The following is a 144,179-nucleotide window of genomic DNA, read 5'->3' as shown; positions in this document are numbered from 1 at the left end:
TATTGAATGTTTTTGGTTGTCGGTGGTTTCTGTGAATGAGGTTTGTGTTTCATGAGTGTTTGTTTAAGGACTGCCAGAGAAGAGTCTAGAGCAGTTAGGATGTTTCTTTGAGTAGACGGACTCTAAGTAGATACATAAGATAGACATATATATTCAGAGGAGTGTGGTAAGGTAATAAGCTCCAGCACTCAAAAGCTAGAGAACAGCAAAGAAATGTATCTTGTGCAACCCTTGGATTACACTGTACTTTCTATTTCACTGTCCACATATTCTTTTCTTTTACCACCAGTAAATATCTTCTTTGGTATGCAGACTGAACTATGTTAGTTCTTGTGCTCCTGCTCCTTCCTCTCCTTTACCTTTCACGCAGATGAGCCAGGATGCACTTAACCTGCTAAAGTCAACTGCAGTCAACATGTGATAGCTGATGCCACTGGTGATCTGTTCTCTTTCCACATCTTGTTTATTATTCATTGTCCAAAATGTGTTCCACACCCTGTATAATGCATGTGACTCAAGGTTTTCTCTAGATACAAAATTATTATTTTCCTCCTGGGCTTTCCTGTAGCCTGCTGTAGTCACTAAGCGATGCACAAACACCAATTAAGTTATTTTCACAACATACCAGTGAGACAGCATGTTATTATTATACCTCATTTACATGTGGAGAACTAAAGTATGAGGAACTGTGGTTCCACATGTAAGCTATGAGCATCTTTAACTACACAAGCTAGGACCATTCTTGGAACAGAGATGACCTATTAACTAAATGAGGTAGTGTTACTCTTGAAAAATAGCATGTGAATATGTAATTAAAAACTAAGTCATACCACAAGTGCCTGATAGAGTCAAAAAAACCTTATTCAAGCAGAGGTAATTCTGATATTTCCTAATCTTTCAAGATAAATTTACAGTCCTTAATTATGTATTTTAATCCAGTTAATATTTGAAAATTGTAGTATTAATACCCCACAAAATCAGGAAAAAAGGAAATTTCATTAAATCACATTATCCTGACTTTCATGCAAGTCATCAGATGGGTCTGAGTTCTTTGACCTCACTGTAGAGTCCTACAATATCTGGCTGCCTCAGGCTGTGCTTCTGCAGAGGTCTAGACCCATCTGCTGCTATCTCAAAGAAATCCGAGAGGAAAACAACTGCAGTTTCTTTTCTGGCCCAGTGAGCACTCACAGCAGATCGGTGAGATGGAACCACAGCCTGAAGCAGCAGCATTATCTGGGGGGGCCCAGATGGGTGCTTTGGTTGTTTGGTCGGTTTTTGTTGAGGTTTCTTTGGTGGGTGAGTTTCTAGAGACATTGTTTCATCAGCAGGTTTCATGGGGATTTTATAGCATTAGAGGCTCTGATAAGTTCAGTTTGAAAAGACTTTATTTATTTACTCAGTCTCCCAAATATGACCCCCAGTGTTGAACTTGCACCTCTGGTGATCAGACACATTTGAGTAGGTTCCAACGTTTCTCCTATGACTTCACTTATGTTTATAGTAAAGTTTCATGAAAACAGTTCTACTAATCACTTTAGGGAAAAAAAAAAGAGAGAAAAAGAAAAATCCTTATCTTTCCTATTTTCAGATCCACTAGGCAATCACTCTGTGCTCCGTAGTATACTCCAGAACTTGGCCTAAAAATAAGAAAATTGCAAGATCCTGCTACATTTTATGCTAATTTATTCATCAAGGAAGGCATTTTACTCTTTGTCACTTCCCTTGTTATCTTTAACAACTTCCATAATTTAATTGGTCATTTGGTTTGTCATTTGGATAACATGGCTTGAGTGCAGTCTTCCCATATGCAAGACTTTCTTTGTATTTTTATTTTGTCAAGAGACAATAAAAACAATGGCTTCTATCTAAATTAGAAGCTTCATTTTATCTTTTAGTTTGAAACCTACAATTCACTAATATCTCTTGACTGTCAGGCACAAAGATTGGAAGGGCTTAATGATATCTAGATAAATCATAAGTATACAAATATACATATACATATACATATACATATATATATATCAGCACTGTGACTCAGTATATCCACCTAGCCTGTGATTTGTGCCATGTTAGTAATGTATCCTGTGTATCCATTTGTTACATAATGCAAGGCTGGCCTTGAAAAGGGAATTAGAAGGTCTCTAAACATGTGTGGGTTTAGGAAAAAATATTAATATATATTATTATTATTATTTATGTGTTACTTTTTCTGTGTGGAAAAAAAAAGATTTTTTTTTAGGGTTCTTTTACCTCTTATGGCTGAGAAAAACCAGAAAAAGCTGCCAGCAGCTGGTGCTGTAGGTTTATGCAGTAGCTCACACATTAACAACCCTGGAAATACCAGTGAATTTTATTATAAAATAGCTTTCTTGGAAATATGCCCTTACATGTTTAAAAAAAGAAATTGAGTAATACAGAAGTAACACTAAAGTTATAAGGATTCTTGAAAAATGTTATTTCAGATGGGTTTCCTCCTTGAATTTGCTTTGTTTGCAGTCAGTGACTGCACTCCTCCATAGCAATATTTGTCCTGTGAGCATAGAGCCCTCAAGGGTTTATCAAACCTGCTCTCCCTCCAGTGCTGATGCTAACGTATTCCCACTCAGGAGATAAAAGGGAAACACATCTGATGGCACACCAGAGGCAACATTTCACTGTGTCAAACTCCTCCTCCCAAAGAATAATGACTTCTTTGCAATTCTTGGGAATCACCTCTTACACAAGTACTGCATGGGTTGATACCTTTAAGACGCTCAGTGCTCTCCAGCCGTGCTGAAGTCAGTGGGAACTGAATCTCACTTGCTTCTGAGTGATCAAAGCCTGGCCAAGGGACACCTATCCTGAAGGTCAGAGTCAATACTAACCCGGAGACAGGAGCTCCTCTGTGAAATGTGGAGGTGCAGGCAAAGCACACTTTGAGACACAGAGCAGGAGCGTTTTCCTTCATGCACAGTCTGCCAGTCCTCAGGTCCTCAAGGCTGTCCTCAGCCTCTAGCTCAGCAAAACATTTGAGACAAATACATAAACTTAGGTGTGTGAATACTCAAACAACACTGAAATGGGTAGTATTACTGTATTATTAAAATTTATTCTCTCCTCTGCCCTTTCATAGCCAAATTCTCCACCACTTGCCTGAAACCCACAGAATAATCTTGGAAAGCCCTTGGGAGCTTCCCCAGGCTGAGAATTCTTATCTATCCTGTAAACATTTTTACAAATAAAAAATGGTTCACTTTATTCTCAAGAAGAAAAAGAGGGTCAGTAACGTGGAAAGATAAGGTTTCCACCTTTTCCTTTAGGTTTTCCTTATTTTCTTATATCAATTAATTTTCTAGAACTGCTATATTCTATTTTTACCAAAATATCCTGCTGGTTTTTTTTAATATAAACTGCTTAATTTCATCTACAGTCTTCTCAATGTCATCAGCCTATTTAATACTATTTTGATTTAAATCTGTCAGTGTAAATCAATAGCAAACTGGATATTTGAGCCATTATGGCATCTTCATTGTTACCCTAAGCAATTATTTACCATATCCTCGGATTTATTTCTTTTTTAAAGCAAATATTTTCATTGTCTCTAGGATGTTCCTGCAGCTTGTTGATTAAACTAGAAGTTATAAAGTTTGACTTCAAGCCCTTGGGGTGCTCTGATCCCACACTAAGCAGAGCAGAGCTTTCCAAAATAAGCTTGCTAACGTCAGAACCTCTTGTTGCTAAGAGAAGAAGCAAGTGTAGCCTGGTAAAAGCACGTTGTTTCAACAAATCCATTTGAACTGGCAGTCAACCTGTCCAAAGACAATGGAAGTAGTTTTAAGCATACATACCAAATTGTTACATCAGCCTGTTCTACTGGAGCACGATAATATTGGAAGGCTATTGAGGAGAATAGCAAAGAGGGAAAATATTCTCTACTTAGAGAGATTTGAGAATGTGTATGTCTTCTATCAGTCAGAAAACTAATGGAGGTGAGAATGACCTATCCCAGGCTAATAATGTAAATACATGCAAGTTCTCAAAAGAATTTCCAGTTAAACTTCTTTTTATTACCATACTAACCAAAGACTCCACTATCTCATGGTACATTACTTTTGAGAATTAAATATTAATTTAGATCAGAAGTATGTATTCCCATTCCAGCTAGGAGGAATGCTACACAATACTGACCCTCCTCTAGGATCAGCATGTAAATTCATCCATACTTCACAATAGATACAATTTACATTCACCTGATGGACCACCTGGAAGAATCTCTGCACTGTGTTCCTTCATTTCTCTTTAATTGCTAATCTGTTAAAATGAAACACCTTACAGTCTTGCATTCTGACCTTAGAGACACATACATGCCTGAAAAGATGAAATTTGAATAAAATACAAGAGAATTCATAGCCTTCACAGTTTACAAAATGATGTGCTATACTGGCTACATGGATAATTAAAAACTTGCGACATTTTTGAAGGTTCACAAATTTCACAAATAAATGGTAGCTAACAAATGTTTAACTAATGGCAGTGGAATACAACTTATTGATCCCTACTGTGTCATCAGACAAAGCAGAACTGAGGCTCCACAGAGGGAAAATATCTATGAGAAATTTACCTTAGCAAGAAAATCACATTTGTATATTTGATTCATTTATCATGTATTTTATAGAAACAACTTACATATCAGTGGGGCTGGCTTTATTTTTCTGTGCAAAATTATTATATCTCAAAAATACTGAAATTTCAAAAAGCACAAGAAGAGCAGTTATGATGGTTTGTGTGTCCTACCTTTGCTGGTGGTGGTTTTTTTGTTTGTTTTTGTTTGTTTTTGTTTGTTTTTGTTTGTTTTTTGTTTTGTTTTTATTTCTTGCATTTTAATTCCCTTTAAATCACTGCAGGATGAAATGTCATCTTTTTATGACCAATTTCCATAGCCTTTATGGATACACATACATTTATACATTTATACCAAAATAATTTTGTTTTAAATCCCTAAAGTAAGAAGAAAATATCTGTACTCAAAAGAGATAAAGAATATTCCAGTTTTAGAAAATAGGCCTTGATTCAATATATCTTATTTTGATGCTCTTTTTACTGGCTTAGGAGAGTTGTGAATCCTCTCTGAGACTGACTTCGGGAATGTTCTCTCAGTTCAGGGCATCTCTGCCTTGCCTATATATGTGATCATGCTAGCTGTTATGAAGAAAAATGACATCAAAAACACCCCACAAACTATTGCTCCTATCATTCAGCCAGCGCTGGAAGGCAAAATCAGTTTTTCATGACCCAAAATAGTTTCCCTGGGAGTTCATAGAAGGATCTGAGATTTCTCAGTGGTCTTTCCATCAGATGCAACAGCTGCTTATGTAGAGCTTCCTGCTCTCTGGGCCTCACTCATGTTCCCCCTTATATGCAGTTCTCCTGATTTTAACACTGAGCACCAAACTCTGCCTTGATTTTCTCAGTTATTAAACTAATTAGCATTAAATCTGCAAGGTTCTGTAGTGGAAAAGTCTATGTTAGCATAGAGTACTGTTATATAGTATGATGAATTGCAAAATAATTGTCCCTGAAATACGAGTTTAATTCAGCCATGTTCTTTTGAGATCACTCGCAACACAAACTGAATGAGACTCTAACTATAGATAATAGATTTAATAGAAAAAAAATTCAGGGTTTTGTTTCAAGTTTTTATATACAAGACCTAGAAGGTGAAATGTACAGTTATGCAATCACACGACGAAGATTGAATGTCCCTCTGAACATGACCAGTTCTGTTCATTTACCTGAAGGAGGAAAGGCTGTTCAATGGAGTGAGCATTAATCTGGGCCTTGGGAGACTGCAGCTCAGCTCTCTGCTTTTCCAGGTATCTCCCCTGTGACTAGGTATGAATCATTTCTTACAAATGTCTCCTTGGTATTGCCACCTGCTTGATTTGCTTTAATACAAAGCTCATTTCTTTCAAAACCTTATTCTACTTCTTACATATTCTTAAATCCTCATTTCTGCGTATCAGAACTAAAATCTTCCATGCTTTATTTATTCACTTAAAAAATGGCATGACTTTAACTAAATTGTTGCAAGAATGAAAGCACTTCCATCTGAGAAATTTATATTAATCAAGTTTAGGTGCTGAAATCAATGCACTTCATATTTGAAGAATTAAGTTAATAACTAAGCACTAAAATTCAGAAAATTTACATACAGTCCACACAAAGTAACTATCTGAAACATTCAAGCAAAGCCAAGTACTAGAGGTTTTTGAATAAATCAAATTCTGTCAATGGCAACAAATACAAATTTTCAAAATACAATAGAATTTATTACTCCATAGAATTTTTATGAGGGAAAAAATGACTAAATAATTTATTTGATTCAGCTTTATTTTATTGTCTTCACAAACTCCTGTTACAGTGTTTGAATGTGAAAATGCTATGTGCAAAGGATACACCCCAAAACAAATGTACTCTGTCTACTCATCAATGCACACCAACAATATTCTTTTCAAAAGTAGTCTCCAGAAAAAGTATTAGAGATGCTGAAAAACATGAAGCTTAAAAGCAGACATAACCTCATGTTTCCACATTTTTGAACTTTAGAATTCACAGTTCATATCTTCAGTAAAAACTTTATTTTTCAGATTCAGAATATGATTTTTAAATTTCAATTTTATTTTCATGAGAAAATGTAAATACCTAGCAGAATTGGAATTCAGGACTTTCAAACAATCAAAATGAAATATTGTATTGGTCAATTAAAAATTTCTGACTGATTACTGGATCATGCAAATGCTGGGAAATTTGATTTGTTGTCTTGGTGGAAATATTTATTTTAGACTTGAAGAATGGGAGAGATTTTCTTCCTTCTTTGCCTTCCTAATAACAGTCAAAATTGATTTTTTGGTTTTTTCACCAGGAAATACGAGGTTTGATATATTAGACATTTGACATTGGCATTCAAATGGCATTTTAAATTCAGCAGCCTATTGCACGAATTTTGGAAAAGCATCTCTACCTTTGTCAATGTTCCCTTTCCCACAACAGACTTAACATGTGAGTTAACAAGAGAAGTTGTTCTCTATTTCTTGTCATCATTTTATAACAGAAAAGGATTTTTGTTTCCAAGATACAGAATTGAACTTTTACTGTGGACTAAATTTGCTCAGCTGTAGCTACATCAGGCAATACAGAAGAATCAGGACCCTTTCATCACTGTGCATTAAAAGACATGGAGTTTGCACTGTAACTTCATTCCCCACTACCTCTATAAATGCCAACTCTATTCCTTGCCTGTGTTCACCTGCTTTTTAATTAGCACCTTACAAAGCTGCACACCTGCAGCAGCTCTGTTTTCTCCTCACTGCACATTGCCCATTATGTTTCCACAGCACACCCCACGCAGAAATAATTTTGTCACTACATCATTACACCTCCTTCCCTTTCAGGGAACCCCAGCAAAAGTCACCTGTTTATAATTATGTTGTTTTTGGGGAATGAGAGCTATTAATTTTCTTTTTAAAAACATTAAACCTTTTCACTTAAAAATATTGCATATCCAATATCAGTTTTGCAACTGTTAAGATCAGCGTAAGAGGTTGAAGAAAATAAAAGAAACAGAAACACAGTTTTCTCTTTGGATCTCATTAGCACATATGCCAAACCACAGCCAAAGATTTTGAAATGATCCTACTGTTGAAACATATAATTTTGCATGAGGTGTATTTCTTGTAAAGTCACACCATCCTTGTTCTGTTGGGCTGGCTGCTGCTGCTGCTGAGGGGCTCTTTCACTTTTCTATGTTGCATCGCATTTTGTGTAAATCACATGTGCTTACAAACACATGTCACACTCACACATGAGCCCAGCTGCTCATGAATAACTTAAATAAGAAGTGGTTCAGCAAACCCCAAAAACCTTGTGAACTTCAGGGGAGACTGATGCTTGGTCACGTTTTGAACTGTAGTAAGGAACACTGTTTTCTTATGCATTTCCTTACAGTGGAAGAATTGTGCTCCTCTGAGCCTCTACCATATGACAAGCATCCTGTCATGAGTGTATTTTCCTCAGACTCCCAGACAGGTGTGCAATGTACATTTGTGAGCATACATCTGCAGAGAGTGATAATCTGCCCTAATACTATTTAAATCTCTGTGATTATAAATGATAAATTACATGCAAAATGGAACTTTTAGAAAATCACAGTGGCTTTATTTTTCCTCTCCACATATTTCGTATGTCTTATTTAAATAAAAATACTGAATAGTCTGTGATTTTCTTAATCCCCTAGGGTCTGCAATTCTGTTTCTAAATGATCGCTTATGTCTCTTTGAAGCAAGTAGGATAGGGTGCTAAGTGCTATCCAAGAAAAAACTATCATGTATCACTATCATTTTGTGGTCATATTGCAGAGTTGTAAATAATTTTGCCAAAGCTAGCAAGGACTTCTTAGGCAGTCATCTACTCTTAAAATTAGAGTATTGCAGTCTTCACAAAACATAAAATTACAAAACACAGTAATGGAAAATTATGGTGGGGAAGAAACTGATCAGAATTACTAAAATGAACATACCTGCAAAAAAACAAGGAGCAAAGTTTATGTGGAATCACATTTTTTACCTGAACCATATAATTTGCTTAGCAGGGTGTGTTTGTGGTACAGTGGTACATCACTGATATAGCAGTTAACTTCTGTGCTGTTTACTGACATTTTTAAGAAAAGACTGTGCAACTGATCTATGTTGAATAGAACAGTCATAATTCATTTACTTTAATGGCAAAACAGAGGTAGGACTAAGAAAACATACAAACAATTTAACACCAAAGATGTCAAGGAAATTGCAGAGTATTTGAGATCAGAGCTTTCAGAACTGAAAAATCCTTTAAAATTAAAAAGCCTGTTGAGGGGTGTAAATATACAATGAAAGTTAACTGCCATATATTTATATGCAAAATCCACAGACATTTGCAAAGAAGAGATGATGTTGCATGTTTGCAAATCAACAATGATCAAATATTAGTTTCACAGTGTTCTTCTTTAAATAACATTTCTGTGGATTAACATTAAAGGATTTCTGTCAATGAAGTACTGTTAGTTAAAGCTCAAGTTGGTCATACAATATTAATATGTCGAATGATCCAATTTAAAATAGTATTTTTAATGTTAATTATAAATAAATGTGGAGTGAAAAATTTCATGGATTTTGAATTTACCAGTTGAAAACAATACATTTAGAATGGGAAAACTCCATTCCATTTCCTCTCCTAATTCTTGTTCTAACTTGCACAGAATATTTTGTTCCAATGATTGCACTACTTAGCAGATACATTCCTGCCCAAGAAACCCAGCCAAGTGTTGAGATGAAATCTTTATTTCAATTATAGGATAAAAATAGTGCCATGTGCTTTTTTTTCTCCCTACACTATGGTATTAAGACCTAGATATCAATCTCTGTAACAATGAGTCAGTGAAAGAAGCCTTAACTCTAAAATCCTGTTGAGAAAACACATATCGTGTGGTCACAGAATCACAGAATGACTGGGTTTGAAAGGGACATCTTGTGGTCATCTGGTCTAATCCTGTCCATGCAGTGCTATCTAGAGTTGGCCCATATACAGGACCATATCCAAGCAAATTTTAAATATCTGCAAGAATGGAGACTCCACAGCCTGTCAGTCTGTGCCAATGCTCAGTGACCACCATCACAGTGAAAAGCATTTCCTGATATTCAGAAAGAACCTCCTTGTTTTATGTTGTGTCCATTGTCTCTTTCTTTGTCACTGGGGACCTCTGAAAAACAGCCCATTTCTGTCTTCTTTATAACCTCCCTTCATATACATATGAACAAGAGCCCCCAAAGTGCCAATTCTACTTCATGTATCACAAAGTTTAGCTGAAACCTGCTTCATCACTCAATTGCCATTTAAAGGCTGGAGTAAGGTGCAGACAACTATTGCAATACCTAAACCATGGACATTTGTCCTTAGGAAGGTGAGTCTTTATGCATTTAAACAGGTGTGACTTTTTAACTTTTTTTTAACACCACAAATCCTCCTGACACCGCCTCTGCGTGCCTTCCTGTTAGTCAGTAGAAAAGCTCAATCCCAGTTTAAACGTGGGCCTCTCCCTGTGTCTTTCCATACGTCCCAGAGAATGAACAAAGTAAATAAAATTAAATATGTGGACTCAACCATACTGTCAGACTTCTAACACAGGCCACAATACACACAAAAAGTTAAATGTCTCTGATGAGGCACTTCAGCAGTTATGCACACTGACAAGGAAACACTAACAAGGAAACTGCCTGAAGCTACCTGGTAGGATATGTTAAGCCCATTCCGTTTGGTAAATTCAAACCAGAGTCATCCATTTGGGGTCTTTGCCCCAAAAAGTAGCATGAGGTCATGCTTTGTAAGAAATTGGAGGATGTAATTTTGGCATGCATGTAACCATTCAGCTTTTCTATACCTTAATGGTTAGAATACCCAGATGAGATTCTTGCCTTTTATTAGTGATGTTTTCTTCTAGGGAAGTGTCTAGCAACCTAAATATAGAATTGACCAAAAGAGAGCACATTTTGCCTCTGTCTTATAGCTGGACAGCTATATAGCCAAGAGATATGAGTAGTTCTTTTTCTTCACAAATATTTCTTCTATATCACTCTATTATTATTTATAATAAAAATATTGTTTAATTATACTAATCACATATAGTTAAATAAATCTACTTGTCAATTTATCTCTACTCTTTGTTCTTTCTTCAACAAATGCATTCTGAAATGTTTATATGCAGTCTGAGAAAAATTTCTTGTCATATGTCAAATAAATTAATCGTATAGAAGACAAAGATTGTGAAAAGTATCACACGCACATAAATATTGAGATGAATGTGCTTATTTTTCAGTGCCAATGCAAGTAAGTCCTATCATTTGTGCATACAGGCTTGGGAATGACAGCATCAGTTATCATCAATCAGAGGAAAGAATACAATAAATATCAATCTGTATAAAGAAAAATAGTCTGTACTTTTCTGATGACTACCAAAATAAAACACAATGAGATCATAGATCATTAATATTTATAAGACTTATGGGCTTATATACACATAAAATCTAGCATTTTAACTGTACTTGATTGATTAAAAATAATGTCCCAGTAATTATTCAAGACCCGTACTCTGAAAATTCACACATGGTATCTATATAAAATATGATAGCAACACAACTGGGAGACTAGCTCTTAATAAACTATTTCTTGAAAAAGCTGTGCTGCTAATGAAATACATGTAACATTCTCAAAATACAGGGTTTTTTTAATTCTTTATTACCCTCTATCACCCCAGATGAGGGAGGGGTAAGGGTGGGGATTAGATATTGCTGACTCTTAGCACTGACAATGAAAACTTCTGAGGAACAATTGAGTGTTCAATTTGTTACATCTTTTGGTCATACAATCTGGTTTCTGCATTTTAAGTGGAAGATTTCATAGTCCCTGCTTGATTGAATTCTTACACCTTCAGGCATAAAAAAAGATGTCTTGAACAGCAGTGCAAATAATTTCACAATTTATGGCAACCACAATTTTCTATAAGATTCTCACACACACGAAGATGAGATTTTTTTTGTCAAAACCACAGCAAACTGTTCTCCAGCACAGTAACACTTTATTGAATGAACCCATAATTTAAAAGAGCCATTCAAGTTTCTCTAGTATCTCTGAGAAACTTGTGGAAGAAAATATGTCTAGCACTTGCTGGTTTTTTGATATAACAGACTATGTCCTACAGAAGCTATGAACAACAAAATTTTTTACAGGCACTTTTCCTTGTTCCTTCAGTCTCAATATAGTTTTATTTGGTCTGAAAATGTACTGGTATATCCAGGCTTCCCTTAAAAATAAATGCAGTTTGAGCTGTTCTAGTTTTTAAGCCAGCACATTACAGCTTCTCTGTGAAGTGTTTTGTGGATGTGCTTCGTCTTTTAGTTCTACAGAGTCATAAATACAGAAGGGAAAATGATAATGTAAAAATCCATGGATTATTCCTCCAAATATTATGCTGGTCAGTAACAGAGCTGACTGCTGTGACTAGCAAAAAATGTGTATGGTACTCTCAGGTTTCAGCCATACAAAATATTGTACTTGCATGCTGTCTGTATGAAAGTAGTTTTAAACCAGTTACCTTGGCCAAAGGAAAAAGAAATTTTATTTTCATGAACATAGGGAGAAAAATCTATGGAAGTCTATATGTAGCAATCTAAATGTGTAAAAAATTCATCTCTTAAGCTCGTCAACAACTGATGATGGCCAAATATGTAATTAAAATATAAGAGTTCCTACCATTTTATTGTTTGGGAGGACCATTATTTTCTTTCATTATTTTCTTACTGTTCTTATAGTGACAAATCATTTGGATAAGAGCAAAGGCAAACAAAACAAAAAATTGATCTTAGAGTATTTCCTCTATGAAGCTGTTATAACTAGTTGCTTATTCAGGCAGAACACAATTTATCTCTCCCTGTTTAAATTAGTGGTATTAATATTCATTGAGTCTGCTAAATATATAATTGCATAGTGTACAGATCTACCCAATGTTTGGGGCTTTTTTACTTAAGGAAAATGAATTATACCTTCACTGGTCCTTTAGCAGTATAGATTCATATTCCCTACACACCAGTGTCTTGAGGAAGTGTAATATGCATTGTGTCTCCAGAAGAGCAAAGTGTTTCCATATTTCAAATCTGTGAAGTTTCATGGATGAGCAAACAAGAATAATCACTGCTGCACACATTTGTGTCAGCCTTATGGATTCATATTTCTGCTGCTGAAATCTTTATTTTCTTAATGTGCCAGATTGTTAGATCATGCACAAGATAACGTATTTGAATTAATATCTAGTAAGCCAAAATAATTGTGACTGTTGTTCCCTCTTAGAGGTCTGTTTGTGGGATTTTTTTGTTCCTGAAATACAGCTCTCACCAGAAAAAGGTCATATCAGTTATTTCAAGGTATCTCCTTAAAAAATGAATTTACATATTACCACAAGAACAGCAGAACAGATTTAGAAAGGGTAGCTTTTGGTAGTAGGCTAGTTGAAAAGGAATTTGAAATGCGAAGGCCATCATTTTTTTTCTATGAAAACCAAACAAACACAAAGGGTTCTACTGGAGCAGCATAGAGGCTGAAATGAGCTTTTTGACTACAAATCAAACAAATAAACACACAGAAAACCCAAACAATAATTTGCATGTCCCTGTTCAGAAATGCCTCCTAGTTTCAGGTATTCCTATGGCAGCTTCTTAGAATATGTGGAATGGAAGAATTAATCAGTGTTTTGTTTAGGTGCTTTCTTTGGACTTTATTGTTTATAAATAAACCAATCTGTTTGTTTATTTCTTAGTGTATTGTGCCTTAGAGCAAAACCTGATAAAAATGTTTTGGAGATTAAGTATACATGTTTCTTTGCTAGTTTATAGCAGTTATTAAATCAGTTCAGATTTAGAAAATAACTGTTTCAGACAGAAAATATTGTGGGATGGTTCCTATACTAAATTATGCAATTCCATTAAATTATGTGGGAAAGGAACATAAGGAAAAGAGTCGGGATAGCTGAATTTCTCATACTTTAAAATCCAAGTGTAGAATTTTTTGATGTTTTAAAGAAACAATAGGATTACTATGCAGAGGTCATTTTTCATTAAAATGCTATGCATGTTAATACCTACTGCACATGGATTAGAAATGTTCTTTTGTTTAAAGAAAAAAAATCCTACTGATTGAGGATTTAAAAAAAAAAATCTGTCATGCATATAAAGCACAGACCATAATAATATGCATTGCCATGAAAATGTTACAGCTGTAAGGAGTTGTGCTGCCAGATGAAAAACAAAACCTATTTCAAAGCACAGAAGACTAAAAAATAGAGCAGGCTCTGGCATGCACTATGCATCACATTTTATATTTGGATTGGTCAAATGGATACTTGCTTTTACTTCATACAAATGTCAGTGAATTGAGATTTCTGAAGCAGTGAAATAAAGGAATAGTAGTCAAGTGCATGCAGACTCACAAGTAAGAATATTCAATATTCATTTCCTACAAAATTACTGAAATATGCATATGCCCATTTACAGCAATAGGAAATATGCTGAACGTTTATTATGCCTTTTCCTCAGAAAAATTTCTTTGGACATAGATGGAAATTTAGAATTCTGCTTTGCTTCTGTAAATGTCATTTAATATGGTAATCACAGATTATTGCCTCTTTTTTTCTGGTAGTGTTTTTACCATTAGAGGTCAGAATTTCTCAATTCAGTCAGCAGGATTGGAGAAAATTTATCAGATTTTGCTGTATTTCAAAATAAAGAGTAACAGTATTAAATACTTTCAGAGAAAGATAAAGCAAGAATGCAAGAATGCAGGAGATCGAAATAAATGCACCAAATAAACAATATCACACTATCACTGTAACTGAAATATTCCACTGGGATGCGCTTGTCCTCTAATGAACTGCAACAGTCAGCAAAATTTTAGTTTAAATTTCAATGAAGTCCTATATTCATCCCTAAATATTAGACTGAGGCCATGCATTTTTTTATGCAATGTCCAAAATAATGCAATGTCACTTATGTAGCATCAGCCAATACCTATCCATGGAGGTTCAAACTGTTGATGATTGACAGCAAGTCCAACAACTGCTTTTTCTCACCTGTCAGATATAACCCAGTGTTCTAATCTTAAATTTAATCTTTTACTTTTATTAAATAAGTTTACTTTTAAGCTGCAGTAATATTTTTTTAATTTTTTCAATATAAAAATTTAAGCAGAGCTTTTATTCAATAGCTAAAAACTTTGATATATAATTTGTCCCACCTAATTTGTGCATGTGAAGGTCATTTTTAACTTTTGGAGATGTAACATGTCTTTGGCACTATTTATTTAAGAGAGCAGGGGGAAGAATGGAGAAAAGAGAGAGGGGAAAACTTCTGCATTAAACTTTGCAAAAAACCAGAATTTGGATTTGCCTTATTTAGAAATACATCTCTGTGCTTATTTAATTAGAGACAATATTAAATTTCACAAGCAAGTAGAAAACTGAAGTTACAGCAGCCTACCTTAATCACTGACTTTTCTACTTTGGGGATTTATTTTCACTTCTTATTCTCCGAAAATGATTTTTCGTTCTAATTTTTTTTTTTCCCACCAACATGGAGTTCTGTTACAACCAGTTTATTCTGTGCTGAAAGCAATTTGGAGAAGCAATATATATGAAATGTCATCTTTTAAGAGGTGACACAATAATGAAGCAGTCCTCTTCTGCACAAGGACTGCTTGCCACACAGACATCATTTCTTTCCTTTAAATATCTCTTTTTGTGATTCCCCAATCAGCAGGCAAATCTTATAATCCAAAAAGACAGTTTTTCCTTTACCATAAATCAGTCACCTTTCACCAAAACAGAATTAGAACAAAGAGACAAATTATCACCTTGGCATGTACGAAAACTATTGAACAGCTTGGGATGATTCCTGTTACATATACAGTTTTAAAGAATGGTCTTATGGCACTCTTGTTACAGAGCTCAGGAGTGATAGTATAGTATTGTCCAATTACTAAATTTTGTAAGAGGAATTCCTGTGCAACACAGTTACATCACCAAGTACAACTTCTTTGAAATAGTCTCTTGAACTACATAGGCAAAGTGTCCCTGTCTGTGGTCTTGCATGACTGAATATAGGCATTCTTAAAGCTGTAGAAATAGTTGGAAAGAATGATCAGTAAAAGTAGCAGAAAAATATTCATTAGAAAACTAGAATGCTAGTTGGGTAGCAATAAAGAGCAAATACAGAAGTAGCCAAAAAACAAACAAAGAAAAAAACACCCTGAGAAAAAACAGAAAAAAACAAACCAAAACAAAAACAAAAAAAAAAAAAAAACACCGAAAAACCTGTATTAAACCATTAAACCTGTGTTTAAATATCCAGATGTATACATCGTTGAAAATGTGGAAATGTGAAAAATCTGATCATTAGACTTCTTTTGTCAAGATGAACTCTTAAGATAAAATACACACACATACACACATATACATGTATATATATATATAAAAGCATATAAATGTAAGCATAAATGTAGCTAGAACAGAAGGCAACTCTGGAGGTCCCAAACCTGTGAAGTTCTGAAGTGGGTGTGTCTGCTCTGGCTTTATCCAGCTCAGCTTAGAACAGATTCATGGGTGCAGAACTCAGAATCTCTCAGGGCAGCAAGTCTGGCCTTATGTTCTTAACCACTCTGAATCTACAGACATGCATTTATTATTCATCTGTTATTGAAGCATAAGATCCTTATGGCAAAGAAAACCGTCATGTTGTCATGGGTATTTGCTTTATAATGTATTGTTTGTTTATATAGAGAGTAGTTAACTCCCTGTGATACAAACTGAAGAAACTAATAGACACTATATAGGAAAATTTTCCATTCTGTAGTTAAGAGTGGAAGAATTTGATCACAGGAGATTGTAATGATATTTTCCCAGGTACTGGCAAGAATGAAAGCGTTGTAATCAGTTCTTTTTATCTAGCACTGTATAATACCACACTCATTGCAAAACTGGTCTCCAGTATGGCAAGAGCACCTTGAAATCCATGTTTCACTGAGCTAAAGGAGTCCCTGCAATATATTAGCTGCATTCTGTAGCAATAGTCCAGATACACACAAAAAACTCTGGGACAGTCTAACCTGGATTCACATTCATGGCTTAAATGGTGGCTATTTTTGTTCAAATTGCCCGTCAGTCTATTTGTGTGCACAGCAAAACAAAACAGAAATAAAAGAAAATAATTAAAACCAAACCCAGAAAAGTTATATAAAATACAATTTGAGGGGTTAAATATGGTCTTGGTCCAGAAAACTTGGGGTTTGCATGGTGTCTTTGAAGGGGCAGAGAGGAAATTTATCTACATATTATCAGTGTGTAGGTGTCTAAAAACCATGATGAAAGGGAATTTATTTTTAAAACAACATGCTGTCAAAACTGGCATATGTAATTTGATCAGGGGCTATTTAATTACAAAGCCTTATGACATACACTAATACAAAAATATCCATTAGAGTGATACTATCCCCTTCTTAATTCCTCAGGATGGCAACAGCTTTTGCCTAAAGCTTTCTGAATAGCTTCCAATACAAAGTTAATCATGTTTATCATCTAGTTCAGAATTAGCTGGATTTGTATTATATTGTAACACAAATGTTTTGAAAATATTTTGGAAAGCATTTCTAAAGACAAACTTAATCCAATTCTGTCTGGCAGACCATCTACATGCTGAACCTTGAAAAACCACATTACTGCATGAGTCAAGTTTCTCTCATTCTTTCACCTAATTTTGTTCTCTGATTTTTATGCCTGTTATAAACATAGAAATATTTAGAGTCAGTGCAATGTTTAATGGAAAATCAGTTTTCTATTCTAGTATATTCAGTGATTTAAGTCTTTTCTTTTATACACACATAGAGTAAAGCAAATTCTTCACATAAACACACTTTAGTTTTTATGTTAGTGAAAGATATAGTTGACGACTTGGACAGCTTAAACAGAGTCTGAGTACCCTATCACTGATTTTTTTTTCTTTTTTTGACTAGAAAAGGATATTTAGAAGCGTCAAGACCAAGTGGTTTTTTTTGGTTTTTCTCTCAGGCAGCTGCAGAATTACATGAGATGAAAAAAAAACAATAATTGCAAGTGTTATATTGAGAAATGTGCATGTTTGTGCATGAAGTTCAAACAAAATATGCTGGCAACACAGAACAAAGTTCACCAGCTAATTCCAAATACATTCTTTGGGTAATTTTTCAGAGGGCAGTGATCACAGAGCTAGCATAATAAAAGCTCTTTCAATAAGTAAACTTCTAAAGGAACTAAAAATTCCCTTATTCTCTTGAAACACAGATGCAATGCCAAGCCACTCCCAGCACACTGCCTTTCTGCATGTCTGCTATGTTCTGTATGCCTGCTACTCTGCTCCAGTTCTCCTGACTTGCTTTTTTTCTGTGTGCTTGGGTGTCCTGTGCAATTTCTTTCCTCCCCATGCCATGCCTTGGGGAAAAGAGGGTCATCTGCTGTCAGGCTGCATCCTGATTCCTGTTAGAGTTCCTTTGAATAACAATGATTCTCCTCATACCCCACTTCTGAAGAGCAAGTCATATATGCAGAAAATTTTGAGCTGGTGGAGTGCTGTTATTACATTTCCAGGTTTATAGGTGTGGTCTGGGAAGTGAATGTTTCTGACACTACCAGGATCAAGATATGCAATTTAGGTTAACCCCCTTGAAGACCACAGAAAAAAACTACACTAATGCAGAACCCCAAAAAGACAAGGAAGCTTGGAGATGTCTTCAAATGGCAACCCACCACCATAAAAATTAAAGAATGTCTCTGCTACCATCAGATATAACAAAGAAAAGTTAAGAGTTACATTGGAAGAGTTTTATCAGATATGCAAACTTATGCTAATAGAATTTATTCTGGTACTAAACTGGAAGGAATAATGCATGGAAATAGGTATGTACTTAAACAGTCACCCTCATATCTTAACAGGATGATCATGAACTGATCTATCTTGTGCCTTTGATGTGGTCTACCTGCCTATACCACACAGCTATTTTCTAGATGACAATCTACACATTACCATTAATTCAAATTTTCCTATATTTTTGAGTACATTTTCCTCTATTTTTTAGTATATTTTGCATAATTTTTCATATATTCTTAATATGCAGTTTCTTAGGTCTTCCTGCTTTAATCCATGCAATAATAGTTAGACTTAAAAAAGAGTATCTAGTAGTATAGGTCCACTCTACATCTACAAAGAAACCTGAAAGCTAAAACACATACACAAGAGATGGAGAACAGCTCTACAAAATGCTTTGCAGTAATTCTTCTTAGAATAGCCATAAAAAGCATTAAGTGTAGAGATGGGTGAACACAGCTGTGGATTCTTCTGTGATCCTGTATCAAGGGTTGTTCTGTGGATAATCCTTTTAGAAATGCTCTTTGGCCTGAGCCAGCATGTGCCAAGTTTCTGCATCAGTCATGGCATTCTGCCCTGCCCAGATAGAACCAGTCAACAGCTAATGCGATTACATGGCCAGGAGAGTTTTTAACAGGAAAATGGTTTAGAAATTTGCAATTGGATTTGAACTGATAATTCCTTGATTGAAAGGTAGGTTTCCATGTACTGATGCTGAATGACTATTTCTAGCAATAAAAACAGGGGACAAAAGTAAAAAGTATTTGGTTTTCTGATGTTTTTTTTCTTAAAGCTTCTGTTAAAGTACTTGTCACTTGCTTTAGAAGTAATTTAGAAGTCAAACATTTCTCTGAATAAGAATGAGGATCCATTTGGACACAGTAGACATATACTGATTGTCAAGATACTTACTGTAAATGGTCTGTGAACTTTGCAATCCACATTGCAGTTTACATTGCAGTTTAGTTAGAACAGCCAAAGATATCCATGAAACTGCAATTGTGGTATAGTGAAGATTATCCTATTTGCAGCTGAAAATTGCTTAACTACATGTGAAAATTTAAAATGTGATATTCTAGTAGTTCTGTTCTATTTCATTTTATCATAATTAATTTTATCTCAATAACCAAAATTCATTACTTTAGACCACAGGCTGAATGAAAATCACACTAATTGACTAATTGTTCCATTTCATTCAAATAATCATCAGCTTATTAAACACCAACTTGTTTATTAATTTCCCTGTCACGGGTCATTTCCCTGTCATTTTTTCTGAGTTTACTATGGAAAGACAGGAAACAGATCATGAAACCTGAAAGTTTTGCCTTCTGAACACAAGGGCCTACCCCAACATTGAGTTTTAACTGTCTCACTGATCAAGCACAAATTGTAAACTCGGTTGTAGCATTTAGAAGGTACTGTAAATCCAGAAGAAGATGCACTATGAGGATGACACAAGTAAAAACATACAGAGCCTACATTTGCCTATTTCCTTTTGCCTATCACAAACAGCACTTTAAATGGAAAATCTCAGAATTCTCCTGGGTCATCTTACTACAGTTTATCAGTTAGCAATTACTTGACCATTTCAGTTAATCAATATTTAACTATTTTTAGTCTCTGCAATTGTAAGCACTTGCATTTTACCCACATTTCTAGCTGTGAGGATCTCTTAGAGAGTTAGCTGGCTGTCTGTGGTCTGAGGAGCTTTAGTCCTTACATTGCCTGACTCTCAGTATATCTAGGCTATGGTAGAACACTGTGGCTTCTCTGCAACAAGATATATAGGGGAACCCTTTTTCATATCTAAGGTTGCATTTATCTGTTGGTCCTTCATCACTGGAGAAAACTAGAGCTGTTTTTCTATGGTGGCTTTCTATCAATTGGACATCTCAGCATTCCTTGCTCTGCTACTGACAATACTTATTTCTTCAATGCATTTGAGACAAGTATATTTTTCCCTACATTTTTTATGCAGGGTTTCTAGTACTACAGACTAGGTTCTCCTTTTTTAACTATTGCCATTGAGTTTATTGTTGGCAAAGAAGATGGAATTTTTGCATTAAAAACTGATACACTCATAATCCTTTCTTTTGAATCATTTATTAAGACAAACCCCAAGAAAAAACCTGAATAAAAAACCTGAAACCATACCTTGTCTGAAAATACCACATCTACATCCACAAATGCTGATCACTCTTCTTACAATCTCGTTAGTGCATCTGAGCCATCTGCAGCTCCAAAGAAATGTATGACCAAAGATTCAGCCAAACACATGTCAACTCTAAGTGTTTTTGTTGGTTTGCATCAGACCTCAGACTACATTCAAACATGACTAATAAAAACAGATTACCTCTTCGTAAAGAGGTGTAGGTAGCAGCAATGTGGAGGACTTTTCCTCCCAGAGCGTCACTGGAAGTTGCCTCAAGATATAATGGGAGAAATGTGGGCTCAAACTGAAGGGTAGGTGAGTAGTGCTTAAGAGAAATTAATCAGATTTAAACCTCATCAAAAGTTTCAAAGGGCTGGTTCAAATCCAAGAACTCTATTTTGAACTGTGCCAAAACAAAACAGAGATCTAAAAATAAGACTCTGCATTGTGTCTACCATCATCTCCCTTGTTCTATTTTTTTTTCTCAAATAAAATTTCAGTTATACAATCCATTAGGAAACAAGGAAATTGAAGGAGTTTTTAAGACCCTTTCCCAATGAACAAAGAGGTGATTCTAATGAGAAAGGGTAAGGAGACAACTGATTTACAGTCCACGTAAGCCAAAGGAAGAAAGAAAATAAGTCCATCTATCCTCCTGGCTTTCATAATTTCTTAATTTAAAAAACAGAGAAACAACTAAACAAAAACCTCCTCTAACTAAATTAGGTTGGTTACTGAGGATGCCTGCTTCCTAGTTCATCTTAATATTTTTTATATTCTTAATTAATTTTGAGAACATTAACATCAGCTTTAATGTTGAGGTTGCTACTACTTTGTAATCAGATTAAGTAATTCCAATGTCTTTCATGTGTTTTTTAGTTCTCCTTTCAACTGCTTTCATAACTGCTTGCTTCTATTTATATTTCTCCTACCACAAAACCAATGTCACTAAGATACTTCTGTTCTTGCTCATAATAAATCTGCTATTTTTGGAAAGAGGCTCAGCACCATTTGTGCTGATTAATTGCTTCCATTTCTTTCATCTTGTTTTCCAAATTCCATCTCTTTTATTTTGCATTAACCCCTTCAATTCTCTGGACAGAGATCTAGTAGAACCAAGATATTGTGATGCTGTCAGCTCCTTAACAATAGCCAGAGATGCTGGAATATTTCTGTGTCACAGGCTGCAAAAAACACCCCCACCTTCTTGATATGGCCACATTCACAGATAAGCTGTGATGAGTCCCATGTTTTTCTTTCACACTACTTGTTCCAGCCTAATTGAGTAATGGCAGCAGGGAGACATTTTTCTCTTAGCACTCATCAAGATGTAATAACAGGGTTCCTATTGTTAAGCAGGCAAGCCTTGCTTTTTTTGGCACTAAAAAGAGTTTTAATGTAAACATCGGCCTCAAAAGACAATATACTTATAGTTAACATACAGAAATGTCTAATAATAACAACATATCTTAATTTTGAATTTGGTCACATGATTCTGAGATAATCAGTAATTTAAGTCATAAACGTAACATAATAAGTTAGAGCAATCCTATAAAAGACATCAACATCAGAATATAAAGTGGATTTCCCACTCATAAATCTTGTTTAAAGTTAATAGTGAAAACAGCCAGAGCCTTGTCACAAAGAAACAGATGTAAAAATGAAGGTCAGGAACCTGGCTTTCTCTGCCTCTTCTTTGGTCAGAAGAATCAGTCCAGCAAAGACATGGAAGAAGCTCATTTTTTGCTCCTTCAAAGAACAAAGGGACAGAAAGGGTGACATTGACATGTCACATGTAACTAAATATGGTGCCTCTTGTTCTTTGTTATTAGCTATCAGACTTCATTTTATTTTACTCCAGGCCTGTGGGTGTGCAAAACACTCCAGGAGCTCCTAATCAAAAAATTCCTTTCAGCATGGTATATGCTGTCTCTACTTGTAAACAAGAGACCACAATAAAAGATTTATCACAATTTATATCTATTAGCTGTTTAATAGTGTAAGTTTACCTACTACATCTTTCTACAAGACAGATAATTGTAGGGGTAGTCGGAGGTGACAATAAGCTTTGGTATTACTGGCATTCTCTCTCCAGGCTGCAGAAAATTAATGGAATGAAAATGTCACTTGATATTTGATCATTACTATTGTTTTGATCCACCAGAGCAAAATTATACCACAGTGAAATGAAAAGACAGAAATAAGTTTAAAAAGCAGTTCTAAAATGTACACCTAACACCAGTTAATTAGACCTATGCTAAGACACATAACAAACCTGATCAGCAGTTACTGAGGACACAGGACCTCTACTGAGCCAAATGTCTGATCTTACAGATTTTGGTTCTGGCTTGCAGAGCACTGTCCAAATGTAAAGTTTTTCAAAAGATTACTTAGTTTATTGAAAAAGTTATCAGTGACCTGACAGTAATTAGCCACAAGATCCACAATATCATTAGTACCAGAGAGCCTTGTCATAATATTAACTTTTCTATTGGTCTATAAAGCCAAGAGCAATGACTGCCAGATATAGCCTATCTACTTTGCCTAAGTCTTTGTTCCAGGGAAAGTTTATAATATGATTACAGACCTGAGCACATTCCTGCATTATGTCAGATGCTTTCTTTTAAATGCCATCTTCCAGATTCATGATTTATATTTAAAATCCCTCTAGTCCCAGTGTTGTAAAACATAAAAAGACTGTGGAATCAGTGAAGCAATGTCTCCCTGAGTTTACAGTCTGGAACAATAGCTTGAAATAGCATAAATTGTCTTGTATTTCCTGGATGGATGTTATTGCTGAAGTCTGTTGACAATTCTCTTAACATCAATTATTCCACTGCTGATTCTACCATGTCACTCCTAGGCAGTGACCCACACTGGATGTACTTACAGCTTTTGGCAAATGTTTGCTGTGTGAGTTTAAAGAAATTCACTGCATTTCATGGTGCCTACCATACAATTCAAATGCAACTGATGTGAGAGGGCACTGTGTACCTGTTGTATTTAAATTGTCAGTGATATCCATGTTTTTATACTGCGCCAGAAGATGTTATTGTTGGGTCTGGAGAGACACCATTTAAATCTTCCTCACCTCCCCAGAAAGCTTTCCAGTAGCATAAAGACAGTGTGCCACAGTCATCTTTCTGTTTTCTGACAAATTTATGACCATGGTTTCCTCAAGAGAAGTTGAATAGGTTATTCTGTGTTGTTGGGAGAAAACAACACACAATATTATTTACTAAAAACAGATGTTGCAACCTTCTTGAAAAAAAATTTGTTTCATTTATTTAAGATAAGGAAAAGAGGGGGGAACAGAGGGAGTAAGCAATGTAGAATAAACTGTACCCGCCCCTCTGAAAGTTGCACTTGGTACACAAGACAACTTAAGTTGTGATAATTAGCAAGTCAACTTCTGTCTGTTTATTGGTTTTCCTGTTCAGTTATTTTTGCTATCATAGTACATTCAATCACTTTCTTTCCTCCCACACAGTAAATTTACCAGTACATTAATTATTCTGGCACTATTTAATATATATTTTTTTACTGTCAACAGGGTTTTGATGTTGCTATTTTTGTAACATGAATGAAATTGCATTACACAGAGTATTTTGATCATTTGTTGTGTCACATCCTTTGCAACCCTAATATTTGTGTTTGGTACATTTAATGAAGTAGTATACAAGCCAAATACAATCACCAAAATAAAGTACTGGTTCATGATGGGAGCAGATTTCTGGGATTACAGTTCCAGTCCCATGGTAGCAGCATTCCTAGAGGGCAGAGAGATGTTCAGATGAAAGGGGAAGGAAATAAGCCTTGGATTGGTTGGCTTTATACAGCTTCCAGAGAACAGTTCTTTGTTTTCGCTAGGCTGTGTTTCTGATTTACCTGTATTGTCACAACAGCTCCAAGGACACATCATGACAGATTTTCCCCCAGTTGTGTACACAAGAAATGTTCAGTAAAAATTAATGTTGCATTCCACAAATGTTGAGGCCTGCAGATACCAGACAAGCTCTTCTATTTCCTCTCTCCATGAGACATCATCTATTCACTAGGTTTCTTTAATTTTATTTTCCTTGTCTGCACTCTTATTTTCTACTTGTTTGTACATTTTAAAGGAAATTTTCCTTAATTTCTGCTATGTCTTCAATCAATTATAACTTTTTTCCACTTTTTTTTTTTTTCTTTTTTGCCTGAGGGGGTATGATGAGGGACTTTTCCCCCAAATATGCAGATAGATTGCTTCTCTCTTCCATGATGCTAGGAAAGCAGATCAAGGAAAAGTAAAGGATAAATAACACAATTTAATAAAAAATATGTGCTTTGCATTCATGAAGTGCTTATAAGAATAAAATCTTTCCACTGATTGTCTAGTTACAATCAAGATGTACATCTCAAGTGCAACTAGCAAAAACTCTGTGACTACAGCAATAAAGCTGTAAGAACAATACAAATCAGGCAGTAAGGTGAAATTACTCCGCCACAGTGCTCTGATGAAACTTGAATGAGAAAGCAGATCTAAAACAAAGTTTCCTCTTCAGCATTAAAAAAGCAAACAGTTGGATTGCAGAGAGATATTTATCAATGATAATTCATAGTTTTCACAGGCAATTTTGGACTTCTGAATCTAAGGTCAAGGCAAAGAATAGTCCAGGCTAGAACTCAATGGACAAAATCAAGTTATCAGAAAAGACCAAAGAATTAAATTAAGGTCACCTCTGCCATCTTGATTCAGTCTCCCACCACATCATCTGCAACAGCATGGATGTTGTTACATGTTCAATTTTTCTTTGGCTACATACAATGAATGATTGCAGTATGTAGTGTAGATGGTGTTTATTTAATAGAGAGAAAGACAGTAATTTTTCAAAGCCTCCAGCTGCAGTTAAAATAAACCTTAAGGCACTGTGATGACAATCGCCTCCATTACAAGAGCAGACCCATGGGACCAGGTCCGGGGTCATGCAAATAAAGGTAATACTTTAACATAAGACACAAGCCTCTGCTTGGTACCTTTTAATTTTTAGTACTTGGATACTTTGTATTTCCTTAATGTGTCATTGTCTGTGTGTATTTTCTAAAATGTAAACTGAAGCAACGCAAAATAAACCAGAAACGGTTGTATCATGGTGATGGTTTGTATAGGTCATCAGTAGAAAGCTGATGACATTTGATGTGTCTCTACTTCAACCCTGATTTCTTAAGAGGAGTACAAGACTGTGGTCATAAAACCTTTTGTAGTCTTTACCCACTACTTTCCTCCTTCAATTTTTCAACACCAGGCTTTTCCCCATGAGTTACCTTTTTTTTCCTTTTCAATTCTTCTTGACTCCATAATGATGTTTTCCCAATTTCAGCATCTCACTCCGAATTCTCCATTTTGTCTCAATTCTTCCCTAATAACCTGATTTGTCCCTGATGATCCTGGCTGACAAGTTTGGGTTCCTCCCTGCCCTTGCCCAGGTCTGCTGAGCTAAATATCACAGTCTCCTCCTTTGTTTCCAGCTGACAGTCCACGACATTCCACCTCTGTATCTGAGGCCAGAAGTCGAAGACAGATTTTCATAAGACTATCCTCTGTTTCAGAGAAGAAGCCTAATACAGAAGCTTTGTCTCTATTAACTCCACTGAATTTTCCAACTAAATGGCTTTTTCTATCTTACAAGCCTAATTCTAGCTGGTAAATGCCTGAGTGCCTGGGCAATGACAGCAATCGTGGGAGTTCCTTTATTTATCCTGCATTAAAATCTTAAGTTTTTTACTGATGAAATCTGGATAATCTACCCAGTGGTTGTATATGACAGTCCTTGAAAACCTAAAATGGCTGGATTTTGAAAGGGACAGCAAAAGATGAGGGAAACGTAGCACAGTGCATTACCTCTATTTTCATAAGCAAATGTTCAAAAAGGAACATTTTGAATATTGCTATTGATAACAATCAGCCATATATTGCCCATAAGAAATAAATTTTACAGCATTTTAAGCATAATCTCTTCTTATTACTTTCATATCTAGTACTAACAAATGTATTGCTTTTAAAAGATCAGTAATTTATCATAAAAATAAATGTTTCTAATGTTTTCTTCTCCATGACAGAAGTTAGTGGTAAAATTATCCTAAATATGCATCTTAATGTGATCTTTCTCCATATCATATACAATAAGAGTACACTACTATATCACTTATTCCATAAAGACCTCCACTCTATGGAACTATCATTTTTTCCATTTATTCAGAGCAAAGCAACAATTAGATCCTTGTATTAATTATAACCCTGGCTATATGCTGGTGGCTTCTATTGTAAAATGCTAACTCTTGAATGATGGTGTTGCAATAATTCATGACTGATATTTAATTGATAGGGAGATGTAAGAAAAATTTTTTTACACTGAAAATATTTAAGATAAAGAAGGCTCTAGAGTTCAGATTTTAAAATAATTTTCATGAAATTCAGTGTCTCTTTGGTATTTAAGGTGCATAAGGTATTTTATTTAGAACATTATCTGATTACCAAAGGTATAATGTTCTATGGATTTATATATACTTTTATAAGTTAACATTTATTTCTCATGATTTTCACATTTGTTCACCATGGTTCAAATAAGATTGATAATGTATCACTCACAAGAATAAATTTTATTTGAATGATTCATTTATAATTTGAATCTGAACTAGGCACTCAAGTGGAAATAGCCTAATTTTAAATTGTGAGCATCAATTGGAGCTCCCATAATTACAAAAATTTTCAAATAACATGATATAACTGAGTTATATATAACATGATATATGTGAGCTATAGTACACACTCAGCATATTTTCCATCTGATTATGTGGTTTCTGGGGGGTCATATACTATATCCCATGATTTAATATAAAAGCTGGTAAGAGCAAAGGAGGCATAAAGCTTACTCATGTATTCTGCCTCTACATTTTCCATGTATTTGAACTAGTTTGTAGGTCTACTTTTAGTCATATCAAACTCCTTAGGAGGTAAAATACTCTCCAAAGTCCAAGGTGTTACTGCCATTAATTAAAAAAAAATATCAAAAAACCCCCCCAAAAAATCCAAACCCCAAAAAACAATCAACCTGGAAATATTAGAATGGTGTAAGAACAAAAAAGTTACTGAGTTTTTCTTCATCTACTGAATTAGGCTTGTACCACTCTTAATGAATGATTTACTATATTCTCTTTCAAATCCTCTAATAATAGAAACGCTATTTGTACACTAGGTGGTTTGTTCCGGTTATTAGTTATAAATGTGTTTTAAATATTATCTCTTCCCATTTAACTTAAACCTCTCTTGTTTCAAATTCAGTCAATGTTGTCCTTGTACTATAGTGGACATAGAAGGTAAATGAAAACTACAATGTAACAACCTGTATATACTGGAGGATTTACCCTTTAACAGTCTTATTTCCCCAAATTTACTCAGTATTTTCAAATTGTCCTTGCCTACATCATTCACAGAGAATAATTCCTAAAAGTAGACATGCTATTTTAGTTGAGGCCTCACTAGATCTGGAAAAAGCAGAAAAACTACTATCTGTATTATGTACAACACAGCTGCTAATACCTCCTAGAACGAAATTTGCTTTTTCTTTAACCACATCAAACTATTAATTTACATTTATTGTGCTGCATATGCAATCTCTTCAAAATGCTTCTCTGCAATTCTTCTGCCTAAAGAACTATTCCCCATTTTGTCTTTGTGATTTTTTTTTTGGCTTTGGGTTGGAATTTTTTTTGATCCTTTAGTGTCTTACTATGCATTTTTCTTTACTGGATTTCATCTAACTGACTTCAGATAATCTATGATTTATTATATTCATTAACTACTCACTTTTTTTTTTTTTTGTATTGAGATATTTTGCTGTAGCAAAATTTAATGAATTCTTTATTAAAAGTTATAGCTTTCTACCTTGGTAATTATCCTTCTTTCATTCTATCTTCCCATGATACCCTACCAAACACTGAATTTTCTGTCTTCTTTGCTGAAGAATACATCCATCTTTATCCTCATCTTCCATACATGCAGCCTCTTCCTAGACTCACAAATACATCATAATCATTTACATCACCATGTCTTCTGTCTTTGGATTTTCAAATGGTATTGTCTGGATAGTTCGAATCACACCTAAAACTGCTGGTAGCAATCGTTTATTCAAATAAAAACATTGTGTCCATCTGACTTGTTATTGTTCCTTGTGCGAAAAGCAAAATTACTCTTTCAAAGATACAAGCTTAATTAAAACCATCTCCCACAACCCTGCTATTTTGATGCATTACATAGCTACACAAAAATAGCCTCGTCCACACCTACTCCTTCTCTTTGGCAGTTTATAGTATATCCTTACCATTAAATTAACCTTATTTTTTCCCCTTTCATCTTCACCCAAGTATCCAACCACACTGCCTCCTCCTGAACTTCAGAGCAGGTATGTGTACATTCTTGCTCCACAGAGCAGCAGTTCCCTGTATTTTTCCTTCAGCATGGGCAGGGTTCACCCTATATTTAAACTAGACAAGAGCATTGTAACTATTTCACATAAACTTGACTGGGTGCTTTTCAGGGAAGAAAAAGAATGACCTATTGTAGTGACCTGTCTGTGTACCAGCCCAAGAACAATGCAGGCTAGAAGTGCATGCAAGGAGAAACTGGCTGGGTATGGATTAAAATGGATGAACATAAAAAGGCATTATTTTATTAACACAACAAAAGGCTGTACAGCATAGCCAAGCGAGTAAACAAGAAAAATTGCTACAGCCCTATAATTCTAATGTAAATTGAAATTAATAATAGTATAAATACTCATCTCATGCTCTTCTAATCAACAAATAGTAGATTACAGGGTAATTAGTAGGGAATTTATATATGATTATTAGGCTCTGGATTACATAGTGACTAATTACGGTAGCAATGTGAAGGCCTTCCATGCCAAGGACCATAGAATCTTCTGGCAAAAACTACATAAATTAAAGGTGGAACATGTCCTCCAATTGTATACATGATCAGACATGGGCATAAAAAAAAATTATCAGTTTCTCTAAAATAAGGCATAAAATAAGGCAGCTAAATAATTTAAATATTAATTAAATATTAACTAATTTTAAAATAGTAACTTATGAACACAAGTTTTAGCATAAAATGCTAGTCATGATTTATTGAATAACTGTGGTGATAAAAATATCTGCTAATATATTCTGTCAATAATAATTCTGTTAATTTGAAAAAAGACAATTCAGTGAAATTTTTAAAGCCTAAGCAGTATGATGAATATAGCATTTTTGCAACTGTCACTTCCACTTAATGCCAATGACTATGTCAAAGGACAATCTCTGTCCTTTCAAATGAGGTCACATCCTTAAAAATGTAAGCCCAATGTGAATTCTTCCTGAAAATGCAAAAATAAAATGTATGAATTTTTCTAATTCAATAAAATCTAAAATCGGCTTCCTATGTCCACATAGGAACAACAAAAATATGATTTTCTGGTGTTGTACGATATGCAGCAACTGTCTTGGGTGGAACTGACAGACACTGAGCATTAATAAAACTCAGACCTTCATTCAGGAGCCCAAAGTGAATTTTCAGTCTTAACTATAGCAGCCTTAAAATCAATTCTCATAAGAAATTTCCTTAAAGCACTATTTTAGTATAATTATGTTAAAACAAGGATAACTTATTTCCTGGAAAAACCAGAAGAGTACATAACTTCTAGGCATTAGAGGAGAACATTTGTCCAGCCACTGTCATAGTCACTCCATTTATCAATGTCTGCTTCCTACTGCAATCCAAAGAAGTAACAATGATCTTAACAATTGATCAAGACTCAGTAACAAGTGTGAAAAGAGAGCAAAAGAGGAAATGGAAGACAACATTCATTCAGCATAATGTAATCAGAAGAATAGAAAAGTTAAATTCTAGTAAAAAAAAAATCATGTCTAGGGGAAAGAACCCCTAATTAGAAATAACACAAAAAAAGTCTAGAACACTCTTGCAGTTGCCTAAACCAGCTTCACTTTTAAGTTCTAGTTAAAAATGCTAAACAAGATCAAAAGAATTGCTCTCAAGCAAAGAATTTGACATATCCTTCATTCATATATTAATAAGGACCTGGGAATCTAGTAAACAACACTAAACTGTCCAGTGTTGCTAAGCCCTATGGATGATGTGTAAGAAATTGTGCCTGAATTGTGCCTGAATTCTGCTTTTCAATTAGCATTTCTCAAAAACTGTGAAGAGCATGTACAGAACCAGGAAATATATAATTTGATCTGTGAATCTTCCATTACTCCAGGCGAGAATTGTTTTTGAAACTCTACCACTTCTTGATTTCTTTTGAGAGTTAACTCGGGAGGAGACCTGGCATGTACATTTCTACCCCTGTGCAGTGCACAAGACTGGCTTTGTTGCCCCTCTGACATCATCCAGCCTCCTTAATTTGGTACAAAAGTGTCATAGACAGAGGAATCCCACAGCAAAGAAGAAATAATTATTGAGTAGTGCGTTTTCTAGCACTAGTGATGTAGGGATCAAAAACCAGGGCCGTTCTTAACATGAAAAGATTAGGAAGCCTGAAGCTCTTTCTCTTAATTTTTCATATTTTCTGTGCAAGGCTTTTCTCCAGGGTCTTTTGCCAGACAAAGCTTAGTAATGAGGTGACTCCAGTTTTGTGAAGAACACAGTGAGGCCAGAGGGGGAAAAGGATACCATGGGCTGCAAGATGCACTTAAAGCAGCTGACTTTATAATAACTTACATAGTTTATAGCATACTCTGTCAGCATATTCTTACTCTTCAGCTGAATTTTTAATGAGTACAATTTTAATTAAATAATGATTAAATTCGCCTGGTAAAACACAGAAGCAGCATTTCTGCACTATCCATCATTGCACTACAGTTAAAAAAGACCTGCCAATCGGGTACTTGCATGTCTTCACTGCTTCCAAAATCTTGATTAAGGATAACTATGGATTCTCTTTCATACTTTGCAGTGAAAAAAAAATTAAAACATTTTCTGTATTTTCTATATTTTTTAGGAAGACCCAGCTGTACTGTATGCTCAATCATAACAATAATTAATCATACATTAATCACGCAAAGAGAATTTGGCCAAACACATTTGGAAAAAAAATAAGGTTTCAGTTGATAATTTACATACATGTGAAATGGATGAGGACAAAAAAGGACTGAGGCATAGAACTTCTGTTAAATATTTATATTCTTGCAAAATAACTAAAATATTGAATCATCATTAAATCAACACCTTTTAAATACACATATGCATTACAAAACCAGATACAAATGCTACTACAGAAGGTGAAATAAATCTAAATCAGCAGAAGGAAAACAGTTGTGAGTGGGAATGAATGAAATATATCAGAAAGTGTTAGGGTTTACAGAACTGAAAAATAGATGAAATGCAGGATAAGTAAGGGTTTAGGCTACTAAAAAAATAGTGATAGGTCTGCAACAAAATGTTTATATTCCAGAATGATGAAATAGACAAAAGATAAGGAGAAATATCGAGAAATATAAATGCTAAATATGTCCTGAGGAAGAATATAACCTAACACAGTTAAGTTCAGATGGTACATCAGGGTTTAGTCTTCAAACAAACAGCCATAATAGATTTCTTATATTTATATTAATTATGTTATGTTATGTTATGTTATGTTATGTTATGTCATGTCATGTCATGTAATATAATATAAATTATATTATATTATATTATATTATATTATATTATATTATATTATATTAATTATATTATATTGTATTATATCGTATTATATCATGTTATATCGTATTATATCATATCATATCATATCATATCATAGTATATTATATAATATTATATAATATTATATAATATTACATTATATCATATCATATTATATCATGTTATTATTATTACATTAAATTGAAGAAGAAAATAAGTTAAATATAGAAAATAACAGAAGAAGATTGAAAAATGTAAAAGCCCCATAGGAAGTATAATATCACTTTGATAAAGACTGTTGAGAAATTCATATGGATATCTGTTCAATATTTTTGATAATGCATTTCAAAGGAAGTTTTTTCCTTTGTTATTAAGCTTGGGCCTGCTCTGCTCTGTTTTCTTGATCGTATTTCACAGCATTCAGTTGAGAAGTTGCATTTTGTATACTATTTTATGTTCATATTTGCATTTTACAAAACCAAAAATCTAAGAATAAAATCATGAGTTAATAATTAGAGTTATATTTTGGAGATGCATATAAGAGTCTCATAAAAGCTATGATATGAACACTTCTTTACTGTAATGATATAAAGCTTTGCTAAATAAAGACAAACAGAAATTAGCAGAAATCTTTCTGTGGTATATGAAGGTCTTGAAGGTCTTGAAGGGCTCCAGAGATCATAGTTTTCCACATCTTAAAATAATTTGCAACTTAGGATTTATGAGGCTTTACCACAGGGTAGGTATTCTATAGCCTTGTTGGATTGTCACAGCTTCAGAAGAAACACTTCTCGGAATTGAGGCAGACCTTCATCTCATGCTAAGAAATTTTCAGGATTTTTTTTTTCACTGATGTTTTATTTTGAGATATCTGATGCATAATCACTTTTAGTGACAAATTATATCTCTAATAAGAGGGAACCCAGTTCTTGTAGATTGTATTAATGTGTGAACCAATAGAAAATATTGTAATTATTTGGGAGGCCTTAGCACAGAAATCTACATTTACCAGTGATGTATAATTTGCCAATATTTTACTTCTGCACAGCACTTTAAGGTTCATTTGGCAAGAAATTAATTCCTATTTTCAGCAAATATATAAAACCACAAAAATATAATATTTGCTTTGCATCAATAGTTTGATTTTTTTTTTCCTGTTTTATAAAATCAAAATTTAGTACTCCTTTGGAAAGTAATAACTTGGTGTGGTACAAAGGGAATTTTTTCGTTTGCAGCAACACTGTGTCATGAGAACACCTTTTCCGTCTCCTTAATCATTACTTACTGTCAGAAACCATCAATGTGGCACTTTATTTCTATGAGATATTTCTTGCTCAGTGCTTATTTCATGCTTTTTGGATTAGCAAAAAACAATTTCACACCCAGTGAAATTAGTGTTACATGTAATGAGAACCCGCGGTTTGAAGCTTCATTCTGCTGAATTGGCCCAATTTGGTACAAAAGGTTCCTAGAGAGCCATACCTCTTTTTTTAATTGTTCAGTAAGATCAAAGGTAATTTTTTTCTTCTTTCACTCTACTCTCATCACACCTGGAGAAAACATTAGAAGAGTTTTGTTGCGGTCTGGTTGACCCGATTTGAGGAGCAGGTTTACCATGGTTGAGGATCGGCACAGCTTTATCACAGTCTGGCAATAACACTGGGTCTCCAGCTTGACCAAGCAAAGTCTCACCGGGGATCTGCCACAGCTACCGGAGAAGTAAAAGCAGAGGGTATGACTGTGGTTGCCCGAAAAGTAATTTATTAAGGCAGTTAACAAAAATAGAAGCCGTACACAGCAGCCTTAGGTAACACATCATGGTGGGCAGCCAACAGAAGACCAATAGTACAGGGAACATTATATAACCTTCGTAACAGAACAAAGAACCTATGAACAACAATATGACTATGTACAGAAAAGCAGCTAACCTATCATTAACACATAACCTTATATAAAAACCATGACTTAACCTATATTAACATAACCTGTTGGGGAGGATAAAATAAGAAAGCCTTATAAATATGATTGCCTGACAAAGGATTTAGAAAATACAGAGACTGTGAGCCAGATTGAGATGAAAACAAGCTTTGAGATGGCAGACGTTTATTGCTAAGCACTGGTGGACAGTGGTGTAGCTAGTAGAAGGTCACTCTCTTTTTTGACCCACAGAAAAAATAAAAATGTCATATAAAGTGTTCTGTCTCATTCCTCAAAAATGTATAGTTTATCTCACATTTGTAACCCCCCCCTGAAGTATCATGTATATGTAATCCCATTGGTCCAAAGTCCTATACTGTACCCACTCTCAAGACCCCTTGATAAGGTGCTCCTGGGAGACCAGTCACTCTCTCTCCTGCCCCTTGCTCCAGCCCCTTCTCCTGCCCCTCTTCCTGCCCCTTCTCCTGCACTCTTGCCCTCCCCTTCTCTCTACTCTCTTGGACCCTCTCTTGGAACTCTCTCGCTTTCTTGCCCTACCTCCACTCCTTGGGGCCTGCTCCAAGCTGCAGCTGGCAGCTCTGAGCAGGGCCCCACAATAAACCATGTACCTGAGACCTGACTCCAGAGATCTCTCGTCTCCATCCATCCCGATGGTCCAGGACCAGCCCTCGCCACAATAAGCCATAATCCCATGCTTCTTGCAATAACATATCTAGATGTTCTCTTTCTTAGCATTCTGCTTCTCAAGACCATAAGTTGATGCCTTCTGCATGGTCAGCCAGGGCTAACTCACTGTTAGTTTCTGCCTGACCCTCTCCCACAGAGTTTCAATTTAGTAAAGCACTTACTGTTAAATGTGTGCTTAACTTTGCGTTAGGCAACAAAGTACTTTAACATTTCTTTTGCTCCTACTGACTCCAAATCATACACAAGCTCAAATGGAAAATGCATATAATTGATTTCATAAAGCAAGACCAAACTGCAAAATAATACATTTTAAATGGATTTATCCAAAAAAAGCTGTGATCTGATTCCATTAAAATTCATTACAGATTTTTCCTTCACAAAGTCCCTGGGTATAGCTGGGGAGATTAAATTGTCACCTTTGAACCTGATCTAAAGTTAAAACCTTTCTCTCAAAAAACTTTGAACAAATATCAAAGTTTTCATGTTATGTTCAGCAAATAACTATTGATTTTAAGACATAGAAACCATCTGTAATGTAATGAGATTAAGATATGCATTATTTGTAATATTGCTAAATAAATACTATCCGTGCTTTTCAAATCATCTAGTGAAAACCACATCTTACTGAATCTCAGAAATAATATCACCAAGTATTTTCACATTTCTTCTCAAATGTGCAAGTCACCTTTGGGCTTTTTTTCCACCATGAAATACTAAAACTGAAATACTTTTAATAGAACAGCCCACTACACTAGTAAAGATCCTGAATATTTATAATGAATGAAAAAGGTATCAGCAGTAATGTAACTTTCACTCCATCCCAAATAACAAAGTGGAAGAGTACTGAGTAAAATCTGCAGAAACATTTGACATCTCCATCATCCATTTTAGCCTTGTTATTCCACTATCTCTAACACTGTCACGATATGATTCTCACATTTTCAGCTTTTAAATTCCTAACTTCTGAAAACCTCATGCACGCCCCTTCATTAAATTCCTCACTCTCCTTATGTAACAATCCCTTGGGGCACACGTTGGGGCAGTCAAATATTACTAGTGATAGAAAAATGAGGTGCTGCCCAGACTAAAGAGCATATGCTCATTCAGAAACACGTCACCAGTGTTACAGTCACCTGTATCCTAAAACTTGTACCTTGGCATTTTTAGGGAAGCATTTTTATCTCTTCACTATTTCTTTGTGAAATCCCTATATCGTCTTACCAACATTTCTTTCTGAATTACAGTAATTTTCTTCCTTTCAATATTCCCCAAGTTCCAGGTGTTCAAATGCAGATACTAAAAACAACTGATGAAGCTACCTAAAACATTGCTAAAGAACTTTATATTTTTCCCATTAGATTTAGAAACATATCTATATAGTCATGCACTACCACATTATTACACATTTCTCCTAAGGGATTGGAAAAGGACAGAGCTGTCCAGGAAAGTCATGGCATGAGCCATGGTATGATCAAATCCAATTTCTGTCTTCAGTGGTTTCTATAGACTGGGTTTCTCAGTCCCCAGTGAAATGTAACTCTGTTGTTCCCCCCACTTGAAGTACAGAAGGAAGATGAAAAAGGAAACTCTGCAAAAATTCTCCTTCAAAGTGCTTTCCCAAGGCTCACAAACTTTCAGCAGACTTGCTCCTTAGCCATGACACCTGGAAGAGCTGCCCTGATCCCCACTTTCCTGCTCACCCAACATGGCACTTGCTTTTCCAACATAAAACATTCTTTCTCCATGTCCTATATGTCTGCTGTTACTTATTATTTATGTATTTCATTTTTCACATATTATATTTTCTTATAATAAATTTGGGTACCATTTTTAATGGAGAATATGAGAAAAGTGAAGACATCTGGCAGAGTTTTCTATTATTTTTTGAGTGGCAACCTTTGCAACCGAACAGGTGTGATTGAGAGATATGAACCTTGTTGAAAGCAATGAGACTGCTTGGCTGCCTCATGAAAATATTTCTGAAAACAGAAACAGACAAGAAACCCACAATATATAAACATGATTCTAATACTTATGAATGCAGCATCACTGATAAAATAGTTAATGGAGTCAAGTATCTGAATAATAACAGTCACAAAAAAGGAGTAACAAAATAAAGATCAAAATCCTTTCCCCCTATTATAGGACCTATCAAGTAGTTACATGCAGCCCATGAGTTATTTTTATTTTTAATAAAATATATAGTCAGAGTTATTTTAGTAAAATAAATTATATATATACAACTGTCTTTCATATACCAAGTAAGAAAAACTAGAACTGGAGGGAAATACCAGCAAAGATTCTTTTCCTGTAATCTGAGATTTCCCAAAATTATATATAATCCACTAATCCCAGATATCAGTAAATGCATGATTCCTGTTAATTTCCCCTAGGTTGGAATCAGTATCTAAACAACCATTTTCCCAATACTGCAAGTATGTCACTGTTAACTAATCACAGTAAACAAACAAACAAATAAATTCCAAGTGTGTGTAGATGATACCTGGTGCAAAGCCTCTGTCATCACAGAAACATTCCTGTGACTATGAGTAGATGAATGGATGATGAAAAGTAATCATTGCGAAAACAGATAAACACATTGAGAAATTTTGCAAAACACTGGGTATAAACTTCAATAAAGTGAATTTATTAATAATGAGACATGATTTCTAGCTATACTATAATCAAAGCTGGGAAAGAATGCTTGCAATTATTTTTAGACTACTTAAAGAAAGCACCTGCTCTTCCTAAATCAATATTTCCTCTGATTCTAGACACTATCTTCCTCATTCCTGTCACACCTACAGGGAACTGCACTGTATCAATTGATGCAGTAACCTATCCTCTGAAATGCTATTAGCTTGAATTTGAATACTTGGATCTTGCATGTAATTAAATAATAACTTCATCTGTATAGAATTTATAAAATTATCTAAGTGTGAAACCTGAAGAGAAGAATGACTGTGTGCCAAATTGTGGCTTTATAAAAGTTTTCATCTTTAATAAAACCATGAATGAATGATCTATTCCAGCTATCTAAAGAAATGATCCATTTCTTTCCAACACACACAAAGTTGACTCAAAGGCCAGAGATCAGCTGCTAAGTATAGTAGGAAAGTTATATAATTAGTTGTTTTGAAAGATCAATGAACAATTGGATTGCTCATATGCTGCTGAACTCAGCTACATTCATATTCCGTATTGCCCAATATTCATAATATTTAACATTTATGTTGACTACTTTGCAGATTTTATACTACATCAAAGTAATACATAATGGAAAAAAATAAAATATACTATAAAGGAGAAAAAAAAAAGTGAGACCATAAATGAATTCAATGTAAATTGATGATAAATTGCCCTTCTTCTTCAGCAGTTATTGTGACCAGCTATGTAGTATATATGCCTGGGCATAACCTAGTGTTTGCACAGATCTATAATGATCCTATATTAAATTGACCCTTGACTCTTCCTAAATGCCACAATGTTTGTTTTTTTTTTTTTATTTTTTGGCTGAAGTTCATACTTAAATGAGCATGATGCCTAAGAAACTTCATTTTATTCTATTTTCATTTTATATTTGAAATATGATTCCTTCTCAGCTTCATTGCTTGAGTGGTTTCATGCTTTTGGTTTATGCTCCCGTTCACAAAGCACTTAAGTGTATGTATGACTTTAACCATGCATGTAAACTCAACAGAAGTTATTGAATCACTGCACCTTATGACTAATTCCATTGGCTTTAACAGAATCTAGGCACTTGCTTAAAACTAACAGAAATTAAGTAGGCGCTTAAATACTTTGCTTAATGAGTCTGCAATGACTCTCATGTACTGAACAGTTCATGAACTGAACTGTAAACAGATGAATGAATCACAGTTAATATCTCTTTGTAATTGTTAAGTAAAACATATTTGTTTAGTAGAAAAAGAATTTGAATATCACACATAAATTTTATTTCATATAAAGTAAGTGTACAAAAATTAATTCTAAGAAATCTAAAATCTGTGTGTTCAGCTTCAGTGGTAATCAGATTTTAAGAGTAGCATTAGAAATACTTTGAAGGCTTTTCTATCTGCGTTAGCCCATGCTTCTGTGAGAATATTAATTGAATAAAAGTATAAACTAAGCCAGCTTGAAGTGTTAAAGTGGTAAGCATGACATTACAGAATGAATTTAGTTTTATGGTATTTTACTTACATTAAGAGCAGATTAAGAATATATTACTTTGCAGGGAAAGATACCAGTTACAAATAATAAGCACACAATTCATATTGTTGTACTTAACAGATAACGTTCTTCCTTTTTGCAATTCAATTCCAATTTTAAAGATGTTGCTATCATGCATTCAAGCATTTTTCCTTCAATGAAAAAAAATAACAAGAATTGCTTACATTTACCCATTAATATAAATATATATAGAACATCTTTGTATACTATTTGTAAAAGTTTGAAGGCTCTGATTTCATCTTTGTTTTAGAGAGAAACTGCAAAGATTTGAAAATATTTGTCTAAGCTGGAAGTAAATAAAGGTCAGATTTTGCTTAGCTGATTTTAAGTGCTACAGAGGTAAGAGAGAATGACAGTCTTATGTGGAACCCATGTGAGTTAAATCTAACTGCTTTTTTTCTGGTAGAGCTAGTCAAAGAAATGAATCCAGAACACCACCTACCATCTGACAATCAAAATGAGGTGCCCATCAGTCCTGTGATTTTATGGCCAGTTTCAACACCACTGTGAAGTGATTCAGTCATGCAGAGCGTAAAATCGTTCCTGTTGCAAAAGATTTACAGACAAAGGTATCTATAAAAACTATTAATGGGAACCTCAGCTGCAGCCATGTGTATCCATGAAGTGTTCAAAGTGCTGATTTTATTTTCAAGGGTCAGTGTGCAAAACAATAAAGGCATAAGCAAAAGAAAGTGTTGTATAAAGCTGCACCAACTTGATAGAAATGCAGTCTGGCTCAGAATTCCCCACACCTGTAAATGCCCTAAAACCTTGTGCACGGCAAGGGTTTGGGGAAGTGATTTGGCTAGAAACCCCGATAACTTTATTTAATAAATTATTCCCTGAACTAATTCCTGAACTGGCTCACCAGGAAGCTACCCGAGTGTCAAAAGCAAAAGCAAGGGCGTGGGTGCTGATGTGAGAGAGGGAGGAGAACAACAGAGTTGTGGCAGCCTGGTTTGGATCAGGTTTTAAAATGAACCACACCTGAAGCCCACATAAATTGTGACATGGGGAAAATTTGATGCTAAATCAATGCAGATATTATGGACTTTGAGGCCTGACAACATTCTCACCTTGATGCACATGACTAGAGGAAGATTTTAGTTGTTTCTTTTTTCTCACCAAATCTCACCAGTCTTGTACATGAGGATACCAATATGAAACCAAATAAAATTTTAAAAGAGGTTGAATTAAAATATTTATTCTGTTCATGCATTAGATGTACATGTATTTAAAAAGACATGCAATTTCACTTTAAAAGGCTTTTAATTATTCTAAATACAGGGGAAAAAAAAGTTTTGTCACAGAAATTTTACATTTATCTAAATGAGAATTCCTTGTTGAGACAGCTTAATTCCGTGAAGCTGGTAGCGACAGATAGAGGTCATTATTCTGTCTGACTACCCTGAAGGCTATAAAGTTCACATTACATGTCTTGCTAAAAAAAACAAAACAAAAAAAAAAACAAAACAAAACAAAAAAACACCTCAAACCAATTTATTTGTTTGTGGAATTTATTATTTTATACTAATTTTTGCAGAAATGTGGTAAAATTTGTAAAAATACACTGCAGTTACATACCATGAATTGTATAAATAAATGTGAATGGAATTATATTTGATTTATACAACTTTTGCAGAATTCCACACATCAATGTAGCAGACACGTCCTTTCATTGACACAGTAAATATGGAGTATTTGTGAAGTAGGAATGCCAAGTATGGGAGAATAGGTCCTACAATTGCATTCAGTATCTTAAAGAAGGGAGGCTAGAATGAGAGCACTTCTCATACAATTAAGATCAAAACCTCTGGATATCTCATTTGGTGGGTGATTGCTATAATAAGCATACTATCCTGAGTATTCAAAATGAGCTATGCCAGTGTCAATGGACATAACTAGCTGTCTGGGGAAAAAAATGAACAAAATTATGTCCTAGCGCATTGCTACTTTATTCTATCTTTGAACTGAAGCAAATATCACCACCTGACTTCAAAGAGCTTGTTCAGCATGCTGGCACTTCAGGGTCTTCTATCAGCTAACACAGTATTCCTATAACTTTTTTTTTTTTGTATAAAAATTGGCCACAACTTACTTTTGTGAGGGTAGCACTTTTGCATGTATGTGAGATATACCTCCAGAATGTTTAACAGAACAAGTTCCTCGGCAAATGTAGGCAAAGCAACATCTTGTTTCCAGATCTCAATCTAGTTTTGGCAGAAGCTAGACACAAACTTGCTCAGACTGGGCAGAAAGTCTAGACACCCTAGTAACAGCATTTCCATGTTTGAACTGGCTACACCAATGCATTTCTGAAGCAAGGAATCAACTCAGCAAGATTCATCAGAAACACGGTTTTGGATGTAGGCAACGATGTTATATTCTTTGCGTTTAAATTCTTATTTGGATTCAGCCACTATACTCATCATAATTTAAATGCTTTTTAAAAAATGATAAACATAATCATATTCAAATAAAAGTGTGACAGTTGCTTTATGAAGGTGCAGATACATTCGCATGCTGTGTGATTGCTCATTATATAGACAGGCTTATTTCCATACTATGAAGGAACTGCTTCAGGTGGGTGGAATAATTTCTCCCTTCCTTTGTCACGGGCCGGGATTTTTTGCACAAAAGGGTGCTGGTTTACATCATAGGACTTGCCTGATCATGAACTTCTTTAGCAAAACAAAACAAATGAAAAACACATACCAGTACTAATTATCTTTGCTAGTTATTCTTCCTCCTCAGAGCAGTCCCACGTTTTTAGGCACCGTATGTAATGTGACTAAAGGAGATGATATGGAGCTATTTATTAGTAATAACCACCACTGAAGGACTTCTCCATTTCCTCCCTACAGGTTTGAACAGGTTCTCCAGCAAACTTGTTGTAGTAGTTTTACTGTGATGGTGATGGTAAATATATGCTTTAACAAGATTTGTAAGGAAAATTATATATTTGCAGGGAAGAAAGAAGCAGGCTTTCAGGAAGACAAACGCAAACCTACTCAGACTACAGGAAAGACACTTTTGTCTGCACCCATGGAGACATTTAAATGACTGATTCCTTTCCCAGAGAGTTAGGTGCTTAAATCATATTCCATTTGCACGGAATGTGTACCACAATGTTCCCCCAAATGACAGAAAAATTATCTGTTATATCAACTCATTGATAGGTAGAAATTTTTGTTATCCTTTCCATTGGTTTAATATTGTTAACTAAAAGTTTCCTGGGGGAAAATAAAAATATTTACAATCCAAAAGGAAGGAATGGGAAGAAAGTTAGTAATTTAAGACCCAAATAAACATTTAACTGCAGTGTGGTTTTATGTGCTGAAGTTTGACAAATGCACATATATGAAAGACCACAGGGAACAACCAAATTGACACTTGGAACCCTTCTGGTCCCTGAAAATTCTGAGTTTATAGGAATATAAGTACACAAAACATTTTTTGCAACTAAAATAGAAGAATAAGCCCTAACTAAAATAATGAATTGAGAAAATAATTTAAACTACTGTTCTCTGTTTTTTGGGTTTTTTTCCTCAAATAAAATCTCTTTTAAAAAGATCTTCACTGTCTTTGGAAATATTAATCTCTAACATCTGACACTTTTAATAGAAAATGAAAATAGAACTCACCCTTCATGTAAGCACTATAAGGTAAAGGATTAGAAACATAAAGAGGATAAATTATTTTAAGATAAAGGAACCTGGCTGTAGGCACCTAATGCATATGTGGGGAAAGTGAAAAACTGAGAACTATGAATTACTGAGAGCAAGGGAAAAGCCAAGATTGTTCAAAAAGTATCTGTGACCAAAATGTGACATTTTAAGTTAAAATAAAGGCAAAGAAGAAAGAAAAGAGGAATATAGGGCTGGAGGCTTGCCTATGAATTGTGCCCAAATTGGGCAAGAAACTATGTTTCATATCCATTATTGCAATCTAGTGGCCAGCTCTACTTCCACTTGCAATTGATGAAGTTAGGAGCTTTGATTCTCAACCTCACTGCATGTAGAAAGAACATTTTCTTTCCCTGAAGTATTGTGGATAATAATCAGTATCTGCAAGATAAATTCTGAGATGGTTATAGAGAGGTGGCAAAGCACGCTAATAATATGTTGACATTCTAAATATAAACATTGCAATTATGTTGTTACAATTACAACTAGGAAATGCCTTGCATGCAAAGGAAGGAAGCAAACTTAAATCTTAAGAACAGACACTGCATCAAATTGAGCTGATCTTGTGCTTGAGAGCCTTGCCGAATCACAGCTCTTCAGAATGGGTGCTGTCATACAGGCCACCAGCTGTTGAAGCATGGCAGTAGGAGGCTCTTTAAAATAAAGTTTATGGTCCTGAATGCAAGTAATTTAAACATTAGGTAAAATTCATAACATAAATGGAAATATCAGTTGAAGTTAATCAATACCTTAAGTAAAATACTTTATGTCCTTTTTAACATCTGAGAAGTGAATGATTTCTTAGTTTTTATTAAAAAAGGTCAAATACTAATTTTCTTGGCTAGACTGAAGATCTTCTCTTGAAGATAATTAGCACAATCAGCTTATACCTTTTTACTCAAATCGCAATTATTTGGCTAGAAAAACAAAGTTATATTTTTAGAAACACTAAGATTTTTTAAATGTTTTGATGTGTATTTTTCAAATTGATATCTTAAACAAAATTTTCAGTTATTGTTAAAAGAGCTTTGTTGGCTTGCTTACCTTTTGACCAAACAGAAATTAAATTTAAGGCTTGCCAGAACATTTATAATTTGCAGTTTAAGGAATCTTCAAAATATATCACTCAAGGCCTAAACCATAATAAATCTATGCTGTTCTGTACAGAACATAGTCCCAGAATGGGTAAGGTGGGAAAAGACCACAGTGGGCCACCTGGTTCAACCTCCCTGCTCAAAGCAGGGTCATCCCAGAGCACATGGCACAGCATTGCATCCAGATATTTCCTGAATATCTCCAGTGAGGGAGATTCCACAACCTCTCTGGGTGACCTGTTCTAGTGCTCAGTCAACCTTGCAGTAAAGAAGCAGAAAGGGAAGTAAAGCAGTAAAGTAGTAAAGCATAACAGAAGGGCAAAACTTGCATTCCAAAGAGTTAACAGATGAAATCAGAAATTTTGGAGCAAAAGTGATGTCATCCTCCATGACTGGTGACTTTTCAAAGGCTGACAGGAAGCAGAGATGACCTAATGATTTTCTGAATTAGTCATAACACTTCATGTCAACAAGCTAAAAGATAAAAATGCATTTTATATCCTCTTATATTACGACTATAATTTGAACTCTAAGGATACCTTAAAATTCAGGATAAATGGACATATATTTGCAATTCTTATAAATAATTTATGCATTTGTATTTTTTTTTTTTTTGTATACACACAATTACTTCTCATTATTATTGAACCTACACCACATAGAAACTAATAAGCCTTACATTCTCATTAGGCCACATTTAAGGAAAAGGAGATGCCAAATGCCACCCGCGTGACTTGATTTTCACATCAGCTTCGCAGATACCCTGCTCATGGGAGCACAGGTTAGTAGATGTGAATAGGGTAAAACTGGACCAGAACAAGGCATGTAAAAAATTAGGATTTCCTTCCCAGTGTACGCTTTACAGTGACCTGGTTCACACACCAATTTGCTTTGTCTTCCAGCATTATCATCAACAGCTTCTTGGCTGCTCTGGAAGGAGCTACATTCGGTACTCCATGCTGCTGCTGCATGAGGCGGGTGTCTTCTCGCCTCGGCCGAGCGCAGCCCTGCACTATCCCCAGCCCTGCACTATCCCCAGCCATCCCCAGCCATCCGAACACCCTGCAGGCTGGAGCAGGGGACGCGTACGGCTTGTGACCGGTGCGGAATCCACACCTGCTTGCAAACGGGGAGCAAAATAAGGCGTGACAAACCCTCTGGGACGTGCGGGGGAGCTACTCGAACGCGCACCCATGCGTGGGGAAGGACCAGCTCCTCCCAGGGCTGCTGCTGCACAGCCGAGGGGGCCCGGCCCATTTTGAACTTTCTGCGGGGAGCGGACGGGACCGTCCCAGGCGTCCCTGAACACTGAAGGAGCGCGGGGCAGGCGCGGCAGCCGCCGGCACATCCCTCCAGCCCGTTCCCGCCGCCGAGCTGCGCTGCCCCTCGGGCAGGACGCAGGGTGGGGAAGGACGAGCAGAGAGGAGCCGGGGCTGTGGCACGGTTCGGGGCCGCGCCTCCCCCGGCCCCGCCCCGCCCCGCCGGCCCTCAGCGGGACGGTGCCGCAGCGGCAGCGGCAAACCCCGCCCTCCGCCCCGCGTGTGGCGCGGCTGGGCGCACCCTCGCCATTGTCTGCGCGGCGCTCCTTGCCTGCTGTGGGCACCGGCGGGCGGCGCGGCGCTTGCGGCCGCGATGCTGAAGGGCTGCGCGCCCCCTCAGACGCGGCAGCGGGCTCCAGCCCTGGGGAGCAGCCACCCCGCCTGCTGAAGACTGAAACTTTGCGTCCCCGCCGCTCCCTCTCCTCCCTCTTCCTCTCGCCTTCCTCCATGCGCTGAGCGGCCGCGGGGCGCCCGCTCGGCCCCATGGACGCCTTCAGCGCTGCCAAGGCCAAGATGGGGGCGAAGAGCGGCGGCGAGGCGGCGGCGGCGGGAGTGGCCGCGCCTCAGCCCGCCGTGCCGGCCCCCAGCCCCGCCGGTCCCGGCTCGCCCGCCGCGCTCGAACCCGCTGCCTACAAGCTGGAGGATCTGGAGACCCTGGCCACCGTGGGTGAGTGTGGAAAGGAGGGGAACAAAGGAGCTGCCGAGGTGCCTGTCTGCGACCGTGCCCGGGGAGAGGAGGTGCCGAACAGCTGGCTGCCCTCTTCCCCTGCGCCCTGTTGTGTTCTTTTCTCCCCGCCGCTCCGCTCCCGTTCTCCCGCCGCGCCACCGCTGGCGGTGTGAGGGCAGCTGGGGTGCCCGCGGTGGCCGGAGGTGCCTGCGGGCGGCTGGGAGGGCGCGCCGCAGGCTCCGCGCGTTCGGAGCCGCGCTGCGGGGCTGCGGGAGGCTGTGGCTGTTGTACGGCCCCGGTGCTGCCGTGTTCACCGGCTCCGGCTGCGGGATCTGCAGCTGAGCGAGCCCGCACCCAGACCTGGGTTTGGATTCTCTAAGGGATGAGTACTGCCACTGCTGACGCTGTAAGACCTTTTGGTATAAAACCTGGTTTATCTGGTTTAACTTCCGTTTACCTACATCATGATAAAAAATTCATCATTTAAATTAGCTGTCGGGCCAGGGAGGAAATCAAACAGGTTAACCGAATGCAGCTGAGCGTATGTCAAACCCCCTATATGCTGTTGCCCTGAATATTGATGCAAAGATGCTTTGCGCGTGTGGTCTTGTGGTAGAAGGTAAGGTCTCATTTCACAAGTAACACCCTTACTAAAACTGCCTGTTACCAGTGGCATTGCAGAGTAAATGCATGTGCCTAATAAATAGACATTTCAAATATCCGTGATGATGTTCATGGTGTTTATGTGTGCTGTATCTGTGTATTGTATTTGAACAGACATACTGGCAGTTGTATATGTTTTTGCACCTGGTTTGAAGGCCTGTATGTTCAACTACATATAAGTTTTATTCACTTTTTCATTATAGGACACTGAAGTTATTTTCCCTAATCTCTCTTCAGCCAAAAGGTGCAATATAAACCCTTTCTTAGTGAAGTTGATGCTTTAAACATGGAATTGGAAAGACCCAAGAGTGCCGTTGTCAGTGAAGAACGCTTTATCTTCTCTTGAAGTGCGTTGTGTTTTGAGATAGTATTCCAATTTTAAATGTGGGTAGACGTTTTACTGATAAATTATTTGAGATTATTAAGAGACTTCTTGAAAGGTTTGTAATGGTTTTTTTTTTTTGCTCCAGAAGTGGTTGCTTTTCTTCATTACATCATGACCATGTAGTCATCACTGAAGACTAGGACTTTGGGTGAAACACAGATTGCAGAAAAACAGTAATTTTTAAGGAAGGCAGCGTAGTCATGGAAATGTTCCTACAGCCAATGAAGAAATGTGGAAATAATCCTGGTGTCAACCTTAAACAGTGTACCTTTATTAGTGTGTTCTTTAAGATGCTCTTTAGAGGCTAAGGAAAGGGAAATTCTGATTCCACAGGATTCAAACACTTAAAAAAGTGAGACACTACCTGTTAAAAAGGAACAGATAAAGATCTAAAAGGGAAAAGGAGTAGATAACTGCCTGTCAAGGCACTGACAGAATATATAGTTTCCATTCATTCTCTGTCTTTTCCAGGTTGATTTTTTAAAAAAAAAAAAATTCTCCAATAGCTCTGTCTCAAAAAATGACCATTCTTTACCTCTCTTTTGAACTGTATTGGTCATTTTATAGGGAAAATAAAGCTAAAAAACAAAACTGGAAAGGCATAAAATTGTGCAGAGATAAATACATAAAGCCTTACCTTGTCAAAGAAACTGAGCTGGCTTATTTTAAGTTGGTTGAAAAATGAATTTATGACATGCCTGTGTGTCTTGCTCCTGACTAGGAAGCAATATTGCAGCCTCAAAGTGATACTGAAACTGAACACGTGAATACCTGCTCTGAGTGGCCAGGTTTATAAAAGATGCAGCGTCCCACTAATGCTTCTGTAGTGCATTAGTCGAGGATCTGAGTCAGCTCTAAGTCTGCGTGAGGTTGGGCAGCTCTGTGTGCACCTGCTAACATGAGGCATTGGAGACCTGATTTAAATGGGCTACAAGTTAAATCAGTGCAAAATACTGTAGATTGGTTGAGTAGGGTTTGTGTTTTAGCTTGAGAGACTTTTTTGCTTGGCTTAAAGCTTTTTTAATTCAGTTAGTTGAGTACACTGTAGGTTTCTATCACGTGTACTGAAAGACTATATCTACAGTTCTTTTTAGCAGTGGTTTAAGTAATTATTACCTTATCCTCCATTTTGCTTTCCCCGCTGAAATAGATGGCATTAATGTTGTGAGTTTCACTATAGCAAATTAGAGTAGTCTGCAGTTTGACTGCTCTGATACAGATAACCATTTTTTCTGCTCATGTTCTTGAAAGTTATATACTCTGAGATAATTGGAGATGTTTGGGGAGGGGAAATACCCAAAAATTACATAACAGGAAGTTCTGGTATCTCCTTTACTAGAAGAATTGCTTATAGATATACCCAGGCTTAGAAATAGTTATAGTGTTATAAACGATCAACTTGAGAAAGTTGAAAGTCAAGACAGAGTTCCAAGGTGTTGCGGCTGTTTATGATTAATATTTGAGGTAACAAAATTGTGTTGCTGTCTGTGAGATTGTAGTCATCCATGATTTTATGCAACTTCTCTCTAAGGATGGAATAAAATCTGTGTTAAAAAACGTTGAACGCAATACCTGCTTTGAATATAGCAACTACTGTTTTAAGTATCCTTCATAGTCTCAGAGGATTAACATCTCTCTGTTAACCTGACCACCATAATTCAGGCTGGATGTTCTGTGACAAGTGTTTTCTGTGATTCCTGTTTGGGATGCTGTGCCTGGTTTAGCAAAGGTGTAAAGGTGGGAAGAGCAAAAGGGAAGTACAGTTTAGCCTAATGATTCAGAGGACCTTTATCTCCCCCAAACATCGCAGGATTCAACCTTCTTTTGGGTGTTAGTGGGCCTTTTGTTAAAAGGCAATTGGAGCAGAGTCTGGAGTGCGGGTTTGCTTTGGAGGGAAGTGCTTTAATATTTAGTTGATAAAGTGAAGTTACTGCTTTGGGGAGGGGAAAGGATTGGGGCACATACTGATTTCGGCACTAAGAGAAGTTAAACAGGAAAAATATTTCTTTGAAGGTACTTCCTGAGGGGTTGAACATGTGGCTTTGAACCTTTGAAGTGTATGGGTTTTTTAACTAGTTTCCTTGTATGAAAGTTGAACACTTGCTCTGGAGCCCTTGAAGTTGCCTGGTTGTCCTCATCTTGTTTTGAATTAATTTTCCTTTCAAAGGAGGTTGAAATACAAATGTTGGCTCAGCACATTCAGAAACTGCTGTTCAGGTCAGGATGAAATACTCTGTGAATCTCAGTGAATGTATGTACTCAACTGTGCCAAGATTGAGTTAGTTCTGTGCTGTACAGAAACAAAAAATTTATATACCATGATCACCATGTTAATTCAAAGTTCGTGGCCTGTGCTTATCAGAACCGGTTTCAAACTTCTTGTAAGTCTGGTCAGTGAAAGAGGGAGACTGGACACTAATGGCATAGTTTCTGAATTATCCTTCGTTGTGATGAGCATTTAATATGGGCAAACCTCCTGTTCCAGAAGCCACAGTGCCTGCAGTTGGACACCTGACACGTATCTTGAAATAGAGATGCTAAATTTTTAATTATGCCATAATGAAAAAGTAATTCAGGTAAACTAGAATAAGTAATACAGGAAAACCAGAAGGTACTTCTTCACTTTTGGGTACATAAAGGTGGGAAAAGTGTTACATTCTCAGTTGAAATGCATGGTGATGGGAAAATGAGAAGGAAGAAAACACAAGGAGGAGAAAGGTGACAAATTTTTTCTTGCCCTCCCTCCTTTGAGATCTGTTTCTTGTCCATTTTTCAAAGTGCAATAAATTCCATAGCAGACTGTGTAAACATAAATTTGGAGTTGTGAATCTGTTCAATTGATTGATTGATTTTAATTAGGGTATTTTTAATGTAAAAATATTCTTTTAAACTACTGTTCCCATGAAATGCTTTACACTAAACAAATGCAGAATAAAAAATTGGGCATACCAGTATTTTCATTTTTATGCACATGGGAAAATTTAAAAATGTTCATGGGAAAACTGAGGTGCTACATATTTTCAAATACTTAATTTCTCTGTGTTCACACACAAAATATGCTAGCCAAATACATTTCAAGTGGCGTTGTATCAACATGACAGTAGGTACACAGCTGTAGTCTAATGCCAGGGAATTGTCTAAGTAAGAAACTGTGCCCCAGAGTAGCTAAGTTCTTTACATGAAAAGAACGCTGGTAGCTTTTTTCCTTTTCTTAGAAGCTTAAATTAGTTCACTTTCTTACCAAGTGTTATTTTTGGTTTCACTACCAAGTTTGTCACCTATTTTAAATTTTTTAAGGCATGTATGAGCATTTTTTCCCTGTTTTGTTACATTTTCTTGATACTGAGATGATAAATAATAATCCATGATTTTACTTGGCAATGTTCTTGACTACCACTAGTTTTGAAAGAAAACATGGTCTGAATGTTGTGACTGTAATGGTGACCTGAATTCACCATTACGTTTGTACATCTTTGAGGCTTTAGTCATAAAGCTAAATTACTTGAACTTTGTTTTCACTCTCTGTATTTCTTACTTCATTTTTCCCTCCCACAAAATGACACTTGTCTCAAAATAAATCATTATTATTATAGCTGCTCTTGTAGAGAGAAATGATCAGGTGTGTGACTCAGCTTTCTTCCCTTGCTTTTCCTGTTACCCACTGCTGAGGTGAATCTCAATACCATAAGGTTTATTGTAGATTAGGCAGCAACAGGTTCTTTCAAATAAGTTTCTTGTTCTCTTTAGGATGGAAAAAAAAAATGGATTGAAACAAGTATTCTCTTTTATCTTTCAGAGAGGTCAGAAAAGTGAGAGTATATGGAAGAAGTCTGAAAGTTCACATTTCTGCTTTTCTATCTTCAGTGTTTAAAATCAGTCTTGAGGTAAATTGTTAGTGTTTCCTGTCACCTGTTTCTTTTGTCTGAATCTAGTTTAGATATTTAATTGATTGCAGAAAGAAATTCAGTATTCCTTTTCTGATGTTGTGAATTTGACAGTGTTATAGAATAGGCTTCAACACTCAAATATGCTTCTTAAAGATAAGTAATTTGTAAAGTCCTATAAATAGCCCAGAGATGCCCAGAAGTGCTTTTTGCAATGCAAATAATCAAGTAATCTGGAACCCAGCTAGTATTAATACTTCAGAAATAAGAAGCATGCAAAATTCACCCACAAAATCAAAAGTACCTAACAGCATACATTTCCCCTGCCAAGTTTTAGACTTAAACAGAAAAACCTGATGTACCAGGTGAAAATACTTTGGAAAAATTCTTCTGTAAAGTGTTGTGTCTTAGCCCAATCTGAAGAAGGTAAGAAACCTGCAGAGAAATGGAGATTTTAACTATTTTTTTCTTTTTTCCTTTTTCAGTGGGAAGAAACAGGAATTTTAAAGTACTAGGGGTTGAAAGCATGTAGGGTCTTAGGGCTTGACTCAATTTTTTCTATCTTTAGCTTCTTGAGCATGCTTGTCTGGACTGCTTTTAGAGGACAGGGAGAGCAGCCTTTTGAAGATGACTGCCTTGGCTTTCATGTAATAAAAACTTAGCAAAACAAATCCCTTCTCAAAATTTGTTTAGTCGTGGTTTAGTCCACTTTTAAAGGTGATAGTGTAACTAGGAAAAAAAAGACAAGTGTGGTGAAATTTATATGCCATTTTGTTTATTATGAGAGACACAGATGTATATACAGTAATGAAAAGTGATTTTTTTGTAAAGATAAGAACCTGTGTTTACCTTCCAAGGTCTTGTCTGGGCATAAACTGTTTTTAACCAAATTATTTACTTCAGTGTAATTCTCCTACTGTTGACACTTACCAGTGTAAAACATTTTCAGTATTAGTTTGTACTACTAAGGAGCAATTTAACATGTTTTGTTTACTTGGGAAAGCATCCTTTCATCTCTGCAATATTTTAGAGGGTTTTTTAGCAGCTTCAAACTGGAACATAAAATTTTGCTGAGTACTGTGTGTTAGTGTGCACCTGGGATATTTAGGGTAGAACAATTCTCAAAATTAGACTATTTCTGTTCTCTCATAGAAAGACAGTCTTTCAAATGACTGAACAAGTGTTGATTTCTTTTTTTTTTTTTAAATAAAGAAGGGAGAGATATATCATACAACGTTTTTTGCTAATGATGTTCAGTTTGTGAACTGCACTGTTTGCACTTCAAATTAGAGCACTGGTTCGGTTTTTTGTATAAAATACATCTTTTTTTATTCCTTATGTTTAATACTGGAGTGGATCGAAGATGGCGATCTGTAGAATTTGGTTATGAAAACTTTCCATTTGGGTGCCCTTTTTCTTCTGGTCAGTTTCTTCACTCACATCCCAGCTTGGAGCAGTTGCTAGCCGGTCTGTTAATTAATTGACCATAACTTTTGTGTAAATGTGTTGTCTTTTTTATTCAGGGAATCAATTGGTCTGCTTCGATACATTTCAAATCAGACAAATTGTGTGTGTGTGTTATGTATTTATTGATAACTGAGGCACATTAAATATAAATGGAGGAAGCATCCTTTTCACGTCACTGAATTGTATGGTACAACCTATTTCTATATGCTACTGATGGTGATGGCGTGTGAAACTTGTCTGCTGGGTTGATCTGGTTAGTGGAACCATTCCCAAAGTATCTGATTGTCTAGTCTTGTAAGTCTTTTATTTGTTAGAGAGTACTTCATAGCCCTTATGCCAACCAGCTATCTTGTTTGCATATCAAGAAACTAATTTTTAATGTGAAGTCTTTGCTCTTGTTTCTTTCCTAGATATTTGGTTTAAGTATCACCTACAGCTTTCTCAATTGGATTATACATTATATGTGTAAATACGTATACATATTTAAGTTTACACAAACTCAAATTTTAAGTTTTACTATTCTGCAGCTTGATAGAGGAAGAGTGAGAATATGTAATTCTTCTGCTCATTTTCTGTCAGCATATTTGGACTTTTTAATGGCTATCACACCAGATCTTTGTTTCTAGAAACTATTCATAACAGTACCTACAATATGCAGGAATGGGTTTTTTATTTAATTTTTAAGCTGGGATGTTTTTTACTTCCTTAAAGGATTGGTTCTGAGCTACTTTTGCATGAAAGATCATGTACCTGTTATTTCTTAATTTGATTCTAATATGCAGTTTGTATATTTGGGTGTAGTTATTTATATTTTGTATTTATTGAAGTGCTGGAGAAAAGGAACTCAAAAGCAGAAGAGCTATATATTATAAATAATTATCAGCAGTTGTAACTTGTGACTTAAATATGTTGTTTTTTGTATGTAGTCTTGCTATTGTCTAAGGCATATTTTTAAAAGTACTAAAGCTAACAATGCAGTAAACTATTTTGCCTGGGGAATGTGATTATAGAGCCAGTGACATTGTCTAATACAAGAGAAAATCAGGTGAGAGTGCCAAGGTGTGGGATTTTTCTGTTATGTTTATTTTCTGTTTGGTTGGTTTCTTGTTTGTTTCTTCATTACATGATTCTTTCCAAGGAGGTAAGGGCTAATTACCAAAATCCTATAAAATGACAGTTAAAGTTGTCCATTATGCTGTGTTTTTTATGAGTTTTGGAATTGTTCTTTGCTAAAATGTAGCTTTTTACAGGGCGTTCTTGGTATTTGTTAAAGTGTTGTTGTGTTTGTTTAGGGGAATATGGTGACTCAGAGCAATTTGAAATATTAATAGTAATGACTCTGCCATTATTGTGGAAGGACCAGGGTGCTCTCTGGATGGAAACAAAATGTCTAGTTAGTACTGCTTTTTATGCCTCTCAGGTATTGCTCCAGTCAGTAAATTAAATGCTCTGAAATGATTTAGGTAGATGTTAAGGGAACTATCCCTCTACAGCCAAAAACAGGCTGAACTGGGTATAAGATTTTTACTTTGCTGGTTTGCTAATGGGCATGCACTGTAATAGCTGTATGCATGGCAAATATAAAAATGGAGGGGCTGGTGGCTGACTGTGCTCTTACAGAACTTCTGGGTGCTATAATAGCAGACTCCTCATGGCACCTGCCCCAAAAGTGATGACAGACTTCTGACCTCAGACCTCTTCCCTCCCAGCTTGGAGTGGCTTCCTACAGCTCTTGGCTGCAGGAGATGATGGCCTGTACAGTTTCAATTTGAGTGGCCTGCCAAAAGTAACTTCAGAGTATACATTGTAATATTTTTGTTTGTTTTCAGGAAAATTAGTGGGTAACTTGTCTGTCCCCAGAGAACAAACAGTGAGGACAATGCTGGTCAGTCTGTTTCTAAACTGGGATTTTTGTCCCCTCTTTTATGAAAATTTTTTCCAGTTACATGTCACTATGTTGAGTTTGTGTTCTGAGACCATTAAATTCTTCCTGGCTTCTGTGACTTTCAAAACCCTATAAAAACATTGACAGTATATCTTTATTTAAGCCACCCAGTTGTCACATTAAGAAGTGGTGAACCTAGAATTTATGGTGAAGCAGCAACATTTTTCTTCCTCCTTTTTTAGTTACTGACACAGTTCAATTCCCATATTTGTAGAAATTGTTCATTCTTTCATATATTTGGAATAGTAGAAATTGGGTTATAAACTTTAGAAACATTTCTAAAATTTTCCCAGTGTTGCATCTTAGTTGAAATTATTTTGTTTAAAAGCTTTCTACATCTCTTCTAGTATTTTTACAGTGAGTAGCTGTGGATCCTTGGATTTGTTTATGGAGGGTTTTTCTTGCTTAAAGTTGGGTTTGTTTTATTTTGTTTTTTGTATGTCTGCTACAAGTGACGGCTGGGAAGAAGCTGTGAGAAAGAGTGTGTCCTACAAGACAGAGCCATTAGAAGGAAAAACAAAAGTAACTGAGAAGAGAACTGTAAAGAATCTGGGAAAAAGCCCTAACAGTTAATGCAAAATATTTTCAAAATAATGAAGATATATTTTTTCTGGGGGAAGAAAAGAGTTTTTAATTTTTTTTTTTATTTCAGTTTTACATTCATTCAGGCTTTATACATTCATCAGCTGAAAGGTAGATATAATTGGGGCGCATCCAGTCCTGATGCTGTAAAGCTTATAACATCTATCCATTTTAAGTATTTTAATCAAATAAATTATATTCTTTGTTCTAATAAGTGGTGCATTTCTAGATTTATCTTAACTCTTTATCTGCAACACTTGACTTACTATAAGGTAAAAGATTTATTTTGGTGGCAGTGGTGATAAATTTTGCACGCTTCTTAGGCAGACCTAAATGTTTTAGTGCTCCTAGACTACTCTTGGCTGTGGATTCAACAGAGTACAGCCTCGTTTGTTTGATTTGGCATAATTCTTTGAAAATAGTTTTTTTTAAATACATGAAATATGTATGATTTGTGCTGTCTGCAGGAGATGTTTCTTATCAGTGAATTCTTAATCTGTTGAGAAGAGCTTGCTAGACACGCTAATCGTAAGTAGAGAGGCAACATTGTGAAATGATAAATGAGGAAGACAACTGGTTTTGTGACTAATTAACCAGTGTCTCAGCAAGCAGTCTTTTTTTTTTTTTTTGGTCTTTTTTTTTTTTATATACTGATAGGTTTGCAGGTAAACCCAGCTAACTTAAGGATAAGGCAGGAGTTGGTTTCATATATATCAATTCCATAGCTTAGTGTCTGCCTGTTTCACATTGCTGTAAGAGTTTCCCATGAGAGTACCTTGGTGATAAAAGCCTGCAATACAGATAATTTTGTCTTTGAATTGCAACTGAAATGCTTTGGCATAGTATTTGGAGACAAGGGTTTACACTTCTGTGTTAAATATTCGTTTAGAATTTTGCTGACTTTGTGTGGTTGCTGTTTGCATTAAAAAAAAAAAAAAGGTTCTTGGTGAAATGGGGATTTAGCAAAATAAATTAATAATAGGAAAAGGCTGGCAGGCAGTGGAGATGAATGCATATGTGAGGCTATACCTTATACCTTTGATACAGAATGTTGGAGCTCCTACTAAAAATGGCATTGGAAAAAGAAAGGGTAAGAGGGCTTAATGCTATTTTGAGATACTTCCGTTTTGTTTAGGTGGGTTTGTATTTCCTGGATAATTGCTTCTTTTCAGAGCAAAACCAGTAGAACTGACTGAAAGTGTAACCAGGAGCACAGTTGGGTATTCTATATGATTGTAAGTGAAGAAACTGATGTCACTAGATAAATGTATCTGAATGTGTAGTTTTTGCTAGCTAATACTGGGTGTACAATGTCATCTATTCATGTGGAAATAAGTCAGCTATGGTGCTTTTTTTATGGATTCTCTGATATGCTCAAGTTGGGCACTCCTGCATGAAACATGGCCAGTTTATGTCCTGTGATAAAATATATTGATAAACCTCTCTCTAATCTTTGTATGTTTTGGCATTTAAAACATTTTTACTAGGGGGAAAAATTTCCTATTGGCAATTGGAGATATTCAGAACTTCAGGTATGAATTTTGATATAGAATTAAACAGTGATTGTAATAATAAGACAGAAAAAAAAAAGGTGTCATCTAGAAATGCAATACAACTTGAGGGAAGGGGGAGCAAAGAGAAAGAGAAAAGCCAAACAGCCATACTATGTTTGATCACTTCACTTTAAAGAGCCTTTCACAGGATAGTTTTATAAATTTTATAAGCAGACAGATTTTTTTGGGGGGGGGGGGAGGGAGGATGGAAACTTCAATAATTTGCCATAAAGTACAGTCATCTCTAAGGAGTTTTGCATGTTGTACACAGACCTCATTTTAGAGACTGAAAGTAAACTTGACTTAAAAGGGCACTATAGTGAAAACAGGTGCTTAGGGACTCTTGAAACATTAATTATACTTAGCTCGTGTGCTGTCATGTCCTACAAAGGACAACATTTCGTTTTTATGTCAAGAAGTACGAAATTTTATTAGACATTGGCAGAGCTTTCTTCTGGTATCTTGTGAAGAAGTGTATTTTATATAGTGCAGTGCTAGTTTCTTCTTCCATTAGTGATGTATGAGGACCTCATATATATGACACAATAATTTCGTTAGTCTCTCTTGTCTTCTGAGACTATTACTTGTTCCTAGGTAATCTGTAAGCATCTGAATCTAAAACAAGCTTCAATAATAGTAAATACTAATGGTGCCTGATAATTTTTCTTGTTTGGCTATTTTATCTGTCTGCAGTGAAGAAATATGCCTCTTGGCTTTGCTACTAAAAATTTAATATGCTTTACCTTTCTTAAAAAGTGTTAATGGATAATCTAATAACCATCAGATTACCAATAGCTTTCAGTTAAAACTGATTTAAATATGAGCTGATGAGCAGGCCCAGATAGATTTGTGTTTATTTCTGACCTTTAATCTGTCCCTGCCTTCTGATTTTAGCAGCTTTGAGCTTGTTTCCTTAAATGTAGATTCTGAATTATAAATTATATTGAACTGTTTGTTTTTTAAATTGAAAACAAGTTAAAATATATTTCTTTTGAGCTGTGTGCTGTGTCAGCTATAATAGTGAGTGACACTCAGCAATGATGTTTCAATTTTGGAGAAATAGAGGAGTCTACAAAGGGCACATCAGGTACTCTTGGCATGTGAACTATAACTCATTAATTCAATTAGCTGTAATTTAATCTATCAAAATAGTGTTTGATTTGCTATTCATTACTTCCTTTACTACTGACTGTGGTCTTGTTTTTAAGTGTATCAGACCAGGTACGGGTAATTCTGAGGTTGTATGGGGTGAGAGAATTGTAGAGAGTAGAAGTAAGAAGCAGTTATGGCAGTAAACAACGAAATAAATTAACCTGAGTTTTCGTAAATGGGTGTATGTGTATGCCTCTGTTACTTACATGAGAAATTTGATGTGTGATGAAGGCATACATAGCATAAAGAGTGAAATAGCAGAGTGAAATAACAGAAAATCTAAGAGGAATGTTGATTCTTACGAAAAAAGTGAACTTGGTTTTATTTTCGAGATTTGAGTAGCTATAAAATCAGAGAATGCTTTGAAATGGTTGAAAGGGACCTTAAAGAACATCTGGTTCCAACCTCTCTGCTCTGGGCAGGGACACCTTCCACTAGGCTGCTGAAAGCCCCATCCAAGCTGGCATCAAACACTTTCAGGGATGAAGCGTCCAGAATTTCTCTGGGCAGCCTGAGTAATCTAACCTAACATCTGGCATAAACCTGCCCTCTTTCAGTTTGAAGCCATTCCCCCCTATCTGCCCATGTAAAAAGTTTATTTTGGTTTTTTTAAGCCCTCTTTAACTGCCGGAAAGCCTCAATAAGGTCTCCCCTGATACTTGCATTCTCCAGGCTGAGCAACCCAGCTCTCTCAGCCTGTCTTCACAGGAGAGGTGCTCCAGCACTCTCATGACCTTTGTGTCCCTCCTTTGGACCCGTTCTAACAGGTCTGTGTCTTTCTTGTGCTGAGACCCCCAGACCTGGGTATACTACTCAAGTGGGGTATTGCCAGAGCAGACTAGAGGGGCAGAATCCCCTCCCTTGACCTGCTCACCCACGCTGCTTGTGATGCAGCCCAAGATGTGGCAGGAGGGCAGCCTTCTGGGCTGAAAGCATGCATTTCTTGTTAATAATTTCAAATCCAATAAATTCTGTATTGTGCACATATATTTACTCTTTAAGTGTGTTTATTCAGTCATTGCAAATGAGATTTATTCTATAATATTGTATGTCAATCTTCCTTTTGACACAATGTATTTTTTTCCATGCAAGAGTTCACTTCTATCCTTGCCTGTTTGTGACATATTAGATCTTTCCACCTGTTTCTTCAGACATATGAAATTTGCAAACTGTGTTTAAAACCATTTTTTAAAAAACAAATATTGGATGATGTTATACTTAAGAAAAAACAAAAGAAAAATTGTACAGAAGCAGTCCAACACAGAAATGCCATCAGGTTATCAGGCAAAAAAAAATCTTTCCTTACTGTTGCAAAATTAATGATACTGTTAAAATATATGCCATAGCCTCTGAAACTTATTCTAATACTGTCTTGATTTCTCTTTTCTTGTAGAGTTAATTTCTTAAGAGCCGTTTGGAAAATCAAGGTTTCGTGAAAGGAGATTACTTGTAGCTTTTTTTGGTGTACTTTTGCATAAATTCTCAAATGTCCTCATCCTGGTCCATTTAAAAAATGTCAGTTATGTACAGTGTTCTATTTAAAGTCTTATTTGTTGATTTGGATGGGTTCCTTGAGCATGATACTGAGATGTATAACAGAGAGATTGGATCCCAGTTTTGATACGGGAAGGAATGGGAAGTGTGTGCATAAAACTCAGGGGAAGGTGAAACTGTGGGAGATTGGTAGAGTGCGTTTTCTTTCCTATTAAGGAACCGCATAGTGAAAATAGAAAACAAATACTATATCCATTCTGTGTTTCAGTCACATAGTTGGCTGGTATGAAGTTAGAACAGAATTTAAGTTTACCCTTATTTTTCTGCATTCTAGAGAAAAACAGTGGCTGGTCCATACAGCCCTAGATAGAATGAAAAATTCAGACCATGGTCCTTTTCTGATAGAGTATTTAAATGTTAAATTGGCATTGGCATGTCTTCAGTAACATTAGGTATTAATATAAGTGATATTTTCAATATTTAATTCCATTAATAATGTAATTCTTGGGCACTATCAAGATTTTTTTCTAGTATGTTTAATTGATATTTGAGAATGCAATTTAGAGACTGGGATTTTGAAACTTAATATTTGTGTTAGGGCTTTTGTTCCAGTTCCATATCAAATACAGCTTTATTTGGGTATGGTAGACTTCCTTTTTCTTGGAAAATAGCTATTTATGTGGAGAATATGGTGATATTCATTCAAGTGCCAAACAATGTTGATTTCATCACCTTATCTTGTACAGAGTTACACTAATTTTTGTATGGTATACTATATGAGAATTTGGAAAGGTAATGGAACACATGAGGTAAATTCTAGATACCTAAGACATTATTCTGTAGTCTCTTAGGAGTATCTGTTGATACTGCTTCTGAATATAAACAAAGTCTTCCCTTTGAGGAATATTTTGTTCCACTCATGAATTCTCAGCGTATAAACCTTTAACCAAGCATTAATATATTTGCAGTGCTCGTTCCAGATTTAGATAGTGTTTTAGGAGAAAATACTTGTGGGCTTGTAGTTTGATTTTGTTTTGTAAAATTTCATTTGCAGAAGATAGAATGCAGGGTTGTAGTGGCACTGCAGCTGCTCATAACTTGTAGATACAAAGGAATTATTTGAGCCTTTTGGAAAGGCTTTCCTTCTGCTGTGGTTACAATGCCGAGTCATTTGTGCAGATTATAATAAAACTTCTAGTACTCACTACAATCCATTCAAAACAAAGATCAACTGAATAGAAAGTGTCATAATTATATCAGAAATATTTTTCCGTATCAGCATAATAGCTTTAGTTTGAGAGTAATGTTTTAAATACCTTCAAAGACTATTGTGCTGTATAAACGTGAATAACCTATGTAAAATTACAGACTACAGAGATAAATTCAAGCTTGCAAACTGGATGTGGTTTGAACTGTGACTATTTGCACACTGGATATCCTTTCCTGTGTGCAATGTTAAACTGCATCAATATTATGAAAAAAAAGGCTAGATGAATGAACTGTCATTGTTAATACCACATTTGTGACACTGGGTTAGTAAGTTAGGTAACAGTGCTGAAGGTTACAAAGCAATGTAAGTATCGTTTGTAGGCACATAATGCGTGGTATTTGGAAGTGGTGCTGCGGCGGAGCCTTGTCCCCAATGGGCTACAGCTGTGAGCAGCAGGTGAGCAGCACTGACAGCAATGAGCCATGGAGTGCCCAAGTGCATTGGCCAATCACCAGAGGGAGCAGAGGGCACACAGGTGCAATGCATCAACATGAGGGTATAAAAGGTTGGGCTAAACAACAAGGAGGGCAGGTGCTTGAAGCCTTCTGAAGTGGTATTGTGTTACTCTGTATGGGCAGGCAGCTGAAGCCTTCTGATGTGGTACGGTGTTACTCTGTATGGGTTGAAGCCTTCCGAAGTGGTATGATGATGCTGTGTGGATCGTGGCTGTCTCAGCTGTGACACATACTGTGGTGTATGCTGCAACATCGTTTACATAGGTTTCTTGACATGGAGCCTGAAGAATTCAGTGAGTTGCCAACAATTCTTTTTCAAGCCTTGCAAATTTATATACTTCCTCACACAGATTAGCATAGTCTGTTTCAGTAGTTTCTATGTCACCATAAGCATAGCATAGTCTGTTTCAGTAGTTTCTATGTCACGATAAGTGTCATGCACTTAGGAAGCCATATAACTTTGAGGTGGTCTCTTCTGTCTGAATGTAGACCTATGCACTGCCAACAGCTATCAAGCCTATGTGTTTAGAGTCAACAGAGGGAAATAAGTACTTCTGCGTTCATAACTTAGATGTGTAAAACCACTGTATTGAATACCGAAATGCGTTTTCTCTCCTCTGTTAAATTGCAGGGAATTCCTCTTGGCTGGTCCAAAGTTAAGCTGTGCAGTGACATTCTGGTTCAGGGTGTCTGCGGAGACTGTTGATTCTTTGCCTAAAAGATGGGAGAAATTGTATCTCTCACCTTGTGTTTGAGGTACAATAACAGCTTGCATGCTCTTAGCCTGCAACTTTGTTGTGTTATTTTTTTTTTGTATTGTACAATGAGTTTTTATAAGTTTCTATCATAAATTGGAATAGGCCAAGAATAAAGGTATTTCTTTCAAAGCATATGCTTACTGTGTCTTTTAATGTCCAACTGTGAAGAAGATGGTATGAGCTATGTGGTGCATTGTGGTAATCTATCTTTGAAAGTGGAAGTTTTCCTCCAGTTTTCAAAAATATCAGTCCTAAGGTTTTAAGATATAATGTGAAGAATGATGCATTGAGGTCTTTAACTACTACTCAGTGGTCAGGCTTTGTCTTCTCTGGGAATGTCCAGAGGTTTTGTTTGTTTTTGTTTGTTTGTTTTTCCATATCCTGAGTTAGCACTAGGTCAGTTTAAAATTTAAAAATGAAAGTGAAAAGTTTGATCGGAAAAAAAATATTGAAAAGTAGGTGATGACCACTGCTGAACTTTGATTTGGCTTTGCTTTCTGAATGTTAGTATATGAGGTTTTCAACCTGGCCTTTCCAGCTTTCTCAATTGTGCTGGTATGTGTGTGCTCAATGTCTTTCTGGATTAGGGCCTTCTGTGTTTACTTGTGTGGTAACACAGAAAATAGCTGGGAATAGGTAATCCTGGAACACTTTTCTATTAGTTGTCTATTTGCACATTTCCTGAAACACATGAGAGAACTAAAATGTCCTGAGTGCAGGACTTCAAGTCCAAAGTATAAGTCTCACCTGTCTTCAACTAGAAGCTCATCAACATAATTTCAGTCTTACACTTTATAATAATTTAGTACATATTAAGTAATAAATAGACAGTCTGTTTGAAAAGTGCTTAAAAATTCAATTTTTGTGCACTGTGTGAAATACCTTGTCTTGGTTTGTGTCTGATTTAGCACTGCTTTCAGTGAAGATGGACGTGAAATGTAATTGAAAGGAATGTATTATAAGAGGTACTAGTCCCTCAAAGGCTTCTATCCAGCACTGGCGAAGGAGGAAATCGGTCAAGTACAAACAATGTGGCTTTTATTACCTTGGGTCAGCAATAATAAACCTTTGTACTTCACAAGACTTTATTGTTTGCTTTTTAAAAGGACACTATCAAGGGTATTAAGCTCATGCTTTCTTTGCATTAATGTGGACTGACTCGCAGCAAGTAACGCTTTAGGAAAAGCTGAGTTTCAGGACAAACTAAAAGATGATGATTGTGTAAAATCATAAAAGTATGTAGAGACAAATATTTCTGGATTGAAAATAAAAGTTGCTAATCAGATTCCAAGTACCCCTATTTAAACTTACCTGGTTCAGAGAGGGCTGCTGTTAAAAGTTTTGATCTGTGCTGTTGCATGGATTTGATTTTTATTAGACTCTGTGTAGCGTGAACTTCTTTGAAACGAAGTGCTTCTAAATCCTTTATGGATTATTACATTGGTGTTTGCTCCTTAGTCATCAAAACTTTATTTCTTTTTCTGGCATGAAAATGTGAGTTTTGAGCTGTGTTTTGTAGTTGTTTGGCTGGCCAGTTTTATTTTGGGGTTTTCTTTTTTCTTTGGGTGTAATTGTAAGCTTACAATGATGATGTGCATAATTGTTTGATGGCGATATATGTCTTAAGTTCAGCTGTAGCAACTGAAAGAGCAAAAGATGTTGGAACAATATTTCAAGTACCTGAACAGTTGTGTATCTTCTACAGAGGTGCTGTTTTAAACTTGGAAGACCTTAACGGCTGTTTCTTTTAGTTGAAGTTACCTGAAAAGGATTTAAGACTGCTAAAACTTGTTATTGCTGTGACATGGTAATTCATTTAGTTTTGGTTGTTTTATTTTGTTTTGCAGGCTGGTTTTTTTGGGGTTTTTTTTGGTGGAGAACCAACTAGATTTCTTCATGCTGAATTGGAGTAAAGCAACCAGCCAAAACAGTTCTGTAAATACTTCCTGTCACCAGGGAAATTGAAGGTGAAGATAGAAGTGCTGATAAATGATGAGAGAGGGCTTTACTGTCCTTGTGGGTAAAAATTAGATTATGAGAATGCAACTTAGAAACAGAGCTTTTTTTTTTTTTTTTCCCCAAGTATGAGATGTCCCTGCTTAGGTTTTTTTTCCTACTTACCTTTTTTGGAAGGGGAAAAAGAAAATAGCTGAGAAACACTTCTCATTAACTGAACAGAATACATAGAAAATTATTTACTTGAATTGATTCTTAATGTACTACCAGAGGTAAATTGCAAATTACTCATCCTCATAGAAAATTAGAAGCCTTTTGGCTTAGACTGCTTCTGGGACATCCTGCTCAAGATACTGAGTGTACTACTAATCCCAGTTTAAGAAGCAAGAGCTGTGTGTTCACAACTCATGTGTATTCACAGACACAAAATCAAAGAGTATCTGAAGAGAGATCAGGATTCATTACTTTGGATTGTATGGGAAAATGTTTTTGTCATAACATTTTTTATTACTTCTTTTAAACTATCAAGACAAATCTTGTAGCCTTAAATTTGAAGTTTTATGATACCTGGCATAGTGTTTTACTCAACTTGTTGGTTTTCCTTCTTTTTGCTGGAATCTGGGTTGTTTTGTGTCTCATTTTGTTTGTGGTAACTGGAAATTTAAGACACTTAAATTGAATATAATAACTTCTGTCCTAAACATCAATTTGTGTTAGTTTTAATTTTTAGGAAGCTGTTTCATACTGGGTTTAAGCATTTAAAAATAACACCATTAGAAAAGATTCACTTTGAACACATTTATTTAGAAAGAGGCCTGAATTACTCAAAATTTGATGGGCATTTTTAGCATCAGTTAATGTACAGAACTAGTGTGGAGTTTGCATGCCTGGCTTTTGTTGTTTGAGAAATCATTAGAAAAGAAACCAGTACATTGAAAATTCTTCCCTTTTTAATATTTAAATTCCAAGAAGTAGTTAATGTGCTTATTTTAACCTTTCCCTATCTGAAGGAATCTATTATTTGAATAGCATTTGAATGTTATAACTTTTTAAATTCCATAAAAATTCTATCTTGTACAATTTATAATTTAGATTCTTCTCCAGCTATTAAAATGTGACACTTTGATAACGCTTTAATTACCTGAAATTCTCATCACATCGAAAAGAGAATACTTCCTAGTGTTTAGCTTGGCAAGTGTTTCTAGCTAGACAGGTACATGACTCTTAGCTTAAATATACTTGTCTTTTAGAACATGGTAGGCCAAGTTTTTTTAAAACTATATTAATACAGATTGATAAGCTTCACTTCCAGGAAGTGTTTGGCATCATTTAAAATAAGCTGTTTGAATGGGCCTCCTTAATTTAGTTCAGCAAGTAATATAAAACTTAGTTTCTAAGTGAAAAAAGAGTTAATCTTTAATGGTTTCTATTTCAGCAGTTTTTATAAAAAAAACCCAATTTTGAAGTTGGGATCTATCTGTACTTCACATGTAATATTAAAATAGGTAAAAATAGGATAAATAATGATTTTGCAATGTCCTGGTTTCACTATGGAGGAAAAGCTTTATCATCCACTCATCTGTTCATCTTCTTTTTATCAATGTTCTTTTAGTCAGCATCACAAATTGTAGGTTGTGGAAGACTTTATAGAAACAGCTGCAAAAATACCATTAAAGAACCAAGTAGGGAAATATTAATTTCATGAGAATTGTTCTGAAGATGGTGGATATTAAAAGTTTTAAGAAGGGAGCTGTATTTATAATCAGTATTCTAAAAGCTATTTAGAAATTGAGAGGATTTATGGTTATCATAACGAGCAATCTGGTTACTTTCCAGTTTCATTTATTTATTGGTCCCTAGTATTTCAAAATAAATATTGAAATATTTAAAAATAGAATAAAGAGACAGAATAAACTTTCAAGAATTCTGCATGCTTTCCTGATATTTACAATACTTTTGTAGAAAGACAATTTGTGAGCAAAAAAAAAAAATCAAAAACCTGAAATTACAGAGGAACCTTGCATCGCTGATGTTCAGTTGACTGGCACTTTCTGGATATGAAAAATGTGTCTCTGAACTATGTCTAAAACAAGAACCTTGACTGATGGGTATTAATTAGCCTGGTGATTCCCATGTCCTTAGTTCTTAAGGATTGTAGTTCCTTATGATTTAAATGAGTAGGTCACCAACAAGAGTTGCTGACACAACTTCTTGGTATTCTCTGGCATACTAAATGTTGTGTGAAATGGAAAAGAGACTCAACTGAATTCCACGTGGTTAAATGTAGTTTTAGTGGTGTGTTGTTACTGGGTCCTTGTATACCAAGTAAGAAGGAACATAAAAATTACCAGGTCTTTGGGATTTTGGAAATTTTGTGCAGCATCTTCTTTGAGTCAAAAGGTAGTCTGTACTTTGAACATGCTTTGCTAGTTTCTTTTTAAGCTCAACTGAGCTGGGACAAAGAATTAATGATAGTGAGCTTTCAGTTGATTTGGTAAGGGTTGTGGCTATCATCCAAAATAGAAGAGAAAACCAGTGGTATGCCAGTGCCAATAAAATTTGTGTAACAGGTATTCCAATGATCTTGCCTGGTTATAGTTCTTGCTGTGTACTGTCTCACATTATTGCTAAGCAGAAAGACATTTTCTCTCTTCAAGGGTGCTTGGTGGAAATAGAATTACAGCACAATGGAGGAATAAGAAGCATCATAGAAGCAAGCTCCTCTGGCAGGCCATGGTGAACACTACACATGCATCTCTGTCTTGTATGCTGTTAAGGTCATAATCAGACTGTCTCTGATTTCAGTGCAAATCATTGAAGGATATAAAAAAAGCTTTACAGAAATTGTGGTTAGATGTTTCTTTTTTAAATTCAGCAGTATGAGATGTGCAGTTCTAGCAAAATAAGGCATTCTATAAAACCTCCTCTAAATTCTTCTTATTTCTCCGATATGTTTTTCAGTGTTAGATCTGAACCCTCTAAAGTAATGCAGATCTATAAAAGCAGTGATCTGAGACTTACAGTAAAGGATCCACAGCTGGCTTGAAGCACAGAGAAGACACTGAATTTGGCATTTTCAGTGACATTGGTTTATGGGTTTACATACTAATGAAAAGCTAAACTTCAGTAACATGATGTCCAAAATCATCATACTCATTTTGAGTTGCCCTATTTGTGTGCCAACCACATATTTTGTTGTAAAAGCCCACAGTTGTTTGTGCCTTGTGGTTTCCCAAAAGCATTTTCCCAAGTGTTAATCTTCTGATTGCCAGTCTGTTTGGGCAGGCTGGTTTCTGCCAATTCTTTGTCAAGAATTACTGACACCCCCCATTTCCAAGTCTACTAGGATATTGATGTTCCATCCCAAAATAAGACAGCGATTAAATGGCAGGCAAAATTTGACATTCAATAGTTAGTTTGCAATCTGATACATATCAATTAAGCTCTGATAGTTAACAGAAAAATGTCTGTTGTGCTTGTGGCTGTCAGTAAAGACTAAGGTGTCACAGTAGGAAATGTTTTGTCTAACTGTAAATAAAAGTGAATGCATCTGATGATTTTTGTAGGCATCTGTTGAAGTCAGGGCCAGCCCTTCTGGGACTCAGAAAGCAGCCCCCGGGGTCACAGAGCTCACATGACCTAGTTTATTCTTCATTAAAACAGATGGTATCTATCTGAGCAAGGCAAACTTGGTTTTAAGAAAGAGCTGGGGATTAAAAGGATGGGAAGCTGAAACAGCTGGGTCTAATTAATGGGAGCAAATAAAGAGGCAATCTAAGCATTAAATTAGTCATCTACATCAATAGCAAAATACTCACTATGTGACTACTTGCTAAATTGTTTTAGCCGATCAGAAGTTGCAGGATTGGTTTACCTAGCATCAAAAGTATCTAAAATTGCATCAGAAATGTTCCCACGTTCTTTATTCTTTTCTGCCAGGCTTCAAAGAGAACAAAATGGAAACTGGCTATGGTGTTTTTGAATAGTATCAGGGAATCCAAAAATCTTGTTTTGTAAGACTGAAAATACTCATGTTTGATGCATAGGCCAAGTTGGTCTTCTGCAGATTTTGTCCTTATCTCTTTGTGTTTAACATGAGAAGGCTACCTAATGGAGAAGATGGCAGGCATTCCTTCAAGCTCTGCAGCCACATAAAATTTACAATGGGATCCAAGAATTTTGTTTCTGTTGTAAACAGATTATACTGGATTAGTGGTTAGCATTTTGCATATTTTATTCTGTTTGCCCATTTAGTCCTGAAAATCCTGAATTGTGTTGCAAACAGTACAGGCTGTTGTTACTGATGGCCAGAGACCTTCACTTACTATATGCCTTGGCAGGGAGAAGGGGCTTGTGCAAATAAACTACAACTCTGCCTTCAAACTTGGTGAGAACAGCTGTTTTTTTGAGGTGTGGTCATGTAGGTGCTTTGTTTTGCTCTGAAACTCTGGTAATATGTACTAAATTAAACAGAGAGAAAGGAATACGTATGTAGGGAGTGTATGAAGCCACTTCTCTTCCTTCAACAGGATAGTACTTGGTAGATCTTAGGGCTAATCCAGAATGGTACGATGTCCCTTGAGTTCTCTTGGTTTGAGCCAAATACAAAATAAATATGAGTAGACTAAAGTGCAGATCTGTGAACATGGTTTCTCTTAATTCTTATAGACAAGTATAGAATATTTCCATTTTAAGGTAATCGTAAGGAATGTTTACTTATCTGTCACAAAAGGTCAATCTCACTTGAAGTTGAACACAGCTGAACTCGGGTGATCAGGAGGAAATGTTGAACAGTTCTTTCATAGGGATTAACAGAAATTGTTTCATGAGTTAGGTGTCTCCTCACCTGGAGTAGTGCTTTGATGGAAGACTAATAACACTGCCTTTTTTGCTGACAAAAATCTTCCCTCAGATATGTGGAGCTGGGCCTTTGTCTTGCTCAGTGCCACTTACTGCTTCAGGTTTTTAGTTTTCTTTTTATGAATCTGAGGGGCAGAATTTCCATCTAGTCAAACACACCAACCTATTCTTTTAAAACAGATTTACTTGACTGTGCTAAACAACCACAATAACATCTTGTTGCAGCCTCCTACCTTGACTATCATCGCATTTCTCTCTCTTCCCTATCAATTGCAAGGAAGAACACTTAAAGAATGTTAGCAGAAATGGCTAAAAGTATGAGCAGGTTTGAAGTGATATTTTTAATTGCAGTAGCTTATTTATGCAAATTTTATCTGATTATTTGAAGACTGGCTAAGTGTAAAATAAAACAAGAAAAAGACATAGCAGTTAGTCCCATGAAAGAGTGGTGGGTGTGTGGGTACTGCCAGCTTATATAGGCCTAATGGATTTTCTGAGAAGACTTGATGGGGAGAAAAATGCATATTTTGAGAGATGTCTGAAAACAAATGTTAGATGGCTTCTCAGTCTGTATTGTCTTGATTTCCATAGTTGCTTGCAAGTGTGCTAAAGATGTTTGAAAATAGACTGCCTGGGATCAGTTCAGCAATAAAACTGGTTAGGGAGGTTCTCTGTTCTTGCCTGTCTGTGTGGTCGTCTGGTTTTCCCAGAGGCTTTGTAGATTAGGGCCTTGCCACTATTCTGGAATAGCCTGCCAGGCTTTGCTGTTCCTGGCAAAGATGTTTTTATGGAGGAAGTGTTTCCAAAGTTAGAGCTATTGCTAAATAAGTCCCTGACAGGTTCTTCTTTGAAATTAGGTGGAACTTGTGATTTCTGTTATTATTGTTGTTAATTCTGACCAGTGGTTTGTAAAGATATAAACTAATAGCATAAGGAAAATAAAGCATTCTGGAATAAAAATTTCTTAAACAAGTAGAACAAGTCTTGACGCATGCAATCACTAGAGATCTAGGAACAATTAGATATGTGTTCACTTTTGACTTTCCTGTTGGATATGTCTGTGGAAGCACTTAATTTGTACAAGTATCAAAATGTATGTAAAACCACATTTGCTTATGGGGTTAGTTTTGTTAATTTCCCTGAATCCACATTTGGAAGTCTGAAAAATGAGAGATGTTTTTAATTTTATTCCCATTCTTTAATTTTACTATCATTATTCTTCAAAATGTTTTTACTCAGAATTTAAATTTCAGCTCCTAATTCAGAAATAACTGAGTTAATTTTTTTGTCTGTGCATGCAGTGTAAGTAATCAGTATTTAAAGTAGCTTGAACAGCTGTCTCTGCTTGGAAACTTTTGGGCCTTTTTTTGGGTGTTTGTTTGTTGGGTTTTATATGTTATTTGTTTGGGGTTTTTTTACTGCAGAAGCCTATCCCTGTGCAAATAAAGTTGTTGGCAGGTATAGTCATGTAATGTGACTGCACTGTTAAAGGATTTAATTACATGATAAATTTTCCAGGATAACTTGATGGTTTACTTTGCTATAACAGCATTCTCTTTCTGAGAGCTGTATATAGTTTTCATGGTTAAAGAACTGTAACTCAGGACAGGTGGGAATGTAAAAGTGCTTTGATAGAATCTTTTGTGCTTACACAATGGTAGTCCTTGATATGTTTGTGTAGTGAGAACTTTTATCTTGGAAAATTTGCTTTGAAATCTATATTGGTAGTGGAGCTGCAAATTCCATAAAACAGGATTGCTGAAGTTAGTAGCTTTTAGTGGTTTTTGGTAAATGCTAGTTCTTAAACACTATTTTAAGTAATTGGGAAAAAAACCTGTTAAATCACATAAAAATTTTTAGCTAAGAATACACATACAGAAAATAAGTACTTCAAACATAAATTGAAGCTACCAGAGGCAAAAATTTACTTGGTTTTTCTCATCTCACCAGTAACGCAATTTTAGAAGTTCATTTGTTGGTTTCTTGCTCCTATCTATCTCTCAAAAACGTATTTCCTTTCACATATGTACTCCTTTCTGTGTACCTGTTGCATATCTTAGGTAATTGTCCTTTCTATAAATTGGTCATAATTGATCAACACAATCTGAAATCAAGTAACAGACCAGTTAATACTGTAACAGGTCTGTGTGCTGCCTTTCCTGGGGTATATGCAAATAGAAGAATGATATGGAGCTGAAGTATAAGCTTTTGACTTTTCTGGAAAGAGTGAGCTTTCACAAGTTAGGTGCTTGGTTTGAATGTCAAGTGGCCTTTATAGTGGTACATATTTCTGTCTGAGAATGGGATTAAAAATATCAGGTGCACTGTTGTAATGGAATATACTTGGCATTGTTTAATGAGCAGAAAAACAGTTAAGCAGTCACCCAATGAGCTGAAATATGTGTTGATCTCCAAATGTGTTAGACTGTGCTGCACAACAAATAGCAATCTGGCTAAATGTGCCAGTTTTAACTTTGATTTCAATCTAAAAGAGATATTTAGTTTAGCTATATATGATTACCTTGAGTGCAATGCACTTAAAATGAACTTTAAGGACTATTGAAAAGAGAAGTGCCTAATACATTATTTAAAAGTGCATACATTTTTATTTTGCTTCTTTATTTTTTAGAGTGAATTGGAAAAGGAGTACATTAACTATAAAAAAAGGTGTGCCAGACAGCTACTGTTTCCAAGTGATGTAACACTGAGGACTATAAGCAGATTTTTAAAAATTTATTAATTTTTAGAAGGATCAGCAAATTTTATATTTTTTTCCCCATCACTTCCTTATTCTACTGAATCACTCTGTCTCTCTGTGCATTTAAGTTTATAATCTCACCTGAACGACTGGAGTTCCTGTAGATTGTAATTTAACAAATTATCTTTGTTCTTTTTCCCTTTTTATGCTAAATTGATGTTTCTGCTCCAACTTTTCAGGCACAGGTACCTTTGGACGTGTTCATCTGGTGAAGGAAAAAATGTCCAAGCATTACTTTGCACTGAAAGTAATGAGCATTCCTGATGTCATTCGGCTGAAGCAAGAGCAGCATGTGCACAATGAAAAGTCTGTCTTGAAAGAAGTCAACCACCCTTTTTTGATCAGACTGTAAGTTGTATTTTTTAAATTAATTTCACTCATACATAAAGTACTGTTAAAATACTCCAGTCTCATTGCAAGTTCTTATGTAATTAACCAATGCTGAGCATTTAATTTCTCATCTGTAATCTAGATTAAAATAGATTTTAGGATGAAGAAAAATCAAGAATTTAAAATAAAGAGGCATTATTTAAATATTCAAGCAATAATTTATTATAAGGTTTTTTCTATCTTATATTCACACTGTAGAAGAGACATTTTCTGAAGTGAGAGGAAAATGCTAATGAAGAATTGTTAGGATTGGCTCATCAAAATGACTTCTAGAATGATTCTTGATGTTAGAATGGTGATGAAAGTATTTCTACATGTATGTGCTATAGATATTGGTAAATAGCAAAAGACATTTCTAGACTTAAATAGCTAGTTTTTGAAAACTTAAGTGAAGTTTTTAAACTTTTATTTTTAAAGAGTTCAAATAACTGCAGCACTTCTTGGACTTCATATTCCTGTATTTGAGATTGTTAAATGATGGAACCTATTGAGAAGCATTATTTAAACACAGTTCGTAAAGAATGCTTCTATTTTAGTGGAAGAGACGATATCATACTTTTCTGTTCACAGTACTACAGCACTTCTTGTGTATCTGAGTCTGTATCTATTAATGCAATAACTAAACCTCTGGTAATTGCTGGTTAATTTCCATTTATGTTTTCTCATTAATGAATATATGGCTAGCTGTTAACTAAGATTTGTTTCCATTTACCTGCCTTAAACAGTTTTACATAAAATTAGACAAAATTAGCATTAGTTAATCTAGCTGCAGGGAGTGCAGCTTCCTGCCAGGATTAAGCAAGTATCAGAGGGAAAAGAAGGGAACAGTGTGGCAGTCATTCAGAAGATGCAATGAGCCCTGCAGGAGGAGGCTTTTTCCCTGCTTTGGTGTTGGCTTTTTCCAGCATCATGATGCTATTAGCTTCCAGCTAGTGTTTAGAAATCTTGTGTGTGGCATGGTATCAGTAAGACAAGTTCTAGAATATGTAGAGATTGAGATTCACAGAAGAAAGCAAGATGGAGAGGCTGAGTACATCTGATTAGACTGGTTGAAGTGATGGAATGGGGGGAACAGGATTTTGTATATGTATCTATGCACATCTGGAAGCTCTTTAAAAGAAAACCCTACCAAAAACAACAAGCAAATTCCCAAACTAACCCCATCTCAGTAGGTTTGTGTGTCAGGAACTGTGGGCATTGAGAAATTTGGGTGAGATGTCAGAGACAGGGAGGATGCATGTTCATAAAGAAGTGTTAAAAAATTGAAGCAGGGGAGTTTTCCTGGATTTCATTCATACCTTATTTTTCAGGTTGCCAAAGGATACAATTCAAATAGTTCTCTTTGTATACAAAGCAAATATTCTTCATGTCCTCTAGAGGTCTGCTTTTTCTGTTGAAATGTCCAATAAAATGTTGCATCAGCTATGCTCATGTAATTGTCCATGTGATGCTGTTTTCCCTTGTCAGAGAAGACTCCAAGCAACATAGCTGAAATGATGTAGTTAAAATTTAGGTCAAAACAATATTTATGTGGTTTAGGTTAAACACGCCTTTCTGGATGATTATCGCTAGATTGTATGACAAATAACACTTTCTGCAGCTTTTTTGACTAAAAGGTTTTTTCAGCCACCTCCTGCCCAATACATATATGTTTGGGTTTTTTCTGTTAATTGTTTTACTGTAAGTGTTTAACAAAGACAGGGAAAAATTATATAGTTCAGCTTTAATTTCCTTAATGTGTGTTATCTACATGGTCTGTTTTTTGCTTTTTAAGTTAGCTTCACCATCTTTAACACTGATAGTGTTCTCCTTTGGTTGCAAAACAGGGGATAGGTGTCAGTGCAGCATAATATTTCAGGAATTTATGATGGAAAAGTGTAAAGTAATGCTGTACATAATTTCTGGTGTTCGGAAATTCCATATGCCTTCCTATATGATATATGGATTTTTTCCCTTTTTCTGTTACTTTTGAGAAATACCTATTCAAAATATAGAGAGGTGCAGTTTTCTGTAGACACTGTAGTTACTAACTACTTACTTTTTAAATAATTTTTTTCTAAATGCTTTTTAGGTGCTTTTGCAGCAGCTGATCACTGGCGATTCTTAGGCAATCTTTACTGAAAATTGAATAATGTGTCATACTCACTGGTGCAGCTCTTCATAGAGATATGTAATGTTGATATGTTTTTGAAGAGGGGAAGAATTAATAAAAATCAACTATGTCTTGTAGTTGTATAAGCTGAAACAGGTTGTTTGTAGGAGTTCACAGTGGCATCTGAAGTTTATGTAGTAAGCTGAATTGTAGAGTTAATGGCACCACACGACCACACGTTATTCTAATCACAGCTTCTGTGAATTTTTTTTCTTTTCTTTTTGTATTACATTACCATTTAAAGCAGTCTGAATTGCAAGTACAGAAATTCTTCATTTTGGTCTTTTTCATGTATACTAAATAATGTATCCATTTTTCTGTGGCTAGACAAACCTTTAAGTCAATTTTTTCTGCTCAGTTTCCTGAGGCTCTATGCCCTGATTAACTATGAGGTACTTGTGATACTGCAGAAGAACTGACTAGAAGCTGAAGTAGCTTCTGTTCTTGTATCACTGGATCAATAAAGTAGCTAAGGATAGGGTGTTCTTCATCTTTTATTATGGAATTAGGGATAATTCTTTGTTTTAAATGGCAGTGTTCTTCAAGATGTTACTGCCTGTTTTCTTAACTGTTGAGCTACATTTGGGGTGTGGTGAGTTGTTTAATGTAGATAGAATATACTGAAATACAGTATAATTTCAGAGAATGTGGAAGAGAAGATTCCTGTGTTCTGTAAAGAAGCATTTAAAAGCCACATATAATTTTTTTTCTTTCTTTACCTGTTCTTTTCTGACTACCACAGAAATAGCTCTTAAAGTTGGTAGTCTGAGAAATGGAAGGTATGTATCCTTGGGTTAATTCTGAGGTACCAAAATGAATCTTGTTTTGCTGTTATTTTTGCTTTTCTGTTGCTTTTGTGAAAGATGCCATGGAAGATCAGGCGTTGTCATCTGTTGCTTTAGTTGGGATTGTGTATCTCCAGGGAAGAAGGCATAGGAGACAAGGACACCACTTTGATATCTGGTTTTGAAAATATTGTCATGAAAGTCTTTACAAAAGCAGATTCTGCCTGCTCCCATCACTTTGGTAATGCTTGATAATATAAAATGTAAGGTTTGTAAAGAATGTCTGGTCTTTATATCAGGTCAGTTATTTCATGCTCAGAAGAGACCTGTTTTACATGATGAGACAGACTCTATCAATTAGTTTTTTTAATAAGCACAGCATGTGCTGTATGTATCCTCAAATGTCTGGTTTTGTATTGTAGGTTAAGGTTACTTGAATGTGCTACATAATCATGCTGGATTAGTTATGTACATGGTTGGGGTGGCAGAGGCCATTTTATGGACATTTACTTATAAAGCAAATCAAAGACATAATTTCTTTATCCAGTAAAACAATACTTTTGTTACAGATTTTGGACCAACCACGATGAACGTTTTTTATATATGTTAATGGAATATGTGCCAGGAGGGGAACTTTTTAGTTACCTGCGCAACATGGGGCGTTTCAACAACAGCACAGGACTGTTTTACTCCACAGAAATTATTTGTGCAATAGAATATCTGCACTCCAAAGAAATAGTTTACAGAGACTTAAAACCTGAAAATATATTACTAGACAAAGAAGGACATATCAAGCTTACTGACTTCGGATTTGCAAAAAAACTGGTGGACAGGTAAGTCAGGTTTTTTTCTGGTAGTTACATTTTGCATGCTAAACAGTTAGAAATAAATGTTTGATTTCAGATGCTCAGCATTTGGCTTAACAGTCCATGTGGTTCATACATGTCAAATCCCTTAATATGAAGGAAATTAGCATCTTAAAATGACTGTATGGAAAGCAGTATTACCCCTTAAGTATAACCAGGAGGAATATCTCATAAGCAATGACAGAAAAATATTTTTATGTAGCTGGTTTTGTATATTTAAGTTTTCAGCAGTCATGTTGTAAAAAGGGAGTTCAGGGAAATAATATGAACAAATACTAAGGTAAATAAATTAATCCTCCATACATACTGAATGTTTTTTAACTCATGTTTCCTTTAAGAGATTTTTGAAGTGTGATTTGAAAACTGGATGCAGTATTTTCATGAGTTTGTGGTGAAAATGAAACTGCAAAAATGTAGGCAGAAACCATACGGCAGCTTCAGCAGAACTCATTTATTTAAATCTAGCTTCTATATTACTGTCAGCTTTAATTATTTATGTAAATTTTGATAATGCAGAGGCTCCCCCCACAAGTGATTTCTCTGTTCTCTCTGTTTGGACTACTCTTCCAAGACCATAATACATGTTTTTAAGAGTAAGCAAGAGCATTGGGATTCACAAAAAGTGAGGTAAAAACCAGCCTGTTACATCAGAAGAGTGATGTGACAGGGCTTGATGTTATGCCTTTGAGTCATCTCTCAAGGGAAGACTGTATTTGATTGTTCTGATAGAGGCAGCACAGTGCTGAGTTAGGTGTTACATAGGTGCTCATCATCTTCAGTCATCAACCTTTTTGATGCTGCTTTAGCAACAATCAGGTCCGTGTATGAGGAGAGTTCTACAAGGTCAGTTTGAAAGGAGTGTGTGGGTGAGGGTCTGTAGTGATGCAGAGTCCCCAGGCAGGTGCTAAGGAGAACTGCTGAATTGCAAAAACCAGGCCTTTTTAAGCAGTTAACCCATTATCAGCTGCAAACTTTTAAACATAATCCAACCATCATACACCAGGATGTGAACACGCCATGGTTACATAGCTTGTTTTTCTACCCCTAATTCAGCTGAGTCTTTCCCTCAGTCCTTTTCTACTTAACCAAAGTAACAGGCCTGAGCCATGATTTTATAAGGCCTTCCCTTTGTAAGGTTTTACTTATTGGTAGCAAGAGTGGATCTTAAGAGGATGCTTAATGGATCATTTATTACGTAAAAGTCAGATGAGAGAAATGAAATCACAAAACAGAATCAAAATTCACCTTTAAGGTCTGAAAATCTGTTTTAAAATCATAGAATTTTATAATGAGTATGTTAATTCAGTTTCCACTGGGCAAGCAAAAAGACCTACAAATGCTGGCCTTTCATTTTAATACTTTGTTTTTAAAGCAAAAATTCTTTTTTCAGGAAGAGCTAACATACTTCCATGTAAGAAAGTAGTACAATATCTTTATAAGACATTTTTATACAAGAACTTATGACTTGCTCTTCATATGTAAATACTGCCACTTAGTGGTAGTTCTTGTTTTGTGTTTCTGTGGGTTTAAGGCACAAGAGAAGTAACCTTAAATAAGATGATAGTTCACATCAGAATAGATTTTTCAACCTGCTAGATTAATCTCTAAGAGTAGAATTGTTTAAATATGTTTTAGGATATCAAACTTAGTTGTCACTGCTGTTTTTAATTGGGTTTGTATTTTCATTTTGCTTGGGGGCCAGTGGAGTTGATCAGTTTGTGTTAAATCATAGAATACTATAGTAGTTTTATATTCATAGCTGATTTTCCTTCAAATGTACAACAGGGAACATAAATGTAGAACATAAAATTGAAATGAGCAAAAACACTATCAGAACACAAGTGGCAAAGATTGCACAGGTTGCACCTTTGCAAATCTGGTTTAGCTTTTTGTGTTGCTGGTATTTTTTGAAACTACACAGTATTCTCCCCACTAGCTGAAGTCATCTTCACAATGTTAGTTTTGTCACTGTAAAAATACAGTTATCAGCCCTTTATCTACTGGTGCACTCCAGTAGGTGCTTTTGTTTATGGCATAGCCTATTTGATCAAAATTAGAGGAGATATTTTGTCATTTTGCATGGCAAATATCTGTACACCTGAATCTTAAGTGTATGGGTGTCAGTGAGTCTATAGGTGTGAATATATATACATCATACATGAATGGCAAAAAGAAGACATGAAGTATTTTGGCTCTTCAAACATTGTGAGGCAACCTTCTCTCAGGATCAGCAGAGACATTCCTAGAAAGAAGACATAATATGTAGATGAAAACATGGTCTGCAAAAGACTATGGATACAATTCCACATTCCAGATACATAATACTTTACATGAATGATTCTATAGCTGCCTAATTAAGATTTTTCTATAGACATTTTCCTTTCTTTCCACTGCCATGTGTGAAAGGATGAAATATTCACCTTGTACCTCTTCAGTTAAGCTGCTCTTCAGAAAGAGTGTCTGGCTTGTAGCTCATGTTCCCACTGTGGGACGCAACCTGCACCTGTACCTTCTTGTTAGTACAGTTTCTGAAGGGCTAGACTCTTAATATTTTCTTTTTTATATACAGAGGAAAGAGGTTTTCTTTGCTCCTTCTGTTCCTTGTTGGTATGTCCTTCTGTTTATCCTTGTTCCTCCCTTTTCACTCATAGTGTTTTAAAAATTTTCACTCATAGAGGGTTTAAAAATTGTAAATTTTTCTCCAAAACAGTGTGTCTTTGCCTCAGCTGCTGTTTATTTCTTCTCTTTTCCACCTTGATGTTGCTTAACTGAAGACTTAATAACCTTTTCATTTTCTTGTAAGTACATTCATATAAAATAGATGTGCCAGTACTTCTAAAAAAGGGCAATGTCAAGAAGAAAGTTGGGGAGGGGGTTTTTATAAATTACTGTTACCTGAAGGCTGTAAAAAGTATTTCCTTTGAACTTTACAGCTATTACATTTGTAGACCTTTCTCTTTCTGAAACACATATACCACTTTTTGGGTATAGTATTTTTATTGATTTTTTTTTTTTTCTGTTCTGATTTCCTTTTTTTTTTGTGTGATTTTTGGTTGGGTAATTTTGTCTGGGTATTGGGGTTTTTTGGGATTTTTGGGGGTGGTTGGCATTTAATTCCCATGTTCTTTCAGAGAAGCACAAAACTAATCTGCATGGAATTGTATGGGTTTTTTTATGGACAGATTTCACTCAGCAAGTTTTAAACGTTTTAGGTGAAATTAAGACCTGAGTGGTCTTTTTTTTTTTCTCCAGAATGTTACACACCATTAATTTTAGTTTACTCAGTTTACATTCCTAAAAAAGAAATTTACCTGTGAATTTCTAGAAACTTGAGAAGTGATTTATCTTAAACATGTTGGGGATAATTCTGCAGTGTTGCATAAGCTGGATGTGCCTCATGACTTTTCTGCACAGTGGATTGACAAGAGAAAGACTATGTAAGACACAGTAAGTCTAGTTTGCAAAGTGTACCCTTTGTCACTGTAGAAGCAAGAGAGAATGTCTTGCAGAGCAAACTTTTGTCAGCTGGATACAAAGCAATCTTTGTTAAATATAGTTATGGAGAAACTGATAGAGTACCAAAACAAATGTTGTTAGTCTGGCTTATATGCAAAAAGCTTGTCAGGTACACAGAGATGGATGCTGAATGGTGTAGAATGCTGAAACACATTAACCATTGAGGCTGCACTTCTTCATACAGTACTCTTCAAAACTTTCCCAAAATTATTTTGTGGCTCACCTTTGTAACCAGAGTAGATTCTATATTTCATGTTTTAAAATTACATATTCAACCTTATCAATTAGCTCTTTCTTGTATTTCAGATTTTGTCTTAAATTCAGAAGAGTGACTGTTTTGTAGCAGTTTGATGGGAACTGTCTATTCTTATCTTTTTGCACTGTAATTTCTCTTCAAAAAAGTTACCTGGAATTTCAGATAAATATGCAGTAGCCATAAAAGAGTAATGATAAAAAATAATTTAAGATATTATATTTTTGTAGTATTTATTTGATGTGTTTTCCAAAATACTAAATAGTCTGTTTCATGACCAACAAAAGAAGAAACATTAGTTTCCTCTTATGGAATCTTCCACAAACCTTATGGCACAAATGCATATCTTAGAAAAGAACATTAGCTTCTTCCAGATTTTCGTGTAGTTAGTAAACATACATTTCATGATTAAAATTAAGGAAGTAGTTAATGTGGTGGTAATAAATTTTATTTCCTAGTGCAGCTAGGAGACTTCAACTTACATTGGCCTTAATTCAGTTTTCCTCTTGCTTAAATAAAAACACAGTAAAACTGTCAGCTGCTTCATTTGCATAGCTGCCTAAATCAGTATTATTAAGTCACACAATGGATATAGCTTTTTAAGTTTGGGAGAGGGAGAAATAGTTTGTTTTAAAAGATTGCATAGCTTTGCTGTTATTACTAATTCCATAGTCCTGATCTAGGTAGCCTGCTAGGTGGCAGTAGTGTTAAGCAGCACTGTATGTAAAAGTTCAGTATGCTTGATTTGGAAAACTAGAGTTTATATTTTTTAGATAAATTAATGATAAAAATTAAAGATGTATTCTTTACACTTAGGAATGTAGTTTCAAGAGCCTTGAAGTACATTGGATGTGAAGTGTTCCTAACACTTCCGACAGTTTAGCTCGAGTAATTTGGCTTTTGCCATAGTAAACTGAAGCTTAAAGAAATTAAAGTTGTAATTCTTCATTTAAAGCCTTAAATGACTGTACAGCTCCCTCCTTTATCTTTGCTGTTTTTATTAATCAAGGCCAAGGTTTAATTTTTTTTCAGTTTTTTTTTTTTTTATCCCAGAAGCTCCATTTAAAATAATTCAAAAAGTTATAGAATATGCTCAGTTGGAAGGGACCCATCAGAATCATCAAATCCAACTCTTGGCCTGGCCCAGGACATCCCCAGGAGTCAAATCATGTGGCTGAGAGCATTTTCCAAGCACTTCTTGAATTTTCTTGGGCTTGATGCTGTGAACACTTCCCTGGAGAGCCTGTTCCAGTGCTCAACCACCCTCTGGGTGAAGTACCTTTTCCTGATATCCAACCTACATATCCCTTGACTCAGCTTCATGACATTTCTTTGAGTCCTCTCACTGATCACAGGAGTGAAGAGATCAGTGCCTACCCCTCTGCTTCCCCTTGTAAGGATGCTGAAGACCACAATGAGGTCTCCCCTCAGTCTCCTCCAGTCTGAACAGACCAAGTGCCCTCAGCCCCTCCTCATAAGGCTTTTCCTCCAGACCCTTCAGCATCTTCATTGTCCTCTTTGGGACAATGTAGCTTAATGTCTTTTTTTACATTGTGGTGCCCAAAACTGCACACAGAGCTCAGGGTGAGGCCACATCAGCACAGAGTATGGTGGAACAATCATCTTCCCTGCATTCTCAGAAAAAAAAAAAGTTGAATTAGTATTACTTCTAAAGGTGATTGAAATGTTCATCTTAATGTATTTGTTCAGGAGTGTGTTACCAGTTTGATTGGAGCAAATTCTTCCTCTCACAAACACTCAGTTTTTTTTGGTGCGAGTTAGAAATTGTGTGGTGACCATTTGTGATTATAGTCTTTGTCATATTTTACTAGAACTCCTTTTAAAATGTGCTACAGTTTTCTTTCTCTGTGCTGGGATTTCAATTTATCTTGAATAGGTGAGCACATTTTCAAATTTTCATCTTCTGACTTTGCCAGGGAAGAGTAATCTATTCAAAATGAGAGAACCTTTTTTTCTCAAGTGTATGTTTAAACCTAAGTCAAGGGAGTGAAGCCAGGCAAGTTTTACATGGGCATTTTTTTTACAGTGACAATTTCACATTTTTGGAAGGAATTATTTTAGAATATTCTTATTTTCAAATGTAATTTGGTCTTTGTAAACATAACTGCTTAGCTTCAGTTTATGTCTTTATAGAACTTGAGCTTCAATTAGTTAGCAATATAACAGTTTTATTCTGACCTTACCATAGAAACCTATGACTAAAAATGACTTAAAAATATATCACAGAAACATTGCCTACTTATCCCACGCTTGCTTAACTATGCCTTGTAAATATTTTAAATAACTAAAAATATGTTTCCATTTTAATGAGTATTGTAGAAGTGATGACAGGTTAAATTTCAATACTATTTTAAAAACTTAGATTGTAAAACAAATCTTCATGTATGTGCTATTATTTACTGATTTAAACTACTACTGCTTTAAGGACTCCTCCTTCCCTTTTCTTTTTTCTAAATGAAACTTAGTTTTTCTGGAGAAGGCCATTAAGGTTGTCTTTTGCTCGGCCTGTCAAAAGTAGTCCATGAAAAACACTGTTAATAGTTCAAAATAATGTATACCTGGGAAACTCGGTGCTCAGGTATTTTCTGAGAAAGGAAGTTTCTTAATTTGTATATATCTGTGTTCCAGGAGAATTGGAGAACATCATCAAAGCAGTCTGTTTAGATCTTGTAGAGGCCTTTCTTATTTCTGCTTCTTTGTACAGTAAATACATAGGTATATGTTGGGTAGTTCTTATGTGTGTGGTTTTTTCCTATTACTGTTATTTAAGTTCCACTTTGATCTGCTTTTGTTGTTTGTTTTGTGTTTTCTTTTTCCTTCTTCTACAACCAGAACGTGGACGCTCTGTGGCACTCCTGAGTACCTTGCACCTGAAGTTATACAAAGTAAAGGCCATGGAAGAGCTGTGGATTGGTGGGCCCTAGGAATTCTTATATTTGAGATGTTATCAGGGTAAGTGATAATTACTATATCACAGCCATATGTAATACAGAATTGTTTACCAGTTCTCTTTACAGTATTTGAATTAGTGAATTTGGGCTAAATTTATTATTGCTATACCAGTTTAATTTCTGCTGTTGAAGAAAGGAACTGGGAAGCTTTAAAAACAACATATATCACTGTTGTTTTGAGAATGTTTTAGGGGTTTGAGTTTGTTGATTTTGTTTATTGGTTTGGGTTTTTGTGGGTTTTTTAAGACTTTTTTGACATCTCTTTTCCTTAAGTGTTTTGGAAATTCAGGTTTTGCTGAAGTTTAGAGTTTTATTCACGAGGCCCTTTACATTTAAAGGGTAAAGAAGAGGACTACTTCTGTAATTAATTTCCAGTATAGGGAAATCCTAGTTACAGTGGGATCTTTAGTCTCTAAAAATGCAGAGTGGCAAGTAGGAAGACTTTTATTAATACAGTTTGTATTACAACTGAGCACTGTTTTTCTTTAAACCAGAGGAAGAACAGCAAAAAGCTTCATAGGTCTGTTTGAAATCAGTTTGCTCAAATGCTACTTTCGCTGTTGTGGAATTTTTTTGATAAAGCAGTGTTCTCAGAAGTTAGTAATTCAAACTGAAGAAACAGTTTTTGGCATTAATATACTTAACTGTTCGTGACTTGTTAGTATAAATTAGATAAAAGTAATTGTCTCAATTTGCTCTGATTTCAAAAAATATTTTCTTCAGTAAAATAAATAACTGAGGTAGAAAGTGGAATTATACTTGTCTGCTAAGCAAGGCATCTGCGTGGTTTTCCTTTTTTTTTTGTCTTGGCTATTTTGTTTGAGGGTACTTGAAAAAAGATTTGGATTTTTGAAAGCAATTGGCTTTGCCGTGGTGGGTGCTGTAGGACAAATGCAGATGAAAACAAGGCTTTCATAGCTTCTGAAAAAATAAACAGCTTCTTTCATCAGTTTGATTTCATAGTTCTCCCTTCTTCATAGTTCCATACCTTCTGCCTAGTACCTGGCTCAGTGCATTCTATGCCTTCTTGGTCCCCAGGTGCATTAGGTGTCCTCTGTGGCCTTTCCTTATAAATCTGCAGCCTTGTAGATTGATGAGAACAAAGTGTCCTTGTTTGGATTTATTCATCCTTTTCTCTGTGCAGTACTGTAATTTCAAAGTGACTTTGGTGACTCTTCCAGTGTTTGGACAAGCTTGTAAGTTTGCCTGAGCAAGTAGCTCCCCTGATGGATGGGTGGTCACTTCAGAGCTCTAATCTGCTGCATGTACTGCTGACGTTCACTCAATAGCAGCACAGCATTGCTACCCACTGCTTGGTTTCTGAGTGTCCTGAAGGCTTGCATATACATTGACTTTGATTCTCACTGCAATTTGTAGACAGAAAAGCAATAAAAATAGTTGCTGGCAGGCTTGGCTGACTGGTCTAATATGAAGTTGTTGTTTGTGTGGGCTGATCTGTACAGAGGCCAGTCTTCACCTTTTTTCCATTGCTTCCTGTAAGGTGAGCAGCCCAAGTTGGTTAAAAGAGTCCTTCTCAGAGAGAGTCTGAAATATTCTCAGAGAAAAGAGATTCCCAGCAAGCTTATTGCCACTAATCTTAGTCCTAGACAGCGGGAAGATAATAGAGAAGTGTCCGGTCTGTAATATGAGCACAGGTGCTGCAGTCACCCAGCTGTGGTTTAGCTTCCTGACATGGGTTTTAGTGGGACCACTCGCTGTTAGGTCTGTGTGGTCTCAGTGTAGATGGATATTGGACCTTTTTTATTTGCATCCCTTAGAGATGTTGGTAGGATTCTCTCCACTAGACCACTAATAGAAACATGGTTTGCAAGTTAACATCCTGAACACAGGTGGCAGTCAAGCAAGATATTTGGGGTCATTGAGACCTCAAGACTGCAGGGTACTGAAGTATGATTTCTGTATATTCTACTGAAATATGACTGGTATATATTGTTCATAAAAAAAGGGAGCAGCTGCTGTTGTTTCTGTGTAGGATCTTCTGCGTCATGATACTGTCTGGCTCAAGGGTTAAGACCTGGATTTCAGAGTGGGGAGATGAGAGGGAGGTGGCTTAATATTAACACTTCAGCTTTTAGAGGCTTTTAACCAATAGAGATAGCTTACACTGTCCTGAAAATCAAGTGCGGTTTTATATAGGCTGATTGACAGAGCAGCTGTCTGCTGTGTGATTTTCTAAGTTTTTTTTTACTATAGTACTTGTATATACATGCTTTTCATAATGATGGAATGCTGCTTTGGATAGGAACTCCATCCAACACTAAAAAATTAAATAAAGCAGCATTCAGTCATTTTCCAAAGCTGGAAAAAGGACTCCATACAAGCTTGTTTGTTTGGGATGTTTGAATTTTGAGGCTTGTTTTGGGCAGGAATTATGGTTTGAATGTGTTTCCTTTAGATGGGAAGGTTGTCACAATGAATGTATGTTTTTAGCATTTTATCAACTTTTTGCTGTTCTTGGCAATAGTGTTTTGAAGCAGTTTTCTTCACCAACTCAAGATGTGACTAGATATTTACTGTCAAGGCTTTTATTACAGAAACAGTCCTAGTTAACTTTAAGCTTTTGTAACTCTTCTTTGAGTTTTGATAGATAAAATATTTTGAAGGTGAACAAAACCTGACTTCAAGACTTTTAAGTTATTGTCTGCAAGTAAATTAATATAAGACATTTGGTAGTTATTTCCTGAAGTTAAGTCTCTCTGAAGCCCAAAAGCGATTGAAAAGAATTGGTAGGTGTGTGTAAGGAAATGGCCTCTCTAAAAACAAACAAACAAACCCACACCTTCCTGTTCTACAGTGTCTTATTTCCCTAACTTAATCTCTGGAGGCCGATTAAATTATTTTTCTGCACAAACTAGGTTTAAGGCAAGGTCCTGTTTAGGTTTAAGATAGGAAGGTACAGAAAGGGCAAGGAGCAGGGAGAAGCAAGGGTGAGAAGGAAACTTAACAGATGGATAACACCAAGTTCATTGAGTTAATGTAAACAAGCTAAACAAACTCAATACAAAAAAAAAAACCTATTTTGAGTAATTGAGTTCTGTTACAATTTAATGCAAAGAAAAATATACTTGTTATTTAACATTAGGTTGTAATTCTACTGTTATCAGATACACAGCTAATATGAATTTTGTGTATTAATATGGGATTTGTGGTTTTTATTTTTGCTTTGGTTGTCATATGTGATGTGCTAGTCTGGCATTTTAGGTAAGTTAATGGTTCCTGTCTGCAGTTTCATATTCTCAGACCTGTGTGTTTTCCCTTGAGGTTTTACAACTTCTGTTCTTCAGACTGTCTTGGAAACTTATGTCCATCCTATTGTTATACTTCAGCTAGCAAAAGGAATGGTTTGCAGCTGTTCTCCCGCTTATGGGGATGATATTTTTTGTAGCTTCTTTTCAGTTGGTGAAAAGGCAGCTGTTTGTGTTTGTGTTGTGAAGAAAGTCTGAAACTCAGGGGGATTTTTGGTGATTTATTAGGTAGCTTCTTGAACAGTACTTGTGTTGTTTTGTCTAAAATCTGTGCTGTGTTGAAAATTGACATTTTCAAAAAGTGTCAAAATTAAGTTGCTTGGTTTGTCCATGAGAAAACTCTGCAATCTTTCAAAGCTGTTGTCATTTTACATAGAGTTCAAATGCACTTTAATTGCCATAAAATTACTATATAGCCAACAGTGATTTAAATTTTTCACAAGCACTCTAGATACACTAATTTTGAATTTTCAAAGTGGGAAAGCAAAGAGCAATTAAAACAATGCAATGTAAGTATGAAAAAAATCATATATACTTCTATTCTTCTTGATTTCACACCTCAGTAATGTACAGTAATCTGCTTACTGCAGCTGATAGTTTTGTAATACAGAGTTTAAAATAGCTTAATTGCTTTATGCATTTATAGATTCTAATGGGTAATAAATAGAAGACTGTGTTTGTCAACTTGGCTATGGGGAATGTGAAGGACATTTATGTTGCTTGACTAAATAAGAAATTTTATATAATGGTCTTTCATGTGTGGGAAAAACCTGTGCACGTTAAATAGCAATCATATTTTCTTGTTCTTTAGTGTCAGAGCAGGAATTTTTAATAGCACAAGTGTTGTTCCTGAGATTCTTCCAATTTCCAGTTAGCTGGGAAGTAGTTTTTCATAAAGTACTCTGGCTTTCTGAACACCAGCAGAAGATGTCCTTTAGTCTTACCCTGACCGGATAGTTTAGTCATGCTTTTCAGTGCTTTGAAAGCCTGCAGACACTTTTACTTGATTATTCTGATGGAATTTGATTATTACCATGGCTGAAATTTACAGTATTTCAAAGAGAATGCTAATCCACTTGATCATCAGCTAAATAATGAAGAAATTAATACTTCTGGAAACATAATGGAAATAATGTATAGTACTTGTTGAAGAATAAGCTGGTCTGTTGTCAAAAAATTTTAAAAAAGAGCCTGAAGTGAAGAAATGTTTTCATCCTTGTTTTTGTGCTGTCAGTGGTTTCCAAAGCCACAAGCACTGTATTGTGTGTGTGTGCACACAGTTAAGTTCTCTGAGAAAATAATTATGAAATGTTAGGGAAATGTGAAAATATGTTATTTAAACTGTAATAGTGGTTGGATGCTATCAATATGATCAGCACTCAAAAGCTGCAGCTTTTTTAATTCTGTGGGGATTTTGAGGCAGAAGCATAGTAAGAGGGTTGTTTTGGTCATGTTACAGAGGGCAAAGCAGGACTGAAATTACTGAAGGAGTTACTACATTGCCTTAGAAGGTTTCCTGTGGTAAGAGCATGACTGACACTCAGAACGCAGTCGGTGCTTGGGCTCAGCTGCCTGAACTGGTGTACTGAGGCACCTCTTGCAGCAATCCGGCGTGTACTGTACTAGTAAAGGAAGCACAGCAGAAAACTTTTATTTCTTGCTGTAGCTGTACAAGTACAGCTACTTAACTGTTAGCTCATAACTTCATGAAGAACTTCATAGAAGACATAAATATAGAATTTTAATTACATGTTATTTACTGTTTGTCATGGGGAAGATTATGAAATGAAAACTTTATCTGTACCACACAGAAAGGCTACTGCACTTGGGGAGTTGTGAGCAGTGTAACTGTTTCAAATACCTTATCTAGCAAAACATATACTTGAATTCAAGATACACAACAAATAACTGACCTGGATAATGTATTCATGTGAAGGTCCTTCAACACTTTAGACAGAAACTGGTAAATAAGGGTGTGCCGGCAGTTACAGGACATGATCAGAAATGGTAATGCTCTTTTGGAGAGTATATCCCTGGGTTTTAGAGATAAAAGCAAAGTATTTTTTAACACTGAATTTTTTTTTTTCATAAATTACTTTTACTGCAATTATATTGCAATTTTATGTTTTTCTCTTCTTTTTTAATGTTTAAATTTTAATTCTGCATTCAATGTGTTGCTGACAAAAATGTTTTCTGTTCAATGGCAGCCTTAAATTATTCTTCAAGATAGTTTTTGATTGTAGTGTCCTACCAAAAAGAACAATAAAATCAGTTGTTTCTGAGGGGAATTGCTATAGCATAATACTGATTATAAGATTTTTTAGAACTTCTTTTTCTAACATCTGAAAATCTTCTGTATTAAAATAGGTTTCCTCCATTTTTTGATGACAATCCATTTGGTATTTATCAGAAGATTCTTGCTGGCAAAATAGATTTCCCGAGGCATTTGGATTTATATGTAAAGTAAGTCTATGACTTCCAACACTGTCGTTTCTATTCTAAATACCTCCTGATCACTGTTTCTAAAAAACCCTTTTAGAAGTCCTGATTTCAGGTTCTGATATTCTGAAATATCATGTTGGAAAATATTTTATATTGCATTTACACTTTCAGTCCAAATAAACTTATATATTTGGTATACTTCAAGGTGCTGATACAGTTGTAAGATAATATCTGTCTCTCTTTTCTGTGTATTGAGTTATTAAATGCATTTATACCTTGTGCAAACACCATTGGCATGTACTATAAGAAGGTCAAGAGGAGAAATATGAGGAGATAACCTGAGTAAAAATTAGGAGAGCCGGAATAGAACACTAAACTGTTTGTCTGTAGATACATACCACTTAAATCACTCTTGAGCAAACTTCAGAAATTCTAGTGTAAAATCAACTTAAATTTATCATAGCAGGGGCTCAGTTCAATATGGAGTATTACATATACATGTAATGTGGGTTTAATTCTCAGTATTTATTGCAGATGAAATACGTTTTTTTTCTGTAATTAAAAATTCCATAACTGCAAAAATTTTTAGTAAACATTGAAACTGAGGAAATGCAATTATAAACGTGAAGTTTTTCCTACTTGAGAATTGAATGAATGAGTGAGGGAGTGAAGACAGGAAGTTATTCCTATGTTAATCACTTGTGATGTTTTGATGGTGACTTCAGAGAAGCACTTGCTTATTGTCACTACTGGGTAAACAGATACAAGCAAAATTAATTATTTGAGATTTTTTTTTTTTTAAGCCTCCACTGAATAATCAAATGCACTGAATGAAGCTTGACTGTTTCCCCTTAGGCTGATTAGTGTTTCATATTTTGTGTCTTTGTAGCAGTTTTCTCTTAGTAGCTCTAACACAGTTTCCAGTTTAGTGTAGTCTCATTATCTGGTCTTCCTAATCCAATTGGTCTTGGAAAGAAAACTGATTATCTCTTGTAGTATTCTGTGCACTGAACTATAATATTGTGATCAGAAGGTGGAACACCACAAATTAGGTTATCATCACTGACAATGTGTCCAATATAGTGAAAGCAGTTACAGAAACTAATAAGGTCACCCTTGAGCCTCCTTTTGTCCAGGCTAAACAATCCCAGCTCCCTCAGCCACTCCTTGTAGAATTTACTCACCAGATCCTTCACCAGCTCCATTGACCTTCTGTGGACACACTCCAGCATCTCAGTGTCTTTCCTGAAGTGAGTGGCCCAGAACTGGGAACACTAGGTGTGGTCTCCCCACAAGTAGAGGGGGACAATCACTGTTCTGTCCTGCTGGCTGTGCTACTTCTGTGACTTCACTTGCTTTATGCAGTAAGTGTTAAGCACAATGTCTTGGATATCTGCCCCTCTTCCTTCTTTTAAACCACAAGATGCAGAACTGGGTAGTCCTTGAACATCTTTGCATCATTAGCTTAAAACAAGCACCAAGATTATTTTGTCCAATGAAGGTATTCTGCTTCTTACCTTCTTACCCATCTGTTTTCTCTTTCTTCTTCCAATAAGTCAGTATTTCAGCCAGAAAGGAGACTGTCTTGGGTCCTGTCACATCCAAACTTTCTGAAGCATTAGTGCTATACAATGTTTTAACTCTCTGTTCTGAGGCAGTAAAACTCTTTCCCTTTCTGAATTCTTGAGAGTGCTTCTCTCCCTAGGGGTATGTACTACCTGAGCTTATGGACCTTGGAACTTTTCACTCACTGACCCCTATCACCTCCTCTACTCAGTACTTTCTGAATTTATACAACTTCTGCTTTCCCTCCTGCTGCATGAATGTCACTCTTACTGCCTTTTTAAACTTTTCTTTGCAATGCCACTTTTGGAGACTTCCAAACAAAATGTCACTGTTAGGCATTTTACTGATTATTGGTCTGCTGAGACCTTAACGTAGAATTTGATTTCTAAAAACATATACCAGCATATCTAGTGAATTAATTGTAACATCATTTTTAAATGATTTTTTAGGACCAATGTAATAAAGAACTACTGAACTATCATTTGTTTCAATTCAATGGATATTTCACTGGTCCAGTGCAGCAAGTATCTTTAGTAACAGCACTGTATCGGCAAGTAAGCTCATCCCTTACTTGTTTTATGATGAATCTCTGAAGCAAGCCAAGAATGATCTATAAAATGTTTTCTGGTTTTATAGGAATAGGAAAGTGTCTTTAACCATAAACTGTGAATCTCTTTTTGGGTTTCTGGATTTCTTTTCAGTCCTGCTTCTAAGTGTGCTTATAGTCATCCTTATAGCCTCTTCCATTATGAATGTTCTTCTTTGTGAAGTAGAAAGGGATATTTCTGGAAAGGTGACTGTTAAAGGGGTAGGTCACATGATTTAATCTAATTGAAATGTGGATTGTCTGGAATAATTATGAGAGTTTTAAAAATTACGTTCTACATGGACTTTTTTATTCATGTATCTGGTAATTTTTTTCCATTTGAATTTTAGAATTGTATTCCTGCCAAAAGCAATAGCTTTTTAAACAGTCTAGTACATTTATTTCATATGTTCTTTCTGCACACGCTTTTTTGATTTGAAGGATAGGCAACACTGCTATTTTTGGGAGGCATAGTAGGTATTACAGATAGGGATGAAGAGAGGCAGGTGTGTCATTGCTGTGTTTGTGTTTTTTCTGTAAATAAAACAGTTGACCTTTTTTAACCTTTGATATTGTTAGATCATAGCTAGTTCAAATTTTTTTCTCTTTAATCTCCATCATTTCATACTGTATGTTATCTCTCAGGAATACTTGAGATTATAGAAATAAGGATGGTTAAACTTTTGTTCTTTCTTGACATTGCTACTTCATGCAATTAGTCCAGAATGCCAGTTTCCTAAAATCAAATATCAAAGTAATCTTTGAGATAAAATGTAACTGCTTATAGAACTATGAAGCCATATTTTTCTTTCAACTCATAAGTAATCAAGCTAATTCCATAAATTATGATACTTTTGGTTTATGTCGTCATTGTTTGGGGCTTAATGTTTGAAGTACTTTGCTATTAAAATGGAAGAGTTTTATGTCTCTAAACTTTTAATCTTTTAAAATGTTGATTTAGCTTTATTATATCAGTGAGGCTTTTTGTTTCCAATTAAATTATAGATGTTACTAGTTTTAAGCAGATTACTAACTCTTTCATGGTTTCCCTGGATATTTAGCGTAAAGATGAGGGTGCAGCTTTATCTGCTTTTTTAATATATATTAGCATTGAGTTCTGACAAACAAATTGGAGATCCATTTTGAGACTTGGAATGCCCAGCAAAATGCAAAAATACAAAGAACAAAATAGTGCCAAATACTACTGGAGAGAAGAGACAGAGTTGTTTGTTTTTTTTCCTTTGTTTCTTGGAAGAGTCTAAAAGGAATCTACAAGAATTCTGTTAGATTATTTTTTATTGCTTACTCTTAAATGTCCTGATATATGAGGAAAGGAATGGTCAAAGGGAAGCATGCCTATGTTCTGCAACACTTGACAGTCAAATATAAATTACTTCTGTTTAACAGAGAACATGTTTTCTCTACTTCAGAGACCTTATTAAGAAGCTGCTTGTGGTTGACAGAACAAGACGACTAGGAAATATGAAGGTCAGTGTGAAATCTTTAGTGTAACACAGCACAAGATTGAAGGTATTCTGTAGGAAAGATACAGAGCAGCTCTTCATAGAATTTTCATCATTATAAGCATGAAAATAGATACATTTCCCCACACATTACTTAGGTTATGCAAAGTTTTACTTGTGTACTTCTGTGTTTTTGAAAATCATTCCCCTATTTGGATTAATGCTACTCTTGAGGATGGTTTTCCTCTCCCTCACCACCACTCTGTTCATTAATGTGAAAACCTTGATTAGACCAGAAACATGGTATTAAGTCCGGTAGTGCAGGGTGCCAGCTCATTTGGTTCTTTTTTTGTGGGAGTGTTAATCTCAGAAGGATCTCTAATCAAACTTGAAGTTTAAAAATTATTTTAAAAGTATAAGGATTGTTGTAGTACTGTGATACCTGGTCATTGTCTTGGTGGGGCTGATTAAACACAGTCAAATACTCTTCCACCAGGAAGAATTATTTACCCTAATCCAAACAGATTTATGAAGACAATGATACTGAAATTAGCTTGTATAATCTTTCTCTTTAAAGACACCTAAATTTTCTGTTTCTCTGGGCAAGGGATATTAGAGGTTTGCTTTTTGGCCCAAAGCACACTGATTGGTAACCACAGGTGAAGATGGTAATAGGTTTCTTAAAGGTTTCTTAAAGTAAAGAGGTTTCTTAACATATTAATATAAATATAAATGTTTTAACCAGCTGTCCAGTGTTTTCTTTTGGAGCCTTTTTATGGCACAAAGTTAGACTGGTAAGAAAAAACAGGAAATAATGTTTTTCTTATCCTTCAGAATCCTTTGTAGTCTTTTTCAGGAGGATTTCTTAAGCTGAAAATTTTTAAACTTAATTACCAGTGAAAACTTTTATATCTTTGGACAGTTTTGAAGGAAAACAAGACCAAAAGCAAATCTTGACTTGTTCAAACATAGGCTTTAGTAGATGGGTTTGGCTAGGTTTTGTGTTGTTTTGGAGGATGTTTTCAGTCTGTGCTTGCTTAGGTTTGTTTTGGGACTTTCCCTATAATTGACTAAAATTCAAAAAATAGTTCTAATTAAGAGCAGATTTTGGGGTGGGAGCACTCGGTCAGTCTTGTGTCTGATCCTTTTCCATTGTAATAATTGTTCTAATAAGATTTAAATCCCACAAAACATTTTCTGGTGAAACATTCAGTCAAATCTGCTTTTGAAGGAACTATGTGATACTCTTCTCCTTGATGCCTTATTGGATATGATCATGGATAGGTCCACTCCACATAAATCTGAAAAAACCTAAATGTGTGATACTGGCTGGTTTTGTGGAGCTGTATGTGTTACAGTCTTGAATTCTGTACTTTGATCAGGCCTGAGACAGACAACCAGCTGGTTTTCCCCAGTACTTAATGCCTGGAGAACAAGTCTGTGCTTGAAACAAGCTTAATCATGAACAGGCAGCTCAAAGACAATGATCATTACAAGGCGAATACACCTTTAGCTGTGTATCTAAAATCAAAACAAATGTTTTAATATATTTACTTTTGTAACAGTACTGAGAACCTTTTGCTGTCAGCATTAAATGTCTGTAATATTTTTAAAAAACTGTGTGTTTCCCAGACATTATTTAAAATGCTGTCAACCCTCAGCTGTGTTTTTTTATAGTGCAACAAATAGAAAGTATATCTGAATAAAAGGCATTCTCTAAAATGTTGTTGAAAACAAAAGTAAATAGGACTATAATGGTTTTGGGGTACTTTAAAGCCTATTCTTGATCTCCATTGTGTCAGAAGAATGCTAAAAAAAGCCCCAAGAAACCCCAAATCAAAATTACTTGGGTTTTATTGCTGGAACTCAGGACCTACTAGGGAATTAACACTATGAATTTATCCTTTAGAATCTTTTAAAGATTATCACCTGAGAAAAAGAAAACAGGATAGGCCTGATATCACAGTACTTGTAAGGAAATACATGGTTTGGCATATGTGTACCTTAAAAAATAGTTACTTTGATTTCTTTCCTTAAAGAATGGAGCAGATGATGTGAAGAGACATCGATGGTTCAGGTCTATAGACTGGGATGCTGTACCTCAAAGGAGACTAAAGGTACATTCTACAAATACTGTATAGGACATCACAAGGAGAAATCATTGTTCATTTAAGCTGATCTGTTGAAGGTTTGTTGGATGTTGCATCTGTGTGTTTGTGTGTGTATAACCACATGTCTATATGCGCACTTGGTAATTAAATGCATATTTGCCTTTTGCAATATGGAGTAATTGTATGAATGTTTGCATTTTTGTCTATATACGAACTGTCTAAAAAGAAATCTCTGCTTTAGTTTGCTGGAGATGATTAGTTAGTTTTCAGGTTTAGGGTTTTATAAGTGATTACTTGTGTTTTTTTTATTCGGGGACATGAAGGGGATTGCTAATTTGTTGGTTTAATTTTTTTTTTTTTAATTTATTTTTTTCCTTTTCCTTATGTATATGGAAGTATTTTACTCTGGGCTTTAAATTTTTGTGCTAAGTTCAATTCAGGTAAATGTTTTAATAAAATGTAAAGCACATGAGAGTAGGAGGAATAGGGAAGGTGAAGGAGAAGGATTTATTAATGTCATTCCAAGATACTTTTTTTATAGCACTGAATTCTAGTATTGTATGATGGCAGATGTTTGCAAAAGCTATCAACAGTACAAAATGCTTTTAAGTCCTTTAGTAGTAAAACTGCTTTCTTTCCTTCCTCAGAGTTCTAACTTGTACAGTTCCTTACAGCAGTGGTTTTCTGTAGCTAAGGTTGGGTTATCACATGCAGTCAACCAAGTACCAATTAAACATTTGTTTTTCTTTTCTTTGCATTATTTTCTTGTGCTTAAATTCCAGGTAGATACCTTGAGTTCTTGCAAAATAAAAAGAGACAATATTAAAATGTTCTTGATGTATTCTTGTAAACAGTATCTAATGCAAAGCTGTAGATGACTTCTCTCTTTAAGAAAAATAAGTTTACGGTGTTTTAAATGTGTGGGTTTGTTTTAAGTCCTTACTTGCAACCATTTGATATTTTATGTAAATGCATTGTAATGAAGTTACATTTTTCTAGGTATTCATTTACTGTATTTTCTGTTTAATGAGACCTGCAAAGAACGCAAACTGGATGATAATCTGTTTAATAATATATTAACTCTGAAGTTTATGACAACCAAAGCAATAAAAAACATAGTATTAAAAATGATTATTAGATGTACAATCAAATGTTTCAGGTCCAGACATTATTTGTGTGGCATTTTTATTTAAAAAAATAATCAAAAAAGAGTCACTGTAGCATTTAGATTATTATGAATACAAAACTGGTTTCTTAATCTTTGTTATGGTTACATTAAGCTCTTAGAAGATGAGACGGTGCTTAATTAAACTTGACTAGGGATATTAAGTGGATCAGAATTTTACTTGTTTATTTGTAGAGGCAGCTATATTCTTCAGAATTTGTTTTCACTATTTCCTACTATTTTCAAGAGATTGAAAATATGAAATAATGCACACAATGCTCCATTTCCCCTGTAAAAAGTGTGAATTTGTCCATTATATAAATTATGTATTTATTAATAGTCCTAATAAGGTATTAAATATCAATATCATATAAACAATAGCAATAGCTGAAAGGGAGAAAATAATTTCATTAATCATCCTTTCTCTCTTTGGATTTTCTTTCTGTATGTCACTTCAGAAAACTGCTTTTTCTGCCAAAATGCTTACAGAGAGGAGGGGTACTAGGCACTACCCACAGTGGAACAAACATTTCTCAGGGGCAGAGCAGATTCTGCACATTTCCCTCAGCATCTGGGAAGTATTACTGTGACTGCTAGACACAAAATTAGGACTCTGCTTTTGGCTGAAGGTTAGAGACATACTAGGTTAGAAGTTAGGGACCCATCTTTCCCATTGAGAACCTAGTGATGATGACATCATTTTGAAAAGCCCAAAAGCTCAGATAAGATCTCATGAACTAGTGGAAGCCAGGCTTCTATCTTTTCGAGGATATGCAGGCTAGCATTTTGCTATACTTTATAGTTCTGTCTGTGGTGTGACTTTGAGCCAGTTCATCCTTATGTTCATCCATAAGGTTTTCTCATTCTGAAGTGTTCTGTTGGATTCAGCATAATAGTTAAGCTCTCAGTTGCTGAGGATATAGAGATGAATATCCCTTGAGAGAGGAAACAGAGTTTGCCCTTCATTAACACCTGCAATTAATGAAATGTCCCTGAAAGGATCTTTTATCTCATAGTATGTGGCCAGAAACACAGAGCATTCTCAATGTTAGATTTCAGACAGGTTAAAACTGCAGGTACTCTGAAGATGATTTGCAATACTAGAAATTGAAAGGATCCTCTGTGAAAACAAACAGGAAACTGATATTGCTCGTCACCTTCAAGTTTCATAAAAACAATCTATTTGAATTAAGATACTCTTACAGCCTCATGTGAGTTATGATGAAGCAGTTTCTTTACCTGCTTCAATGTATTGCTAGGTTAGGAAAAAACACAGTTGGTAGACAGAAGTTAGTAATTTCAACTTCTTTAAAAGCAGTCTTTTTGAAAGCAGTGAAGAGGAGGCTTTTTTCCTTCAATATGGTAGCAGTTTCCCATGCTACTATGAAGATTCTTAGTTGAAAAGCTAGTACTCAATAAAATAGGTATCTATATTAAGTGTATTAATTATCTAAGTGTCTTTTAACCACATTATTTAAGTGTAAAATTGACAAAAAGCGGGGATGTATATGTGTTGCTGCAAGCTTCTCTCTTATACTATTCACTATTAGGGAAAAGGTGAACTGTAAATCTGTACTCCATTTGTTTAATATATCTTTTACAGAATAGTATGATGGAGAGGATCTCATTGAGGAAACCGCTAACATTTTTGTTGTGCTTCTTCTGACTAGCCTCCCATAGTGCCCAAAGTATCCAATGATGGGGATACTTCCAATTTTGAAGCTTACCCTGAAGATGACTGGAACAAGACACCTCCGGTACCTCCTAAAGATCTAGAAATTTTCAAGAACTTCTGAGTGTAACAACTACACTGGACAAGGTATGTCCAAATGCCAAGAGTGCCCTTGAAAGAAACCATATATAGAAATTACATTTTCTGATTCATAATGGGTTGAAATGACAAAAATAACTTGCCTCACAGGATTTGGTTTTTTACATTCATGAAGGTTTATTTACATACGAATATTCAAGTCCTTCTGTCCTTAAATTTCTAAAACTAATGTGTAAAAAGAAAGATTGATTTGACAGATAAGGAAATGTGATAATTCTTAACTGTAAGGTTTTACTACTAAGAATGCAGATTCTAGAGGAATAAGACTGTGAGGTTAATTCTGTACCCTGGATATTCTCTCTTACAAATGTGATAGGTTGATACTTGTTACTGAGTTCAAATAGTTCACCTTGAGTTTTGTGTTCTCTTTTTTTTGTCTTAGAAACTGGAAGGAAATTGAAGTGCTAAGAGCAAGTCTGAAGAACAATGGAGTTCAGAGAGAAAGGAAGATTTTCTTTGTGGCTAAGAATGATACTGCATTCAGATACATGTATTAGTAAATGTCAAAAAAGATGGAGGCAGGCAGGAATAATTTTTGGCTGTAAACATTTTACTTTAGTTTATTATATTGTAATAATGATAGTCTGCTCTGAAGTAGACTAACTAAAATGATATTTTTAGGATTATTTTTTTTAACTTACGGTTGAATTAAGTTTCCTGCTATTCCCAGATCCTTTTTGCATCGTTAACTCATAGACTTAATTTTATAAGTTTATACTAAAGTTGTGTAATTAAAAGCACAAATTAGTATATATGTATATAATGGATACAGTACAACTAAAGCACAGAAATTGTGCAAAGATGTAAATTTTTGTACTTTGCAGAGTCTATGATTTTTATTTTTCAAATAATGTTTTGCAGAAGTTCTTTAGGAATAAAAGTCTTAAAAAAGGATAAATGAGTTTTTCATCATCTTATATACATTTTATAATTGTTTGTAAAAAACAAAAATAATTATGTTTTAAATAAGATTTGTACCTAAAATTTCCAATGCCTCACACTTACAACCATAGTACTTGAAAGCAGAAAGACCAGGGCATGTTTTATTTTTGTTAAAGATGTATCTTAATGGCTAATTTATGAAGTTCTGTTACAATTATGTCTGTTCGAGAACCAGAATTTTGAGTGATTATACAGTCTGAAATGAGATTCCTTACATGAAAACTCACTAAACATGCAAGTCAGACCATCCTGATAAAAGGGCTTTAACTGGCTCTGACAGGAATTGTTCCCTCACAAGTCTTCTCCAAATGTAAATAATGAGCCATAACAGACCTTTTTCATTAGTGAAATAGTTCTTGTTGAATGCTGTATACTTTAGAATATCAGAGGGAAGACTGAATATATAGTACACCCTTATTTTTCTGTTCCTCCTTTTTTGAAAATGTCCTAGTCCCTGCTGCCAGCAATTTCATATGCACAGAGTTTTAACTTTGGATGCACAGAGACTCTTTTTTCATCCTATGTTAACATCTTTCTAGCAGCTGGAGCACACTGTTTGGGAAGTGTTTGCAATATTGTTTCATTTTAAGTAGCACTAAATATCAGTATGTGCATATGTATGTATCTCAAATATGAATGCACAGAAACATGAAGGTGGATTGAATACTAGGCAGAATTTTTTTTTTTTAGGTTTTTTTTCATGTTACATATTGTGATACTTGTGTTAATATAAGGGAGTTGAAGTGCTTCAATTAAAAAAAATTACATTTTTTAGGATGTTGTCAGTTTAGATAACTTCTAGTGAAATTACCATATTTAGACCATTTTTTTTTTCTCAGAACACATCAGCTCTGTGGAGTTCTACTACTGTGATTATGGCTCTGCATAATACTGTTTAATTAGATCATACAGACAGTTTTCCCCAAAAACTACACTCCACATTTTTGATGTGAAAGCAATGAGAAATGTAGGCCAAAAATTTGCTTTTCTAAACTAAATCCTGAATGGCATTCTAGTAATTGTTACTGAAATTGTCATATTTATAATGTTATGGCAGATCTGCTACTGGAGTCTCTTTGTGGAAAAGTGATCTCAATTTTTTTTTTTTTGTTTAAACAGTACGGAAATTTTTTTGAGAACTGTAACTCCTAGGATATTAGATTACTTCTTCATAAAGCAAGTCCTTACTAAAAGAGATTGTATAACTCTTGTCAAAAATGCACATTGTGTAGCAAAATCAGGATATTTCAAAATGATAATTCTGTAATATCACAAAGCTGTCTTGATGTTATGGAAGTTGATGGCCCCAGCTGCCACTCAATAATTATTGTGTAGAAATGTATAATGAAATACAGGACAATCCATAGGAAATTACAGTTTTAACCTAGTGTAAGTACCTTATTCTCTTGGAAAGATTAATCTGGCCCACTATATTTGTATATGTGGAATTAGTTATTCTGAATCAACTGGAAAAACTGAAGCACATAAAACACATTTTGTGTAAGGGGGAGGAAATGGGGAGTTTTCTTAATGCACAAATGGATGGTATTTTATGGACTGAATACTACGTACATCAATTTCTTATTTGAAAATTTACATACTGCAAGTGTGCTAAATGTAGGATTTTTCTTCAAATTTCAAAGCTGTTCTAAGTCTTCAGATCTGAGGAAATGAAGTTGAAATTGAGTAATTTGCCACAGTGGCAGTTAGAAGTTTTGAACCCTTGAACAACAGGAGATACAAGTTTTCTTTTCATTACCCTTATCCGTTGCTGGCAGTGGATGCACTGACATTCAATATGATGGAGACTTAAGGAAGTGAATACATTTTATTAATAATGATAATCCATTGACTTTACATTGTTTCCAAGCCATGTGTATACACACCTAACTACTGACCTTGTCAGCATGCTTTCTAGTACAAAACTGCTTTCATTTTTTTAAAATTAAAATACTGAAGTAAAAGGTAAAACCAAAACATTTTTGAAGTATTATTTCAAGCTATCAGTTATTTTTTTCTGTAGACCTGGACTTGATGAGGTGTTATTACCTGGCTATTTTATTTATTTGCACAAGTGAGTCTGCTTTAAGTCTTCACTGGGAACTTCATGGCCCACTAATGTAGTTCTGTCTGAGTGTTCATGCAGGTAAACACTGCACTAGGAATTCTGGATTTATGGCTTTCTTTTAAGAAGACTAGAAGATTTTTTTAGTTACTATTCAAGTAGGGTGTTCTCTGAAGTTCGTTTTGATTGTTTCTGCTAAAGTCTACTTGTGCATAAAGACTTGTCTTGAAAGGGAGCCTTTGATATTCTACATCCGTAAACAAGAATGTTTAACATTAAAAAAAAACTTTTATTTTTGAGTTTTATATCTATATTTTTAATTGCCCAATCTGAGGTTTTAAGTGATAAACATGAATTGTAAACTCAATTGCCTTGTAACCAAATGATATAAATGCTTCATGATTTCAATGAAGAATATGCTGTAGATTTTCCTGTAAATGAGCTTGATCAATGAATATGTGTGCTACTGAGCTTTAACTAATGTGATCTTCCACTGTAGAAAGTCATTGTTATGGATCAAATATAGGTACTAAACTATGTTTAAATGGATAAACAGGAATTTTACAGTTTTGAAAGCAATGAAGATACGGCTGTTCCGCAGCCCATCTGCTTGCCATTCAGAAGAGTTGTGATGCAGTGCTTCCTATGCTATAGAACTCTTTTTCAGCTTTCAATGACTGTAGCATGATTCCTTTTTGTACTGTACTATGTACAGACTTCCCATGTTTTGCACTTTTCTATGGCAAACCTTGACTGCTTTATAAGTACTCTGTCATGTAGTAAGTAGTGATAGTAGTAGCGGGCATTTGTGTGCTGCATAATCATTTTGGACTGCCTGACTTGTGAGGTTCACTTGGGCTAATGTTGTGTGTTGCTGGTTGCTTGTTGTAGCTCACATGTAAGTACTGTTCAGCCCTCACTGTAAGTACAAAGTCAGCCCTCATTGCACAATGAAAAATCACTGTGATCTGTACATAAACCCTAGTAAAACTTTATTGCTGTTTAATTTAATGTAATATCTGTCAAATCTGGATTCATTTAATAAACCTTTATATCTTTTCAAATGTTTAAACTTAGTTTGCTTCCATTTATGCTGGAAGGATGTTGGGGTTCTTCATCCAAGAAAATGGTAAAGGGGAGACAAGAGGAGCAGAAAAACAACTGTTCCTTCTTTTCACATTTTAAGCCTTTTCAGAAAAGACACAAGTGTTGGAACAGATTTTAGATGGTATTGAAGAAGCACCAAAAAGTACATTTTCAAAACCATTTCAGGTACTGTACCAGGTAGTAACACCAAAAGTGTTAATTTGAACTTCTCATTAAACTTTGATTATATGACTCTAATTGCTTTGGCATTTTCACAACTTAATGGCCTGAACACTGTCCAGAACACTCAGTTCAATCAGTATCTTCAAGCATTGAAGAAAATTCTTAAAATGGCTACCTGACTTACCCTTTTTCCTCTTCCATCAAAACTTGAAAAGTTTGTTTCTAACAAAATTTGTTTAGCTCTTTAAATTCCTTCTCTTGGGTCAAATGTATTTTATTTCTTTTCTCCTAGATATCAGAATCTAGGGATAATTACATAGTCATAGAACCTACTTGATACAGTTTGGACTGGTTAAGGGTTTGCTTGTTAAAGATGGAATTGTTTTTTTTTGTGCCTGGCTTAATTCTAATTTCTGTGCATTGATGTTTTTCTCTTGTAAACCACTATGTCATGTGCTTCAAGGTTGAAGACTGCTAATGGAAAGTGAAGGAACACTGCAATGAGCCCTGGCAAGCTTTTAGTCATGTCTTTGACATGGATCGAAATAACTTCTCAGTTACATTTTTGAATTTTCAGGCATTTTTTGAATGGCAACACAAAAGATTTTTTTTTGGTGGGTTGTTCATACCCCAGCCATGTGTGGGAGTTTTTGTTCATTTGTTGTGAGTGCTACATCTTTTATGAATGCACATGTAACTCTTTTCCAATAAAAGCCATTTAAAATACACTTTTTCACTTATTCAGGGCAGGTAAGTTTTGTTCACTACCCCCAGATCTCTCACTTCTTACACTTCATTAGGCCTTTTTAGGACAAAACACTCTTAAAACTGCATTTGACAATAGCCCACTGTTCTGTGGCCCTCTGTTAACTAGTAAAGGTATGATACTCTAAGGAATGGTAGAAAGCAGCTGGCATTGTTACATCTGGATCCTGCCCAGTACTTTGTGAATTCTTATATAATTCACAAATCAAGCCCTTCCACATGCAAACTCCTGCTAGTTGCTTCGATATCAGCTGCAGAATTCAGGCATCTTTTCACAGGGAAAGTAAAAGGCTCTTCTGCTGCTCTCAGTAGAAGACAACTCCATTCTGTCTTTCATGCCCTCTTTCCATCTACCCTTCAAAAAATCATCATATATGAATGTATGTCAACCTTTGTATTTATCTTTGAAACCAGAAATACTGTAAAATTTTAGCAAGCTGATTTGTACAATTTTCTGTGTATCCAAATACTTTTCCAGTTTTGTGCAATCGTATTTCAAACTATTATTCTGTGAAAAGTGCAGCAATCTTTGGGGCTATTATACCAACTTCAACTTAGGTAGGTTTATCTGATTCACTGCGCTTGTTTCAATGCCAATAATTTTTTGGAGCAGTTGAGAGTCTAACATCTCTTACTGCATCTGTAGTTCTGGCCAGTGAGGCACATCCCAAAACTGATATGCAGCCTTAGACATCAAAAATGCAGGCCTGTCCTTTAGTATGCGGAACTCAAGCAGGTGGTGTCTCTACTGGTTTTTATATAATAGATACATAGATGGCTTGAAAAGCATCGTTGGTGCCAGATTAAACAACTAACCAACTTCAGATTGTTTGTTTGTTGGAGGTTTTTTTGTTTGTTCAATTCTTCTCTCCAGGATATTGTCCATATTCTGGACTATTGTAATAAAGCAGGCAAATTAATGGGAGAAAAATATTTTGGGGGAAAAAAAGAAAAAAGCTTGCTTTGGACTTCAATCCACTACATATTGCAAATGCAATCGATCACTAAGTGTTGTAGTTCTATTACTAAATGTTATAGAAAAAATGGTGCCTGCTGAAGTTTATGCTGGCTTTTAAGGTAAAATTCCCCTTTTTCTCAATATTGTATCCAAAAATGTAGTTTTGGGAGTCAAGAGTTCATTTCAATTTAAGTCAATAATCAGTCTAGTTTAGAGAATCCTTGATACTAAAATCCTTGGTTGGAGGACAGTGCTTTAAAATCATAATGCTCCTAATTTTCTCCCCAAGTGTGCAGAGGAGGTAGTTGTGCTTTCAGTGCAATACTACAGCAGTTCACATGAAGCAAACAGAAACTTGGTCAAGACTGCAGAGCCTAAACTTAAGTCTTTTCAACTTGAAGGACCAAGTCAGTCTCTTTGAGCAGCTTTGTGAGAGTATAACTGAGCAGCTTAGCAAATATCAAGACTGAGATATAGAAAAACTCAGCTTACAAAGGCAGCTCTTTAGAAGTTAAATATTAGAGAGCTCAGTTTTTGATTTGGAATACAAAGGTAAAAGATTCTGTGCTGTTATGTGCTTCTAAAGTTTTGTGAACAAATGCCAAAAATATTGAATATTTCACGTTGTGTGTATAATATCTAGTAGCTTCTTTGGTCTGCTTTTATTTTCTCAGTTACAAAGAATTTGTAGTTGAATTTAGGACCTATATCTTTGAAAATCAAGATGCTTGTGCAGCACCATTTAAGTGAAGTAGTGCTGCTAGGCTTTGTTAATACAGTAAATAATAAAACATTCACAAGTGGCATGTCTTCCATTTGTACTGATAACCAAGTTTCCTTTGATGCATGTTAACTAGATGGCTTAACATTCTGTTCTTAGTTTTTGGTCAAGTTTTTACCTATTCTGCTAGCAGGTTTTGCAAAAAATAAGTAGATGAGTAAACAGAAGTAGGTATTTTTTTTTTTCCCTGTTAATAAAGCTGAGCTGTCAGTTGATGTTGTAAATGCATTATCAAGGAACAGCAGTTCATGTAAATGCATTACCCAGAAACAGCATCCTATTCAGATTAATAAATTCCTGCCTTGAATATGTTCAGATTTAGTTTTTCTTATTTTTTATTATTTTTCTGTAAATTTTTCCTGGGCTGTGCCTTAAAGCAGCACTGCAGTCCTATGCCATGGCTTTGGATTTATGGAGTGAATTAGCCTTCATTAAGATAACTTATCAGTCTAGGAAACAAACTTCCATTGGGCTTCTGGTGACAAACAAGATTTGGTGAAGATGTTTTATATTTCCAACTATAAAATAAGAAGATTGAATGATCAGTGAAGTGATTATTTTTGTCAATGTAATTAAAAATTAAAACTAAATTGATTTTCTTATGCCAGTGCTGACATCATGAGCAGTACTGAAAGTTACTTAATTTGTTGTGGTGTGTATGCTGAATTTTCTGTTTTCAAACTGTCAAAAACAGTAGTAATTAATGCAATAAAAATGCAAATGAGTATGCATTTACCTTGTATTGTCTTTAAGCTTCTAGTGTATTCTGTACATTGAGTGGAGATGTCATCCTACTTGAAGTAATTAATTCCATAAGTTTGTTCTCTCTCTAAATCTCTTTAGTTGATCTGAGATTGGCATAACTTCAAGCAACTAAAAGAAGAAAATCTGCAAGAAGAATATAGAAACAGTCGATGATTTAGAACATATGTTTTCCAAAAGTGTGAGGGTTTTGTTGGGTTTTGGTTTCTTTTCTCTACAAAGGGCCATATTAACATGATATACTGGAAGCTAAAACAAAAGCCACCTTAAGACACAGCTTTGAGTTGCAGTATAGTTTCATATATTGCCAATAAAGTTCTTGCATTTACTTTTCTTAGCTAGTTCCTTTTAAAGGATCGATATCTGTATTTTCCTGTAATGTTTTGCAAGTGTTTGCTTCATGTTCATGCTTGTTTCCCTGTTGCCCTGAGGGTGACATTCAGTGGAGTTCATTTCTGTTTATTCTATTGAAAAAATCCCTGATCCTGTTTTTTTGTTTTTTTTTTTCTTAATGTGCTATAAGTGATAGCAGCAATGCATTACAGATTAATTGTTGTGAAAGACAATGAATAAGGAGACAAACAAAAGAGAGAGAACACATCCTATCATGGTATTTAAAAGGATTTCCAGTAACATGATTAAATTAAAATTCCTAAAACAAGGGCTTAAAGATAGAAAGCTTAAGGAATAATGAAATAATAAATAAAATTTCTCCTATTGATTTCAATAGATCCATTTACCCAATTTATCTCGGTTTGTTTTGAATAGTGGGAAATGAGTAAGGATGTATGTAGGTATCTGGATAATGTGAAAACCTTACCTTCTGCAAAATGCTCTATTAGAAATGTAACACTGCAGAACAAATATTTACCTGTGGCAAGAAGGGGAAAAATATATCTGCATTGCATTTATTGTCTGGTATCACCACAGCACATTTAGGCAGTATACCTTTTATTTGCTTGAGGGTTAAATGTTTTCAAATTGGAAAAAGGACTATGTGAAATAAAAATCTCCAGTGCTTATTTCCTTTGATACTGTATCCCCTTCTATGAGAATAAAACCAAAACCAACTAAAAAAACTCCACCACCCATGCAGTAGTTGATTTAAGGCAGATGCAGTTTCTAGGACTAGAGAGAATACTTGAAACTAAAGAAGAGCAATGTCATGGGAGCGGGAGAGGAAGTGTTATATCCTTGGGTTTGAAAGTTTTCTGTCAGAATCTTATGCAAGTACCTTATGTTACACCAGAGGAGCTCAGGACTTCAAGGATCAAATTAGGTGGATTAATTTGAAGCAGGGGAAGGAAATACTCTAGGAAAAGTTTTGACTTTCATTTGGCCATCTCACAGAAGCACAGGGTGATTGAAGTTGGAAAGGCTCTCCAGAGATCAGCTGGCCCAATGCCCCTGTTCAGGCAGAGCTATCTGGAGTCAAAGCAACAAAACAATATTTTGTACTCATCTTAAGTGACAGTCTTAGAACCGTCCTCAAAAGCTGAGAAAATAGTATACACACTGCTCCTTTTTTTCCCTGTATTTCACTGGAAAATAAAGCATTTGTTTTTAGATTAACATTTTTTCCATTTTAAAGTTTTCTAATCAGCCACTAATAACAAGTTATTATTTATAAGTAATATAATTCATTCTTCTCATAACTTAAACTGCAGTGGAGTTGAAATTACAAAGTATGAATTTTGTTCAGTTCCTTATGTTCTCAAATGCTACAGAAGGACTATTTAACCTCTCTGAATTAACTGAGGTCTGAAGTTGTGAAAGGGACCATATGTTGGTGCCAGCTGCTGCACACTGGTTGCTCATGACAAGCAAGTCCTGATTAAAAGTGGTGCTGGATTTGCTGTCCATAAACAGCTTTGAATTTTCATTTGGAAGAAAAATTTTTTTTTGGTCAGCAAGTTCATGGTAAAAAATTGTTACCTTAGTGACTTCCATGTGTAGAACCACAGTTTCCATTAGCTAATAAATCTTTTTACCTCAGAGGTGTTCTAAATGGCCATGCCATTTAACCTCTATTCTTTCAAGTCTGAAAGCTAGTGTGGCCTTTCTGTGGATTCCAGAGGCAGGTTGAAGTGAATGCAGGTCTCGGTTCTTTGCAAATTGAGGGACAAAACCTGGTATGCTCACAAGTTGCTGGGTGTGCACTCAATCCAAAGAGTGCTGGTTGCCGTGCAAAACACGCCTCTATCAGACAGACGTTTCACAAGAAACTAACTTGCAGCCAGTTCTTTCTATGGTGATGTGACAAGCTGACAAATAATCATATCTTGTATTTCCACCAGACATAGTCTGTCTGATTAATAAATGCTGATCCTACATGGCTGGCTGGAGTGTGGGTAGGGAATGTGTCTCCACAAAAAAGCCCTTGCAGGAACCACAAGCCCAAGCATGATCCCATTTGGCTTGCTAGCCAACATTTATCCCAGGCAGATGAGAATGAAGCACAGCAAGACCTCTTGGAAAAGAGGTTTCCTGGTCAGGGAAGGCATTCAGGACAAAGGCTGGAGCAGCCTCATGTCTGTTCCTGGGGCTGGATGACAGAGTTGTGCCATAGGTCTGAAGACACACACTTGCCTGCTCCCACCTGGTTTTATTCAAGCACCCCAAATGTATAACTTCCATATTGCTCATGCAGGGGGCCTCATGTCAGCAAAAGAATTCCCTTTAATAATTTGGCTTTTGCTAAAGCACAGAGTACATCTTCTTTTCTCCTTCCTTGACAACTGTGCCATGGGAACTGGCCTAGAATACATGTAATTGAAAACAGAGGGAAACTGATGCCATTTCCAAGTCATGCCTTTCTTGTGATATACTCCGCATTTACTTAAGCATCAGTTTATGTACATACATTAGTAACACCATATATTTTTAATCCTCCTCTTTTGAAATATGTAATAGTTTAATAAATCATTTCAAAGTCAAGAAATATTTTTCCACTGTTAATTAATACAGCCTGAGTTGCTCTTTGTCGTTTTGGTTACAGAAGTATAGAGGAAGAATTGTTCTCCCACTAAAAAAAAAAAAATTAAAAAGGAATAAAATAACCACAGAAATACTTTTAAAGTATACTCTGGAGTAATATTTATTTTTAAACAATAGTAAATCATTTAATTGTTTTAACTAGGCTTAGTTCCAAGCAGTTCTAAATTTGGATTTAAAATAATTGATCTTAAAAAGATGTGCAGGAAAACAAAACTCTTCCTCTCTCATTTCCTGTTTGAATTGATGGGAATTTGGGCTCTTCTTTAGTTAATTTGGCATGCATTGTTCCCCCATGAACCATGTCAAGGATCACAGAATGTCCTCTTCTCACAAGCACAGCATGAATTTGTAATCCAGTGTGTAAATTTTTTTCCTTAAAAATGAGCCTATTAAAAGAGCTACTAAAAACATTTCAGTGATACTACTGGGCACAGAAGCAATTGGACTTCAAGCTTGCAGTGTGTTGAATATGTTATACATTACCCTCTAATGCTGCTGATCACAATGCTGGAAGTGTAATACACAGCGGCAAAATCACAGCAAGATAACAGGAACTTTATCAGCTGACATACACCAAGTGCTCTGGTTCCTCCCAATGGTCCTCATTCAAAAAGGAGGGATATAACCAGATCAGGAGATGGAAACTCTGCCCCAGGAATTTAAGTAAATGGTCAGGGAGCCTCAAAATGTCCTTAGGCAAAAGGAGATTCTACATATCTCTGAAGGGGCTGGCTGTGTCTGCTCAAGACATTAAATGTGGACTTGGAGTATAGGGGTATCAAGAGTTTTGACACTTCAATCCCAAGACTTTTTATTAAGTTCTTGTGCATCTGGAAAACTTCACAGAATTGAAATATATAGTTTATGATGTTTATGTATGCAGATACAGCATCACTGGATCAGTGAGGGTAATAGTACAGAACATAGTGAATTTAACTGGGTGGCATCTCATGGGACAATTTTATAAAACAAGAGTAATTTTGTTTTTCTTCAGGGGTTTTCTTTCTTTTTTTTCCTTTTTTTTTTTTTTAATTTTTTTTTTTATTTTCCAAGACGTTCTAGCCTAGGGTGACACTTCTAGGTTTATCCAGATTAAAACTATGCAACTGTTTAACTGAGTAACCATTAAAGACTCCCTAATTATAAAAATATCATAAAAGTAGCTCTGTTGTGATTTAAGAAGGCTGTGAAGTTGCTATGCTCTGCTATCCTTTTAGGTTGCCTTTACTCACTGAAAAATAGCTTTGTCATCACATTAATGTTTATAATTTTGGCTAATACTTGAACATGGTCATGACATTGGAAAAATTATTTCTCCTATAATAGTTTAGGAGTTTCCAAACACTTAAGGAACATAAGTTTCTTTGTATGTCTGCAAGTCTGTCTCCCTTAAGCCAGTCATAGGGGGTTAACATCATAATATTTATGTTTTAATTGAATGCAACTTATTATTAAATTGAATATATAAGTCAGGTATTTTGAGGAAAAAAACTATCGTATGCGGGCTAGCACCAGAGAATGTGAAAGGGAAAAAAAGAAAAACAAAGCTGAATCAAAAATTCTATTTTTTTTCTTTAGTCTCACAGAGAATTAGCTGAGAGAGAAGTTAAGGACAAAGTATTCAAGTGATTTGATTCATGAGAATGCCTCAACGCATGATTTCACAGACAAGAAAACCTTTTACTAATACACCAAAATATTTTCAGATCCAGGTCCCATGTGTAGTCTTTAAAAGGTATGAGTCAAGAGGCTGGAGATGTGTCATTCTCACATACAACAGGTGTGCCATGATCCAGTAAAGAGCTTCTGCAGATTTGTCACAATATGATCTTTCCATAGTAGCCTACAGACACATCCAAATAGTGGGAGAAACTCTGAAGGCCTGCAGTACACTGGATTTTTGATTGTTGTCAGAACAATTGCAGGGAGCCTGGCACCCTGAGTCACCTATTTCAGCCTGAGTCAAGGCTTTGTACCTCCAGGTGGTAATCCAGCATAGTCACTGTAAATGACCTTCTGGGGTCAAATTAGTCCTTAAATTAGTACAATGAGTACTTAAAATTCTTTGATACTTATATCTCTGTGAGTGTGGTGGAGATGTCAAAACATCCTGGGGTGCAACATGCAGATCCAGACACCCACATGTCTCTTCTGCCTCTCCTCAGACTTTCTGTAACAGCAGCATAAACACAGGAGTCAAAATGAGAAGTGGTCTTTTTCCACTGCGTTTTAGTAAGATGGGAGTCTGTAAGCACAGTCCAAGGGGAAGAAAGGAAAAAGAGCTTGTGAGGTAGAGCCTGTGGTCTGGGGTTTGCACTAAGAAATGCCAGCCAGAGAGTGAAAACAGAGCTCTGACAGCTCGTGGGGGAAGAGGTGAGATCTGAAAGAGCAACAGGACAGGAAAGGGAAGCTGTCACGCAGCCAAAATTAATTTAAAAAAGGAATGAGGCTGAAAGTACTTGAATGGAGAGATTTCATTTGCCTTGCATCCACCTTCACTCTGATGAAAAAGCAGCCTCCTTAAAAAGTAAAACTATTTAAGGGTTTTTAGCATGCTACTCCCTAGGAATAGACTTGTTCTTACAGCCTGGGTCAGTCAGCAGAAAAATCCCCTTCTCCTGAGAGGACTGTGGTGTGAGAACAGACCTGGCTCACACCAAGCAGCTTTGCAGAGCTGCAGTCCTGTTCACTGCACAGGCAGGGCTCCTGCTCCTGGGGGCTACTGCAAAGCTCATTGCCCTCCTGGGAAGCCCTGGCTTTTGCTTTGGAGGCTTCAAATATAAATATACAATTTGTCCTCTCCTTGCAGTCCTTTCATTTTATGTTTAGTTTTTTTTCTTTTACTCTTCTTTTATATAGTGAGTTACTTGAATAAACTTATCCATTACTGTAGTTTTGTGTGAAATAGCATAGTTTTTAAATGACAGACGTGCTCACAGGATGCCTCAGTCTGATTGAGTGAAAGCCTCAAATCCTCTCTTACAGAATGGCTCAGGCAACTACAAAAACACAGTCTCTCAATTAAGTTATTTTTTCTAAAATAGTAGTTATTTAACCAGAATATAAAAAGAAAGCAGGAGTTCAAAGACCACTGTTTACTTTCTCATTGCTGACCATGCTTTTTCTTGAAGCTAGGTGATGCTACAGGGGCAAGGATCACCTATGGATGGGATTTTGCAGCCTGGTAAGCGGTCTAGCATTCTATCCTCGAACCAGAGATTACTGCTGTGCAGGTAAACCAGTCTAGCTGGGAAGCACACACCCCTTCTTTCTCAACATCCTACCTGCTTTTGTAGTAGTCATAACTACTACAAAACATAGTTGAACACTTAAGAATTTGCTCTCTTTCTATTCCTGAGCCTGTAGGATAGAAGACCTTGGAAATACTGTGGATCCCTGTCTTTGCTTATTAAATTTCTTTTGTTCCTTTCTTTCCTGAGGAAATTGAAAGGATATAGAATAAATAATTAAAAACAGATTATTTTTGAAAATTATATAACCATCAAGTAAATAAACAAAATGCAAACAACTCAGATAATTACAGCTGTGTTGCCAAGCCTTGGCAGTCTGTTTTAGTGAGTTTGACTGTCTCCATCCATGTGAGTTTGCAAAGAGACAGTGCTCATGGAAAGGGGGCTTGCTTGCCTCTCTGCTCTTCCACACTTAACATGTTGTTTCCAAGAGGGAAGGAAAAGCAGGATACCAGCACAAATCCCGTTTCCTTGCTCTCCATGTATTTTTAGTCCTCTCCCAGAGTGGGAGCAAGCAGCTGTAAGGTGAGTGTGGATCACTGGCGCTTGGTCGGATGTGGAAGAGCTGCTGTGCCCTTCCATGGCTGTGAACACAGCAATGATTAGCATTTACATGCAACACAGTTCTGGTACAGCTGCAGGTCCTGGAGTGCTGCAAGTGATACAAATGAGGTTGGCCAAAGCCCCTTCTATCACAAGGCATTCTCCAGCTCAGATGTTTACACTTGTATTACAAAGGCTTTGGCCAAAATCCTTTCTTCCCCAAGGAAACTCAGCACAGCTCCCTCACCCATCACAAAGTCCAAATCAGAATCACATTTCTGGACAATGAGCCAGACTCCTGGCCCCAGGCCCAGCTCCTAGGTCTGCCTAGGGAATCATGTAACAGCCTTGCAATCTGCCCTGAGCACACTGTGGAGAGAGGAAAGTGGCTTCTGCCCATCTAAAATGCTCACAGCAGTAAGGGGAGATGAATGTGCCAGAGCTGGATGGAGCTCTTGATGGTGCCTAAGTTGAAGGAAATATAACTCTCCTCCCACTCCTCAAATATCTGCTACTTTGGTTTTGTCTGATTTTCCTCTAGCATAAGAAATTTAGGGGATGGAAGCTGAGATAATTTTCTGATAGAGCAAAACCATATGTTAACCTTGAGTGCTATCATGTTTGCCTCCAGCAGCCAAGAGTGCTCCATTTCTGCTCCACATTATACTGGGTGATACTTTGATCAGCAGAAGAAGTCTAGGGAAGTTCTCTGTGGAGAACAGAGGTTTGCTGGTGTGAAACAGCAGGGTGGCTGCTCTTGCTCAGCTGTGACGTCCCTTGAAATGCAGGTCCTCTGTTTCACTGCTCGGTGAATAAGCTGTGCATGGTCAGTACTGCTCATGGAGGGAAGGAAATTCTGATAAATCAATAGTCAGGAAGTGGACTTGCAGAGGATGCAGATGGCAAACCACTGTCTTCTCAGAGGTATTTTCAGTGACAATATTGGCAGAGCTTTGGTTTTTGTTGTTTTTTTTTTTTTCGTTGTTGTTGTTGTTTTGTTTTGTTTTGTTTTGTTTTGTTTTGTTTTGTTTTGTTTTGTTTTGTTTTGTTTTGTGTATACAATGATTCCAGCTGTCACTGCATGGAAGTTTTGCATTGTGAAAGAGAACATTTGACTAAACAAAAAAGCTTGGGTTTTTCAGTTTGAAATTGTCTGTGAAATCCAGTACATGTAGGGATTAAAACTGAGAGTTAGTTATATTAAGAAAATAGCAATGAGAAAATCTTCATTTAGGGTATCTGTGACAGTCATACCAGGTGGCTCTCTCTCAGGCTTGAAGGGTGGACTCTCCCAGGACCAAGACAATCTGTGGTCTGGCTTTCTATGTGTGAGAGAATGGCAGAAAGGTTTAAAACTTGCATTGATATTTATTTTTTTTCTATATCTGTTTCTCAATCTTACCTCTAAATGACCTGAGATGGTATTAATTTTTCCAAAGCCTACGGCCTGAGACATGGATACTCCCCTAAGTATCTCTAATCAGAAACATTTGTAATTGATATCTGTTTGTATACTTTTGGTTATTGAGAATGCAGTGCAGAGAGACATCTACTAAATTATTTTGATTAAATCCTGGATACTGTGTTCTAAATGGAAAATCAGACATTTTGCAGAAAGGTGTTTGATATCTAACAAATCACCAATGATGTAAGTAGGATTTTCTATCTAATATTGTTATGGGTATATAGTTGTTACTCTTTGAAGGTTCTTTAAATACATCTCAACAGGAGTGCTGACAGCTGTGGATTCAGGAATAAAGAATGCAGTTACTGTTCAGCAGAGCCAACTGAATTTGGACGCTTTCCTTCTAATTTATTGTAATTATGTCACTGGAAGAGATGATGTTAAATATGTTAAGGGTCAATGAGAGAAAATTTAATTATATCATGCTGACAGTTCTTTTGCTTTCCATGCATAAAGTATTAAGTGTTAAAATCCTTGGACAGACTAGTAGAAAAAATGAAGATTAATGTCTTATACTGTAAAGAGAAGGAAATCTGCCCATTGTTAGCAAAAAATCAACCCTGATAAACTAGACAGCTATAATCTTTTTACGGGAAGGACTAGGCTAACAGAATATGACATTTGGCTTTGTTAATGAAAAAAGGCTTATGAAATAAAACAAAACTCAGAGGTTTGATGACTTCAGGGTGATATAATGTAGGCACTCACTGCCTCCACATATACTTGCTGTACACTTTCCATGTGCAGTTCAGTGTGGAGGGGGATGACTAGAAACAGCTGCCTTGCCTCAGATGATCCAGATAGCAGATTGTCAAAGCAATTTACTGGTGAGCAGGGAACTTGTTGTGACTAAGTAATTTTTAGTGGATGTTTCATCAATTTGTGTAATTTTCAAAGCTCTGCTTCCTTCAGGATTTTCTATGAGTCATGGGCAAGAGTCATAAAAGACAGCTAATCTTAATGTTATTTGCCATTATGGATTATTGTTACTCTGCCCCTAACACACAATTTTACAGTCTGTATATGTGTGTTTATCAGTTTTGTACTGTGCTCAATGCAGATGAGTTTACTTTGTGACCAGGTCTCTCAGATGTGAGTCATGCAAACAATTAATAAAAATGTCATTTACCCGGAAATCTCAGTGTCCTGGATATTACAAATGGCAGTTATAAGGGAAAACTGGTGTGCAAAATTAAATTACTTGCTAGGGGTCGCTTAAATGGTCAAATTCAACCTGCCATCCAAGACTCCAGACGTCCAAAGCCTGTTTTTTCTCTAACTGATCCTTTGATAATACCAATGATGCAGGAGCACAGAAATAAAAATAGGCACCATGTAGCTTGTGCTCATGTCCATCTAAGTTATAATGAAAAGTAAGAAATATGATGGTGCTGAGTTAACAAAAACTTCAGGACAGCTGAGATAACTCTTCTAAAACAGCCCTCTAAGAAGGTGCTCTGCAGCAGTAACAGTATTTCAGATTTTTTGAAGTGAAGACAAATTCATTGCATTTACAGGCTGTCTGAAAACATAATTCAAAAGACCGGGGTGAAGACATACTGGCTTTTTTTCTCTCTTACAGAAAAAAAACCCCAAACTTGAAGTGTTTCTTGACTTTCATTAACTATGCATTTGAGTATGAAGTATAATTGAGAAAAAAATTGTTTGCGTTTAATGGAAATATTATTGGGGTTTTTTTTTAACAACTGTGAAGTTACACAACTTCATAATCCTGAATGTTTTTTTTAGTATCCACCTGCCATTTTTTCCCCAACATTGTGATTAATAAGTATTTCATCAGCTCCCCACAGCTTTGTATTTACAGTATTTTATCCAAGCCACATGATGAAAATGTTTATCATTTGGATGAAATAATGAAAATGACCTTGTTTTATTTCCTCATGTATTGCTGCCAAAGTCTGTAACAATAACGAAGATAAATACAAACTCAGAATATTTTAGCCAAGACTTTGTAATGAAAAAGCATCAAAAGCATTATATTCAATTGTGTAATTGCTTTGTAAGGACTCTGAGATAGAACAGCTGGTTGGAAACAGAAATAGTTCAATTTGCCTCATTAGGGTGTGTGTTTATACAGTGAAATATTCTTGATTTGTACATTAAAATTGTGCAAGAGTATAAAGACACCCCCTAGGGACCATATATGAGGGTGTAAAACTGCAATATCATATAGAATAGAGCCACAGAAATATTTTTTCAGAAATAAAAATGTCTAGTTCTAAAAACGTAATACCCTTCAAAAATACCAAATTGCAAAAATAGCTGTAGCTTCTTTCCATGTTTACCCCCCAAAAAGCACTATTCAGTCATGCACATCAATGTGCCCATTAATACAGCCACACAAACCTCTGCTCTTTTCTGGCATTTGGGTGTCAGACACTTTAACCTGTTTTAGCTGCTCCGTTTGCGACTGTCTGCAGAGGAAGAAAACAGGAGCTGCGGGAAGCAGCCCACCAGTGACCTATTGGGTTTCACTGAAACTGCTGTGTGGGATTAAGCAGAGAGATTGCAAATAAAAGGAGAATGGAAAAATCTATGCATCTTTGTGTCCTGAGGCAATGTCTGACTGTTAATTCAAGCCTTCTTAGTCCCATATATGCAGTGTTGTATCAGCTGAGAAGCAAGGTTTTGATGCTGTGTTGGAGCTCCAGAATTGCCTGTCTGCTGAGAAGACATGAGAATTCCTGGTGCTCCCAGCTGACTTGATAACAGCAGCCCTGGTGCCTTCTGCTATTGCCGTGGTTTCATAATAAATACATAGTTGGGGGTGGGTGTTTCCAGCCAGTGGTGTCTACAAAGCTGTGTTTAGCAATAGTCATGAATCTGTAAAAATAACCATGCCAGACTTTCCCAACAGCTCTCTTTCCCTTGTACTGAAAGGCAAAATATATTGCTTGATCTTCCCACATAACTTTGGGGACATAATTTTAGGGACTTTATTTTTTAATCTCACACATCTTATTTCCTTTCACCTCTTTCTACCCAGAAAATACTGGATACATAGGAAAAGTTTTAGGCAAAAACATGGTTGATGACAAATATGGAAGTAAATATCATAATCCTGTAACATCCTCTGTGGCCTTTATCAATGCAAAGATGGCCTCCTATCCCATTTGGTTTTCCCATCTTTGTCACTATCAGCTCAGCTACAGTTTCCAGTAGCTCATAACTTATGTTAAAAAGATTTTTCTTCTGATCATAGCAGAGAAGCATGAAGACTCAGATTTTGGAGTCTGGATCTGTTGTGCTTGGGCCTGTTTTCAGATTCAAGGGTGCTATGTGTGGAGAGAAAAGAGTTCTGCATATCTCTTCCAGGTAGGTGTGTTCCCCACAGCACATTTTCTAGGTTTAAGTGTAACTTTAAATGTGGTTTCCTCCACCTCCTTGAACTAATCTTTAATACTGAGTTGATCTCATTGTCTGGCAGCTTTTTCATATGTTCAAGTGTTTTGCCTTCTCAGTTCCATCCTATTACTCCTAATAAACTCCCTCATACCATGTTTAATAACTTCTCTTACTACCTCCTACTATATGCAGATGATTATGTTTCCCTGCAGTCAGAACTTAATCAGTTTGCACATGCTGAACACATTAGGAACTTCCAGAGTTTTATGTGGAGAATGGCTGGCCACATACCACCAGGATTTTCTGGAAGAGGCCAGTCCATCACACTTGTGAAAGAGGCCAGTGACCTGGGAGCATGAGTCCTGGGATCTGCTGGAAGTTACTCCAGTGGGAGAGTAGCCAAGGGATGTCTGTCCAGGTAAGAAGGGAAACAGGGGGAAAGAGAGAAAGAGAACAAGAAAGAGAGACGGGAAACAGGGGGAAAGAGAGAAAGAGAACAAGAAAGAGAGACTTCATCCTCTTCCAGCAGCTAGAGGAGAGCTGGGCATGGGTGGCAGAATTTTATTACATACTTCCTCCATCTCTCCCTGCTTCCTGATGCCTAATCTTTGTTTACCATTGCCCATATAGTTTAGTCTTATAACACGTCTAAGACGTGTGTGTTCAGCTTTAGTTGGGGCAAGGGGCCCTGGACAAGTGCAGTGTGACCAACGACAATCCTGTGGGACCAAGAGGTGTTTCCTTCCAGCTGTAGAGGAGAAACAGGCAACAGGGAAGGAAACAGTGAGAGGGAAGAGGATGTTTGGATAAGGTCACTGCTAATCCACTAAGTAAAAACAATATGTTGTTATCATGTTAAATTTAGATGGATCTAGACAATGCTTTACTATGCTATTTGTCCAGAGAGATTAGGCTAGCAGATCTTATTCATCCCATTGCATACAGATTTCCCCAGCCAATTTTCTGCTCCTTACCATGAAAGAATTTACACCAGCATCATGTGCTCCTGAGCTGTAGGAAACCTTCCTTCAGCTGCCACCTTATCTCAGACATGTAACTTCCACTGCCTAAACAGGGTGGGTACACTTGTCACAGCCCCAGCAGACACAATAATCAGTATGTTTTTGCTAATGCTGTCCAAGGGACTGATTTTATAGGTGTATGCTGAGTATCTAGATTAAATAAGACTCTGCCCAAAACAGTGGGTCCTGGCTTTTCCAGTATTTCTGTAGAGAGAATATTCATCCAGTTTGTGCAGGATCCATTCAGTTTCTTCTCTTCTTGTCAAATGTGAACAAACCTTATCTCCTCTCCCAGTGAACGTACCTAGGGAATGTCCTTTCCTGCTCACAAATTTATGTGATTTACTCTTGGTATAAAATTCTTTCATATTAATGAAAATGAGGAATGGAGTCCAGCTTATTTGCTTTTATGGAAGAAAGCTGGTCCACAAGGACATCCTTCTTTATGACTTTCAGTGGAAATGCTGAATAACAAAACCATTAGACAAAAGACATTATATTTTTTTCATTTTGTGTAAAAAGGTGTTATTTCAAGCAGGTAATTAGATAAAAGAAAAGGGGAGGGGGAATCCCAGAGGTAGCTGGGGCAGGTGCTTCCAATGACTAGGGACAGCTCCTTAGTGTTGGGATTGATTTCTGAGTAGCTAAATTAGTTCACTGAAATTAGTTCACTGCTTTTAGGAGTGATCTTTGCTGGGGATATGGATTGGGCTTTGCCACCTAGTACAAAAAATAAATCAATGGCTAGACTCCTGCCTTCCAGGTGAATGTCCTACCAGTGTGCTATAGATTCCCACCTTCCCACTCTGCTTCCTCTTAGAGTGAGCTTTCAGTGAGTTCCATGCACAGCTTCACTGGAGTAGCTGAGGCAAGTTCCCACCCCAGCTTCATAGGAACTTTGAGTCTGAATCCCTCTAAGTGGATGGAGATTTTCACTGCTCTGTACCGAGGGAAATTCTGTACAGAAGTGTGCCCAAGAGAAGCACTCTTTTTTTATATCATCCATGGACCATTATTAATGAAAAACTGTGCCTGTGCTCACATTTAGCAGAGCCATTTGGTTTTTAAAGTTTTTGGGTTTTTTAAATAAAAAAAGGTACTTAAACACCAGAAAGCAAGACTGATGATACCTTCCTACTTAACTTTTTCATGTAAATACCTTTCTACTCACAGGGTTGGATTTTTAAAATAAATTTATTTCAATCTAACTCTTTTTTTCCCCTTGCTCAATGGAGTGAAGCATTAGTACCTTGATTCTTGTTCCAATAGGAAGCAAAGCACCCAAGTCTGTCTGACCTGCCCATAGATATTGGGCATTTCCACCTCTGCTAGTTCATAATACAGAAGGCAGTGTGTTGGGGTTTTTGAATAAAATTTAAATTAATATTAGGCAACATGAACTTGTGAGTCCTTGTGGCCAAGAAGGCCAGTGGAGTCCTGGAGTGCATGAGGAAGAGGATTTGGTGAAGGGAGGTGATCCTGCGCCTCTACTCAGCCCTGGTAAAGCCACATCTGGAGTGCTGTGTGAAGTTCTGGGCTCCTCAGGGCAAGAGAGACATGGAGCTCCTGGAGCTGGTCCAGCAGAGAGCAACACAGATGATTCAGGCTGGAGCTGGTTGTATGAGGAAAGGCTATGGGAGCTGGGCCTGTTCAGCCTCAAGAAGAGACAACTGGGAAGGGACCTCATCCACGTCTGTCAGCATCTGAAGGGATGGAGCCAGGCTCTGCTCAGTGGTGCTGAGCAATGGAACAAGAGGTGATGGGCAAAACCTGAGGCACAGGAAGTTCCACCTGAACATAAGGAAAATTTCTTTCCTGTGTGGGTGACCATGCACTGGAACCCAGAGAGGTTGTGGAGTCTCCCTCACTGGAGATGATTAAAAATCAGCTGGACACAATCCTGGGCCATGAGCTCTGGGATGACCCTGCTTGAGCAAGGAATTTGGACCAGATAACCTGCTGTGGTTCCTTCCAACCTGACCCATTCTGTCATTCTGTGTGTGTAATATAAATAATCTCTATCCCTATTTTTCCCACCCTAAAATACATGTCAGAATATGAAAGGAGTTGGGGCAAGTTATACCTTTTCTAAAAATATATCTATATTAAAAATATACAGATGTTTGTTTTATAGCTCACTAATTTGACTGGCCAGTTGCCTAGTGTTTTACGTCATAATGTCTCCTGGATAAGGACCATGCCCTCTTTTTGGTGTCTAGCACACTGGAAGTTTGTAGTTTATTTTTAGGTAGTAATTCTATTAAAGGGATAAATTAAGAAATATAATCAAGAAATAGATGAAAAGGGCTACCAAGATGTCTGTTTTAAAAGTACTTCCATTCATGACATCTTCCCAGAGCTCGTTGTTTTTCTAGCATAATACTGAGCAAAATGAAAATAATTTATAACCATTGTCTTGAAGCCCAGAATGTGACTTAGAAAAACATTTTGGGGTCACAATGAAAATGGTTCATTACCAAAGAAGTTGAAGTAACACCAGATTTAATCCATCATCTATTTGTCTGCCAGTAAAATTGTGCCTTGCATGAATTTACTGTTCTGCCTTTCCAATTCTGCAAGTTAATACATACAGAAAATTTCTTTTAAAAGATCATAGAAATATTGTGCTGGCATTAATAAGAGATTTTGTCCTGTCAGAAAAAAAAAAAAATAATCACCATTTCAGGGGTGCTGCACTCAAAAGCCTTACAATAGTACTGACATGCTCTGCGGGTACAGGAAATATCTGGAAGTTGTTCAATGCAGCCTGGACTTTTTTTTTTTTTTTCATTTGAAATGAAAGCTGAGCTGTTCAATCATGAATGAGAACAATAGTGGCTTTTAAAGGAATGTAGTTGGGAAGGTTGGCTTTTACTGGCAGTTTGTGCAAGGTCTGTGCTGCCAGAGTGCTGTCAGCTACAAGTCTGGAGTGACTGCGGAGCTGGACCCACTCTTTTGTGCTGCAAAAACTCAGATTTGGTCTTGTGGTGCACAGACCATGATAGTGGCACCAGCCCAGCAGTAATCAAAGACAGACAGGAAAGAGAAGAGTCTCCTCTGGAAAGGGCACTGTAAAATCAAATTATAAAAGAAAATGTGCAGATTCCACTTGACTGGGTGGAAAAGTCCACGGTTTTTCTGTTGTTGCAATAAGGTTTTAATTAAAGGTAGGTTCTGGTTATAAGTATTACAGAAACTGCATCTGGATGGTACTTAGGTAGGTGACTAAAAGTAGGACTTTCCCAAGATTTCAGAGGGAAAGTTTTGTATAGGATTTTTTCTTGACAGACTTGAAGCTTCTGTGAAACCAAGATGTAAAAAGAAATATTCAGCAATTCATTGACTGCTGCTGACCAAAAATTGGGTTAAGTCTGTTCAATCATTTAATGTCTCTCCTAAAAGAAAGTCAGAAATATGCATGAAGGAGCAAATGGTTCCCAGAATAGGTAATCAAAAAGCATTAGGCAGGTCAAAGCACATTCAGATGAACTGCAGTAATATCCTGAAGAAGGAAGCCTGGCAGGCAGCATTGTTATAATTTTATTATTATTTATATTACCATCGCCCCCGAGGAGACCCCATTGTGCTACAGTTCCTCAGGCCCATCTCAGAGCTTTTGACCTGCTCTCCACTAACCTCTTTTCCAAAATCATGTCCTGCAAGAGGGATACTACAAAAAATATGAAATACTAATTAGACATATTTTTACCAGACTCTTCCATGTAATTTGTTTTTTAAATCGAAATGACTACTATAATGAATACACAGTGAAAAGGTATAAAAGTCAATATTGGAAACTCAAACCTACTCAAAAGCAATTGTTTTTTAAAATAGAATGAATGTTTAGGTGATCTGTGTACATTGCAAGGTATTGAGAATTTCCTTCCTCATCTTGACATTTTTTTCTGGGACTTAAACTCAAAAGTCAGTAATCTATTCTTTCCTAGAAACCATGTTCTCCCACAGCATCCTTTGATGTTATAGAGTTTTTCACCCCGTCAGTACAGAATGGTATTTATGAGGACATATTCCAGATATACTGCCACATTTCCACCACATGTGTGTGTATTGAACTATCTTTCTCTTCTAACATGACAGCTTTATCTCAGAACAAGTTTCTGAAACTCCCTTTTACCTTGTAAATTCTTTAGATGCTGTTGTATGATGTTGAGTTTTATGTAAAGAACCAGACATACATTGCAGGATTTAAAAATTCCTTTTATCCTGTTGGATTGAACACATTAAATAACTTGAAGAAATCAAAAGCAACCTGTCCTTCATGGTAATATTTCTGGAATCTTAGCATATGCAGAAGTATACATGTCAGAGGTGAAAAAAATCTGTCTGTGGTTATGCTACATTTGGTAAACAGAATAGTCTCTGAAAACAATTTCTTGGTTCTAAAGTTGGAAAATTCAATAAAATTAAGTCTTTTTTAAAATAATGTTTATTTTCCTTACAGTAAAACTACAAATCCTGGCTAGACCCTACTCTACTAAGTTTCATATAAATGTAGTCTCACCCTAGAAAGTCCACAGACTGCATTCATGCACAGATAAGAAAGCCATGTAAAGGGACCACATAAATATGGAAAAACCAGTGGAGAAAATAAACAGAATACACAGAGGAAGCCAATTCTCCACAAGTGTTACCTTTAAATCCTTGCTTGTCTGTAATTGTATTGTCTATCAATCTGTAATTGATAGACTCAATTACGGGGTAAGAGAATGTAATTAATTTTGACATCATTATAATTTGTTTCCTGACATTTAACTGATGTTGGTTGAATGGGAGCCTGTAATGCATAAAGGCTACAAAATCCTGGTCAGGATTTTGGGAATGAGTTGAACGGGGGTACATACTTCACAATATAAGGATTTGTTTCATTCCCTTCTCTAGATTCTCTGCATCTGTAGTCCAGTTTCCAGGTGGGATTATGTAACTCATCCCAACCTTCAGATGTATGAGAGAAGCTCAGGTGGTCTCAGCTTCAAGAAGAGCAGGGAGGGATTCTTACCAAGGTATTTGTACAGTGTTCAGAGAAGCTGGTCTCTGTCCCTGATGGGATGAGGCTGTGACCTCTTAGCATTATTCTAGAGATATCTTGGAGATGTTGATTTACCTTCCTACAGAAGTCAGGCTCTTGGGTAATTATATATATCTGTATCTTTTTTCCAGAGCAGAGCTAAGGTACCTCCCTATATCTGAGAACTAAAAACTGTACTTTTAATATACCAGTTATTAAATCAAAACTTCTTTTTTATTAAAAAAACATTCTGACTCTTTATTGAGCACAGAAGCTGTAGACATCTCAATAGTTTTGCTTGTTTTTACAGAAACCAAAGAGAAAATCTCTTTTCATTTTAAAAAATATAAATAAATTCAAACAACCTGAGTTATAGCCTCTGCCACTAAAGTTAGGAATGTTATGTAATGCATTAAAAATGAAAACCTTTATCCAACAGAGATGAATATTTTATATGAACATTAAAATAGGTGTGGTTTTACTACATTCCACTGCTTTAATAATACAATATACCCCTAAACATACTGGAGTAGGGTAAGTCAGCATGATGCCTGCTTTATTCTGCTGCAATAACTCTCAAGAATAGTAATGAATGTGATCTCAGTGCACTATAAATCATATTCTAATGAATTTTCCTGTTTGAATGGCTGGTTGACAGATGAACGTGGCTACATAAAGGGGAATGAAAGTACTACAGAGTCTGTTGTTAGGATATTGTTGCTAGCAATAAGTTCTTGCCTGTTTTATATGAAGCCATCCAGAAAATCGTATTTTAGTAGAATGTACTGCTTCACCTTCTGATGTCCCTTCACTGAAACTTGGAGAATTGGAAAGAGAGGAAACAAGGCCTCTGAAAGAATAACAAAAGGAATGAGTACATTTACAATCTTCAAAATCCAGCAATTTTCATACAGTTACCTCTGAGGATCAGTGCATTTGTTGATTTTCTGGGAGAGTTCCCTAAGTAGTTTCCATAAGGGCATTCACCCAGGATCTCTGAACTGTTATTATGCAGTAATTCTCTCTTATTTGTGGAAAGGGACTCTTGATTTCCTAAGTGTCTTAGTTGTCATATAAAAATTATTCTTCATGGGTTCTTAAAAATATGTCACCAAAGTTGTTTATCTGCATTCCATGACCAAGTTCTCTGCTCTTGCAAATATGCTGAACTTCACTGAAGACACTGTAATGTTTCCAGCGAAACTTATTTAAAGTAGGGCTCAGGGTAGATGTTCATATAAACACAGAAACACTAGTGCTTTTCTCTGCCAAGCTGCATTGTAGTTTCAGATATCCTTCCTATGTGTGTGGTTAGGGACCAACAGCATCTCTACTGATATTGGATTAAATAAAATTCTTCTGATGTTTTTATTCTTTGGAAGAAACTGAAGGTTTTTAATCCAGGTTAAGAAAGTGTGGCTAGACAGACTTTATGATAGTTTTGCCATTTGGTACTGCCTTTGTTTAAAACAGTTTTTACGGAGAGTGATGCTCAATGAACATAATACCTTGTTTAGCAGGCTGTTTCTAGGGATGTTTATATGCTGACTTTCTTTAGTAGAAAGAAGATTTTGAGTTCAGATTATTATTACAGGAGACAGAAATGGTTGTCTGACTCTGGAAATTTTAAACTGAGGGTTTGCTTTTCTCTCTCATTGTTTTTAAAAGGATCAATATCTCAGAAAGTATGTGGGAGAAAAGATAAATTATATGGATGTGGGAGTTTTTGTGTAACTTATTGCTATGATTAGGGAAGTAGACCACAATAAAATGAGAACAGAGCTTACCATTTTTTTCTACCAGTTCAAGACCACCATAGCAGTGTGAGAAAACAGGTATGGTTGAGAGACAGCACTTCAGAGAGAAAACAAATAGAAAGCTAAATTAAAGCATACAAGTTCCTTACTAATTCTTCACAGACATAATCTCAAAGCCCTGTAAGTCAAAGGAGAAGATAAGAGACTGAGTGATTGGTTGGCATTCATCCCAGGAACTGAGCTGCATATAATTGGATTTCATTAGTTTTTTTTTTCCTAAAAATTGAGGATATAAAAACAAAAAGCCTGTTCTTTTCCTATAACCTTTTATTATACATTTTAGCAATCTAAAAGTTATCTGTTTTCATCTGATTTGGGTAGAGCCATGTGAAGTGTCATGTGCACATCAGCTAAAATCTTCAAGACACATTAAAACTTTTAATAATGAGGTATTAGATTAAAAAGATATTTGAACAGAAAAATTTTATCAAGAATGTAGAAGCAAATTTTCTACAGCTGTATATTTTTAAACTTTGATTTCCAAATAACTTGATTTGTTTCTTGTGTTAATATTTGAACAAATAAATATTTTATTGCCAAATTTTGGTATTAACTTCTTTTAATATGGCATCATCTTCTCCTGACTCTTACGTGGGCTGTCTTTTGTCTCTTCTCCTGTATCCTGTCTATGCCTGACTACTCTACTTTTTTTCTTGACAAATACAGTCAGTGCAGTGAATGTAGAGGATGTACTATCTCTTGGAAAGGTGTTTAAAAACACCCTGGAGCTTCTGGAAAAGCTGGAGGCAGCTGATTTTATCTTAAACTGGACACTATAACTTTTCCTGGAAGACTTAGGCTCACTGATGTATTATCTGTCTGGAAGAGGTATCACCATTGGTCTTTCTTTTTACAGTTTTGGATATTTTGATATTAAATGGTTCAGTAAATATAGAGAAATGGCAACACTAATTTAGGCAGTTGCTCTAGGCTTTGTCAAGTGGATCAAGCCTTAAAACTATGGGAACTCCTATCTGTAAACACAGGTCATATAAGAAAATCATGTGCTCACATGAAACTCTTTTGAAAATCTGGAGAATTCTCCCAGATAATTTTTCTTACTGAGCCTGGCCTGTTTCAACAGCTCTTTGTGTGAGTCTGCACTTCCAGAGAACTGTCTGGGAAGTAAGATAAGGATACTGAGAGATAAATTGACTGCTCTATTGTAGTACCAGTGCTGTGGCCAAAGTCTTATTAGATGCACCACATATTTCTAGCAATTTTCCTCTACACATTCTAAATTACTAAGGTAGTTATTCCCTTCACTAGCTTTCATTTTTTTTTAGAATTCTATAGTCAATTTTCCCACTCTTTTTCATTTTTTTTTCTACAAAATCTTACTTCTTCTAATAAATTGTGATAAGGAGACTTTTCATTTTTATTAAAAGGCAAATTACAGAAATGGGGTAAGATATTTCTATTTTAAAGACTATATTTACATGGCTGAATCTAGAGATGTGAAAGGGTGATCTAAAATGAAGATATTAAAGTGATATTGTTGCCTTTTTACTTGGCTTAGATTTGAGATTAAGGTTCTTGGTTTCTCCTGTAGCAAACAAAGACAGCACTAACATCTAAAACACAGCAAGGAGTGACTTAGACAGCTTTGCATTTAAAGAGGAACATCTGGCAAGACTTCCATATGGATTTGACATCTACATGAAAAAAAGGATAAACCAAAAAAATAATAAAAAACTCCCAACTCCCAGATGTCTGGGATCTGCACTTACATTTACAACTCAGGCCTATTACTAAGACAAGGTGATGGTGTGAACTGAATTCGAGAAAGAAATAGAAGATATTTGTTTTTAGGACAGTAAATATGTTTCAGGTTTTACTGGGTCAGGGGGAAAGGAGGTAAGAATAGAGAAATAAAAGTGATTTTTTTTTTCCTCTCTGCAATAAACTACAGAGGCAACCTTTTTATTTATTTTTCTTTAAAAAAGAAAAAAAATAATAGAGCAGAGAACATTTTTGCAGGCAAAAGCTGTCCCTTTACTACATTTCTGAGTAGAAATGGCAGGGGCATAGACAGGAGAAATAGAGAAACTCAGAAGTTCTTCCAAATCTTGCAAAATAAAGAAATAGACAAAAAGAAAAAGAAAACATGAGGAGTCAGGAGTCACACTGTGTTTTCCTGTACTCAGTCAGTCTCAAGACCACACCCAAACCTGCACATTTGTTCAATAAACACCCTTAGAAGTGCTGATTGTCGTAGAGCCCCACCTGTACCCAACAGGGTCACCTTCTCAGCTCAAACTGTATTCACTGTGAATGTGAGGCAATTAGAATAAGCTTTTAATGAGCAGCATGAATTTACAGTCTCATCCTTCTGTTTCAACGATGTGTTGGCTTACTGATTTATTTTCCAATCCAGTTGCAGGTTTGGATTCAGTGTCTGGACTGAGGAAGCAGCAGCAGTTCATTATTTTTAATTTCTCATTTCTCCCTTTTATTTGTGACCAGCCCTTATCTTTTCCTTTCCCTGATGAAAACCCAAGTGCACGGTTAATTTTTTCAAAGCAGCAAAAAAAACCATACACACACACAAGTCTTGCTTCATTTATGAACTTCTTGGGTTTTATTACTTTCTATTTCAGGAGCTTTAAGTTGATTTTATCTCAGACTCTACAAGTGAATTATAATTAATTGCTTTATTTTTTTTTTATTCAGTGTCTTTCTGGAACAAAGTAAAGTGCATTTACTTCTTAAAAACTGCAATTTTCTCAAAAGTCTGCTTCATGATGATGTTTTGGAACAGGGGGACCCAGTAGAGGTCTGCCCTGCTGGCTGAGGTATGACAGCTCAGTATTTTGTAAGATGATCTTTTGCATGAAATCTCAAGTTGTTCCAGCTGGCTTTTTTGACTGTGTCCATATGGGAAGGGGAAGGAGCAGCTCTGAGAACAGGCTGTTTCCAAGCCTGCCGTGTGCTACCACAGAGCACTTGGCCATACCTGCATCCTGGTTCCCCCACTACCTCTTTGTCTGCCCCTGGTTATTGCAGATCACTCCCATGCCCCTGCATGTCACATGAATAACATAGCAGGGTTTTGGAGCACTGGAGTAGGTCCTGAGAGATGCTAAGCAGTTAAGATATGAGCATAAGATAATGGTAAAGTGGGAGCAGCTGGAGGAAGTAGACTGATCTCAGTATCACCCAGAGCTCTCTCCAACACTGCCCATTATTCTTTCCTGACACATCTGGTTGTATGGCTGTATGCTAAATTTATTGGAGACTGGCTTCTGCAAGAGGGACAAAGCATATCTTTATGGTAGTCTGTCAGTTCAGTGGTGATCTAGATGAACCTGGGTTAAATTTAACAAAAAACATGTAAGCAGATCCTAGAACTCCAGTTCCCTGCAGATAAGGTATGTGTCAGGAGAAGTCAGAGTTGCACATTGCACACACTCAGGATTTGGGTTAGGTTGGACCTAGGAAATGCTTGGGTGAGATTTAACCTAGAAGAAAGCTTAGAAAGCTGTGTGACTTCTTCAGAACTGGCTTGTTTTCAAAGATTTGTTGTAGGACCATCTGACATATTTGGCACATTACACCTTAGCAGACTGTGCAGTAAAAAAATTACTTAACAGGAATTATGAGATTACCTTTGAAAGAAGTAAATGGTAAATGGATATATTTTTGATAATAAATATTTCATAAATATTTTGTGGTGTTTTTGAGAAAAAAAAGTGATCTTCATTGTTCTTTTTTTTCATCCTCCCACAGACTGAAAGAAAGAAAATGTTACAATGCTATGGAGGTGCTGTATAGCAGCAGTTATGCAGTATCAATGTCCAAGGCTCATAAAATCATTTGCAGCTTTCAGACTCTAATATCTCAGGAGAGGTTTTGTTTTCTCTTTTGGTTTTTAAGAAACTGTACACTGCGAAGAGTTGAGGGAGAGGATGAGAAATTACCTCTAAAGGCCAAAAAAAATTTTTTTAGAAGAAATTAGCAATTTTTTTCTGTTTTCTCAATGCTAACACTCAAAATATAATATGTAAATAAAATGTACAGTTGCTTTGGTAGCATAATAATAATGACATTTTAACAGGGTTAAAACTTAGATATATTTTGAGCAGTCAAGCCTTGTAGTAAAACAGGCTGTTTTTTCTTTCAGCATACATGAACCCCCAGCTGTGTGCATTTGTTATGGCAGAGGAAGAGGTTGATTGACTGTAATTTTTAATACATATAAAATTATATATAAATACATATACATGCATAATATATACCTGTCTAAAAATGTAGTATAAGTCCTTTCTTCCCAAATTGGATTTCACTGAACTTAAATTAAACAATGATGAATCAGAGTTTCTCTGTATAGTAAATTCTGAAATTCCAGTTTCATTCTAAGGATGCTGAATTTGAATTTTTTCTGCACAATCCGACCAGGCCAACACTGGAAACTTTGCAAAAGCATTTTCCATAAAATGTTGTTTTTGAGGGCTGACTGTTTATGAAGTGAGACCTTTAGCTGAGAAGTATGGCAATGCTCAAGAATTGTTTGCCATGGAAGGTGCTTGCCTGCATCAGCAGCTACTGTGAACTTGGCCAGCACTCGGCCTTCAGAACCAGTGCAGATGATGATGTGTGACACTATTCCATGCTATTACTTCAGCAATTATGAAAGTAAAATGCCCAGCAAAGAACAGGCTACATGGGTTTTTCCTTGCACTCCAACTTGTGGAGAGGGACAAAGCAACAGTTAGTAGAGAATCCCTTCAAAGGTGTTTCAAATGAGCTGATGCACTGATGGTCATTTGATCTCATATTTATGCCCACCTGGAATATCTATTGCCCCACTCAGCAGGATGTTCACTGTGTTCCCATCATGATTCAGTGGTGTCTGACACATTCTGCTTGCTCATTTTAAGTCACAGTACCATAAGGTGGAAAGCAGGGGAAAAAACAGGCTTTGTGCTTTTTTTTACAGAAAACTTAATAGCATATTTGCACCATAAAATTTCTCCTGTAGATATAAACCATCAAAAATTTATTGTATCTGTCTTTTTAAAGTTGTATTTATCTTTGCCCCCACCCTGCTTTTAAACAATCAAGTTTGCATTTTTAAGATATTGAACAAGAAATAGTAGCAAATGGCAGATTGTGGAAGTTACAAAGCCTGGTCATGCATTTGCCCTCAGAAATTGGGTAAATTTGGCAAGACCCAAAGATCAGTACTTCTAAATTTTATATTTTTAAACATAGTAGAGTAGAAGTTAGATCTGCATAGATGCCTACAGTGTTTTAGTATTTCTGTGCCTGTGTCACTGGACACTTAAACTTGGACGTTTACAAATACAAAATTCATGTATAAGCAGACACACCCAGACACTTCAGACCAAGATATTATTTCTGAGCAAGCTTACTAAAAGAGATTGAATTTCCATTCAAGGATGCCAGAAACATTTTCCAAATTTCCTAAATAGTGTTAGAGACTACTTTTTAGTTAAATGGTTCAGCATGCAGTAGAACCTAGTTTACCAGTAAGTTTCTGAATCTGAGCTTTTCCTGACCGTCGATTTCAATTTTTTTGTTTAGACGATACAAAGTTGTAATGCAATAAGAAGCTTCAATTTCATTAAAGTGTATCCAAAATCTGCTTTCTTGTGTTCCTTTGAAAAGTTTGGTTACCCTCCCTGGGTCTGTTTCTGTAAATAATTCAGGGTAGTGACACCAGAGCCTGTGGCAACAATACTTTTTTGAAATAGTTACATAATTTACTGACTTTCCTCCTAATATGGTACAGGGTAACACAATGTGTATGTTCATTTGGTACAAGGGTTAGTGAGTATATGAATTAATCAGAAACATGTTTATATCCAGAAAAGGCTTACATTTCAGAATAACTGGGGAGTTGCTCTGTTGAAACACACAATTGATAAGCATTGCAGAGTATTCAGGGCTTAGGAGTTTGAAAGTGAGTTTCCTTGGGAAGATGTATTCATGGAGAAATTGATAGCCAGTATGGACATATTCTGGGGCTTATTCTGGGAGAATATTGACCTACAAAGATAATTGGTTGTATATATACACAAAACAAAGCTCAGGTAGGAAGAGGGTTCATTGCAAGTGATGTAACTGAGCCGATATAAACAGAATTCTCAAGTTCCTTAAAAAAATAATCAAGAAATGTTCACCCATATCTGCATGTGGGAGGTGGGAAAGGAGAGTGGAGGATGTCAGGAGAGATATGGCAGCATATGGCATCCTCTGTAGGGGACCAAACCCTCCAAACAGCAGTGAACACAGCAGCTGCCAGGCAGGACATGGCCATGCCCCCCCAGGCTTCAGAGACAAAGTCAGGGCACTCATGCCTCAAAGTGAAAAGCTCCAACAGACACCAATACACTGTGAAAGATGCAGCTCACAAACTTCCCAGGGGCGATTATTTGTCACCTTGGCAAGTGCTGATAAAGTTCCAAGGTGCCACAAACAAGTTGCCACTTGTTTTATCTCTTGTTTCTAAAGGTAAAACTTCAGTTTCTCAGGACTGTAGATCCCAGTTGAGCAAACCCAGTTAATCAAGCTCTCCAATCCCTTAAGAGGATTCAATTCTACAAGGATCCTGAAGAGTTAAAGTCTTACTTTAGAGGCCACAAAGACAAGGTTTTTTTTGCATTAAAAAGCCAGATCATCTGGTTTATTTATAGTGGGAAAATATGTGAATTGTTGACCCTTTTTTGTTAGATTTTGAAATTTCCTCTTCTCCTGTATATAGGGATATAGGAAGGTCAAAAAACTTTAGGAGAGATATGTGGAAAAGGAAGGTAGCAGTACATAATAGAAGGGACCTTTTTATAAAGAAAATCTTGGAGGAGGGTTTGGCACAAAATGAATAGGACAGAAGACCAAATCATTAAGATTGAGAGTAAACAAAAGAAGGAAGAGAGAAAGCTCTGCCTGTCTCAGTATGAAGGACTGAAAATGTTTAGAGTATGAATGCAAATCGGGGATATCTGCAGACCACAATGACATGAAAACTGAAGGGGAAATTCCTGAGGGTCAGCATGCAACTTTCTGAGATTGTTCTATTTGTGTTCTAGGATTTATACCCCACTGTCATTAACAGCTGTCTCCTGATAACAGCTTTCATAAATATATGGGACAGTCAGTGGCCAGTAGATCAGAGCTCAGTAAAAAGGCAGTAAATGATTTGCCATTTGACATTCCATCACTCTCTGAAGGTGAGTTTCCCCCTAGACCCATATTATTTCCCAGTTTATTTCTTCACAATTACTCATTATATGTTAAATGCCATGGAAACAATTCTACTGTGAAATTATATTTTTAATTATATCCATGCTGCAATTCTGAAATTGAGGTAATGGTTATTGGAACTAGCAAGATAACCAAAGATGATTTTATCCGCTAAATATTCAGTAATAAAGTTTTTTGTGAGATACCACAGCATATACAAACTAACTTTAGATACAACCAATTACAAACCCACCAGTATTTTAGAAAATTTATGAATTTTCTGAATGTATTAAAATGTCTGCTTAGAGCACTCTAACAGTCAGTTCAGGACTTATTATGTTCAAATCATTAATTGGTCTTCATCAGGCTGCAGGAAGCAATAAAGAATGTCTTTTAAAGCCTAGGAAGAAATTTCACATTGTTATATGAAAATAATGCTGTTCACAAAAGGATGCATTTTGAACACAAATGTTCCCACAGTTCAGCCAACTCAATTTGTTTCACTGTTTTAGTGCCCAGTATTATAATGATCATACAGTTATGTTGTTCATTATCTTCTTGGGGAAGAATTTTTAAACTAAACAATTTTTAAACTAAAAAATACTTGCTAGTCATCATAAAAGAAACAACCAAAGCAGAAGAGATCCTGTAATGTAATCTGCAAGATCTGTTGTTGTAGATCTGTAATTTGTTGTTCTTATGAGGATCTCTGACACATGGAGGGTTCAGCACTAGAGGATGAGAGGAAATGAAGGTGGCTTTTTACAGAGTAACTCGAACTCTAGACTAAAGCTCAGCTGAAATGCTCATGGTTGGTGTGTGATACTTTTCTACTTCTCAGCACCACAGGACACAGGTGACTCTGGGGCTGCCTCAAACTGGAATTTTAAAAATCCTTAAAATGCATAATATCAAAAGATTTAAGGCTTATTTTAATCCTAAGATTTATACACCTCTAGAAGGAGATGAGACAAAACCAAAAGTTTGAGGATTTATACTTTGGACTTGGAAGCACCAGCAATTGATTTTCTATGCAACTATTCTCTACATTGCAATAAGCTCAGATGAAGAAATATCAATAACCTATTTGCAGGGAAGGTGTTTAGAGCTTTTTGAAACTTTTTGAAACTGAGCCTAATATTCTTATCTTTTTACAGAGTTGTTTAAATTAAGGAATTGGATTTAAGCTAATCTTTGATTAGAATGTATCTTAATGTACATACTTATATTTTATTTATTTATTTATTTATTTATTTATGGCATGTTTCCTTCCAGAAGATAAACAACATCAGGCACTTACATGCAGTTGCAAATAAACAAAGCTAATAAATATGTCATTTGGACTAACATAATATGTTTGAAATAAATCACTCCAACAAGAATGTTTTAAAACATGACATCTGTCACATTTTGGTCTGAGGACAGGGGCCACTAGGGGCCACCATACACCTCAGAAAATTGGATTTCTTTCCCAAGGGAATATCTTAACACATATTCCACTTGCATATAACTGACTTTACATTTCTCATTAAATCTATTTGGAAAATGTGCAAAATTTCATAGAAATAAAGATTTAAATTTATAAAAATAGCAAAGTACTCTGCTTTGTGTTTTCAAATAGGTGTATTTTGGGAGAAGGCCATATGATTTCAGCAAGGAATCATTTATGCTGATGGTGTATTTGGAGTTACAAGGCATTGCAAATATTTCATTGGAGTTGGGTCTTCACTTGAGGTTGTTATCAAATAAATACATATTTTTAAGTAAAATGTCTGGTTCTGAAATTCTGCTAACTACTTACACTAGATGCAAGTTCTGCAGGAATCACAGCAAAAAAGAAAAGAAAACATTTAAAAAGTTATCTTGTTTCTTTGGCAGAGGCTACATATATATAATTTCCATCTCCACCCCTTCTCTTTACCCACACAATAATCCCAGTTGAATAGTAATTGACAACACAGAGCATCCTGTAAGATTAAGTCATCTGTTAGTGTTAGAAAGAGCAGATCCCTAAAATCCTGAGTGGAAAGAATTTGTTTTAACCAGTAAAACATTTAGCATTATTAAAGCTACATATATAAGCACAGTTGCATACTTGAGCAGATATTCAACCCTTATGTATATTGACACTATGATTCCATTGGACCTAGAAATATCTGTATGGATTAAAATTTCTGATTATCTTCACATTTCTTTATGGGTTTCATGTGAGAAATGATAACAAATTTCTAATATGTGCTACTAGAATTCAGATATCAGACAAAAACTTTTTTCTTTTTCCTTTTCCTTTTGGGATATCTGGCACAGATTTTCCATTCTCAGAATTCTTACACTTAGGGCAAGATCTTAGCCACAGTGGAAGTTTTAAAAATACTAATTTATAATCATTAATATTTCTCAAGTAAGTTCATGTGACATTCACTGAAGTTATAATGAGGCCCCTATTAAAATGAGGGCGAACCTTTTATTTTTTTAATTTCTTCTCTTTTTTCTTTTTTTTTTTTCCTATTAAAAATAGTTCTTTAACTGAAAGCTACCTGTCTTCCTGTCTTCTGGTTATTTCTCATTCTCTATGTTCAACCAACTGCTTTGCAGAACAGCGCAGCCTTCAGTGCCTTTGCCTTACTGGAGAATTCTGAAGACAAAAAATAATTTATTTAAGGGCCTAAATGTATTGTTATGCTATAATTCATACTTGCAGAGCATATCAGTTTTCAACTGCTACTCCTTTGACAGTGTGAGATGGTCACAGAGGGAAGTGAATTTTCCTTAATATTTATGGTGTTTCTCTTGATGTAAGAAAAATTTAATGCATTGAATTAATGACAATTCTAAACTTGTACTGAAGCTTTTAGTCACTAAGGTTTTGTTAAGTTGTTGATAATCTCTACAATGCAGCAGCCTCACATTTGTGATCTGTGCTCTCACAGGTACAATTCAAGGATCAGTATAATGAAAACAGACTGCCTCCAAGAAGAGTGGGTGATTCATGAGAGGGAGAGATCAAATATTGCTTCTGCATGTTCCTTATTGTCTCAAAAGTCAGAACCTCAGTGTTAAATCATAGCCTAAGAGTAAGAAGTATTAAACTGTTGCCAAGTGTATTACTCCAGGACAATTACAGACTGGTGAATTCTGGCACAAGATACTGTTCAAGACATAAATCATAAGGGGGGGGGGGGGGGTAGCAAAAGCATTTATGATTTATTATAGAGTAAATGCTGTTTTTCAATGGGATAGTACATCTATCAGAAATGATGTCTTGGATTTTCAAAGGATCCTCTGGATATTAAGCATCAAGTTCTTGAAAGTGCTCAGCAGGATTTGAAGATTGTACTCCTCTAAGAGCCAAATGCTGCTTGCATTTTTGAAGGGGTATATATGTGATGGAATAGTTGTGGGAAAAGCAAATAACAGAAATCTTACTCACTAACATTTCCAATGCCGTCTTCTATCTCTTGTTTTTTTTCTCAGCTTCCTGCAGCCTTTATTTTTGCGTCTTTTCCTCCAGACATCATTTTTCAGTAAGTTTTTTTTCTTCACATGAATGTATAACCTCTGCTATTTAGCAGAACTCTTTATTCTTTTTCTACCCCCTGTTTACCAGAAACTTCTCAGTTCATTTAGTTCCTTTATATTCCTTTTTCCCAGACTGGCTCTTTTGGTTTACCTATCTGTACATACACCATACTGTCTTTCTACTAGTTTTTCTCTTTCTGATTCCAACAATTTGCACAGGTTTGATGTAAGGATCAGTGAATAATTTTGCATCTTTTCCCCCATTAAATATCTTCTCTGTTCAGTGTTTCACTGCACACCAACTCCCCCCATCCTCTCACTGCTGTTCCTGGAGGGTGAGATGACCCTCTGACCCACATGCAGCAGGCTGGAACTCCCTTTTACACAATCATAGCAAAACATTCCTCTTTCGTGTTTCCCAGAGGAAGTGAATGAGCTATAATAATGAAGGGAAGGGAGAAGCTGCCAGTTGTTTCCACCTCTGGATATTTTGGTTGGAAGGAGGAGGGTTACTGTATTATTAGGAAAGGATGCTGTGCTATTCTGAGATGTCAAAACAGGAGGAGGGTAAAAAATATAATTTTTTATTTCCGTATTTACAGATATGGGAGACAATCTGTCTCATTAGTCCTCTGGACTCAGAAGCTGGTTATCAAAATCCACATTTTTTCAGGGATTTAATTTTGTACTTTGGACTGGAAAAAACTCACACTGACCTTTCTGAAATTCAGCCATGTGCTTCACTTGTGGCCACATCTCAAACATGTCTGCAGGGTGTTCATATTTTTCTATTGATGAACCCAGGGGCCCAAAAATCAGCGGCTAAGGTTGTTTCTAGGCCTATGTGAGTGGACACTGACAGTGCTCACAGCAGGAGAAAGCTGTGGAGCAAGGCTGTGTGTGATACAGGCAGGGGCTAACAAGATATCCTACTGTTAGATGCAGTTTTATCTCTGCTGTGTTCACATATTCTCTCAATTGTATATGGGATGAGGCCCTGCAAAGCAACAGTTTTCTTCACATTTTGTAGAGCAGATGAATCTGAGATGTAGATCAGCTCCTTCCTCCCTTCTGGTGAGGTAAAAAGTTCAACATTTTTCTCCTTTTTTCCATTCATCTCTGCACAGATCAAAATTTGATTTATCAGTTCCGTACCACTGCAGCCAGCCTTTGGGCCAGGTTTATTCAACTGCAGACAGAGCAGCATGTGTTACCTTCACCTCCCACACACTGATCCGAGCCCCCGCTGCTGTGGGCAGCTGGGACCCATCAGGTACCACTGCCAGGTCCGGGCAGGCGGTAACAGGACCTCCCCCAGGGGGAAAAGGCACTGTGGTGTTACTTGATTCAGGAGGTCAACACTGCTTTGGCTCTTTCTGCATTAAAGAAAAATAATAAATTGTGGTACTCTTTCAAATAACTCTTAGAAATAAGCTATCAGATAGACAAAGAAAAAAGATCAAGTATCCTAATGCAAAAAGCATGAAGGTAAGACAGTGAGAGACAGCAATAAAATAAATCCCTTTCCCTTCCCTTCCCTTTTCCCTATCTGCTCATCTGCAGGCTTCTTCTTTTTCTTTATGTTCTTTCCTAGAAAAAGTCACCTGCAAAGTTTATGTGTCCAGCAGAGGTTATAGTCATTGTGGCTGTGATGACTGCTTACAGCATCTGCTTTATGCTGATATGTTAGCTCATGTCAGAAAGAACCACTAAAATTTATATTCAGAGAGCACTGAATAAATAAAAACACAAAGGGCAGAAATAAAAAAAATGTCACACCAACAAATAACAAATTTGCTCACCCCATCTTAGCCCTTGGCACCTGAAATTGAAGACAATGTTTGCAGCTTTGAAGAGTGCTGAATTAATGAAACTCTGCTGTTGAACACCATGTTCATAACAAGCTGTTAAGGTGGCATGATCTTGTTATCACCTGGGGAGTGAGCTGTAATTCCTATGCATTTAAGCTGGCAGACAGGATTAATAATGTCAAGCTATGTACATTCATAAGTGCTGAAGGATTACATATATTTATGTCAGATTGTTTATACCGAGTTAGTTTTACTACTACACCATGACATTAAACTCTCCTCCTCAATTAAGTAAGTTTGGTTGCTGAGCTAAACTGATTAGAGATTAAATAAAATGGTGTTTCCAATGTTTGATCTGGAGATAATTTTCAATAATTAATTTCACAACCTATATGTTGTACCTAATTGTTATTTATTTTCCCTGGGATATGGTATATTTTCTATTAGGGTACTAAACAGCACCAGTTATTAGCATTATGCAGGGGTTGGGCAGTTGTATGATTTAAGGACTGCATATATGAATGCAAATACTCAAATAGGACCATGGTCCCTCTTAAACAGTAGGCATCAAGAAAATGCAGGTAGTGCCTGGGGAAAGAACTAGACTGTGAGACACTTCAGTCAGACCCTGTATAAAAAATATCATACATGTGTATAACTGGCAAGGACTGCAGTAATCTTAGACTTGTTGCTTTGGTTTTGACAACTCCATGGTTATGAACTTAACATGTGGGATGCTCTTCATAAAACTATTCTGCCATTGTCAAACTTCTTTGCACAGACAATGAACAAATTTATTGGACTATACCCATTGAGCATGAAAATTCAGTCTCTAGGGGTTACTTTTTGTTTGCCAGAACCTGATCTGTTTCCAGGACATTTGAGGACTTTTCACAACTGGAAAATATCTAATTGCGGCTATGGGATAAACAGGGAGAGGAAAAATACTCCAAACATATAACTGTTAAAATTTCCACTACTAAGATCGAAAGCTGGGAGTAAATATGCCTGGGGTGGCAAAAAGCATTTGACAGAATATTACATATCCATAATTGTCTATTCTTTTTTTACATTTAGAAGATTTGTGGCTTATACAGGACAAAATCCCTTGGTATGAATAGCCATGCTTATTGCAATGGAAGGAACATTTCCATAGACATTATGGGCCTTAGTTCACGTTTAAAATTTCAAGGGTTATTGTTTTTTCAGTTGCTGAAATAACTGCTGACTTTCAAAAGCTCTGGGACAGTAGAAGTCACTGCTCAAAAAGAGCATTGGTAATATAAGGTGATATGAAAAGCAAAGGAATGCTGCATGAGCTCCTATTTTCAGGCTGCACTTTGGATGCATCAGCTACTGCTCTTCATTTGATGCATAAATGTCTTTATGGGTGAACTCCTCCATATCCGTGTAACTTACTTCTTACTAATTTACTCTTAGGCTTCTTTAATTATTCTCATAACAACGATAATCCAAAGTCCTCAAACCTTCAATTTTACTTTACGAAAAGAATAATCATTCCAGTTTTACATATGAATGGACAAACAGAAAGAAGTCTGAATGCCAAATCAGTTGCATAACTAAGCAAAATATTGTTTTCATTGCAGTTGTGCAACTCCATTGATTTGATGAGATGAAATGGAGATTCTAATCAACATGTAACATGATTGTGCTCTTATCTCAGGATTCAAATTCTTAACAGGACTTTTTTGGCCCCAGCTAATTAAATTTTAGGCACTAAAGGCTGACAGTAGTGCAAGCAAAAACGTGATCCAAAGCCACCTAGCACATAAATCACCTGAATCATTAAGCATCTTTCTTCTTAGCCTAAAAATTTGCTTATATCTGTATTTCTGCTGCTGTAGTTACTCAGAACTGTCCCAGTCTGAGCACACAGGTTCCTACTTTCCCTTCATTCCATCCTGGGATCAGTGCCTGTGCAGTCCCTGGTAGTTCAAGCACTCAGAGAAGAAAGCGAAGCCTTGGGAACTGATCCCTACAGTGCTATTTCATTTGCTTTTCTTCTGTTTCCAACTCATGTCTGTATTCTGTCCTTGTTCCCAGAACAATTCAAAAGTTGTTGTTTTTTTTTTTTATTGAATAGACAGTGGAATAAAACAAATATATTTTTATATTTTCTTATGTCCAAACTTAGATCCCATGAGTTAGGTCTTCTTTCCTGGGAGAATAAAATGGGCATTTTTGACTAATTTAGATAAAGAAGGCATTGAATTTTGGCTTGTCACTTCCTAAAGAAGTGCTCTCACTGAGGGCTTTTGAGAATAAAAGGCAGAATTTCCTATTGCTTTAAAATCAGTATCTTAAAAAAGAGATCACTGACTTTTTCAAATAATGTCCTACAGGTATCTACAACTATAAAATTGCTGTATCCTGATTAGGCAGTATAACATCTCCCAGTCCCCAAGTAAAACATACAAACACTGAAAAAGGATAAGATTTTATTCCCATTTTCAGTACAGCATTTCTCAAGAGAGGTAGCTAGTCCTCTTCCCACTTCTGTTTTGTGGAGTTGATTCTGTGAATCTCATCCCTTATAAATCCTCAGGGTTTAATTCTGGGTTGCCAGTTCAGAATGGTAACAAACCAAGCAAAAGGCAGAATCAGGCTGGTAGTAATTGGTAAGACCTTAAGTCCAAAGTACCCAGGAAAATCGTAGGCAGTCTGCCCTTAAATCTGAAGTATGTAGGAAAAAGTTGGTCAGCCTGATCTGGTTAGACAGAGAGGCAGAGTGATTTTCAGGTAAGAAGGAGCACAGAGAACAGAAGATCTCCTTGAAAAAAGATACTGGCAAGAATTAAAATATGCACATGAACAGTTAGATTTAATTTAATGAAAAAAGAGTCATAAAAATTAGCTGTTGGATCTTGACTTTTACCCCATCATTATAGAAAAATAGGGTTTCACAACATATGCAGAGGCTGGATGATAATTCTAATATTCCCCCCCTTATCCCTCAGAAGAATCTGTAAATAATCAGTCTAATCTACTTATAAAGATATCAGTTAATTGAAGTAATATAACTTCCTTGCACAGTTTATTATTTTTATCTGAAAAAAATCTTAGATTTTTTTCCTAGCAGCTAACCTGAATGTCTTTGTAGCTGAAATTCATGTTGTCCTGTTTTTCTCCACAAACCCAGAATACAGTTTTGTTTTTTATTTCCTTGCTTCTTGACAGAGTAATGTGAAACAGTTTTTACTTTCTTGGGGACTTGTATGACATCTTCCCTCAATTTCCTCTTCTGTAGTCAAAACAAGACTTGCCCTAAACCAGATCTCTTAACTTCCAGATTAATCTACCTTTTTTCCACTCATGTGCTCTGTCTAAAACTGGACACATTATTCTAGCTAAGGCTGTAACAATGATGAACTGACTGAAGGACTAATAATTCTTTTTTTTTGTTCACGTATCTCAATATGCTCTATGCCTCTCCTACAACAGTTACATTTCACTCATGTTAGCTTCATATTTATGTCAAGATTCTTTCACAAAGAAAGGCTAACTTTATTTTACAGTGTGTCTCTGCTGTTGATTATTCCTTCATGAGTGTAAAGTCTTGTCTTTGTTCTTATTGTGCCCCATATTTTCAGACTTTTTCTTCCAGTCTGTCAAAATCAACTTTTAATCCAGTCTTCTGCATATTTTGTCATTTTACACTGAGTATAAATCTGTAAATATTACAAATCTTTCACTTCTATCATATATCAGATATCAGGAGAAATATTAGAGAAGCCTAGGTCCAGAAGCAAAACAGTATATTTGATATAACCTATTTTACTGGACTTGAAGTTACTGATGTTTATTATAATAAAACTACAAACTGGAATGGTAGCTTGAACTCTAAATGTGAGGTGCCTTAACGTATATTGCATGGCCAAGAAAAAAATGCAATCTTTGGAAGGTCAGATTTCATTTAAAATTGCAGAAACAAGGGAGAATTAAGTGATGAATTCCTGTCTAACCTTAAATTAATGGGAACCATATTAACTGTGGCATTTTGCCAGATTGAATTATCATAGATCAGATAGCAATTGGAATTTAAGATTGGAAACTACAGATAGGACTTCTGGAAGATGCAGACTTAAGCATACGTAAAGCTTATGCCAGTCTGCATTAATATGCAGAAATCACCTAAGAGAGGCTGGAAGTACAAGGAAAGAGAAATGTGTGTGCACTCGGCAGATCAAGGGGGACAGGCACCTGGAAAACACATTCTGTAAAGTAGAAATGCTCAGATCAAACAGCAAAAAGTACCAAAAACAAAGTGCATAAAGAGACGGGAACGTGCAAGGTCAAATTGATGCTGTTTGGGTTTTGCCTTTTTTCTTCTATATGTTCTCTGTATTATTCACACATATATTTGTAACTCTGCCAGCTATTGTATTAGTAGCTACTTTTCCATGTCCTTTCCCTCAGCAGAAAGACAAAACAAATCCCAGAGCTCCAAGCCCAGGAGGCACAAGGTCCCAGTGCTATCTTGGTTCTACCTGGGAACCAAGGCTGAGAAAAACTCTTGGAGATCCATTCTCATGGCCAGAGCACAGCCAGTGCTGAAGTGGGGACTCCAGAGAAGGGGCTTGACTTGGGGGCAATTGCATCACTACTTGTCCTCCTAACTGGTGCTTTTTAAAATTTATACTAATTTCCTAAAATCTATACAATGTGTACTCATTCCTGTAGGGGTGGGCTTTTGTGGACATCTTTCCATAACTGCTCCTGAAGTCCTTCAAATAAAGATCCCCTTTTATATTACTTCTTACTAAAATTATCTCGAGTTTCATTTCTAGGTTGGAAAAAAGACAACAAAATCATGTCCAAGATTTAGAAATGCTGCAAGAACAGTGAGATATCTAACTACTTCAGAAAATTCACAAGACAGAGCAAGAGGGACAGAGGCAGCAAAACACAGAGTATAGAGGTGAGAGGAATGTGTGAGTGCAGAACACAACAAATTAAAACTGCCTAGAAACTCTAAGTGGCTTCAATCTCATCTTTCTTCAATAGTCAAAAAAGTGAATTGTATTTTATAATCTAGATGTCTACACTCTCTCTGCAATCAGTGATAAGAACTATGCCCACATAAAAATGAGTATAATATAACCCTGCAGACTGGGGTATGGAAAAGTACAGGACAGGGCTCTGTGGAAACCCTGTAAAATCATATAAAAAGTAAAGAAGGTGAATGAAGAACAATTCTTGTTAGTGGTTGTCAATGTCACAATTTGGACCCCAGAGAAAGATGAGAAATATTACAGTTTTCAACATTTAAACTCAGGGGGAGCAGAAGTAGAAGAAAATTCATAAATATGCTGTACATTGTCTAGAGGGAAGGTACAGATTATAATTAGAGCTTTCTAATTGTGCATCCAGCCCAAAGAAAGAGGTAACTGCAAGCCAGAAGGACAAGATTCACACAGTAAATATCACAGCAAACTTGTTCATGCTTAAAGTATTCATGAGTTATCCCAGCTGTAAATGTACTACAGTATAAGATGGAGCTTTGTTCAAGTCCACTGAGGTTGTGCTGCTGTCTGGAGACTATAGGGAATAGTAAATAAAAAAAAAACAACTAACAAGTGTTTTGGGATATCAGTAGTAGTGGGCAGATTCCCAGGAGCTTATTCCAGTTGCTATTTGTAATTATATATTTTTCAGTTATGAAGGAAGTTATAGGATATATGTAACCCTTAATGCTCCCACAGGCAGAGGATGGATAAACGGAGGTGGCTGGATAGAGAGCAACGATCAGCCCAAGAGGTGAAGGCTGTAAAATGCTGCTCCTACTTGAAGCCTTGCTAAAACTTGCCTTCTTTTAGCATCTCAAATAGATATTGGCTCTTTACATGAACAAACAATACTCTCCATTTTGGACACATCTGTAAATGTTCAGTTGACAGACAGCTCAATCTAACTAGAATTATTCAGACTAGTACTGCCACTCTGTCAGCTCCTTATGACTGTCTGAGTTAAGGGTGTAGTCTGTACTAGTATAGAATCAGTCTAGAGTGCCAGCTAAAAGGCCTAAGTAAAGTTCTAGGTCCACCAAGACTGTTACTGATATTACAGAAATTATAAAATTTCATTGCATGAGCTACCTTTCCACTTAATACCAATATACATCAGTTTTTTATTATACATGGTGGGATTTGCCTTTGTGAAATTAGGCTGCTTATTCTTAGAAGAAAAAAATATTTGTTCAGTTCCAATGTATTATTCTGGTGATTTTCTTTCTAAAACACCAAATGAGTCAAAATAAATACAAGAAAATCAGTGGGATATTCTACTAGGCTAATAAAATGCAATTCACTTGGAAGGAGTTGGCAACCTGCTACTTGCCATGTCTTACTGGAGGAAATGTAGGCAGGCTGAAGCAGAGAAAACTCAGTGATCTTTCCATTTCTCAGTAGATAGAACCAGTAGAGTTCTCAGAGTGTCCTCAGAGAGATAAAGGCACAAATAGATTTTGAATCATACATAGAAACATGTAAGATTTTGAACCAGTTGTAGTTCATATATATAGGTTTTATGAATATAAATTATCTGGAATTAAACTTTTAATACTGAAGTGTTGAGCCAACATTGGGTGATCAGTGCAATTATTAATATTGTTCTGTCTGAAAAGGTTCCTGTTATGTATTTGGAGGTTTAGCAATCGAAACACACTCAAGACACCTAGTATTGGAAAATAAAAGGCAGTTATGTCTTTTTAAAATACTTTTTCAGTAAGTGATACTGTGGAGTCTGCTGGACTGAGTGACAGAAAAGATGTTAGAAAGTTACCCTGGATTAAACTTAGCAGTGAAAGAAAAGTGCAAAATGGATTCAAATTAATTATGTCATAAAATGTGCTGTGATTATGAGAAAATGCCATTTGCTCAAGGGTGTCACAGCCCTCTGACACAAATCCTTATATAAGCATATGGGAGAATCAGTGGCATGATCAATTTTTCTGAAATGACACAGGTCACATAGCCAAAACCTATTTAAATTTTGCTTTGAAAATCATTATCCAATGGGAGTATGTGGAACACTCTTGGATTCTATTGTCATTACATATCCAGATTAGCTTAATATTCTGGAAAACAATCACAAGCAAAATTAAAAATCATATAAAGGAGTAAAATTTACTGTTTACTGACTTTAGTTTGCAACTATGTTGCTATCTTATCAATCTTGGGTACCATTGCAGATCACGATCACAACAGTGGTCAACAAAAGCGGTGTTTAATTTTCTGTTCTATGACAGCATTAATACCTAATTTCAGTGTATATCCACTGTTTACCAACAAATTCAAGTGACAACCATGTGTTAGATATTAATGAGTGTCATACAATTTACTCATCTTATTATTATAGCTTCCACTCAGCTATGATGGAAAAAAAAGTTGATTTTTTTCTTGTTGGGACAGGGCCTCCAAAATGTGTTGTGCATTTGTTGTATTATCTTAGAGCCTGAAACGGAAAATATTCATCCGCTTGGGCAACTTTTTACAGAAGGATCATAGTACTGGGATAAAATGTAATGATTAAGTAACTACATTGTTTTGTAATTGCTGTGTTTCTTTTCCAGGGTAATAGACAGACAGAAAAGAGAGTCTTTTTTTCAGAAAATAACTAAGGAGAGTAACCAGGTCACAAAATATGTCTTGGAAATAAGAAAAATAAAGTAAATACTATGTTGGATCTACAGGACTTCAAGGCACATGGAAGTTCTTTTTGAAGAGGTGTGACATAACAAAAATTTCTTAAAATTGATGGCACTATCTCTTTTGTCAGAAAATGCTGCTACCTTTAAAATGACCACCTTTATTTTTGTTAAATAGGGGAAACACTGATGAAAGTAAAAAAGTCTACAAAATCAACTGAAGACAAGAAACCTTATTTCCTTAGAAACTGGAATAAACCAGCTGAAACTCTGTAGAACTTGCTGGTAAAAGATTGCATTATAAATGGAGATCTGTTTGCAGTAATTTCTCTCAGAAAACATCTGGTCTTTCTTATTAAATGTGATTATTTATAGTGGCATTTGAATCCAAT

General features: G+C 36.0%; 1 protein-coding gene across 3 annotated transcripts; it reads left to right on the top strand.

Annotated features, from left to right (window-relative positions):
• Positions 1-45,554: 45,554 nt before the first annotated feature.
• Positions 45,555-100,635, top strand: PRKX (protein kinase cAMP-dependent X-linked catalytic subunit). Of its 3 annotated transcripts, none has more exons than XM_021545558.3 (9): positions 45,555-46,010; positions 71,372-71,540; positions 75,089-75,352; positions 82,008-82,127; positions 87,760-87,855; positions 91,417-91,474; positions 93,489-93,566; positions 96,396-96,544; positions 96,939-100,635. In XM_021545558.3, exons 1-8 carry the CDS (start codon positions 45,827-45,829, stop codon positions 96,519-96,521), a joined length of 1,095 nt encoding a protein of 364 aa, XP_021401233.1. In that variant the 5' UTR covers positions 45,555-45,826; the 3' UTR covers positions 96,522-96,544; positions 96,939-100,635. The 3 variants fall into 3 exon arrangements, with proteins under 3 accessions (XP_021401233.1, XP_085440088.1, XP_085440092.1); XM_085583966.1 differs by lacking the exon at positions 45,555-46,010 and adding an exon at positions 46,022-61,153; XM_085583962.1 differs by lacking the exon at positions 96,939-100,635 and having other exon boundaries at positions 45,556-46,010; positions 93,489-93,637; positions 96,396-96,528.
• Positions 100,636-144,179: the final 43,544 nt, after the last annotated feature.

Source organism: Lonchura striata, chromosome 1 (genome assembly GCF_050655825.1).
Source record: "Lonchura striata isolate lonStrDom1 chromosome 1, ASM5065582v1, whole genome shotgun sequence".
NCBI lineage: Eukaryota > Metazoa > Chordata > Aves > Passeriformes > Estrildidae > Lonchura > Lonchura striata.
Note: the sequence above shows the minus strand (reverse complement) of the source record. Positions and strands in the feature narration are given on the sequence as shown.

Coding starts and splice junctions, on each gene's coding strand:
- PRKX (XM_021545558.3), top strand. CDS start 45,827: ATGGACGCCTTCAGCGCTGCCAAGGCCAAGATGGGGGCGAAGAGCGGC. Junction 87,856..91,416: donor CATTTGGATTTATATGTAAA/GTAAGTCTATGA, acceptor TCTCTACTTCAG/AGACCTTATTAAGAAGCTGC. Junction 91,475..93,488: donor GACGACTAGGAAATATGAAG/GTCAGTGTGAAA, acceptor CTTTCCTTAAAG/AATGGAGCAGATGATGTGAA.